Source organism: Sciurus vulgaris (genome assembly GCF_902686455.1).
Source record: "Sciurus vulgaris genome assembly, chromosome: 11".
In the NCBI taxonomy this organism is placed as follows: domain Eukaryota; kingdom Metazoa; phylum Chordata; class Mammalia; order Rodentia; family Sciuridae; genus Sciurus; species Sciurus vulgaris.
This window is the reverse complement of record NC_136472.1, coordinates 109,699,551-109,843,729: the sequence shown is the minus strand read 5'-3', so window position 1 is coordinate 109,843,729 and position 144,179 is coordinate 109,699,551. Positions and strand designations below refer to the sequence as shown.

Sequence of the window (144,179 nt, the reverse complement as noted above, 5' to 3'; positions counted from 1 at the left end):
CTTTTTACCTTCTTCTATTTACACACACACACACACACACACACACACACACACACACACACGCACACACAATAAAGCAGTTACATTTGCGATTTTAAAAGATGTTTTGGAAGTCGTGTTGAAGAACTTAGGGGAGATAAACTGATCCAGGCTGACCAATTAGAGGTTCACAGTAATTCAAGAAAAATAGTATATGAACTAGAATATGTGAAGGAGAAGTAGACAGAGAGCTCACAGAGTTGAATCTAAAATTCTAGGACACACTGTATACAGCAGATGAGTAGAGTTGTCCTGGACTTTAGGTACTCTCAGGAGGGTAGAAAGGCTTCCAAGACCTGGGAATGCAGTTCCTTGGCAAAGGGATTGCCCAGTGTGCACGAGGACCTGGGTTCAATCTCCAGCATAAAAAAAAGAAAGTCTTCCAAAATCCTAATTCATTTACAATACTCAATAAAATTTAATACTAAAATTTGTGTCTAAACTTTAAAACAAAAATATTAGCTTTCAGTTATGGAAAATTTAAAATTATCCTTCATTTACAAGCAAGTGATTCATGTTGCCTATGGTAACAGGTTAATTTATTGTGTTTTTTTTTTGTTTTGTTTTGTTTTATAAGATCCAAAGTGGGAGTTGAAATGATGAAAGACCTTAAACATTCTGATGTCTCCCATTGTAACAGTAATTCTGGCTGTGGTGGGTGCTGGCTGGTATGTGTATTATGCAGGGGAAAATCAATCAGTGTTAACTCTAGTAATTATAGTTTTCTGGAGCAATATCCCTAGCAGGTCTGTGTGATCTCAATCATGCAGGACTTTATAGGGAGAAATCAATTCAAGAAAATTATTTCAAATTCTTTTTATAACATATTTCATCTTGGTTTATCCTAAAGAAGAAAATAAAATACCCTACATTCATTCATCTCCCAGGGTCTGAGGTGCTCTACAAACGTCTCTGACGGATAACCATGTCTTCAGAGTAGGAATATCGTGCTTTTGATTTTCTAAGCTTTGTTAGCATAACCTCCAACCTTTAGTTGATGCATTTAACAATTTTATATGAACTTTCCATCTTTTTAAATGTTTTAATGAAAAATACAAAGCAATGATACATATGAATGAAAAATATTTATACTACCTTAGCTTTAAAATAACTGCATAATACCTGAGTTCACCAATAACACTGGTAATGTTGGTTATTCATAATGTTTTGTTGTCCAAATTTATTCTTCTATTCAGCAAATGTTTATTGAGGGTCTAATAGATAGGGAAAATATAACATGGCATACACTCAAACAGTGTTCCTTACCAGAAGTTCTAACAATATTCTGCCCTGCATTTTTAAATCTGAAAAATCTTCTCATCTGATAACTCTATTCATGAGCCAAATTGTCAAGGACCTTGTTCAACAGGCCAGTAGGGTAAGCATATAATGGAATGTAGCAAATGATGGAACTAGAAAGAGAAATATATTAAAACATGGAGGTTCTCAAGTACTGTGCTGAGGATTTCAGTGTTTATTTAGAAGGCTAAAGAACTCCATAGAGACCAATCATGGAGGGCAGTGGTATGATCCTCCTTGTGTTTTAGAAAGCAAATTTACAATTTTAAAAATGATTATTACCTATAGAAAATAATTTAAAATGTTACTAAGGAATATAAGATAAAATTTATACATAGAAGGAAACCCTTTCTGGATGGGATGACTTCATATTGAAAGGATGTCCATTTCCTCTGCATTAGTTTCTTATTGTTGCTATAACAAAGTGATTTCCAATAAGAACAACACCTGATCTTAATGTTATTCTTCTGAAGCCCAACATCAGTCTCACTGAGCTACAGTCAAGGTAGAACAGACCTGTGTTCCTTTCTGGAAGTTCTAGGAAAGAATCTGCTGTACCTTTTCATCTTCTAAAGGCTGCCCTCCTTCCTTGTAGCCAATCCTCCATTTCCAAGATTTAAGAGGTTTTCCAGGTAGTTTCCAACTGAGTCAACAGCACCATTTGGCCACTAAGTCCAGAGGTTACAAATGCTTATTCTCCCTGGTTTCTTTGGTGGTTTGGGTTCAGGACCCACTTTGGACACTAAAATCTGCAGTCTACAGATGCAAATTCATTATTTTTTATTCTTTTATTTTTGAGTGGACAGAAATTTATTTTCCACAGTTCTGGAAGTTGGGAAGTTAAAGATCAAGGTGCAACAGGTTTCAAGTTCTTTATATAAAATGTCCTGGTATTTGCATATAATCTACCCATATGTTCCATATACTTTATTTTTTAAATTTATTTACTTTTTTTATTTTTACAGACTGCATTTTAACTCATTGTACACAAATGGGGTACAACTTTTCATTTCTATTGCTGTACACTATGTAGATTCACACCATTCATGTAATCATACATGTATATAGGGTAATGATGTCTGTCTCATTCCACCGTCTTTCATGCCCATGCCCCCTCCCCTCTCATTTCCCTCTATGCAATCCAAAGTTCCTCCATTCTTCTCTTACCCCAACCCCCACTCCCATTATGTATTATCATCCACTTATCAGAGAAAACATTGGGTCTTTGGTTTTTTGAGATTGGCTTATTTCACTTAGCATGATATTCTCCAATTCCATCCATTTACTTGCAAATGCCATAATTTTATTCTGCTTTATGGTTGAATAATATTCCATTGTGTATAAATACCACAGTTTCCTTATCCATTCATCTGTTGAAGGGTATCTAGGTTGGTTCCACAATGTAGCTATTGTGAATTGAACTGCTATAAACATTAATGTGGCTGCATTACTGTAGTATGCTGATTTTAAGTCCTTTGGGTATAAACCGAGGAGTGGGATAACTGGGTCAAAAAGTGAGTCCATTCCAAGTTTTCAAAGGAATCTCCATACTGCTTTCCAGAGTGGCTGCACCAATTTCCAACTCCACCAGCAATACATACTTCAAATTATGTCTAGATAATTTACAATACTTCATAAAATGTAAATGATATGGAAATAATTATTGTGTTGTTTAGGGAAGAATGACAAAAAAAAATCTCCACATGTTCAATACAGGAAAAAAATTTTTTCTGAATATTTTCCATTTGTGGTTGATTGAATGTAAAGGTGCAAGACACATAAATAAAGAGGGCCAACAGTGCTGTACCAGCATGTAATGAAGTACTATTCTGTGGTCACAGATGATCAGAGACTTCAAGGTCTGTGAGGGACTAAGCAAGGAAGGTAAGGCAGAGGCTACTGGTAATCCCCTGATATCCATTCCCTTATCCCTCTTTAATAAAAGAAACCATTATTTTAACTAGACCTATGGCAACCTTTTCATGTGGCTACTTAGGGACATGACTCAAAATTTTCAAGGAGTGTGGATAGAAGTGATTTGATAAACTTCTAGAGAATGCCTTTAAAAGCACAACTTTACTACCTCTTCCATTTGTCTCCTTGCTAATAACTGAACTGCAGATAAAATGTGAGAAAGAAAGAGCCCTGTTAGACTGAGGGATTGAAGCCATACATTAACAATGGTAGAACAAGATAAAAGAAAGTGGTGTCCCTCACATCATATAACATCACATTAACCTTGGCCTGGTCACTCTGGAACTGTTTGTGAGAAACAAATACATTTTCAATTTTAAGACATTATTTTGGCCTTTCTTACAGCATTCAAACATTTCCTATCTAATCTAGTAAGTAGTATCAATAGAGAAATGCTGATGTAACAACACTTAAAATATGACACCTGGATGTCCATGGTAGAGTGCTTACATAGTATGCATGAGGCTCTGGATGCCACTGAAAGCACTGTAAAAAAAAAAAGAAAGAAAGAAAGAAAGAAAAGAAAATGAAACCTAAGATATGAGGTGCTTGCTCAGCAGTTGGGTAGCAGCATAGAGAATGGCAAGGAAACATGCTGTCAGACATCTGATGACCTTTGTTATGCCAGGGCAAAGAGCTGGTGCTCTGCCACATGGGACACCTGGGAGAGCAGACCATGGCAAATCCTGTAGTTCCAATGTAACGGACTACAATAGTGGTTTGTGTTGGAAGTTACATATTACTTTTAGTAAAGTATATTGAAAAAAAAAAAACTTAAGTCAAATGAATTGTTTTATACTGCTTGAAGTTTTTATAATGTACACATATCATTATATTTTAAAGCTATTTTTAAACATGGAAAAATTAAGATTATCCATTCATTAATGGAACAAAGGTAATTGGATGGATAACAAAGACACCAACTGGTAGTCCAGTAACATTCCATTAGAAAGCAGGCTTAAATCACTACAGAATTGAGGGATGGCAAAGAAAGAAAAGGACATCCAGACTTAGCTAATGACCAGACACAGAAGAAAATGAACAGGAACTAGCCAGCATGATTCAAAAAATCTCTCAAAAGAATGAGTAGCAGTGCCTAAAACAAAGCTGGTGATCAAAAAATAGCTCTAGTAAGACACAGAAGACAAGAGTAAAAGGAGAGAGAAAGAGATCAGGAAAGGAAGGATCAAGAAACGAGGCTGGGTGTTTAACACATGCCACTAACACCACTCACCACAGGCTCTGTATTGTCAGAGAGAGAAAAGAGCACAGAGAAATGCCAAATTGGAATGAAGACTCCTGTCCCTGGTGGATATACTTTACAAGGAAGGTGGATAACAACATTTTGCAACCAGATTCAGCTGGATACAAATAAGACCAATGGCTGCTTGAAAGGAAAACTCATTTACCTCCTGGGAGACTCCACGCTGAGACACTGGATCTACTACTTACCCAAAGTAGCAAAAAGTATGTAATTACTTTATTGTAGTTACTTTATATTCTTTTGGAAATTCAGGCTGATTTTTAAGTATTTTTAATGAGATCTCTATCTTTTCCTCTCACTTCAGCTGTTTGCTTTTCAACTTTATGAAGTTTTCTGAATTTCTGATTTTTAATCTGGAATATATTTTTTCATATTTTCATAAGAAAGGTTGTTCCTCCTTTTATTTATTTTTTTAAATTTATTTATTTATTTTTATTTTTATTTTATTTTTTTTTTTTTTGCGGTGCTGGGGATTGAACCCAGGGCCTCGGCTTGCAAGGCAAGCACTCTACCAACTGAGATATCTCCCCAGCTCCTGTTCCTCCTTTTAAATTCCAATAAAAACTTTACATTTTGATTGAATTTTCACATATGTGAACTGGTAGTCAAAGAAGGGAAGAAACAAAATTCATTTTGCTTCCACCAAAAATATGCTAGGTGGGTAATGTATATGATAGAATGTTGTTTTTAAAAATATTAATCATTGCCTTCAAGTTGAAGATCTGTTTATTTTTTTATCAGCACTGAAATTTTTTGATCTTCATGGAACTGGACTTTATAAGAAATATTTGCTTCTGGATGCTGAAAGACATACTCAGATTCAATGGGAAAAAAACACAGCTATCCTTTTATCACTTCTCAGCTCCACTCTGTGAGAGATGCAGGTCATATCCCTCAGGAAATTGACCAGATTTCAGGTGACAAAAACACAGCCATCATCATTACCTCTGGCCAACACTTCAGACCTTTCCCTATTGATCTTTTTATTCACAGGGCTATCAGTGTTCGAAAAGCTATCGAGCAACTCTTCCGAAGAAACCCAGACACTAAAGTGATAATTAAGATAGAAAATATCAGGGAGATGCACATAGAAACAGAAAGGTTTGGAGACATTCAGTATCTTATCCTGAATGACATTTTCAAAGACCTTAATGTGGGTGTCATTGATGCCTGGGACATGACCATTGCATATGCCTCCAACAATCTCCACCCACCTGATGATGTGATTGGAGATCAGATTAGCATGTTCTTAAGCTACATTTGCTAAAGCATAAATACACAAATTCATTAGTAACAGCTTCCACAAATATCACATGTGCATTGCCAATCAAGTTTTATTCACTTTAGGGACTAAGAAAATCAAGTTTAAAAAAATCCATTTTGGCAGGAAAGATAGTTAAGGACAATGACAAGAGAGACAGTATACTAAGCCAAGAAAATCAGACATAAAGAATGATTATAAAATACCTTTTCTGCATGTAATAATAAACATTTTTACACTTTAGGCAAGTTTGGTCATGATTTTTGTTACTCCTGGATGAAGTAACAAAGGCTTAAAAAAAAATAAACATATGATTGTCAAATGTTCTAACATAAGTCACCTAACTTTCTCTATATAGACAGTAAGTATTTTGGAATCTGCAGTCTATCCTGCCTCTGTCACAACTGCTCTACTCTCCACTGTAGTGCAAAAGCAGTCATGGACAACATGTAAACAAATGAATGTGTTATGTTTCAATAAAACTTTATTAGTGAACACTGAAAATTTATACATGTCAAAAAATATTATTTTTCTTTTGACTTTTTCCCCCGACTGTTTAAAACTGGAAAAATTATTGTTCGATCACAGGCACTAAAAAAATTTGGTGGTTGTATTTGGCCTCTACATCACATTTTGTTGAATTTAAAATGAAAACTTTGGAAGGATTGAACAAAAATTTCTCAGATATTGAGGGAAAAACTAATAACCAGAAAGAGAATAAAATTCCCATAACTTAAGAAAATTAATCTACCAAAATACTACAAGCAACATCACTTTGAGTGCAAGACAACAAACATTTCTTACTAAGGCAGATAGGAGTACCTCTCACTGGCTCTATCCACCCGTGAATTGCAGTACATGTCAGAAAGGAACAGAGTAACTACTCCTAGTTATCTGATAAGTTCCTTAGGAAAAAACAAAAAGCCTAAGCAGAAGAATTTAAAAAGTGGCTAATACAAGCTCAACCTATAAAATCTAACAGCTTCTCTAACAGTAGAAATCGATACTAGATGATATAATTAAAATTGGTATCTCTGCATAAAGATATTACAGATTTCATTACCTATAATGCTAGAAATTTAGTAGTTTTTGATCTATTGTATATGTATCTTTTATATCTCTGCTATTATAAAACACTTATTCATTTTTTATTGTAAATAAATGGGATACATGTTGTTTCTCTGTTTGTACATGGAGTAAAGGCATACCATTTGTGTAATCATAAATTTACATAGGGTAATGTTGTTCGATTCCTTCTATTATTTTTTCCCTTCCCCCATCCCTCCCCCCACTCTTTTCCCTCTATACAGTCCTTCCTTCCTCCATTCTTACCACCCTCCTTAACCCTAATCCTAAATCTAACCCTAACCCTAATGCTAACCCCTCCCACCCCCCATTATATGTCCTCATCTGCTTATCAGCGAGATCATTTATCCTTTAGTTTTTTGAGATTGGCTTATCTCACTTAGCATGATATTCTTCAATTTCATCCATTCGCCTGCAAATGCCATAATTTTATCATTCTTTATGGCAGAGTAATATTCCATTGTATATATATATGCCACAGTTTCTTTATCCATTCATCAATTGAAGTGCATCCAGGTTGGTTCCACAATCTGGCTATGGTGAATTGAGCAGCAATGAACATTGATGTGGCTGTATCTCTGAAGTATGCTGATTTTAAGCCTTTGGGTATAGGCCAAGGAGTGGGATAGCTGGGTCAAATGGTGCTTCCATTCCAAGCTTTCTGAGGAATCTCCATACTGCTTTCCAGAGTGGCTGTGCTAATTTGCAACCCCACCAGCAATGTATGAGTGTACCTTTTTCCCCACATCCTCGCCAACACCTATTGTTGCTTGTGTTCTTGATAATCGCCATTCTAATTGGGGTGAGATGGAATCTTAGGGTAGTTTGGATTTGCATTTCTCTTATCACTAGAGATGTTGAACATTTTTTCATTTATCTGTTGATTCCTTGTACATCTTCTGTGAAGTGTCTGTTCATTTCCTTAGCCCATTTGTTGATTGGATTATTTGTATTCTTGGTGTAGAGTTTTTTGAGTTCTTTACAGATTCTGGAAATTAGGGCTCTATCTGAAATATGAGTGGCAAAGATATTCTCCCACTCTGTAGGCTCTCGCTTCACATTACTGATAGTTTCCTTTGCTGAGAGAAAGCTTTTTAGTTTGAATCTATCCCAGTTATTGATTCTTGCTTTTGTTTCTTGTGCTATGGGAGTCCTGTTAAGGAAGTCTGATCCTAAGCCAACAAGTTGAAGATTTGTACCTGCTTTTTCTTCTATAAGATGCAGGGTCTCTGGTCTGATTCTGAGGTCCTTGATCCATTGTGAGTTGAGTTTTGTGCAGGGTGAGAGATAGGGGTTTAATTTCATTCTGTTGCATATGGTTAAACACTTATTTATAATAGCAGAGATACAATGAATCAAAATGCAGTCTGCAAAAATAAAAAATAGCTTAAAAAACATTTATTTGTACAAAGTGCACAAAACTTGAAAGAACAGCTCAGTGAACTATCAAAAAGAGATACTTGGGTAACCCAGTGGTTAGGATTAAATGCAACAGAAGAGGTATAAGATCTCTACTCGCTCACCAAACTTAAAGATTAAATAGTTCTACAGATTAACTACAATTCCAAAGCTTTAACAGATTGTATGTATATATAAGATTTTATGTAATTTGATAACATGATTCTAAAATTTAGATTGCTAAAATAATCCACACACTGCCAAAAAAGAAAAAGATTAAAGAACTTACTTTTCCAAACATAAAGAGTTATCTTATAACTATAGGATTATAACAGTGTGGCATTAATGCAAAGAAAAGCCAAAGACCAATGAAACAGAATCAGAACAAAAGAAGGCCCTGTAAATACCAACATTTTCTTTGTGATATACGGAGCAATAAGGAAAACACAACATTTTGAATAAATGTTATGAGAAAATAGGACCACCATGTGTAAAAAATAAATAAAATTGGACCTCTACATTACACTCTCCATGAAAAAATAAAATAAAAGTCCAGGGAGATCACAGACCTAATGTAAAAACCAAAAGAATAAAGTTTATTAAAATGTGCATCTAACACTATCTGTGGTAAAGTCATTTCTTTAAAATACCTAAACTTTCTAGGATCCATGCCTGGTCCTGCTGCACATGATGAGTACACAGCTTGGTCACTTCAATGCTCCACTCGAGATTGAAAGCACCTCACCCACCTGTGAGCCTAATTTACCACTCACTCTTCTGGATGCCATGGTAATGCCACATCCTTATAAACGTTTCTAAACATTGATTCTAAATTTCTATACTTACATCTTCATGGACCAGTTAAAAAAAAAAAAATTACAAACTCACCCAGGTCCTTGGAAGAACCACATTTTAAGTAACACAATAAGAAGCAATTCTTGGGCTCTTGAAGACAATATAGGAAAATATCTTCATGACTTCAAGGTAGAGTATGCTTTCTTAGGCCAAGTTCTAAAGGCATTAATCAAAAGGGAAAGTACTGGTGAGTCATGGTACATCAAAATTAGGAATTGCTTATCAAAACATACCGTTATAAGAGTAAGAAAAAAAAAACCCTCATAACTAGGAAAAGATATTTGTAACACATAGAATACAGGACTCTCTTTTCTCTGTTTCCAGACTGATAATATGAAATCCAGATTAATAAATTGGACTACATATACAAAGAATTTTTATATTATCCCTAGAGAGTATAAACAAAGTCAAAAGATAAGTAACGAAAAGGGGAAATCACTTGAAACTTATATCTTAGACAGTAAATTAATATGCCTATTATATTGAAAGCTCTTAAGAATTAAAAAGAGAAAGACCCAAATACAAAAATTAACAAAAATCTTAGTATATAACTCAGTAAAAGAAATTAAAATGGCCATTAAGCATAGAAAAAGAAATACATATTAAAATAGCACTGAGAAATAATTTCTCATCTGTTATATTGGCAAAAATCCAAGTGATCAAAAACTTACATATCAATGGGGCTGTGGAAAAACACATTCTCAATCAAGGACTGCAGAAGGAATTCAACACACAGCAGTGCCTATGAAAGGAAACTCAGAAAAATGACATGTATTTTTATTTACCTTTATAACCAATACTCGCAAAGACATTAGAAAAATATGAAATGGCCATGAACAAGATTATTGATTGAAGCATGATTTATAATAACAAAAGTCTGGACATAAACCAAATAAGAGCAACAGAAGACTGATTATTATTACAAATTATATTTTTTTCAAAAAAATTACAATGCTGCTATAAAAGAGCAGGAGTGTCTCTATAAACTCTGGTGCTATCGTCTCCATGAAGTACCATTAAAGGAGAAAAAACATGGCACTATATAGAATGCAACCTCTTGTAATTAAAGTGGAAGGATATAGATAAATATCTTTGCTTATAGAAACAATAACAAAAGTGCTGGAAGACAAGTCCAAAATGCATAAAAGTCATTCACAAAAGCATAGAGAATTTGTGGGTAGAAATGAGACTTCTTTTAATATGCTTTGTTACATAGTTTTCACTTTGGCATTACATATGCAGCTTACATATTCAAAAAAATGAGAACAAAAAGCAGTTTTTGAACATTCAAAACAAATGCTTTTGTGGGTTATCAACAGGAATGTGTTCTCAGAAATGTCCCATGAGATGGTTTCATCTGCATGCAAACACCAGAGGGCACTGACAGAAACCAGGAAGGTACAGTCACTCATGTGGCCTCCTAGTGTATTCAAGAGACCTAGCACCTAGCACACATGAGCTGTTTGAGGCTGCTGCTGGCATAATGCAACACGTTGTTTTATAATAAACTTTATATTTTTCTAAGTACAAGAAGAACACTATCAAATAATGATAAACATTCAGTCAATATACAAACCAGTAACATAGTTGTTTATTATCAAATATGTTTAACTGACATAAATATGTTTAACTGACATAATTGTATGTGCCACACTTTTTTATTTTTTTATTTTTTATTTATTTTATTTATTTATTTATTTTATTTTTATTTATTTATTTTTTTTTTTGGTGGTGGTGCCTGGAATTGAACCCAGGGCCTTGTGCATGCAAAGCAAGCATTCTACCAACTGAGCTATTCCCCGGCCCCTGTGCCACACTCCTACATGACCAGCACATAGCAGGTTTGTCTTCACTAACATGAGTAATGTCTTGCACCACAATGTCTCAACACATCATTAGGCAATAGGAATTGTTCAGCTTCATTACCCTTGGATGGGACCACCATGTGTATGCCCTTGGTCATTGACTGAAATGTCACTATGTTGCACATGAGAGCAAATCTAACTACAAATCAAAATAGTGACAAAAGTAATTCTTTTCCTCTCCAGGTTTAACAAATTTAAGAACAACAGTGTATCTATACTTCCCCTATGAAATATAGTCTAAGAATAAACAAAATATGATGCACTTCACATAATACTTTTATTAAAATATTGGTATTAACACTAAAGCATGTTTATGTTTTATTTTATAAAGCAAATGATTATATTAATGACATTTTGGAATTAAATTTTTAATGAGAAAAAAGGAAAGCATATTAAAAAATAATGTTTCAAAAATACATGTTGAATAAACGTGAAAGTGCCTGAACAGATTAGTGTCCTATTTTCAAATATAGATATTTCCTAGCCCTGTTCATTAAGTAAGTCTAGAAGCAATCATTAACACTATGACGAATTACTTCCAGCACCAGATGATGGTTCTAAGACCTCTTGCTCACTAAGCAATCAGGCATCCGTGGAGGACAGGTTGATCCAGGACAGAGACAGGACATACATGTATTTACAGAAAGGATGAACCTCAACACCCTCTTTTATCAGAAAGCAAATTGTCAAAGACACAGAGAATCATATCATAGCACACAGGAGGTAACCTAAAGGACTCTCTTCATTGGCGAAAGATGGGTTAACCTCAGCAACAAAAGGAATAATAACTGCGATTGTTTAAAATACAATATACAAAATTCCTGAGCTCATAATGATACTGGAAAAGAGAAAGACATGGAAAAACAAAAACTAAAGTGCTCATGACTCATTAGTGAACACAGCGAACACCCTACTCTGAAAATTAGCAACTAAAGGGAAACATATGATTTATGTTCTTTCCTGTTAAAAAGGAAACCAGTAGTCATAACTGAAGGAAAGTTCTTTGCAAAAGAATTATAGTAATTTATATGGAAGAAATGAAAGAATTAGGGAACTACCATTTTAAAACTTCTAATTGAATAAATAATTAATGTAGAGATCATCAATGACCAAAAACATTGAGAAAAAAACCTGACCGGGACCTGTACTCTGTATATAGCAGGCTGTCACTTCTGAATCCACCGCTCAAGCTTAGCTTTACTAACAGCAGGGCAACCTGTCACAGCACCTGTTCAGCTTGGCGACTGCAGTTTGTAATAACGTATTGTGTACTCAAAATTTGTGGACAGAGTACATTTTAGGTATGCTCAGCACACAAAAAAAGTGTGCTGTAAAGTGATAGATATTTTCATATCTATGAAAATGATTAATCTATGATTAATTTGCTTGACTAATCACTTAACTATGTATATAAATGCCAAAATATCATTACACCTTTAATTACGTTCGACAAAAAATTAAACTGTAAAATCCCTAAAAACTAATTTTACATAGAATTCAAATAATGTTCAAAACATCACAGTTGTCCCCACCTCTGTGCCTTCACGCATGCTGTTCATCTTACAAGAACACTCTACTGCCTTCTTTCCACCTGCCAAACTCCTTTTCACCCTTCAAAACCCAGTTTGTATTTCAGTTCTTCTATGAAGCCTCCTCTGACACTCACAGAAAGAATATTTTCACAGGATTTTTGTATTTTCTTTATAATAGGAACCAAAATATGTAATTTTAAAATATCTGTCACCTCTGATAGACTGCGGGAATTCTGAGAAAAGATACCAAGATTTGTCTTTCCCCTACTCCCTTCAAGAAGGATTTTACTAAAATACTTCTGGGTCAAAGTTTTTAATCTCTTTAGAAAGATCCAGAATCTCTAATGAAGAATAAGTGTTAAATGGATGAGAATCAAGGACAGGGCAGCATATGATACTGAAACTTACTTTATAATCAATACTTATTCATATCAGGTTAGAAAAAAAAGTTGTTATGTAAAGTATCTTCAGAAAAATATATATAATTCGAAAAATAGTTATCAAAATTTAACCTTAATCACGTTAAAAGAAGTTATCAATATTTAATCTTTATCATAAAATGTGTGTGGTTGTGCTCTCTAGGTCCTTGGGTCAAGACTGTACCTTGTCTATAAACTTGCTCCTGTTATGCCAAGACAACCATGTTTGGCTCCTGAGATTCTCCTGACAGTTATGATCTTACAAGAGGAGGAGGTCTAAAAGTCTTGTCCCTGTGATTCATATGTATCCGCCTGCTAACAGAAGAGGGATTCATCAGCAGACTAAACACACTGAAAGGCCACCACACAGTAGGGAGTCAATGAAAGGAAAGAGTCTTTAAAACACTAATGTGTAAATGTTTCAAGGTGCACAATAACCTCAAGAAATTATTTTTTTGTTCTCTCAATATATATCCAATATACTTGAAAACTGACTTATATTTAACCTACAGCTGCTGAGGAAAGCCAATTTGCAAACATTGAGTTATAAGTTTCCTTTTATTTTTTTCTCTCAAAACTCTCCCTTACTTCACAACCCAAGTCAAGATTATTGCTTAACACAAAGCAAAAGAGACAACAGAGGAAGCTGACTATCTTCCACTTCTCAATTCCCAAACCACACTCTCTCTATACGTTCCAATTCCAACAATTAAGATTTATTTCAGATTCACCCATTAGATCTTCAAAAACCCTTTCATGAAACAACATATCCTTCTACACAGTAAAACAGTCTTCTTTGTCAACACCCATTTTTCCACTGTCTATCCCAGGACAGGAACTGGGCAGTATGTTCTCTAAAGAAAGGGGCTTTATTCATTGCAATATCCAGGTATGTTTTATAGTCTAAAAGGATAAAACTGAGGGAAGAGTCTCACTGTTGTGGGCTGGGCATGCTGAGCTGTCCTAAAGTTTTCTGTACCTCTCAGCAGATCTCCACCAGGTAAGTGGATGTTGCTGAGCACAGTGACTCCTGCTCCTACTTCTGCTCTCAGAGCCTCAGGCATGTTGATTGTAGCACTTGGTAAGGGAAAGGGTGTCTGTCTGAAGATGGAGTGCTGCATTCAACACCAAGGACAGTAAACACAGAGTAGGACACCTGGGTTCCACCATCACCTCTCCATGTAGCCCATTCTGGACTCACAGGGGATCCAAGACATTCAGGTACCTACATACCTTGTAAACTCTGCTCCCAAAATTTAAGGGAGCACTCTGTAGTGCATGGTCCTTGTGTGGCTCCAACCAAGCAGAAGAAGCTTCAGGGGCAAAGGCACTGGGGAAGCAACTGGTCCTCAGTCATGGCAGTTTTTAAAGGCCCCTATATGGCCCTATGAGCCACTGTGATACCAGCATCTTATCCAAGCCTTCTCTCTGAAACTTCCTGCCCACTGAGAACTGGCTTCCTTGTGCTTTCCTAAATCCCTCCTAATAACAAAATTCCTAAATCTAGGTATTTCATTTAAAAAGGTGTTAAAGAACATTCATTAAACATGAAATCAATAATATTAAACATAGCTCACAGCTCTGAATGTTCAAGAGTACAGCAAGGGCATTGCTGGGCTCTGGTGAGAGACTCATGGCAGATGGCATTACAGGGGCAGGAGCAGATGCAGAGGTCACATGCTGAAACAGGAAGCAAGAGCTGGGAGGAGACAGGCTTTCGCATTTATAGCAACCTGCTCTCAGAATCTAATCCACTTCCACCATACCTGACCCACTGAAATGAGACAATAATCCACTCATGAGGGCAGAGCACCCATGACATAATCACCTTCCTAGGCCCCAGTGCAGTGCACAAGCCTATAATCCCAGCAGCTGCAGAGGCTGAGGCAGAAGGATTTAGAGTTCGAAGCCAGCCTCAGCAACTTAGTGAGGTCCTAAGCAACTGAGCAAGATCCTGTCTCTAAATAAAATATAAAGAGCACTGGGGGTGTGGCTCAGTGATTAAGCACCCCTGAGTTCCATCCCTAGTGCCAAAAGAAAAAATAATAAAATGGAATACTAGGGCCGGGGATATAGCTCAATGGGTAGAGTGCTTGCCCCCCATGCACAAGACCCTGGGTAGAATCCCTAGCACCACCAAAAAATAAAAAGAATATTGGCCTGTAATTGTTTTTCTCATATCCGTGTCTGACTTTGATACCAGGGAAATGCCAGCCTCGTGAAATGAGTTTGGAAGTATTCTCCCCATTCAGCAGGGAAACCATCAGATCCTGGACGTTTCTTTAATGTGACTGCTTTTTTTTTTTATTATTACTGATTCGATCCTTACTCATTCTTGGTCCACTCACATGTTCTTTTTCTTCATGATTCTGTCTTGGTAAGTTCCATGACTTTACCCAATTTTTAGATAGAAAAGAACTAATGGGATACATTTGTTTCTCTGTTTGTATATGAAGTAGAGGCATACCATTTGAGTAATCATACATTTACCTAGGGTAATAGTTTTTGATTCATTCTGTTGTGTTTTTTTCTCCCCCCCCACCCCTCCCACACCTCTTATCCTTCTATATAGTCCCTCCTTCCTCCATTCTTGTCCCCCTCCCACCCCCCATTATGTGTCATTATCCACTTATCAGCAAGATCATTTGTCCTTTGGTTTTTTGAGATTGGCTTATCTCACTTAGCATGATATTCTCCAATTTCATCCATGTGCCTGCAAATGCCATAATTTTATCATTCTTTATGGCTGAGTAATATTCCATTATATATATATATATATATATATATATATATATATATATATATATATATACACACACACACCACAGATTCTTTATCCATTCATCAATTGAAGGGCATCTAGGTTGGTTCCATAGTCTGGCTATTGTGAATTGAGCAGCTATGAACATTGATGTGGCTGTATCTCTGTAGTATGCTGATTTTAAGTCCTTTGGGTATAGGCCAAGGAGTGGGATAGCTGGGTCAAATGGTGGGTCCATACCAAGTTTTCTCAGGAATCTCCACATTGCTTTCCATAGTGGCTGTGCTAATTTGCAGCCCCACCAGCAATGTATGAGTGTACCTTTCTCCCCACATCCTCGCCAACACCTTTTGTTGTTCGTATTCTTGATAATCACCATTCTAATTGGGGTGAGATGGAATCTTAGGGTAGTTTGGATTTGCATTTCTCTTATTACTAAAGATGGTGAACATTTTTTCATATATCTGTTGATTACTTGTAGATCTGTGAAGTGTCTGTTCATTTCCTTAGCCCATTTGTTGATTGGATTATTTGTATTCTTGGTGTAGAGTTTTTTGAGTTCTTTATAGATTCTGGAAATTAGTGCTCTATCTGAAGTATGAGTGGCAAAGATTTTCTCCCACTCTGTAGGTTCTCTCTTCCCATGGCTCATAGTTTCCTTTGCTGAGAGAAAGCTTTTTAGTTTGAATCTATCCCAGTTACTGATTCTTGCTTTTATTTCTTGTGCTATGGGAGTCCAGTTAAGGAAGTCTGATCCTAAGTTGACATGATGAAGATTTGAACCTACTTTTTCTTCTGTAAGATGCAGGGTCTGATCAACCTGTCTATTTTGATGGCAATACCATGCTGTTTTTGTTACTATTACTTTGTAGTTTGGTTGAAGTTCTGGTATTGCGATACCCCCTGCTTCACTCATCCTGCTAAGGATTGCTTTAGCTATTCTGGGTTTCTTATTCTTCCAGATGAATTTCACGATTGCTTGCTCTATTTCTGTGAGATACATCATTGGGATTTTAATTGGAATTGCATTGAATCTGTAGAGCACTTTAGGTAGTATGGCCATTTTGACAATATTTATTCTGTCTATCCAAGAACATAGGAGATCTTTCCATCTTCTAAGGTTTTCTTTAATTTCTTCCTTTAGTGTTCTGTAGTTCTCGTTGTAGAGGTCTTTAACCTCTTTTGTTAGATTGATTCCCTAGTATTTAATTTTTTTCGAAGCTATTGTGAAGGGGGTAGTTTTCCTAACTTCTCTTTCTGAAGATTCATCGCTTATGTATAAAAATGCATTAGATTTATGAGCATTGATCTTATATCCTGCTGCTTCACTGAATTCACTTATGAGTTCTAAAAGTTTTCTGGTGGAATTTCCTGATTCCTCTAAATATATAATCATGTCATCAGCGAACAGGGATAGTTTGAGTTCTTCTTTTCCAATTTGTATCCCTTTAATTTCTTTGGTTTGTCTAATTGCTCTGGCTAGAGTCTCAAGAATGATGTTGAATAGAAGTGGTGAAAGACGGCATCCCTGCCTGGTTCCAGTTTTTAGGGGGAATGCTTTCAGTTTTTCACCATTTAGAATGATATTGGCCATGGGCTTAGCGTAGATGGCCTTTACAATGTTAAGGAATGTTCGCACTACCCGATTTTTTCTAGTGTTTTGAGCATGAAGGGGTGCTGTATTTTATCAAATGCTTTTTCTGCATCTATTGAAATAATCATGTGATTCTTAACTTTTAGTCTGTTGATATGGTGAATGACATTTATTGATTTCCGGATGTTGAACCAACCTTGCTCAGCTCTGATTTTAAGTATTTCCTGTCTTCTACTATTTTTGGTGTTGCTCTGTTCTTCTTTTTCTAGGATTTTGAGCTGTAGTGTTAGGTCTTTAATTTGTTGATTTTTTTTTTCTTCTTTTATTGAATGCAGTCCATGAAATAAATTTTCCTCTAAATGCTGCTTTCATAGTGTCCCAGATATTTTGATATGATGTTTCTTTGTTCTCCTTTACCTCTAAGAATTTATTAATTTCCTTCCTGATGTCTTCTGTTACCCATTCATCATACAATAGCATATTATTTAATCTCCAGGTGTTGGAGTAGTTTCTGGTTGTTACTCTCATTTATTTCTAATTTCAATCCATTATGATCTGATAGAATACAAGGTAGTATCTCTATCTTGTTGTACTTGCTAACATTAGCTTTGTGACATAGAAGATGGTCTATTTTAGAAAAGGATGCATGTGATGCTGAGAGGAAAGTGTATTCGCTCTTTGTTGGATGCTATATTGTATAAACGTCCGTTAAGTCTAAATTATTGATTGTGTTATTGAGATCTATGGTTTCTTTGTTCAATTTTTGTTTGGAGGACCTATCCAGTGGTGACAGGGGTGTGTTAAAATCACCTAGTATTATTGTGTTGTGGTCTATTTGATTTCTGGAATTGAGAAAGATTTGTTTGACGTCCATGGATGAGCCACTGTTTGGGGCATAAATATTTATGATTGTTATGTCTTGCTGATTTATGCTTCCCTTAAGCAGTATGAAATGTCCTTCTTTATCTCTTCTGAATAACTTTGGCTTGACATCCACATTATCTGATATGAGGATGGATACTCCGGCTTTTTTGCTGTGTCCATGTGCATGGTATGTTTTTCAATGGAATTGAATACCCATTTCACTTTTAGTCTGTGGGAATCTCTTTCAATGAGATGAGTCTCTTGCAGGCAACAAATGTTGGATCTTTCTTTTTAATTCAATCTTCCAGTCTATGTCTTTTGATTGGTGAGTTCAGGCCATTAACATTCAGGGTTATTATTTTGATATGATTTGTATTCCCAATCATTTGGCTCATTTTTTTTTTTTTTTTGACACAACTTGGTTTCTACTTTATTTGGCTGTTCCTTTAGGGTAGTTCCTCCCTTTGCTGATTTACATCATTGTTTTTCATCTCTTCCTCATGGAATATTTTGCTGAGAATGTGCTGTAATGCCGGCTTTCTTTTTGTAAATTCTTTTAGCTTTTGTTTATCATGGAAGGATTTTATTTCGTCATCAAATCTGAAGGTAAGTTTTGCTGGGTATAAGATTCTTGGTTGGCATCCATTTTCTTTCAGGGCTTGGTAAATGTTGTTCCAAGCCCTTTTAGCTTTTAGGGTCTGGATTGAAAAATCTGCTGATATTCTTTTTGGTTTCCCCTGAATGTAATTTGATTCTTTTCTCTCACAGCCTTTAAAATTCTGTCTTTATTTTGTATGTTAGGTATTTTCTTTACAATGTGACTTGGTGCGGATCTGTTGTAATTTTGTGTATTTGGAGTCCTATAAGCCTCTTGTACTTGATTTTCCATTTCATTCTTCAGATTTGGGAAATTTTCTGATATTATTTCATTGAATAGATATTTCATTCCTTCGGTTTGTTTCTCTAAGTCTTCCTCAATCCCAATAATTCTTAAATTTGGCCTTTTCATGATATCCCATAATTCTTGTAGATTCTGTTCATGATTTCTTACCATCTTCTCTGTTTGGTCAACTTTGTTTTCAAGATTAAATATTTTGTCTTCAATGTCTGAGGTTCTGTCTTCCAGGTATTCTATCCTATTGGTTAGGCTTTCTATGGAGTTTTTAACTTGGTTTATTGTTTCCTTCATTTCAAGGATTTGTTTGGTTTTTTTTTTTTTCAGTATCTCTCTTTATTGAAATGATCTTTTGCTTCCTGTATTTGCTCTTTTAATTGTCGATTGGTGAGATCATTCAATGCCTGCATTTGCTCTTTCAACTCATCATTCAATGCCTGCATTTCGTCTTTCATCTCCTCGTTCGCTTACCTGATCATTTTAATTATGTACATTCTGAACTCCCTTTCTGACATTTCTTCTGCCATGCTGTCATTGGATTTTATTGCTATATCACCTAGGTTTGTTTGGGACATTTTCTTCCCTTGTTTTCTCATATTGCTCTGGTATTTACCCCTCTAGTAGTGAAACTCTGGGATATTGCAGATTTTCTCTATTGACTAATATTGTCTCTGTAGACAATAACTCACAATAACTAACCAATAACTTTCCAATAACTCACCTCTTAGCCTTCAGTAGCCTGAAGTCTTGGAGGAACTTGATAATGTGGTGCTCCACTAGGTAGCTGCCCTTCTAGGGATGGTGGCCTTCAGGTGGGGTATATCCCCTGTCAGTGGGCAAAGGCGCCTCCACTTGTTGACTGATGGTCAGCCAAAGGGGGACTAGACTGCAGACTGGGGCACATCTGATCTGGGCCTGTGTCTCTGGTTCTACTGCCCTGGTGGGAAAGCCTCGCCCAGTGGGGAAGACTCCCTGGTGGGGAAATTTCGCTGGGCAGCTCTCTTCTGAGCACTTCCCTTCCGTCCAGAACTATCACCTGACTGGGAAACCCTCCTCTGTGATGTTCCCAGGGGTCTTGATCTACCGCCTGGACTGGGGAGCCTGTCCCTGTGAGAGACTCCCTCTCTGAGCAGCCCTCCTCTGCTATGTTCCCTAGGGCCCGGAGCTACCGCCTGGGCCTCGAACCCTCACTCTGCATCAAAGCCTCTTGCTGTGTGGCCCTCCTCTGCAATGCTCCTGGTTGACTGGGTTCTTGGCTCCAGCACAGGTGTCTCACTGGGCCACTCTACTCCACAAAGTTCCCTGTGTTTGGGGGCTACTGCCCCATCCAGGGAGCCTGACTAGTGGGAGAGACTCCCCTGGTGGCTCTGAGTTGGTCCTGAGTCTCTCAATACCTCCTCTTCTTGACTACTGGGTCCTGTCAAAGGTCCTCTAGTCTCCTGTAGGTGTCTCAGGAAGGGAGCTGCCCTTCCAATGATGATGGCCACGCCCTCAGGAATAATTCAAAATGCCTGCACTAGCCTATAAAGAAGCTTCTGGCTAGCTCTGTGATGTAGGCATGCTGGCTGTCTGCCAGCTTGCTCCGTGATAATAACAGACCTTGGCGTGGTGGTCAGGCGGGGTCTCTCAGTGATGGCGTCTGTGCTTGGTCTGGTAGTTGGGCGGGTTGGCTGCCCACCACCTAGCTCCGCAAGGCAGGTGGGTTGGGTGCCCACCTGCTACCTCTGCGGTGTAGGTGGCCTGACTCACCCGCCAGCTTGCTCTGCAACTGGGACTGACCAGTCACAAATATGCAATATGCATACAATATATAAGTAGTCAGAAATCAAATTAAGATAGTCTTAGACTACATTTGCCAAACAATACATCTCTGAAATTTATTCATTTAGGTAAAAAAAAAATCTATTGAGGTTCTGCTAGCATGCCAGGTGTTATGGTTTGCCTTTGATCTTCCAGTTAGCTGAGAAGATAATCTACACTGACTGATATAGATCTACTGGTTCAGTCAAGTTATGGCATTTTAACTCTGGGATTCCACCTAAAAACAAAACTAAGAATAGTCATGAAACATTCCTCCCTTTCTTGATCAGTCATGCCACTCTTAACCAATGGTAAGTTAAGACACTTATGGGTAAAAGTTCTTTCTGATGCATGGATATTCAGAGCTATAAAGTCATTATAAAATAAATATTTGGAGAAAGCAGACTCATTTCCTTATTTCTACCATGAAGGTCACCAGATGTGAGATGATTTCCAAATGAGAATAGGAAGTTTATAAGGCAATTCTCCCATGGTCTTAGGGGAATAGCAGAATTCCAAGTGCCCTAGATTCTGGAAACTTCAGACTTTTCTCTCCTTATAGAAACTCCCCCTGCAAGTCTCTAATCCAATTCTATAGTGTTTAGTATCCAGGAATATTAGGTTGTCAGACAGTGTCCTGAAATCCAAGGAGTCTAAAGACTTGGCTCAGGGTGGCTTTCGGACAGGAGTGGGAGAGGTGCCTGGTGAGCAGGAAGCAGATTCCACTCCCACCACTTCGGAATGAGCATCAGCCACTCTTACTATGTGTTTACTGCACTTCTGGGTGAGTTTCTGCCTTGGAGAAATGCTCCGCTACTTAAAACATGTTTGAAAGCCACTCTGTACATAATCAGCATTGGTTCCTATAATCTGCACAGGAAGGTTAACATTTTGTCATTTTCATTTGCATTTTAAAAAGTCTTTATAAAACATGACCAAAAAGGAGTGACTGATATAAGAATGTCAATTGAACAGGGTGATTTAATTATCATAAAATAATTTGGCACTATATCCTCCTTAATATTGTATTCTGCTCCAGACTTGAGATACCATAGGGTCTTCAACTGCTCTTGCTTCACCTGGGAAAAGACAATTATAATAAAACATCTTAAAACTGTTTATCCAGTCTTCTTTTAGAGGAAGAGAATACATTTTCTTCTCATTTGCTAAAGAACCAGTGTTCAGAGTTCGGGGCCCACAGTTCATGCTGATGGTAAAAAATATTTATTGAGTCCCTATCGAGTGCCAGGCAGTGTTCGAGCTTTGGGGACACAGTGGTTAAGAAGACACATGAAATATCTGCCATCATAGACTTTACCTTTTAATAAAGAGAAAAATAAACAGGAAACAAAACAAAGATATAAAATAATTTGATAAAAATTACAATGGAATAATTCCAAAATTCATAGTAAAACAGTATACACAACATTTGAGAGGTTTATGTGATAGAGTACTATATGGTAATGATGGAGGTGACAAGTTCATTAGAGGAGCATCTCGAGAAGCATTTCAAATAGGATCGTAATGATGGAAAGGAGGTAACGGGGAGACAAATGGAGAGAGACCCTAGAGGAAGAATGAGAAGTAGAAAGCTCCTGAGATGAGGTCAAACTTGATTTATGTCAAGAACGAGTATGACCAGAGTACTGCCAATGAAGAAGACAGGCAGGGAGAAGAAGCTAGAGAGGAGAGCAGAGACTAGACCTTCTGATTACTATGAATGGGTAGATGGGGGGAATGCAGGAGGAAAGGAAAAGAAGGGAGAGAGAGGGAGACAGGGAAGGAAGGAGGAAAGAAGATAGGAAGGTTCTAAAATCATACAAGGGGAAGAAGAGAATTTTAAAAACATAATCCTATAGAGAATCCTATAGAAAAGCCACAGGAGAAATTACTTAGAAGAAATGTATATATCAAAATACTACTATCCAAAATATGAAAAGAACTCTTAAAAATTACAGACTCAAGCTCTCTCTGCTTCCTGGACGTCATGAATTGAGCAGTTTCCACGCCTTCCGTGCTGTCATGCCTTTCCAGCACGTTCTGCCTCACCCAGGCTCAGAGCTATGGAGTTGAACAACCATGAACTCAACCTCTAAAACTGTGAGCCAAAATAAACTCTTCCCTTCATATTATTGTTTCCTTTGCTAAGAGAAGATTTTTAGTTTGAATCCATCCGATTTATTCATTCTTAACTTTACTTCTTCTGCTTTAGGAGTCTTGTTAAGGAAGTCAGGTCCTAACCCTATATGATGAAGATCTGGGCCTATTTTTTCTTCTATTAGGCACAGGGTCTCTGTTTTAAGTCTTTGATCCACTTTGAGTTGATTTTTGTGCAGAGTGAGAGATAAAGATTTAAAATAGAGGTTTAATTACATCTTGCTACTTACGGATTTCCAGTTTTCCCAGCACCATTTGTTGAAGAGGTTATCTTTTCTCCAATGTATGTCTTTGGCACCTTTGTCTAATATTAGATAACTGTATTTATGTGGGTTTGTCTCTGTGTCTTCTATTTTGTACAACTGGTCTACATGTCTATTTTGATGCCAATACCATGTCATTTTTGCTATTATTGTTCTGTAGTATAATTTAAGGTTTGATATTTTTTAAAATTTTTACAGACTGCATTTTGATTCACTGTACACAAATGGGGTACAACTTTTCATTTCTATGGTTGCACACGATGTAGATTCACACCATTCATGTACATAGGGTAAAGATGTGTCTCATTCCACCATCTTTCCTAACCCCACCCGCTCCCCGCTTATTTCCCTCTGCATAATCCAAATTCCTCCACTCTTCTCTTACCCCCCATTCCCATTATGTATCATCATCCACTTATCAGAGAAAACATACAGTCTTTGGGTTTTTGGGATTGGCTTATTTCACTTAGCATGATATTCTTCAGTGTCATCCATTTACCTGCAAATGCCATAGTTTTATTCTTCTTTATGGCTGAATAAAGGTCTGGTATTGTGATGCCTCCTGCTTCACTCTTCTTGCTAAGGATTGCTTTGGCTATTCTGGGTCTCTTATTTTTTCAAACGAATTTCGTGATTGCTTTTTCTAGTTCTATGAAGAATGTCATTGGGATATTAATAGGAATTGCATTAAATCTGCATAACAGTTTTGGTAGCATGGCCATTTTTGACAATATTAATTCTCCCTATCCAAGAATATGGGAGGTCTTTCCATCTTCTAAAGTGTTCTTCAATTTCTTTCTTTAATGTTCTGTAGTTTTCATTGCAGAGGTAAAACTCATTTGTTAGATTGATCCCCAAGTATTTTATTTTTTGTGAAGCTACTGTGAATGGGGTAGTTTTCCTAATTTCTCTTGCAGTGTATTCATCACTCATCAAATTTGCATTTGATTTACAGGTGTTGATTTTATAACCTGCTACTTTGCTGAATTCATTTATGAGTTCTAGAAGTTTTTTTGGATCTTCTAAAAATAGAATCAGGCCATCAGCAAATAGTGATAATTTGAGTTCTTCTTTGTCTATTCTTACCCTTCAAGTTCTTTCATCTGTCTAATTGCTCTGGCTAGAGTTTCAAGGATAATGTTGAATAGAAGTGGTGAAAGAGGGAATTCAAAAAACAACAAAAAAACCTAATAACCCAATCAAAAAATGGGCCAAGGAACTGAACATACACTTCACAGAAGCAATATAATCAATAAACATATGAAAAATATTCATCATTTCTAGCAATTAGTCAAATGAAATCAAAACTACTCTGAGATTTCACCTTGCTCCAGTTAGAATAGCAATTATCAAGAATATGAAAAATAATAAATGTTGGCAAGGATGTGGGGAAAAAAGTTATACTCATACATTGCAGGTGGAACTGCAGATTGGTGCAACCACTATGGAAAGGAGTATGGAGATTCCTCAGAAAACTTGGAATGGAACCACCATTTGACCCAGCTCCTTGGTTTATACCCAAAGGACTTAAAATCAGCATACTACAGTGATGCAGCTACATCAATGTTTGTAGCAGCTCAATTCACAACATTTAAAATACGGAACCAACCTAGTTACCCTTCAACAGATTAATGGATAAAGAAACTGATACATATACACGATGGAATATTACTCAGTCATAAAGAAGAATGGAATTATGGCATTTGCAGGTAAATGGATGGAACTAGAGAATGTCATGCTAAGTGAAATAGCCCAATTCCTCCCCCCCCCCAAAAAAAAAAGGTCAAATGTTTCTCTGATAAGCAGATGCTGATCCATAGTTGCTGGGATATGGAAGAATGAAGGAACTTTGGATTATGCAGAGGGAAATAAGGGGAGGGGTGGGGTGATGGGGATGGAAAGGACAGTAGAGTGAGACAGTATTACCCTATATACATGTATGATTACACTACTGTTGTGACTCAGCACCACGTACAGCCAGAGGAATGAGAAGTTATGCTCCATTTGTATACAATGTGTCAAAATGCTTTTTACTGTCATATATATCCAATTAGAACAAATTTTTAAAATTTCTATAAAAATAAAATAAATATTTCCTATTCTAAAAGAAATGAACAATTACAAAGTAAACAACCCAATTTAAAAATGGGCAAATGATACTCATCATCTTATGTCATTAGATAATTACAAATTAAAGTATCAAGGAGTACCCCTACATTCCTAATAAAATGGCAAAAATCTAAAATGCTGACAGTATCAAATGCCAATAAGATGTAGAGCAACAGGAAGTCTCATTAATATTTTGTGGGGATACAATACGGTACAGCCACTTTGAAAGACAGTCTGGCAGTTGCTCATAAAACTAAACACACTCATATCATATGATCCAGGTATCATACTCCTGGTATTTACCAAGGAAGTTTAAAACATACTTACATAAAAACTGCACACAAACATTTATAGCAGCTTTATTCACAATTGCAAAAACTCGGAAGCAATTAAGTTGTCCTTCAGTAGGCAAAAGATAAATAAACTGGTACATCCAGACAATGGAATATTATTGAACACCAAAAGAAATTGACTATCAAGGGTTGGCAAGATATGGAGAGAATTAAATTCTTCATATTAAATTCTTCATTCATATTATTAAATGAAATAAGCCTACCTGAAAAGGCTACATGCTGTATAATTTTAAATATATTACATTCCAGAAAAGGCAAAACTATGGAGACAAGAACAACTGCAGTTGCCAGAAGATAGGATGGCGGAGTGGGGGAGGATGATTAGGCAGAGCACAGAGGATTTTGAGGGCAGAGAAATTATTCTTTGACACTATCACAGTGGAGTCATGTCTTTATACATTTTTTTAAGCCCACAGAATATACAACATCAGAGTGAACCCTAAGGTAAACTGTGAACTTTTGGTGTCAATGACACATCAATGTAGGCATATCAGAATGGCCAGACAAGACCTGCGGTAGCATCTCAAACATCCGCCCCCCCCTAAGACTTTTCTACTGTAATCTCTGGTGTATTTCTACCAGCCTCCTATCTTATATGGCCCTTGATCATAATAGTTCTTATCAAAATGTGATCCACAGACCAGTACCAATCCATGGATTGCTTGTTACTGATCCTCATTAAAGCAAACTCAGAAGCAGCAGTAAGTATTTGAAACTTGCAGGACAATTTCACATTGCCATAATGTTCATGCAGATTTTTATTATATTTTCAAAAGAAGTGGTAGGTGACAATTTGGAAATTGAAAACATAAATAATTTGTCTTTCACCACAGATAGTCTGAGAAACACTGCACCAGAACTGTTTGATGAATGTATGTCACTTGTAAACTTCAAAACCAAATCATAGGAATTAGCACAAGAATTGGGAATCCAGTCTTAGAAAAAGAGATTAAGTGGAAGATACGTTTCAGAGCTGAAGGAAGAGTCAAACAACAAAATAGAAGGTACTAGAGGGAAGAACATGTGGCACAGGAGGTCCTCCTCAGTAGGAAAAGAAGCCACACCCGTTTCCCGATACACAGGGCAAACGATCCTTCCCCTCTTATTAGGAATCCTTTCCAGTTGAGAGCACTCTCTCAGACACCTACCGGCTCTCTGCACATTGTTCACTGGTGGTACATCCCCATATCTGGAGTTTTCTCCAGACTCCAGGTTTTCAGAGAACCTTCTACCCATATAAAAGAGGTACCAAGAGTATTTTTACACTATAATCTCAAAGACCACAGATTTCTTAGAACTGAGATTTTTCCATTCCCAAGGGCTTCTAATAACATACAGGGAGAGAAACAGGAATCTCAAAAATTTTTCTGACAAATATCCAGTTAAAAGAACCTATGATAATTAATATATCCTTAAATATTTGTCATTTCTTTGTGGTGAGAGTATTTAAAATCCTGAGGAATAGCTCAGTGGTAGAGCCTAGCACAAAGCTCTGGGTTCTATCTCCAGTATCACAAGAAAATCCTTTTAGCTATTTTGAAATATATATCATCATTAAATATAGTCACTGGGAAGTGCAACAGAACACCAGAACTTATTCTTCCTTTCCAACTATCCAACTGAAACTTTTACCCATAATTGCATGCTTTTTATTGCTTCTTCAAATTCACACCCTAAGATAATAATAAACCAAGTGACAATGATTACAAACTGATGAAAATAAAAGTGTTCGCAGACAGGGAACAAAATGAGTTTTACACAGCTATAACAGCCAGTTAAGAACTCACCGGTACTCAGGTTGGAAGGTCATTTTAACAGGTAAGTAAGAAAACCTCTGGAGAGTCTGCCATTCTCTATGTTTAATCTTGCCTTCCATCAGTAAGGGGGGGGAGGAATCAAGAGATTAGAAAGACCATGTCTCTACCAGGGTCTTTTGTCAAGTGAGATAAAGAGAAGAAAGGGGAAAAGTACAGAAGAAAAATGTAGGAAACAAACAAAACATGATAGTGACAGTCTCCCTAACAAGGACAGGCTGGTGTAGAGCATAGCATAGCATGAAGACCAAATATTTTCCTAATAACCAACCGGCAAAAGTACCCAGAGCTTCATGGAGAGCAAGCATGCAGATAGTCAGTCACTCAGCGAACATCCAGCTGGAGAGAAGGAAAAGATGACAAAATTACTTTAGAGTCAATGTTTCTTTGCCTTGTTTCATGTATGACACTGTCTGGTTGGGAATGTGTAAGTATGCCATAGGAGTTCAGAACGTGGGAGACATCACTGTGGCATAGAATTGTTCTAAAACGTGTCTGGAGAGATGGGTTCTAAGGGGGGCACTATCAGAGGCAAGCCAGTCAAGGTGAGCAACAGGATATGTCATAAAGTCAGAAAAGCAGAAAGGACTTTTTTGATTTGTGCCTTTCAATACATCTATATTGATATATGCTTTATATGTATATTTTTAATTTAGATAAAGAACATTATGATAAAGATCTGTGCTTATTTTTTTCATAGAGCACTATTTTTAAAATTGTTATTGGAACATTATAATTATACATACAAGTGGGATTCATTGTTACATATTTGTACATGACTACAACATAATTTGATCACTTAGCTGTTTTTAAGAGTATTTGAGGTTGTATGTAACCCTAGTGAGGTGCTTCTACCTACTGGGCAGAGTCTACAGTGTTCACCTATGTTTTTCTTGACCATTTCATATACAAAGTCTATATAATTGCCTACAGCGACACACTGAGATATACAATCGATTGAAGTAAAATTTTGCACATTATTCTCTATGGATCTGACTGACAAATCCTGTGATAAATCCATATGCACTGCTTGTTCTTACTGCCTACAGGGACAAAACACAAACAAAATAAGGCCATACTGCTTTCAAAGGTGATTAAGCTGTACTCATCAACAGTGCAGCAAAGTTATGCTAAAATTGGATCTGTATTACAACTCAGTTGAATTTCAGCCAGCAACAGTAATGTGGTTTGGTTTTAGAAAACATAATGTAATTATCACACTTATGAATAACAGTTTTTAAAAAATCATATAGGTATCGTAATCAGGAAAAGCTTGTGACAGTAATTCAACTTCCATTGATGAGAAAAGCTCTCAGCAAAATGTTTTTTAGAATTTGTATGTAAACACAATTTAAAAGAGAATACACACACACACGTGTACAGTATATATTTAGACATATATATTTCCAAAAATAAAAGACTAGCTTATAATTTCCTTTTATGAACAACTAGAAAAGCTGAATAATTTTATTTTTAATATTTCTGAATCATCAAAGAGTCACCAAGACAGTGAGGGATTGAGACACCTAGATCTCAGAGAAAAAGTAATAGAGCAGCAAAGAATAATTAGAGAAATAAAAGGAAAATGAAAAAACACATTGAGTGCCAATTTCCTCTCCCACCAAAACACAAGCCAACAAAACACTTAACAATATCAAATTATACCCTCAAAAGTGAAATCAAATGAGGAAAAAATGTAATTTTGAGAATCTGTCACTAGCACATTCAGACTTACAGAATATTAAATGTGATTCTCTAAGCAGAAGAAAAATGTCCCAGATGACAGTATTGAGAGACAAAGAAAAATGTAGAAAAAGGGAAACTAGGTGTACAAATCTGAAAGAATAAGGATTATACAGAATAAAAGTGGTTATATATACTACTAATAATAAATGTATTGAGTTAAAATACTTGACAATTTACTAATAATAAAAATGTGAGGGAGTTAAAGGTAAAACAAGTACATAGTTTTGTAATGTCCTTCATTTCCTAGGAATTATGAAAAGCAGGAAATTATATTGACGTATTAATTTAAAGATGCATATTCAAATTTCTAAAATACAGCAGAAATTACTAAAGCAGCTTGCATGACTGTCAGGATAACAGGGGTGGGAATAATTTTTTAAAATTTTATGAGTATAACAGGGGTCAAAGGGGAGAAAATGAAATAGAGAACAGGTAGGACAAATAAAAACCCAATACTAAGATAAAATTACACAGATAAAATGCAAATAGACTAGAAGTTGCAGTAGAAAAAAAATGGCAGAGTTGCTCGTATAGGACTGACAATTCCCACAAAACAGTATTAAACTCTGGAAAAAAATATGTTTAAAAGGATCACCCACAAGCACTTAAGAAAGGCCCAAAACTTCAGACACGGCAGGGCACTGGGACACTTAAAATAAGGGAATCACACTACACTTTAAGGGCCTTTCCCCAGATAAGAAGCCTCAGTTCCACTGTGCTCAGCAACCTGAATTCAAGCAGAAAACTGCAGATCTGAGGCCTGGAGATGCCATGATAGAGTTAAAGGCAGTCAAAGTTACTGGAAATGCAGCCAGGAAACCCAAGAAAGGAGAAAGCTCAAAGAGAAAGAGCCCCCAAATCTGGTTACAAAACCACTCTCAAATCCTTGACTTTGCCCTGGGCTGCATATGTACAAGGGAGACTCCGCAGAGCCTAGCAGAAAGCCACAGCTAGGAAGTCTGAAGTGACTGAGTAGGGCTCTCATCTGTTGCCTGCTACAATGAGACAGTTGATAGTTGGAATTCCAATAAAGTTGAAAAACCCAGTAAAAAAACCCAGGCTTCTCAAGACCCACCTTAAAGTGCATAAAACCATGTCTTTATAAGTTCAAACAGAGAGTTTTAAACTATGTTCACAAATTGAAAGACTCAATATTGTTACTGCAGCAATTCTACCCAAGTATATCCACAGATTAAAAGCAATAAAGTCCAGAAGGATTTCTGTAGATGTACCAAAAGTTAAACATCTACTACCATATGACAGTCATTTCACTCTTGGGTATTACCAAAATGAAAATCTTTACAGATTTGTCTATACAGAGGGCTGTAAATGAATATTCATAGCAGTTCTATTCACAATAGCCAAACTTGAAAAAGCTCAAATGATGAGGAGATAAAATGCTATGGTACAACAATAAAATGGAATACTATTCAATAATGAAAAGAAATAAGAGTACTGATAAGCGCACCAACACAGACGAATCCTCAAAAGCATCACACTGAGTCAAAGGAGCCAGACACAAAAGAGTACATTCTACATAATTCCATTTATTTGGAATCCTAGAAAAACATATCTAATCTATAATGTCAAAAACCATACCTGAGATTGCCAGGGATCCAGAATCAAAGTAGTTAGGAGGAAGACAACTGACTGGGAAATGGCACAAGGGAAATTTTGGAGATAATGGCTACACAGGCATATTTGTCAACAGTCATAGCAGTGCACTTAAAATTCATGTATTTTTATTGCATGTAAACTATACCTTAATAAGGTTGTTTTTGAAGTAACTGGGGCAATTTGTAAACAATAGGTTAGAGACACCTGTACCAGGTAGCAACAGTGAGAAGGAGGTCAACTAATTGAAGACATACTAACTAGGCAGATACAAATAGGCTGAGCCAGTATGGAGAGAAAAAAAAAAAAGACTCCCCAAAATACAATGACTCAAATAATAAAATAAGATAGGTATTTCTTTCCTGTGTAACTATCCAGTTAACTTCAGCCCCTTCTGGCAATTCAGGAAGCTAGGTATCCCAGAAGCTTTGCCATCCTCTGCCTGTGGTTGAGGTACTCCCAAATAGACCCATGGATAGAATTTAGAGATCTGTGATCTCAAATGGGAAAAATTACATCTTTTTAATCACTACCCTCTAAATGAAGTTTAGCAATCTCCTGAATTATGAATACTGAAAACAAATTATAGTAGTTTCAGCAATACACATAGCTGAGTCAACAATCTGAAATAAAAGGCATCTTCAGATGTTACTAAAAAATTATAGTTATTTTATAAATCTTGAAATATTCATACTTACCATTGCTCTGAAATTACTAGAAATATAAGACCTGCTACTAAATTTTGTTTTGTTATTAATAAATAATTGCTATGACTACGTAACAAATTATTTAAAATGTTAGTTACTGCACTTTAAGGTAGTTGGTTTTTGTTATCACGCTTATATTTTACAAATTCTAATACATTATTTGGAAAAGAGGCAAAGATATCAGGTGGCCATTGGAGCCCATGTAACAAAGAAGTTTCAGGAACCACATTTCGAGATATTGTCATCATACCCATTGTAAAAGCAAAGTTACTGCCACATCTAGTTTGCAGCAGGTAAGCAAAGGAAAGAAAGCCTGGAGGATATAAGCCATAAGTTGGCTCCATTAACATTCCATTTCTCGGAAAGCAGTCCCATGGCCATTGCTGAACACCAGAGGTCAGGAAATGTAGTGAAACTGGGTCACCATTTTCCCAAGTTTCTATTACAAGTGATGGAAAGGACAACACTATACATTGACTCAATAGTGTCTAAGGATGAGTGTATATGAGCCTAAGGATACAAATGAGACACAGGGCGCTCAGATTTCTCATTGGTGATGCCTTTCACGAAGACAGGGAGAAGCAGCAGAAGATTTTGAAGAAGAGAAAATATTCTAATGGAAAAAACTGACATTGAGATTTCTTTGAGCAGGAATATAATGATATATTTGTTCTCCCAGAAAAAAAAAAAGAAAAAAAACTGTTTGCAGTCTTTGTGCATTTCCATGATGTCAATATAGTCATGATGGAAGAGACTGGAAGAGATGGCACACAGTAGATTTTCATTAGCTAAAATAAGCTGAGATCACACCTCTGCTGGTGAGAATTTCCAAGCAGAGACATCTCGAAAACATTTAGATATGCAGAGGTCAAGCTAAGGAGTAGAATCTGAATGAGATAAATGAGATAATCTGGCCAAGAAAAACTGAAATCTGCAAATTGGGTATGGTGGCCCATACTTGTAATCCCAGTGACTAGGAAGCTGAGGCAGGAAAATTGCAAATTCAAAGCCAGCCCCAGGAACTTATTATTAAGCAATTCAGTGAGAACATGTCTCTAAATAAAAATACAAAAAAAAATGGAGGCTGAGGATGTGACTCAGTGGTTAAGTGCACCTGGGTTCAATATCTGGGTACCAAAAAAAATATTGTAATCTATTGTTATTTGGGGGTTAGACAAACATGATCTTGAGTAAGGGTTTCCAGTAGAATATAGATGCAAAAATAATAATAGTATACTATTAAGTAGTTTTCTATTGTTGTGATAAAATACCTGAGGGAAATAACTAAAAGGATGAAATAGTTCTGGGGAGGAGGAGGAGGGAGATAGAGAAAAAGAAAGGGTTCAGAGATAAATTACACCCATTGAAGGCATACTCCCCGTGACTCACCTCTTCCAAACAGGTTCTACCTCCTAAAATTTCTAATACATCCCAGTAGTGAAACCAGCTGGGGATCAAGCCTTCAACACATGAGTTTTAGGGGTATATTCTAAATCCAAACTATAAAATTCTACCCCTAGCGCCCAAAGGTTTATGCCCATCTCATAATCTCATAATGCAAAATGCATTCAGTCCATCTCCAAGAGTTCCCATATTCTTCACAGTTCAAGCACTGCCCAAAAAGTTCAATGCAAACTGTCCTCTGAGACTCAGGGCAAACTCTTTGCTGTGAGCCCCTATAAAAATCAAAAAACAAATTACGTACTTCCAATATGCAATTGCACAGGATAAACAGTCTTATTCCAAAAAGGAAGAACAGGGCGTAGAAAGGAGTGAGAGGATCAAAGAAAGACCAAAAACCAGAAAAACAAGGGCAGGTGGTAGCACAGTTCCAAAGGGCCTAGGCAGTCCCACCACTATGGCCTTGCTGGTCGCAGTCCACAGGGCCTCTGTCTTCAGCCAGTCCCGTTCAGTGCCTTCAGATTTCCTCAGCAGATATTCACATTCCCGGCATCTGTAATTGTCTGGGGTCTCCAGTTTCATGCATTGCCCTCTCAGGGGATGCCAACAGGAAATACATCCCTACCATACATCACCTGATCTCACAGGCTTCCTCTGAAATCTTGCTGGAAACCTCCATGACCCTGTAACTCTTCTATTCGGCATTATCTGCAAAAGCAGCATCACATGAATGACACAATGGGGTCCTAACCAGAGTAAGATATATTATTCCAAGCTTGTATAATTATATCAAAATGGATTTTACTGTCATGTATAACTAAAAAGAGCCAATTAAAAAAATAATTTAGCACAAAAAAATTCTGCTGCCAGCAGGAGCAGTAACCTTGTCCATTTGGCACATGATCACAGTGGCCTCTGAGGGCTTAGATGGCTGAACATAGTGAAATAATTTCTGGAGAAGCATCTTCTGAGGCAGACTTATGGGAACAGGACACCCTGGCTCTCTCTCCTCAAAGTGAAATCTTCCAAATGAGTTTACAGTTTTACACCCTTAAGGCTGTGATGGGTGGGGTGAAGCCAATTCTGAGATGCCCTCAAATATAATTCCTTTTTTGTTTTTGTTTTTGTTTTTGTTTTTTTTCCCCCCTGTGGTGCTAGGAATTGAACCCAGGGCCTCACACATTGGCTTCTTTTGAATGGTGTGAATCTCTTCAGCAACCACACCCTTTTGGGTCATAACTAAAAATGTGCTCCTTTTATGGTAAAAATGCAAATTTTTCAAATATTTTGCTCTGCTCTTTGCTCTCAATCCTCACAGTAAACACAGCTAAAAGCAACCAGCAATACCACATCACCACTTTAATTCTGCACTGCCTTGAAATTTCCTCCACCATATTAGTCCTTTAAATTCAATCTCGCACAAAGTCTCAGAACATACACAAAATGTAGACAAGTTCTTTGCCAGAATGTAACATGATTGGTCTCTAGTCCATTTCACAAGCGTCCTCGTTTCCACTGAAACCTCATTCACATGGTCTTTACTGAATGCACTCCTATCAGAATTCTGGTCTAATGAGCTCATACCAGAATTATCTATTAAGCTGTGCTCACAACATTCTAGAGCTTCTTTGTCCTGCATCTCCAAACTTTTCCAAACCTTCCCATAAACCAGTTCCAAAGGCTTCTGAACCACATGGCCAGGTATCGTGAAGCAGTAACCCTAATTTTTATACCAATTTTCTATATTGGACAACTTTTCATTTTTAAAAAAATTGTTAAAGAAGCATAAAGGAATAAAGCTTATTTAGAGAATAACAAGAAACTGGTGTTTCCAGTAGTGTATTCTAATCCAAAAGTTAACCAGCTCTAAATTGACTTTTGCATGGGAAATATATCCATTTTGCATAGGAAGTATTTATTTTTGCTTTGTACCAACAAGATTAAAACAGAACATTTTGGGAACCTCCAAATGAATTCACTCACTTATAGGTTTTGTACACAGTGTAGATTTCACTGAGGACTTATTCATAACAGAGAGGAGGGGTTTTAAATTTTGCAAGCCAAAAAAAAGAGTTTAAAGGAAACAATCTTAATTTTGTTTCCATGATCCCTTTAACGGGCACGTGGTTGGGAAGGGCTTCTCTTTCACTTTTTCTGCTTTCTACCTTTTCTTCTTTACTTCATATCTCCTTCTTTCTCCTTTTCCTAATGTACTACATAACCTCGTTGAATCGTCTTTTTTTGTTGTTGTTGTTAACACAGAATAACTGAGTCCCAAAGGCATTTCCACTTCCAAATTTCATATTGGGCACTCAGCAAAACCAAAGTCACCTGCTCGGCTTATCCACCCAGTTAACAGGACCAACTTTCTTTAAGGGTATTTACAGATGATTATATTTTGTAACATAAACATAGTTTTGTGATCCCATTCAGCTATTCCAAGTCATCCTCTAAAAGACCAACTGATGAATTAAATTTTCTGCTTCTCTTGTAATGGTGCTAAGTGGAACTGTGGTAAGAGTTATAATAAAGAAAGGACCGGTGCACAGTGAGAGAATGTAGGAGGGGCATCTTCTATTTCAGGCTCACAGAAGAAGGCAGCAACAATCCTAAATAAAATGTGGATGTGCAGTAGCCAACAGGTGGGCCCAGGGGTCCGCAGTGTAGGTTTGTAGGTTAGGACATGGAAGCAGAAAGTGGTTCAGCAAGGAAGAACAAAATCTCAGGAGCAAACTTCAGGTGAAAACTAAAACAGTGAGTGCAGAGGGACTCATGTGATTGTGTTTCCTGTGTGGTCTTTCCCAGGACTCTCACCATGTTCTCAACTATGATGCTTCAAAGAGCACTGCTGATGTTGACATCTCTTTTAGCCATGACCTGGACAACTTATATAATTGCTCGAAACTCCACAGAGGTAGGACTGATCTTCTCCTGTCACTTTCACCTGTGATCTCCATCAATTTAGAACTACCAATCACTCCTTCCCCTTCCCTCCCACTCCAACTCTGCTTTCTTCTCCCCTTCTTGACTTCATTTCAGAGGGATTATGGACACTTTTCATTTCCCATTCTACCTCAATCCAATCTAATCAGGATTCTACCTCCTACGTGCCCCCAAAACAGGCCTTGTGAAGATTAACAACTTCCATGTCACTAAACAACTACCCTGTCAGTAAATTCCTTGACCATGTAAATCCCATTTGCCACTGTCTTTTTGTCTATTATGATTTCTTTTTCCTTGAAAAAGTTATTTTTTTAGTGACCTAGTTTCCCCTGTTGTGTCTGGATGCTAAATCATTAGGAAAGTTTTTCCCAGTCCAAGATTACACAGAAATCCACATGTTCTTGTTTTTTTTTTTTTTTCCTTATACTGTTCCATAATCTATATTCAAATATCTGACCCATTTAGAATTTTTTCTGTTAAACGGTATAACATGTTGATCTAATTTTACTTTTCCATATGACTTTCCAGTTATCGTAACTTATTAAAAATTTATCCTACATGCCCACAATTTTTTGAGTGCTATCTCTACTGCATACTAAATTTGTATATATAATAAGGTCTATCTCTGATTTTCAATTTTGTTCCATTCTCTTTTTATTCATTCACCAGTATCATTCTAGAGATTTTAGACACAAAATTTAATATGCAGTAGGGCTAACCCTGTCTACACACCACTCCTTATTTTTTATATCCCCCATGTTTTCTGATTATTCTTTCTTATTTATTTACCCTTTCAAGTGAACTTTCTAATTGACCTATGTGACCCAGAAATATTGAGGATTTTTCTTGTGATTTCATTAAATGTGTAAACTACTTTTAAATATTACCTTCATGATGTTCTCTATCCAAGAATACCGTTTCCCTTCCCTTCCATTTGACCAATTTTCTTCCCTTACCTAATGTCCTCCTTTCAAATTCCAATGTCTTATTTGCTTTCTCTTGTCCAATCACATTAGCTAGTACCTCCACCCCAATGTTAATTTATAAAACAATAGTAGGCAGCTTCCTTGCTTGCTTCTGATTTTTTGGTGGCAAACCTTCTAGTGTTTCTCTTTAAGTAAGATGCCAGTTTTTGAGTTACAGTAAATATTTTGTGGGTTACAAATTTTATTTTATTGAGTGTTTTTAACATAAATCAGTGCTAAGTGATTTGAAGTAAAAACCTGTTACTCCAGTTAATACTGTAAGGAAATCAAGAAGCAAATTCTAATTCTCCTCTCTCTCTCTAGTCACTGATTTTTTTATACATTGAATATTTTATTACCATACTTTATACTGTATTTCATCACCATTTCTTGCTTGGTTCTGCCAAAGGTTTAGCAATCTTCTGAGTTTTCTCAAATATTCAATTTAAGTTCTGTTCATCTTTATTTTTAATTACATCTCATTTCTGTTTCTAGTCTCTTTTGGTTTACTATTCCACTAACCCTCAGAGTTTTACTAATTGATGCTGGGCCACAGAACAGCAGGGCAAGCATTTTTTGTGTTGTTTTAAGTTTTACCTGCATTCTAAAGTGGGAGATGGTTGACAATCACTGATCTATAATCCCAATTCTCAAGCTTATCTAAGAGTAGGATGCCTGTCAATCTTCTGAAAAATACATACCCCAGGACAGCAATTTAGTGACGTGATTCAATGGACCTGAACTACTGCATGAAAATGAGTATTCTGAAATATATCCTTATTGATGGTAGAAGCTTCCAACTATCAACAAGGATCAGAAATCACTGAATTCCAGCACCTATAGAACACTATCTAGCATTAAAAGTATCAGCAATCTCTAAGGTGGTTGTGATTTCTAAATGAAAAATTAACATGTTTAGGCAGTTTGGGGGAGAGGAGGAGGTAGCCGCAATTCAGGAAAAGAAGATAGTATTGGCAAAGAAGTAAAAGAAAGTCAGCTTCTAAAAATAAGTTAGTCCTTTAAAATAGAATGCACAGGAGGAAATGGAAAAAGTGTGGAGTTAAAGAGGACACAGCATAAAACTTCCTTAAGACTGGGCTTCCCAAGAATCATGAGAAGCCATTGAAGGGTCTTAAGGACAGAGAAGGTATGAGTCCGAGTTTTGTTTTAAGACTGACCTAGCTACCAAGAAGAAAATTAAATGGAGAGACAGCAGGATGGTCCTCAGGAAGTCTGAAGAACTTTTTCACACTTAAGAAGACTACTATAATCCTAGAGATAAAAAATAGTGGCTTTGACAATGACATTCTAGGGAGGAAAAGACTGTTCATACTGTTCATAATTATTGGATATAAGGTATATATGAAAAACAGCAAATGCACTGGCATCAACTTGTTACTCACATGTACACTCTGAGTTGTATGTCTTAGATTGAATATATTTATAACTGTTAAGATGTGCTCTAAAATATTGGGATAAAAACAAATTTTACATTTTATTAAATATCAGAGAATTTAAATAATATTGATGATAGCATGTAAATGAATAGTGAAACTCCTCATGCATAAAAATGAATGCAAACAGGTTCATTTCATACCATGTCATATTTCTTATCCTTTTAGCTTTGGTCTATGGTAAACTTATCCATTTCCTTCTATCACTGGAACATCTCCAAAGAATCCTCATGTCCTGAAATATCAACGAGCCTGATAAAATCACCAATAGAAACTGAACTCAGAATAAGGGAGATCCTACAGAAAATAGACCAGCTGATCCCACCCAGACCCTTCACCCACGTGAACACCACCACCAGCGCCACACACAGCACAGTCTCCATCCTCAACCCTAGAGACACATACTGCCGGGGGGACCAGTTGGATATCTTGCTGGAAGCCAGGGACTACCTGGGACGCAGGAAGGAATATGGAGGGGACTTCCTGAGGGCCAGGATGTCCTCCCCAGCCCTGAAGGCAGGTGCCTCAGGAAAGGTGACAGACTTCAACAATGGCACCTATCTTGTCAGCTTCACTCTGCTCTGGGAGGGCCGCGTCTCCCTGTCTCTCCTGCTCATCCACCCCAGTGAAGGGGTGTCGGCTCTCTGGAGGGCAAGGAACCAAGGCTATGATAAAATTATTTTCAAAGGTAAATTTGTTAATGGCACATCTGAAGTCTTCACTGAATGCGGCCTGACCCCGAACTCTAGCACTGAACTATGCACATACCTGTATGGGACAGACCAGGAAGCCTTCTACTGTGAGAAGCCTCCACACATGCCCTGTGAGGCCCTGACCCATGTGAACACCAAAAACCGAGAAATTTCTTATCTTTCTCTCAAGGAAAAAAGTCTTTTCCATAAGTGAGTATACTTTTTAATACAATCAGAAGTGCCCCCAAGCAGAGCTACATTGTCCATCTTAATATTAAGCAGGATCTTCTCAGATGCCTCCTCTACTCAAGGTTGTGGTCAGACGGGTAATATCTGCATGGAGACCAGTGTCTATGACTCCACACCATAGTTTGCATTTTGATTGAAATGGGCCCAAGGAGGGCTACACAAGTTGGAACTATATAATATATATGCCTGTACTTCTCAAGAAAACTGGTATTGTCACATTTGGTGATGTATTTAACTATAAACATAGGTTCTATGAAATATGCTCTTTGGAAAACTCTTCTACTATATATTCAAATACATCACCAAAAAAAGATTCCTTGATAAGCATACCATAAGATCATGCTCCTTCACTTCCCATTTCATTCCACAGATACTGCCATCTAAATGTCTTTTGCATTCATCCATTTCTCTCCACGTCCAAGTTGACACAGAGTTGCTATCCAAGTTGCTATCCAAGTTGAGACCATCATCATCTTACTTGTGACAGCTTCCCACCCGGTCTCCCTACCACCAATCATATCCTCCTTGAACCCACTCTACACTGCATCCTAAGCAATCTTTCTAAAAAGCCAGTTCCTACTGGTCATCTCCAGTTGATCTCATGATCAGAGATGCCTCAGTGTATACTGTTCAGGGTGGAGGAGTTCTTCAACCTCCCGGACATTGTGGCCTATCAGCCTGGAAGCCCTGGTTGAACAGCTCCTCTAACCTCGGTGCCCATGTTTCCCCTATTAATCTTGGCTGCAGCCACACTATGCTTTTATCCCCTTGCTCACAAACAGATGCTCACTCCCTGGTTTCCTTGTTCTCCACTGAAATGGGAAACACTTCACTCCTTAGAATGAATTATCAGGGCTTCTTCATGGGTCACTTTAAGGATTTGAAAAATAAAATGGTCATCACAAATCCCAAAACTGTGAGCTAAGTCCTAGACACCTATTAGTTCTAGTTCTTTTATTCATTTGCTAACTTTCCATAAGCCTCAGTCTACTTCCTTTTCACTTTCCAGTCTGCCAAAATCTATTCAGCCACCCCATGATGACTTATTTTCCCTACATTTGATGACAGTAGAATGTTTTATTCTGAGAAATCCCTTTCTCAGAAAATTTCAAAGTCAAGTTCAGAGTCTTTTTTTTCCCCTTACACTTTCAAAATACACACTTATGAGAAATACGAGTAAAGACCAAACTTGGAAAAATAACATGCATTCCAGAATCTTACCCAGTTATCCAAATTTTGACTCCTGATCCATTCAACTCACCAAATCTCAAACTATTTACAATTATTCTGAAATGAGGCAGAGAAGGAGTGGGAGTGAAGGGAAAGGAGTGATTTGTAGTTCTAAACTGATGACAGTCACAGGTGGAGGTGATAGGAGAAAACTGTTCCTACCTTTGTGGAGTTTTGAGCAATTATAGTCGCCCAGGTAATGGCTAAAAGAGATGTCAACATCAGCAGTGAAGCATCATATTTGAGAAGATGATGAGAGTCCTAGGAAAGACCACACAAGAAACACAATTACAGGAGAGTCCCTCTGCACTCATTGTTTCATTTTTAATCTCCTTCTATGCATTAATCATCCTCATGTTTCAATCACAGTAAAGATGACACCATATTTTATCCTTTCCTTCATGGATTGGACCTAAAGAGACACCCATAGCAGAGAACACGGTACCCCTTACATCGGTTGTACTGGGTACCTGAGCCATCCTCCCCAGAACCTCTTCTGCCTTCCTCTATTTACACACAATGCATATAGGTTTGGGGCAAAAAGTGAATTAAAGAGAGGATAGAGGTAAGAAAGGAAGTCTGAAGTAAGAAGAGTAAGATAGTCTTCATCAAGTGCAGAAAGAAATACAGTGTACTTTTATTCATGCATCAGTTTGAACACTACTTTCTGCTAGCCACATTGATGTATATTAAAGATATAGCAGTGAATACAAACAAACATTACCTTGCTTCACATGATTCTCACATATCAGGAAATATCAGGTTAAAGAGGGAAGTAGAGGCTCTGTGATAGGGGTCTATGTGCCATGATAAGGAGCCAGGGTTCCTTCATTAAGTGATTGGGAGACAATCAAGGTTTTTAAACAAGAATGCGGTTGCATTTGCAATTGGAAGTGGTGCTCTGGGAGTTGTGTCAAAGAAATTAGGTGGGATAAAGCTTAGGTTGACCAATTAGAGGTTCACAGTAATTTAAGAAAAGTATCACATAAACTTGAATAGATAAGGTGAAGGCATATAAAGAATAGGCAGACTTAACAATATTATGAATCTAAAATTCTAGGACACACTATTGCATGTCATGTGACAGATGAGTAGAGCTGTCCTGGACTTTGGGTACTCTCAGCAAGACAGAAAATCTTTCAAAATTCCAATTTATTCACAATACCCAATATATCTAAAATATACAACAGATATAATAGTTTTCAGTTAATGAAAGTTAAAAACATCCTTCACTCACACGCAAGTGATGCCTGTAACAAGCTAATCTACTATTGTCTTATTTTTTGAAGGTCCAAAGTGGGAGTTGAAACTATGAAAGACCTTAAACATATTTATGTCTTCCAATGTAAAAGTCAGTCTACTTTTTCCAACGGTAGGTAACGTCTGGCATGTGTCTTACACAGGGAAAAGTTAGCAGTGTTAATTCTTTTAGTTGTAGTTTTCCGGGAGCATAATCCCTAGCAGGGTTGGTGATCTCAATCATGCTAGACTTTATAGGGAGACACCAACTTAAGAAAATTATTTCAAACTGTTTGTACCAGATCTCATCTTGATTTATCCTTAAAAAAAGAAAGTATCCTACATTCATCTCCCGGAGTCTGAGGTGCTGTGTAAATGTCTTTGATGGATACCCATGGTTTCAGAGCAGGAATACTATGGTTTTAATTTCTTGATATCTGTTGGCATAACCTCCAACTTTTAGTTGGTGCGCTTAATTTTATATGGAGCTTCCATCTTATTAAATATTTTAATGGAAAATACAAAGCAATGTTATATATGAAAGTATAATGTTTATATTTATTTATACCTTAGCTTTAAATAACTTTTTTAAAGACTGAGTTCACCAATAACATTAGTATCCCAGGCAACTCATAATGATATATTGTCAATATTTATTCACTTATTCCTCAAGTGTTTACTGAAGATCTGATAGATATGAAGCTCCATGAGTAAATGCAGAAAAAAGCTGAGCTTGTGATCTAAAAAAAGATTTTGTTTTAAACCTACCAACTCTATGAAGAAAGCAAAATACATAAGGTCTTATTTTAAAGTTAAATATATTTGACTGAGCCCTGGGTAAAGTTGTCAGATTGAAGTAAGTGATAAATACGGGGAATCAACTAAATTTAAGTAATTTCTAATTGCCCATGTATATATACATTGAGATAAAGGGAAAATATTGCGTGATTCATACACTAAAAAAGTGTCCCTTACTAGAATAATTTAATGTTATCCTGTATTTTAATGTGAGAACTTTTTTACTTGATAACTCTAGTCATAAGCAAAATCATGTGAGACCTTGTGGTCATAAGCCAATGGAGTGAGCATATGGTAGAATGTAGCAAAAGATAGGGTGAGAAAGAGAGGAAGAAGCTACGTAAATAAACAGTGCTGAGAATTGCAGTGTTTATTAAGAAAGCTAAAGAAAGCCACAGAGAACATCCGTAAAGGACAGCGGTATGATCCTCGTGTTTTAAAATGCAAATTCAAAAAATAAGCATGACCTACACAAAGACAATTTAAAATGTCACTAAGGGACATAAAACAAAACTTCTATACATAGAAGAAAATAAACTTTTTCTGGTTGGGTGATTTCATACTGAGAAGATGTCAGTTTCCTCTGCATTAGTTTCTTCTTGCTGCTACTACAAGGGCTTTAATTAAAAAGAACATTTTAACTTAGTGTTTTTCTTCCAAAGCAAAACATTGGTCTCACTGAGGTACAATCAAGGTAAAACAGGCCTGTGTTCCTTTCTAGAGGCTCTAGAGAAGGATCTGTTGTACCTTTCAGCTTCTAAAGGCTGCCTTCCTTCCTTTAAGCCCCACCCACCATCTCCAAAGCCACAATGGAAGGTCAAGTCCTCAAGTTACATTTTTCTAGTCCACCTTCTGCTTCCCTCTTCCATTATGGTAGACCAATGAGATTAGACTGGACTCCCTTTCAAAGATAATCTAGGATTATCTCCATCTCAAAACCCATGCCCTTAGTCACATCTGGAAAATCCCTTTTACCATCCTGTTTTTTTCCTTGAAGGCAACATATTCATAGGTTTGGCAAATTAAGACCCGAATATCTTTGGGGGGTATAGTATGCCCTCCACAATCTCTAAACTAATAAAAAGATGAGGATGGAAAATATTTAGTAACTGTGGGTCTCATGTTTCTAGGGTTATAGTATGCAATCATTCATAATACAATGCTATCAAGCATCAGGGGGACAAACCAGGTCACACTCAAATTTCCAACAAAAATCATAGGATTAGGAAAACTCCCTTTGGTGAGCAAAACCACCAGGATTTAAGAAGCAATTTAAGTACATTTTTCTTTTTTTCTTTTTTTATTTGTGGTACTGCACATTGAACCCAGGACCTCACACATGCTAGACAAGCACTTTACCACTGAGCTACACCCCCAGGCCACATTTTCCAATTCTGAACACAGCACCATTTTGCCACTGTCTACCAATTACAGGGTTGTCCCTTGGTATTTCGTGGGGGTTTTGTTTTGATAACCACTGTGTACACCAAAATCTGCAGATGCTCAGGTCCTTACATAAAATGGCATGGTATTTGCATATAACCTAGGTACATCCTCCCATATACTTTAAATCATTTCCAGATTACTTAAAATACCTAACAATGTAAATTCTTTGTGAATAGTTGTCATAACAGTTTAGAAAATAATAAAAAGTTCTGAACACATTTGATAAAGGTAAAAGGTTCTCCTGAATGTATTCCATCCATATTGAGTGGAATCCATAGATACAGAACCCATGGATATGGAGGACTGACTATACAGTATCACCATGTAATAGTATACTATTCTGTGGACACAAGCAACCAGAGACTGCAAGTCCGTAAGGGACTAAGAAAGGAAGATAAAGCAGACTGCTTGTAATTTCCCAATATCCATTCCTTCCTCCTTCTTTAGTAAGACAAACCATTATTTGAGCTGGAATCATGGCCATTTTTCCTTGTGGTTACTTATGGCCACATTAACTTTTTTCTAAGACTATGAATAGAAATCATATGGGGAACTTATAAGTAATGCCTTTAAAGGCAAAATAACTTGCCTTCCTCTTCCATTTGTCTCCTTGCTTCTAGCTAAACTGTAGATAAAATGTAAGAAAGGAAACAGCCGTGTTAGACTGAAAGACTAAAACCATATGTTAAAAATGGCAGAACAGAGCTGGGCACAGTGACACATGCCAGTGAACCCAGTGGATAGGGGATGGGGTAGGGGGATTGCACATTTAAAGACAGTCTCAGCAATTTAGTGAGGTGCTAAGCAATTCAGTGAGACCCTATCTCTAAATAAAATACAAAAAAGAGATGGGGATGTGGCTCAGTGGTTAAGTTCAATTCCTGGTCCCAGGGGGTGGCGGGTGGGGAGACTGGTAGAATAACAAGATAAAAGAAAGAGGAGTCCCTCACAATATCACATTAACCTTGGCCTGGTCACTCTGAAAATGTTATGTGAGTGACAAATAAATTTCCAATTTTAAGACATTATTTTGGCCTTTCTTACAGCATTCAACTTTTTTCCTATTTAATACAGGAAGTGGATGTAATACAGAAATGCTGATAGAACAAAATCTAAAATATGAGTACTGGACATACAGGTCAGTGGCAGAGCGCTTGCCTTGAATGCATGAGGCTCTGGGTCCAAATGCAAGCACCAGAGTAAAGTAAAGACAAAAAACAAAATATGAGACGACTGCTCAGCAGTGGGGCAGCAGCACAGAGAACGGCAAGGAAACATGATATCAGACATCTAATGATCTTTGTTATGCCATGGCAAAGAGCTGGTGCTCTGCCACATGGGACACCTTCAAAGGCAGACAATGACAGAGCCTGCAGTTACAGAGGAACAGGCTGCAATATCTCAGAATCACAGTTTTCTGTTGGATGCTGCATGACACTTTTATTAAGGTCCTAATAGAAAACAGCATTAAGTCAATCTAGGTATTTTACTATATGTACATACTATATTTAAGCCATTTTTTAAACACAGAAAAATTCATACTATTCCTTCATTGATGGAACAAATGCAAATGATTTGATAACAAAGACACCAACTGATAGTTCACTGACATCATTCAGATTACAGAACCAAATTACGTCCCTGCAGAATCAGAGGAATAGCAAAGAAAGGAAAGGACATCAAGACTTGGCTAATGACCACAGGTGGTAGAAAATGAATAGGGACAAGTCAGCATGACTTGAAATCTCTCAAAAGAATGAGTAGCAGTACCTAAAACATAGCTGGTGATCAAAAAATAGCTCTAGTAAGACACAGAAGAGTAAAGGGAGAGAGAAAGAGATCAGGAAAGGAAGGATCAAGAAAGGAGGCTGGGTGTTTAACACATGCCACTAACACCACTCACCACAGGCTCTGTATTGCCAGAGAGAGAAAAGAGCACAGAGAAATGCCAAATTGGAATGAAGACTCCTGTCCCTGGTGGATACACTTTACAAGGAAGGTGGATAACAACATTTTGTGACCAGATTCAGCTGGATACAAATAAGACCAACGGCTGCTTGAAAGGAAAACTCATTTACCTCCTTGGAGACTCCACACTGCGTCAGTGGATCTACTACTTACCCAGAGTTGTAAAAAGTATGTAGTTACTTTATATTCTTTTGGAAATTCAGGCTGATTGTAAAGTACTTTCAATGAGGTCTCCATCTATTCTCACTTGGGCAGATCTTTTGTTGTTTTTGTTTGTTTTTTCTTTTTTTGTTATTTCATTTAGCTTTCTAGAGTTGAGTCTTAATTTAAAATCTATTTTATTTTCTCTTTCATAAGAAATGTTGCTTCTTATACAATCCAATGAAAACTTTACATTTTGATTGACATTTCACACATATGAACTAACCTATAGGGTAGAATGCTTCCAACAAAAAGACTGTAGCTGGTGATTATAAATGATATTCTGTTTAAAAGTATTAATCACTACCTTCTAATTAAAGATTTGCTTATTTTTTTTATCAGCACTGAAATTTTTTGATCTTCATGGAATTGGACTTTTTAAGAAACATTTGCTTCTGGATGCTGAACGACATACTCAGATTCAATGGAAAAAACATAGCTATCCTTTAATCACTTCCCAGCTCCATTCTGTGAGAGATGCAGGTCATATCCCTCAGGAAATTGACCAGGTTTCAGGTGACAAAAACACAGCCATTGTCATAACCTTTGGCCAACACTTCAGACCCTTCCCCATTGACATATTCATTCGCAGGGCCATCAGTGTTCGAAAAGCTATTGAGCGACTCTTCCTAAGAAGCCCAGACACTAAAGTGATCATTAAGACAGAAAATATCAGGGAGATGCACACAGAAACAGAGAGGTTTGGAGACTTCCATGGGTACATTCAGTATCTTACCCTGAATGACATTTTCAAAGACCTCAATGTGGGTGTCATTGACGCCTGGGACATGACCATTGCATACGGCACCAATAATATCCACCCATCTGATAATGTGATTGAAAAACAGATTAACATGTTCTTAAACTACATTTGCTAAACAAAAAATATGCAAAGTCACTAGGAACCAATTTTCACATCCCTTGGGTATTGTCAATGAAATTTTATTCATTTTAAGAACTAAGAGAATCAAACTTAGAAGAACCTGTCCGTGGGATTATTTGTGGGACACTTGAAGACAGTAAGAATGGAGATGGGATACAAAGTCAAAAATATCAACACAAAGAATGAGCATACCATGCCTAGAGTATGAATGAATGATAATAAATGTTTTCATACTTAAGGCAAGATTGGGTCATGATTTTTGTTACTCCTGGCTGAACTAATGGAAAGGTAGAAGAGAATAAACATACAATTATCATGATGCTCTAAAATAGTTACCTTCCTCTGTGAAGGTATAAATACTAAATATTTTAGAATCTGCAGGCTGTCCTGCCTCTGTCACAACTGCTCCACTCTGTATTGAAATGCAAAAGCCACCACAGACAACATGTAAACAAATGAGTCAGTTATGTTTCAATAAAACTTTATTAATGGACAAGGACATTTGTATTTCATACACTGTATACTTGTCAGGAAATATTTTGATTTTGATTTTGCGAACTGTTTATAAATGCAAAGACCATTCTTAGGTCACAGGCCCTAAAAAAAAAAAAAAATGTGGTAGGTGTATTTGGCCTCTAGGCAATATTTTGCTGGTACCTGATTTAAAACGAAAAATTTGGTAAAATTAAAACCAAAAATTCAGTAAAACTGAACCAAAATCCTTCCTATGTTGTGGGGATAACTAATGATAAAGTAGAAATAGAAAAAAATTGCCAAAATTCAGAAAATTTATCTACCCAAAAAGTATAAGCAACATCACTTCCTGAGTGAAGCACAACAAACATTTCTTACTAAGTTAGATACAAACTCAAGAACTTCTCACTAGCTCTATCCACCTGTGTACTGTAGTACATGTCAGAAAAGAACAGAGTAACTGTTCCTATTTCATCATTCCCTTAGGAAAAAACATAAATCCTAGGTAGAAGAAGGTGGCCTAACACAAGCTCAACATACAAAACCTAACAGCTTCTTTAACAGTTGAAATGAGATGACATAATTAAAACCACATGGTATCTCTGTATAGAGATTGTGCACATCTTTCATTACATTTAATCCTAGATATTTATACTTTTTGATCTACTTTTTTTTAAAATATTTACTATTGTCAAATATTTATCATGCTTTACAAATATGCACAAAATTTCAAAGTACAGCTCAATATCAAAAACAGACATCTGGTTAACTTAATTGTTAGGATGAAATGCAACAGAAGATATGTAGGATCTCTATAGAGGTACACATATACACACTCCACAAACTCAAGGATTAAATCATTCTATAGATTCAATGCAATTCCGATCACAGTCTTAACAGATTGTATGTGTGCACAGAGGATGGAATTTGACAATATTATTCCGAACTTCTAAGAAAACAGGAAATGCCAAAAATTACAAAATTACTGCTAGAAAGGAATAAGTTTAAAGAACTTTTCCAAACAGCAAGACTTCCCTTAAAGCCATAGAATTATGACTATGGCACTGGTGAAAAAATAAAATCAAAGACCAATTAAACAGAATTGAGGGGAAAGAAAAGGTCCTGTAAATACAGACATATAGTTCATAAAAAATGGAACAATGAGGACAAGATAGTCTCCACAACAAAAGTTCTCAGAAAATAAGATATATAAGTGTAAATAAACAAAACTGGACCCCTGTACTATTCACAAAAAATATAAAAATAAAGTCCAGAGATATTACACAACTAATCATGAAAAGAAAAGCAACAATCTACCCACATTATCTCTGCAAAAGAGCTAATGTTTCAAAATTTCTAAATTTTCTAGGATTGGTGCCTGGTTCTATGGCACAAGAGTACTACTGGTCCATGATTGGTACACAAGTTTGACACTCCACTTGAGTTTCACCAGGCCACAGCCATTGATGAGAAAAGTTTACCAAATAGAGTAAACTTTTTTTTTTAAGTACAAGGAGAACACTGTAGAATAATTATAAAAGTAAATATATAAGCCACTAACACAATGGTTTTTTTAGATATACATGACAATTGAATCTATTTTGACATTATACATAGAGTATAACTTACTCTAATTAGGATCCCATTCTTGTGGTTGAACATGATGTGGAGTTTCACTAGTCATGCATTCATGAATGAGTTGGAAAGTTATGTCCAATTTAGTCTACCGTCTTCTTATTCCCATCCCCTCCCATTCCTTCAATTTCCCTTTGTCTAGTCCAATGAACTTAATACATTGTTTATTATCATTCTTAAGTACATGTACAGACCAGTAATACTGGTATTATTATTTTGCAAGTATTTTTTGTCTACTGGATAAGGCAAACAATTGTATTAATGACATTAAGTAATTAGATTTTTACCATAAAAACAAGATGCAAATTTTTAAGTTTTTTTTAAACATGTTTGACTTGAAAACAGCTGAAAAATATTCATGATTCTAACTTCATTTATAAGAATTTCCTTGTTCTGTCCACCAAAAAGGCCTAGAAACTATAGTAATATTAGTGGGACTCACTCCCAGGACAAGAAGGCATCCTTAGAGGAAAGGTTGAATCCAGCATAAGGGCAGGACATACATGTATTTATAGAAAGGATGAGCCTTAAAATCTTCTTATGCCAGAAAACAAACTATCAAAGACACAGGGAGTCATATCATGGTACACAGGAGGTAATCCAAAGGGCTCCCTCCGTTGGGTAAAGATGAGACAAAGTCATCAACAAAAGGAAAAACTGCAGTTGATTAAAATATGCACTACACAAAATCCCTGAGTCAAAAATGATATTGAAAAGAAACATGGAAAAACAAAGACTAAAGTGTCATTAGTTCCTGAGTCATTAGCAAAGATAGCAAACTCCTTACTCTGAAATTTGTCAATTAAAGGAAGATATATGAACCCTTATACTCTTTCCTGTTAAAAAGCCAGCCAGTAGACATAAGAACTGAAGCAAAGATGCAGAATAATCAGAGTAATGTATGTGGAAGGAACAACAGAGTTAGGGAACCACCATTTTTTTTTTATTTTTCATTTGTTCTTTTGAGTTATACTTGACAGTAGAATTATTTTGACATATTATACGTATGTGGAGTATGACTTTCCACTCTTGTGGTTGTACGTGATGTGGTTACACTAGTCGTGTATTCATATATGAACACAGGAAAGTTATGTCCGATTCATTCCACTGTCTTTCCTATTTCCATCCCCACCTTCCTTTCCTTCCCTTTTTTCTAATCCAATGAACTTCTGTTCTTCCCTACCCCTCTTCCCTTATTCTGTGTTAGCAACTGCATATCAGAAAGAACATCCAGACTGCTTTTGGGGATTGGCTTATTTCACTTAGCATGAGAGTCTCCAGTTCAATTCATTTAGCCAGCAAATGTCATAATTCTTCATTCTTATTTAAGGTTGAATATATTCTTCTGTGTATATGTACCACATTTTCTCTATCCTCATCTGCTGAAGGACACCTAGGTTAGTTCCATATCTTAGCTATTGTGAATTGAGTTGCTATAAACATTGGTGTGACTGTGTCACTATAGTATGCTGATTTTAAGTCCTTTGGGTATATGTACTGACAAGTGAGATAAATGGGTCAAACGGTGGTTCTATCCCAAGTTTTCTGAGGAATCTCCATACTGGTTTCCAGAGAGACTGAACCAATTTGCATTGCAACCAGCAATGTATGAATATACCTTTTCGCCAACATCCTCAACAACAATGTATTGTTACTTGTATTCTTAATAACTGCCATTCTTACTGGAGAAAAAAATTTCAGTGTAGTTTTAATTTGCATTCCTCTAATTGCTAGAGATGTTGAACATTTTTTCATATATTTGTTGACCATTTGTATTTCTTCTGTGAAATGTTTGTTCACTTCCTTTGCCCATTTATTGATTTATTTGTTTTTGTGGTGTTTAGTTTTTGAGTTCTTTATATATCCTGGAGATTAATGCTTTATCTGAGGTGCAGGTAGCAAAGATTTTCTCCCATTCTGTAGGTTCACTGGGGAACCACCATTATTTTCTTTTTTTTTGCTTTTTTTATTGTAAACAAATGGGATACATGTTTTTCTCTATTTGTACATGGAGTCAAGGCATACCATTTGTGTAATCATAAATTTACATAGGGTAATGTTGTTTGATTCCTTCTGTTATTTTTTCCCTCCCCCCAACTCCTCCCACCCCTCTTTTCCCTCTATACAGTCCTTCCTTCCTCCACTCTTACCACCCTCCTTAACCCTAACCCTAAACCTAAACCTAACGCTAACCCCTTCTACCCCCCATTAAATGTCCTCATCCGCTTATCAGCGAGATCATTCGTCCTTTAGTTTTTTGAGATTGGCTTATCTCACTTAGCATGATATCCTCTGATTTCATCTATTTGCCTGCAAATGCCATATTTTATCATTCTTCATGGTGGAGTAATATTCCATTGTATATATATGCCACAGATTTTATCCATTCATCAACTGAAGTGCATCTAGGTTGATTCCACAATCTGACTATGGTAAATTGAGCAGCAATGAACATTGATGTGGCTGTATCTCTGTAGTATGCTGATTTTAAGTCGTTTGGGTATAGGCCAAGGAGTGGGATAGCTGGGTCAAATGGTGGTTCCATTCCAAGCTTTCTGAGGAATCTCCATATTGCTTTCTGAGTGGCTGAACTAATTTGCAACCCCACCAGCAATGTATGAGTGTACCTTTCTCCCCACATCCTCGCCAACACCTATTGTTGCTTGTGTTCTTGAAAATCGCCATTCTAACTGGAGTGAGATGAAATCTTAGGGTACTTTTGATTTGCATTTCTCTTATTACTAGAGATGTTGAACATTTTTTCATATATCTGTTGATTGCTTGTACATCTTCTGTGAAGTGTCTGTTCATTTCCTTAGCCCATTTGTTGATTGGATTATTTGTATTCTTGGTGTAGAGTTTTTTGAGTTCTTTATAGATTCTGGAAATTAGTGCTCTATCTGAAGTATGAGTGGCAAAGATTTTCTCCCACTCTGTAGGTTCTCTCTTCCCATGGCTCATAGTTTCCTTTGCTGAGAGAAAGCTTTTTAGTTTGAATCTACCCCAGTTACTGATTCTTGCTTTTATTTCTTGTGCTATGGGAGTCCAGTTAAGGAAGTCTGATCCTAAGCTGACATGATGAAGATTTGAACCTACTTTTTCTTCTGTAAGATGCAGGGTCTGATTCCAAGGTCCTTGATCCATTTTGAGTTGAGTTTTGTGCAGGGTGAGAGATAGGGGTTTAATTTCATTCTGTTGCATATGGTTTTCCAGTTTTCCCAGCACCATTTGTTGAAGAGGCTATCTTTTCTCCATTGCATATTTTTGACGTCTTTGTCTAGTATGAGAAAATTGTATTTATTTGGGTTTGTGTCCGTGTCCTCTATTCTGTACCATTGATCTACCTGTCTATTTTGGTACCAATACCATGCCATTTTTGTTACTATTGCTTTGTAGTAGAGTGGAAGATCTGGTATTGCGATACCCCCTGCTTCACTCTTCCTGCTAAGGATTGCTTTAGCTATTCTGGGTTTCTTATTCTTCCAGATGAATTTCATAATTGCTTGCTCTATCTCTGTAAGGTACATCATTGGGATTTTAATTGGAATTGCATTGAATCTGTATAGCACTTTTGGTAGTATGGCCATTTTGACAATATTAATTCTGCCTATCCAAGAAGATGGGAGATCTTTCCATCTTCTAAGGTTTTCTTTAATTTCTTTCTTTAGTGTTCTGTAGTTCTCATTGTAGAGGTCTTTCACCTCTTTTGTGAGATTGATTCCCCAGTATTTTATTTTTTTCAAGGCTATTGTGAATGGGGTAGTTTTCCTAATTTCTCTTTCTGAAGATTCATCACTTATGTATAAAAATGCATTGGATTTATGAGCATTGATCTTGTAACCTGCTACTTTACTGAATTCACATATGAATTCTAAAAGTTTTCTGACGGAATTTCTGGGTTCCTCTAAATATATAATCATGTCATCAGCAAACAGGGATAGTTTGAGTTCTTCTTTTCCAATTCGTATCCCTTTAATTTCTTTGGTTTGTCTAATTGCTCTGGCTAGAGTCTCAAGAACGATGTTGAATAGAAGTGGTGAAAGAGGGCATCCCTGCCTCGTTCCATTTTTTAGGGGGAATGCTTTCAGTTTTTCACCATTTAGAATGATATTGGCCACGGGCTTAGCATAGATGGCCTTTACAATATTAAGGAATGTTCCCACTACCCCAATTTTTCTAGTGTTTTGAGCATGAGGGGATGCTATATTTTATCATATCCTTTTTCTGCATCTTTTGAAATAATCATGTGATTCTTAACTTTAAGTCTGTTGATATGATGAATGACATTTATTGATTTCTGGATATTGAACCAACCTTGTATCCCTGGGATAAAACCCACTTGATCATGGTGCACTATCTTTTTAATATATTTTTGTATGCAATATGCTAAAATTTTGTTGAGATTTTTGCGTCGATGTACATTAAGGATATTGATCTGAAATTTTCTCAACATGTCTCTGTCTAGTTTAGGGATTAGGGTGATATTGGCTTCATAGAATGAGTTTGGGAGGGTTCCCTCCTCTTCTATTTCATGGAATACTTTGAGGAGTATTGGAATGAGCTCTTCTTTAAATGTTTTGTATAACTTGGCTGAGAACCAATCTGGTCCCAGACTTTTCTTTGTTGGTAGGCTTTTGATGACCTCTTCTATTTCATTGCTTGAAACTGATTTATTTAAGATGTGTATGTCCTCCTGGTTCAGTTTAGGTAATTCATATGTCTCTAGAAACTTGTTGATGTCTTCGAGGTTTTCTGTTTTGTTGGAGTATAGATTTTCAAAATAGCTTCTATTTATGTTTTGTATTTTACTCGTGTCTCTGGTGATATTTCCTTGTTCATTCCGAATTTTAGTAATTTGAGTTTTCTCCCTCTTTCTCTTTGTTAGTGTGGCTAAGGGTTTATCAATTTTATTTTTTCAAAGAACCAACTATTTATTTTGTTAATTTTTCTGATTGTTTCTTTTGTTTCAATTTCATTGATTTTGGCTGATTTTAACTCTTTCCTGTCTTCTACTACTTTTGGTGTTGGTCTGCTCTTCTTTTTCTAGGGCTTTGAGCTGTAGTGTTAAGTCATTTATTTGTTGATTTCTACTTTTTTTGTTGAATGCACCCCATGAAATAAATCTTCCTCTAAGTACTGCTTTCATAGTGTCCCAGAGATTTTGATATGTGTCTTTGTTCTCATTTACTTATAAGAATTTTTTTATTTCCCTCCTGATTTCTTCTGTTAGCCATTCATCATATAATAGTGTATTATTTAATCTCCAGGTATTGGATAAGTTTCTGTTTTCTATTCTGTCATTTCTTTCTAATTTCAATCCATTATGATCTGATAGGATACAAGGTAGTATCTCTCTATCTTCTTGTATTTGCTAACAGTAGCCTTGTGGCATATAATATAGTCTATTTTAGAGAAGGATCTATGTGCTGCTGAGAAGAAAGTGTATTCGTTCTTTGTTGGATGGTATATTCTATATATGTCAGTTAAGTCTAAATTGTTGATTTGTTATTGGGATCTATGGTTTCTTTATTCAATTTTTGTTTGGAAGATCTATCCAGTGCTGAGAGAGGTGTGTTAAAATTGCCTAGTATTATTGTGTTGTGGTCTATTTGATTTCTGGAATTGAGAAGGATTTGACGTACATGGATGAGCCAATGTTCGGGGCATAGATATTTATGATTGTTATGTCTTGCTGATTTATGCTTCCCTTAAGCAGTATGTAATGTCCTTCTTTATTCCTTCTGACTAGTTTTGGCTTGAAGTCCACATTATCTGAAATGAGGATGGATCATCCGGCTTTTTTGCTGTGTCCATGTGCATGGTATGTTTTTTCCCATCCTTTCACCTTTAGTCTATGGGTATCTCTTTCTATGAGATGAGTCTCTTGCAGGCAGCATATTGTTGGATTTTTCTTTTTAATCCAATCTGCCAGTCTATGTCTTTTGATTGATGAGTTCAGGCCATTAACATTCAGGGTTATAATTGTGATATAATTTGTATTCCCAGTCATTTGACTCATTTTTGTTTTTTGACAAGATTTGGTTTGTCCTTTATTTGGCTATTCCTTTAGGCTAGTTCCTCCTATTGCTAATTTGCATCATTATTTTTCATCTCTTCCTCATGGAATATTTTGCTGACAATGTTTTGTAATGTTGGCCTTATTTTTGCAAATTCCTTTAGCTTTTGTTTATCATGAAAGGATCTTATTTCATCATCAAATCTGAAAGTAAGTTTTGCTGGGTATAAGATTCTTGGTTGGCATGTTTTCTTTCAGGGCTTGGTAAATGTTGTTCCAGGCCCCTCTAGCTCTTAGGGTCTGGATTGAAAAATCTGCTGATATTCTTATTGGTTTCCCCCTGAATATAATTTGATTCTTTTCTCTCGTGGCCTTTAAAATTCTGTCTTTATTTTGTATGTTAGGTATTTTCATAATAATGTGTCTTGGTGTGGGTCTGTTGTAATTTTCTATATTTGGAGTCGTATAAGCCTCTTGTACTTGGTTTTCCATTTCATTCTTCAGATTTGGGAAATTTTCTGATATTATTTCATTGAATAGATTGTTCATTCCTTTGGTTTGTTTCTCTAAGCCTTCCTCAATCCCAATAATTCTTAAATTTGGCCTTTTCATGATATCCCATAATTCTTATAGATTCTGTTCATGATTTCTTACTATCTTCTCTGTTTGGTCAACTTTGCTTTCAAGATGAAATATTTTGTCTTCATGTCTGAGGTTCTGTCTTCCAGGTGTTCTATCCTACTGGATATGCTTTCTATGGAGTTCTTAATTTGGTTTATTGTTTCCTTCATTTCAAGGATTTCTGTTTGGTTTTTTTTTTTTTTTTTTTTTTTTTTTCAGTATCTCTAACTCTTTATTGAAATGCTCTTTTGCTTCCCGTATTTGCTCCTTTAACTGTAGATTGGTGCGATCATTTAATGCCTGCATTTGCTCTTTCATCTCCTCCTTCAATGCCTGCATTTGTTTTTTCATCTCCTCGTTTGCTTCCCTGATTGTTTTAATTATGTACATTCTGAACTCCCTTTCTGACATTTCTTCTGCTGTGCTGTCATTGGGTTTTATTGATATAGTATCTAGGTGTGTTTGGGACATTTTCTTCCATTGTTTTCTCATATTTGTCAGATGTCAGAGGGACTCTGAGATATTGCAGATTTCCTCTATTGGCTTATAGTGTCCCTGTAGGTTTCCAGTGTATCACCTCCCAGCCTTCAGTAGGCTGAAGTCTTGGAGTAACTTGATAATGCAGTGCTTCCAAAGAAAGCTGGCCCTAGCCTGCTCCTGGTTCCAGGGCTTGGAGCTGGCTCTGTGCGGAAAGGCTCTCACTGGGAGGTCTGCTCCAAGAAGCTGGCCGTGAAAGGAGCCTGCCACCAGGAGGAGCAGGGCTGCTTGGGGAAGTCCCTGGCTGCCCTGTCCTGGTCCCTGAAGCTGCCTGCGGGCCGGAGCTCACCCCTGGCTCTGGGACTTGGAGCTGGTTCTGTGCAGAATGGCTCTCACTTGGGGGCCTGCTCTGAGAAGCTGGCCGTGTGGGAGGAGCCCACCGCGGGAGGGAGCAGGGCTTCCTGGGGAAGACTCAAGCTGCCCTGCCCTGCTCTGATAAGCCGCCCCTATCCAGCCTGCTGCCCAGGCCGAGTTTCACCTGGTGGGGGAGACTCACCCTGTGGCTCTATTTTAGTCCGAGTCTCTCAATGCCTCCCCTTCTTGAATCCTGGGTTCTGGAGCGACAGGAGATGCAGTCACCCTCTAGTCCGCCAATATGGATCGCCCCCGGGGAACCACCATTTTAAAACTTCTACTTGAATAAGTAAGACAAAGATCATCAATGAATGAAAACATTTGAGAAAGAGGTTGCTGGGGAACTTTACTTAGCAGGCTATCACCTTTGAATCCACTGCTCAAACTTAGCTTTACTGTAAGAAGGACAACCTGTCATTCCGTTCATTGAGCTTGAGGACAAAAGTTCATAATATTGTATTGTATATAATACTGTGTGGAGAGAGTACATTTTATGTATGCTTATCTGACCATACATACACATACACACACACACACACACACACACACACACACACACACACAAAGCCTATGAAGTGATGGATATATTTAATTTCCTGGAATATAATAACCAGTTCACTATATATATATATATATATATATATGTGTGTGTGTGTGTGTGTGTGTGTGTGTGTGCATACATATACATATATAATGATATATATATCACAACATATGTGTACATTTAATCTATGCAATAAAAATGTGATAAATAAGTTCCTAACACTAAATTCTTACTTGAAATTAAAATACACATTCAAAAGCATCACAGTCTTCCTCACCTCTGTACCTTCCTCCACACTATTCATATAATAAGAACACCCCACTTCCTGCCTTCCACTTGTCACACTGCTTTTCACCTTCAGAACCCAGTTTGGGGTGGGGGACCTAAGGAAGAAAAGAGGTACTTTGTATTAGGTGGAGGGGAGTAAAGGGAGGGGAAGGAGTATAGAGGTAAGAATGATAGAATAATATCCTATGTGCATATACAACTACACAACTGGTGTGATCCTACATCATGTACAACCAGAAGAAAGAGAAGTTATACTCCATTTATGTATGATGTGTCAAAATGCATTCTACTGTCATGTAAAACTAATTAGAACAAATAAAAAATAAGAAAAATAAAATGTCATCTCTGTATTGGAAAAAAAAAAAACAGTTTGAATTTAAGTTCTTCTATGAAGCCTCCACTGACTCTCCCCCAAAGAATATTTTCACAGGATTTTTGTATTTTCTTTATAACAGGAACCAAAATATATAGTTTTAAAATATCTGTCACCTCTGATAGACTACAAGAATTCTGAGAAAAGATACTAACATTTGTCTTTCCCCCATACCCTCAAGGAAGATTTTACTAAAACATTTCTGGATCAATCTTTATCTCTTTAGGAAGATACAAAATCTCCAACCAGGAATAATTTTTAATAGGATGAGAACCAAGGACAGAGCAGCATATGATACTGAACTGTACTTTATACTCAATACTTATTCATCAGGATCAATGAATAGCTCTTACCAAATTAGGGGAGGGGAAGGTGTTATGTCAAGTATTTTCAGAAAAATACATATAATAAAGTAGTCATCAGTATTTAATCTTTATCATATAAAATTAACTATCAATATTTAAGCTTTACCATAAAATGTTCATGACTGTATCTCTCTAGGCCATTGAGTTAAGCCTGTCACCTTCTCTGTAACCTTGCTCACATTATCCCTGGACATGCTGGTTTGGCTCCTGAGGTTCTTGCTGACAGTTCTGATTTTACAAGAGCAGATCTGGAAAGCTTGTCCTTATGATTCACATATATCCCATTGCCAATAAAAAATAGGGTTCATTAGCAGAATTTTAAATGTCTCCAAAATGCAGGAAGTGAACTATAGGAAAATTCTTTAAAACATGGATGAGTTAATATTTCAAAGTACACAATAATCTCAAGAAATTAATTTCATATTCTTTCTCTATATATCCAACATAAATCTAACCTACATTTAACCTACAAGGGCTGAGGGAAGTAAATTTTTAAACACTGAGTTATAAGCATCCTTTAATTTTTTTCTCTCAAAACTCACACTTAATTCAGAATTCCCCCAAATGAGTCAAGGTTATGGCTCAACACAGAGCAAAATAGACTGTACAGCAAGGTGATGGTCTATCTACTTCTCAATCCCCCCTATATATATATATATATATATATATATATATATATATATATATATATATATATTTCAATTCCAATAATTAATATTCATTGCAAAATACACCCATAAGATCTTCAAAAATCCCTTCCATGAAATAACACATTCTTATACATAGTAAAGTAAAACATCCCTACTTTGTTAAGGTCCATTTTTCCAGTCTCCACCTGACACGAGCGGCTGACAGCACATTCTCTAAAGATAGGGACTTAATTAGTTGTAATAGTCCATGTGGCTCCTTGGCTATCCAGGTATGTTACACAGCATAAATGTATAAAACTGAGGGAAGAGTCTCACTGTTGTGGGCTGGGCATGCTGAGCTGTCCTAAAGTTTTCTGTACCTCTCAGCAGATCTCCACCAGGTAAGTGGATGTTGCTGAGCACAGTGACTCCTGCTCCTACTTCTGCTCTCAGCGCCTCAGGCATGTTGATTGTAGCACTTGGTAAAGGAAAGGGTGTCTGTCTGAAGATGAAGTGCCGCATTCAACACCAAGGACGGTAAATACAGAGTAGGACACCTGGGTTCCACCATCACCTCCCCATGTAGCCCATTCTGGCCTCACAGGGGATCCAAGACATTCAGGTACCTACATACCTTGTAAACTCTGCTCCCAAAATTTAAGGGAGCACTCTGTAGTGCATGGTACTTGTGTGGCTCCAACCAAGAAGAGGACTTGCAGAGGCAAAGCTGCAGGGACAATGCCACTGGAGCAGCTGGAGTGTTTGGCAGGGCAGTTTTTGAAAGCCCCTAAGTGACCCTATGTTGCCATCATCTTGCCCAATCCTTCTTTACTCTGAATCTTCCCGCCCATCAAGTACTGACTTCCATGTTTTCCTACATCCCTCTTCTGAAGTAAAAACACCAGTATCTGAGTACTTTATTTGGAAAAAGAAAGAGAGAGGTTATTTAGCTCACAGTTCTGGAAGTCTCTGGTAAGAGACTCATGGCAGATGACATTATAATGACCAAACAGATGCAAAGGAGGTCACACGCTGAAAAAGGGAGCAAGAGCCGGGAGGAGACAGGCTTTCACATTTATAACAACCTGCTCTCAGAATCTAATCCACTTCCACTGACCCACTGAAATGAGACAATAATCCACTCATGAAGGTGGAGCACCCATGACATAATCACCTTCCATAGGCCCCACCTTGTAAAGATCTACCACTTCTCAAGACTGTTAGATTGGGGACCAAGTTCCCAAAACATGAACATTTACGGGCAAAACCATAGGCAAACCACAGTACCTCCAAAGAGGAGAAGGCATCCCCCATACAGAGACACAACCATGACTCCAATGAGCTCCTTGCTGCCCTTGAATTCGTCCCTAGTTCCTAGCACAGGGCCAGGCACATGGTAGTATCTAATAAACATTGGCCAAACAAATGATGTTATAGCTCCACATACCTAGAACATGATGTTAAGCACAACATAAGCTATAGTGACCCTAAAAAGAGGGATACAGCACATTCAAAAAATTAGTCAACTAAGTAAATCTGTAACCTGAGAGGAGGAAGAGTTCAAATAAATCAGTAGCATCAAGTTTTATGTTTACAATGAGAATTATCACTGGAACTTAATACCTCTTCATTTCTGGGTGAGGGTGAAGGAGCATGGAGCTGACATTATGATAAAGGGAGTAGAGAAATAAACTAAGAATCAGGATGTCTGGGAGCTTCAGTAAATTTACATGCAGTCACTAGTCACCTTAATTATGCTAATGATACATACTGAGAAACTGAAAGATCTCCATGGAGAAGACATTGAAGCAGCAGTAAGCAGGAGCATGGCTCTGTTCTGAGAATCATCCATTCAATGAACATTTATTTACTCAACAACTGTTACATGACAAGCCTTGAGATGGAGACACAGAGCTCAACAAGCAGGTGTGGTCCTGTCCTCATTAGGGCAGTCTAGAAAAAATATCTTAAGTAGTGAACTACGGCAAGTCTGTGTGATACCTCCTTTGGATTGTGCCAGAAGGACCCCACGGAGTCAATGGCCCCATAGTCAGGGGTTTAAAGTGTCCCAGAAGAAATTATATCCATACCAAGACTATAAAAATGAACAGGATTTAGTGAGACAAAAGCAGAAGTATAGAAGGAGCATCCCAGAGGGAAGGAAACAAAAAGTGTAAAAGCAGAAGGAACTGCATATACAAAAGGAATCATCTCTTCATGTGACTCAGTGTGCAGTTATTTTCCTTGTGCTACCTTGATTTCAAATAAAATGACCCACAAAATATTGCTGGTTCTTCTGTTAGGTTTAATTATATGGGTTACTTTTATAATTGTCAGGATTCCATATGAATTAAAACAAAAAAAAAATTGTCTCCATTTTTTTCAATAAAATCTCTCCCAATGAAACATATCCCAGGTCAGTCAGAGAACATTGGCATTCAATTTCCTGGTGAGATATCTGTCTGGTTAAGTTTTTGTTTTTTGTTTTTTGGTGTTTTCTTTTTCCTTTTTTTTTTTTTTTTTTTTTTTTTTTCAATTTGAAAAGATGTAATGTTCTTTCACTTAGCCCATAACTTTGTAACCAAAAAGACTGATTTGAATGACATGAACAGTTAAACTTGCATTGTCGTGTGTCTCATAGTGGATTTTAGATGACTCCATTTGAGTCTTGAATGACTTCCTCTTGAATGTTGTATTATAATTAGTGCAAGCAGATTCTAGAATGTTTGATAACCAATGGATAACATTGTTTAGCATATTGTAAAGAAAACACCATGGTTCCTAAAATGCCTGTGTCCTTTAAAATGCCAGCCACCCCAGCTGTGACCCAACTTAGTCTTGGAAGTGAGGATTACTAATATCACCCAGACTGATACTTCACAATTTCTATTCACATCCTCTTATTTTTATTCTGTATTTTATATATTCTCACTCTCACTATACCTCCCAGAACCTCTGAATTCAGTCACAAATTCAGTAAACAAAAATGGACTGAAAACCTGTTATATCCCAGGCACAGTGTCCTTGTTTCTTTCATTTTCTTTCAACTTACCTTTTACTTCTTGCCCCGATTTCCTTTTCTTCCCAACTTAGGCCTTGTAGTTAATTTTGAATCATCCAAATCCACAAAACATGTTTTTCTCAAGCACTAACCTGCGCCAGCACTCAGATGCTGGAGAAGAATCCTCCTACCAGATAAGACCCTGACCCACGTGACTACCAGCAACTTAGCCAGGGAGAGCAGATCTTTCACATAAGGTAAATGCACCTTCAATATAGTGTACTATTACACAAGTGGGATGTCTTCCTTTATCAATGGCAACAGTGAGCACTGCAATCTTAACTATCTAAAAATATATTCACTATCATCTTTGTTCTCCTGAAGACCACAGTTCCTGGCAAGGTGACCTTCACACAGCCAGTTTCTTTAGTTCTTCAAGTCCAGGGATGATTGGCTCCCTACTTTTGCAGGCACCATGCCATGTTGGTTTCTTTAAACCCTAATCTTTCTTAAACCCACCTGGGCTACCAAATCACCTATCATCTGTTTATTGCTGGGACCCTGACTGACCCAGAGAAAACATCATGTGAAAATGTGCTGAAAGGGGGGGTCACAAAACCAAAAGAAGAGATTGTGACTAGGAGAAGAAAATGATAAAAGATGAGGTAAGAAGATCGATGGCCAAAGCAACCCATATCATGAAGAATTTGTTAAAGGAATGTAGATTTCATTTCAAGTAAAACAGGAAGCTATTAAAGTGTTCCACAGAGAAACACTTATCTTTTTGCATGAATTTGTATTTTATTAAGTGAATGCATATGCATTATCCAAAATATCAAATTGAGTTGGCATCAACTATACCCAAAAAAAGCAGCAATTTCAACCATACTCTCCCCTTCCTCAGATGCAACCACTTTGAATTATTTTAACATTTTTAAATATTATTTACAATCATACTTCTAAAATATTGAGTGTATGTAGCTTTATCAGTCATGTACATGTCAATTTTCTTAACAAATAATACATTTATTTTTCTCAGGCCAAAGAAGCCTAGAGATAATGCAGGGCTGGTATTCCCCTCCCCAATATGTCATGAAGGGCCCATGTGAGATATATCTTGCTGTTCAATCTCTTTAGTAGTGACTTTCCTTCCATGCTTGCCACCTTATTGTCTCAAGATAGATCATTCACCTCTAGCAATTCAACTATATTGAAATGGAAAGAAATGGAAGGACACAGGAAGTAGCAAAAGGCACATTCCAAATGCATCTGCCCACTTCTCACAAAGCTTCCAAGAAGCAGGATCTCAAAGAGGCATCTGAATACCCACATGCACAGCAGCATTGTTCACAACCAAAAGGTAGAACAATTCAAATGTCCATTGAGAGATTAATGGATAAAAAAAAAATTATCCATTTCAAATATAAGTCAGGCCACATTATGCCAGCTCCATTCAAAACATTCCCATGGCTGTTCAAAGCAAAAGAAATAAACCTTATTATGACACCCAAGGACCTACATGCTCTTATCTCTCACTATGTCTCTGACTTCATATCCCATCACTATTCCCCATCAATCATTAACTTCTAGCTTTGTGGATTTATTGTTTTAACTGAAAGAGGAGACAAGATATAGAACCTGAAATACAGAAGTTTGAACCTTCAAAGGGCTACACTCAAAGATAGTATAGACTGGAAAAAATATTCTCACTAATAAATAAAGATGACAAAATGCTTGTCGATTTGATCAAGACTCTGAAAAACAAGGAGAGGAATCCTCCCCTAAGAGTTAGTAAGCCTTGGTAAAGATCAGAAATTATAATTTATACTATCTGTCCAATTTGGGAAAAAACAACCTAATAACTAAATAAGTAAACAATTAAGCAAGGAAGCAGGGGATAATAACTCCCCTCATGAAAAATAAATTCTTTCTCAACAGACTCACTAAAATCAAACAATATAGAATACCCATATGTAGTGCTTCATCAATCATAAGATCACAACTGAGGACTACACAAGAAAAGCATCTACCATAAACAAGAGTAGAAAGAATAGAATTAGACCTAAAAGAAATGCAGATGAGAATTATCACTAATGAATCAATCTATCTTTTAAAATTACAAACAGGTAATCAAATACCTGAGGAGGAAAATACCTAAGGACTGCTAGAGTTAATAAACAAATTCAACAAAGTAGCAGATTACAAAATCAACATGAAAATCAACAACTTTCCTATGTACTGATAATATCCTGAGAAAGAAATCAGAAAAACAATACCATTCATAATAGCCTAAAAAACAAAAGCTATCTAGGATTAAACCTAGTCCAGGAAGTCAAAGACCTCTGGAATGAAAAACTATAGAACATTGAAGAATAAAACTGAAGAAGACACAAGAAGATGGAAAGACCTCCCATATTCTTGAATAGGTAGAATTAATGTTGTTAAAATGGCTATATTACCAAAGGAATCTATAGATTCAATGCAGACACCACCAAAATACCAATTATAACCTTCACAGAACTAGAATAAAGTCCTAAACTTCATTTGGGGGAAAAAAAAAAAAAAAAAGATGCAGAGAAGAGTCACAGCAGGACCAAACCAAGAAATCAATGCTGGATGCATCATAATACCTGATTTCAAACTATACCACAGAGTAACAAAAACTGCATGATACTGGCATAAAAATAGAAATATAGACCAATGGAAGAGAATAGAAGACACAGAGAAAAACTCACAGAGATGCAGTCATCTGATCCTTGACAAAGGGTGCCAAAAACATATACTGCAGAAAAGATAGCCTTTTTAACAAATTGTGCTGGGTAAACTGGTTATCCATATGGAGAGGAATGAGAGTAGATCTTTATCTCTTATCCTGCAAAAACTCAATTCAAAATGGATCAAAGACCAAATAATTAGACTAGAAACTATGAAACTCCTAGAAGAAAATATCGGGTCGACACTCCAACATACAGGTATAGGCACAACCTTCTCAATAGGACCCCTAGAACTCAAAAAATAATACCAAGAATTAATAAATGGGATGGAATCAAATTAAAGTTCCTGCACACTAAACAGTTAAGAATATTAAGAGAAAACCTACAGAATAGGAGAAAATATTTGTTAGCTACTCTTCTGATAGAGGATTAATATCGAGAATTAAAACCCAAAAAACTCAACACCAAAAAAAGAACAAATTAATAAATGGGCAAATGAACTAAATAGACACTTCTCTAAGGAAGAAATACAAATGGTCAACAAACATGAAAAAATGTTCAACATCTTTAGCAATTAGGGAAACACAAATCAAAACTACACTGAGAGTTCATCTCAGTCTAGTTAGAATGGCATCAAGAATACAAATAATAATAAATTCTGTAGAGGATATGGGAAAAAATGTACCCTTTTACAATATTGGTGGAATTGTAAATTAGTACAACCACTATGGAAGTAAGTATAGAGTTTCCTCAAAAGACTAGACATGGAACCACCATATGACCCAGTTATACCACTCCCAGGTATTTACCTAAAGAATTAAAGTCAGCATACAGTAGTGGTACATGCACATCCATGTTTATAGCAGCACAATTCACAATAGCCCATCTATGGAACCAGCCTAGGTGTCCATCAACAGATGAATGGATAAAGAAAATGTGGTGTATATTCACAATGAAGTTTTTTATTCAGCCACAAAACAATGATGCCATTTGCAAATGGAACTTGAGAACATTATGTTAAGCAAAATAAGCCATAATCAGAAAGTCAAGAGTACTATGTTGACCCAGTCCAGTGCCACATATATCTCCAGTGGCGTGACCCAGCCCAGCACCCGTGGTCTCCAGCGCCACCATGCCCTGCATAGTCTAGCACCTGGGCTGTGGTGGACCATCTAGGAAAAGGTGGGGGTCACTTCTCTATCATGGATTATTCCCCGCCTGGAGGACACCATCCCTAGTTGGGCAGCTCACTTCTTGGGACACTGCATTATCAACTACCTCTTAGGTACTAGGCTACTGAAGACTAAGAGGTTTGAATTGTACAGTATGGTTTTATTGCAGAATTTTTTTATTAGTATCAATATTACAATCATTGCTATTATACCTACTATTATTCTTATTTTTCTTTTTTCCTTTATTTTTCTCACTCTATTTTACTGTTTCCTTGGAGACTCTTTCTCCCTTTTCTCATGCTAACAATTAATTCCTTTTTAATTCTGCGCTTTCACTATTCCTATGACATAGTACCTCTATAGACTACCTTCTTATCTCATTAACATTACATCCTACACCCATCCCCATCCTCTTTGTCCTCCATTAGAAACTGCAGACCTTATTGCAAATCTATTTGTTATACTATAGATAATAATTGAACTCATTCTGTTTATTATGACAATATTGTTAACATCTTAATAGGGGCTATTTGGTTTAGGGCTGCATATTGTCTGTACTGGGAACTGCTAATATTGATCTCCCCCCTAAAGAAAAGGTTTTGGAAACCTGTAGGGTAACTATAAGCCTATAGGGGGAAAACTGCAATACTCCAGATCTGTACTGCTAGAGGAAAAGATACATGAACAACATGAAAAAATAAGGGAAGAAAATGATCCAACAAACCTAGATTCTATATTAATAAAATCTAGTGACAGCATGGTAGAAGAAATGTCAGAAAAGGAGTTCAGAAAGTACATAATTAAAATGATTTGTGAAGCAAAGGATGAGATAAAGAGCAAATGCAGACAATTAATGATCACTACAATAAGCAGTTGAAAGAGTAACTGCAGGAAGCAAAAGATCATTTAAACAAAGAGATACAGATTCTCAAAACAAAACAAAACAGAACTCTTTGAAATGAAGGAAACAATAAAGCAAATAAAAAACTCAATAAACAGCATCACCAACAGACTAGATCACTTGGAAGACAGAACCTTAGATTCACACCAAGACACATTATAATGAAAATACCTAACATACAAAATAAAGATAGAATTTTAAAGGCTGCAAGAGAAGAGCAACAGCTTATGTATAGGGGAAAACTAATATGGATATCAGCAGATTTCTCACCCCAGATCCTAAAAGCTAGAAGGGCCTAGAACAACATATTTCAGCTCTGAAACAAAATGGATGTCAATCAAGAATCTCATACCTGGCAAAACTTACCTTCAGATTTGACGATGAAATAAAATTCTTCCAAGATAAACAAAAGCTAAAAGAATTTACAAATAGAAAGCCTGTACTACAGAACAGACTCAGAAAAATATTCCATGAGGAAAAAATGAAAAACAACAATGTAAGTCAGCAAAGGGAGGAACTACCCTAAGGAAAAGCAAATGAAAGGAGAAACCAAGTCAAGTTAAAAACCAAAAATAAGCCAGAATGACTGGGAATACAAGACATATCTCAATAATAACCCTGAATGTTAATGGCCTGAACTCATCAATGAAAAGACACAGACAGACAGACTGAACTAAAAAGAAAGACCCAACAAACAATATGTTGCCTTCAAGAGACTCATCTCATAGAAAAGGTTACCCACAAACTAAAGGTGGAAATATGGGGAAAAATATACCTTGCACACAGACTCAGTAAAAAGAGGGGGTTTCCATCCTCATATCAGATAAAGTGAACTTCAAGTCAAAGTTAGTCAGAAAGGATAAAGAAGAACATTTCATACTGCTTAAGGGAAGCATAAATCAGCAAAATATAACAATTATAAATATTTATGCCCCAAACAATGGTGCATCCATGTATATCAAAGAAATCCTTCTCAATTCCAGGAACCAAATAGACCATAACACAAAAATACTAGGTGACTTTAACACACCTCCCTCACCATTGGACAGATCTTCCAAACAAAAATTGAACAAAGAAACCATAGAACTCAATAACACAGGTTAGAAGATGGCAGACTAGAGGGTGGCTGCATTTCATGTTGCTCCAGAACTCAGGAGTCAAAAGAGGAGAAATTGAGAGACTTGGGACCAACTCAAAGCAGCCAATGAGTCTCTCCCATTGGGGAGGCGTCCCGGATGGGGCAGTAGTCCCGAAATGCAGGGAACTTTGTGAAGTAGAGCTGCTGGGTGAGACACTCCCCTCCCCCTGCTGGAGCAGTGAACTCGGACAACTGGGAGCATCATAGAAGAGGCTGCTCAGCACAGCACTGGAACTCGGAGTAACCACTGGGACTCCGGGCGGCGGCCCAGAGGAGGGGCTGCGAGGAGAGCTGTTTGGACTCAGAGCAACCACTTCTGAACACCGGGGCCTGCCCGGAGGAGGAGGAGGAGGAGCACTGCAGCAAGGCGCTTGGACTTGGAGCAACTGCGCCAGAGCTACAGGCGGTGGCCAGAGGAGGAGCTGCTCGGCGAGCTGTTTGGACTCAGAGCGACCATTCCTGAACACCAGGGCCTGCCCTGAGGAGGAGGAGGAGGAGCGTGGCTGCTTGGATTCGGAGTGACTATACCAGAGCTACAGGCAGTTGCTGGAGGAGGAGCTGCCTAGCGAGCTGTTTGGACTCAAAGCAACCTTTCCTGAACACCAGGGCCTGACCAGAGGAGGAGGAGAAGGAAGAGGAGGAGCGCGGCGGGTCATTTGGACTCGCAGTGACTGCATTAGAGCTCCAGGCGGCTGCTCAGAGGAGGAGGCGATTGGTGAGTTGTTTGGACTTAAAGCAACCGCTCCTGAACACCGGGGGGCTGCCTGGAGGAGAAGCGCGGTGGGTCGCTTGGTCTCGAGTGGCCGCACCAGAGCTCCAGGCGGCTGCCCGGAAGAGGCGAGCAGCGGGTCACGTGGATTCAGAGCCACTCAGAGCGACTGCTCCTGAACACCCGGGGGTCTACCTGGAGGAGGAGGAGGAACGGGGTGGGTCACTTGGACTTGGAGTGACTGCCCAGGGCTACGGGCGGTTGGCGGGAGGAGGAGGCTCACAGTGAGTTGCTTGGACTCCTAGTGACCACACCCGAACACCGGGCGGCTGTCTGACGAAGAGGCCTGCGGCGGGTCTCTGGGACGCAGAGCGATTGTACGGGGCCCCAGGTGGCAGCTCAGAGGAGGGGCCGCATAGCCAGGCGATTAGGTGCAGAGCAGGGTCCAGGACCTAGGAGGTTTCGTGGTGGAAGAGCCGCACAGAGACACGCTTAGGGGCGGAGCGAAGGATCCAGGACTGCAGGCAGATTCTCTGAGGAGGGGCAGCCTAAGGAGATTCATCTGCGAAGGGTGAGGCTCCCAGGCCCAGGAGGTAGGGCCGGGCCCCTGGGAACGTTGCAGAGGAAGGCAGCCCAGCCCAGGCGGTAGTTGTAGATTGAGGGGAACCTCAAGGAGGGGAACCGACCAGCGAGACCTCCCCACCGGGTGAGTCTTACCTGCCAGGTGAGGTCTTCCCACAAGGATGGCAAAACCAGAGACACAGGCCCAAACAGGCCTTGCCTCAGCCCGCAGCCTAGTTACCCTTTGGATGACCATTGGTCAACAAGTGGAGACACCTCTGCCTACTAGCAGGGAATATACCCCACCTGAAGGCCTCCACTCCTAGAGAGGCAGCTTCCTTGTGGAGCACCGCACTATCAACTTCCTCCAAGACTTCAGCCTACTGAAGGCTAAGAGGGGATATACTAGAAATCTTCAGGGACATTATAAGTCAATAGAGGAAATCTGCAATAGCTCAGCGGTCCACTGATAATTGAACAACATGAGAAAACAAGGGAAGAATATGCCCCAAACAAATCTAGATGTTACATCAATAAAACCCAATGACAGCATGGCAGAAGAAATGACAGAAAAGGAGTTCAGAATGTACATAATTAAAATGATCAGGGAAGCAAACAATGAGATGAAAGAGCAAATGCAGGCATTGAATGATCACACCAATCGACAGTTAAAAGAGCAAATATAGGAAGCAAAAGATCATTTCAATAAAGAGTTAGGGATATTGAAAAAAAACCAAACAGAAATCCTTGAAATGAAGGAAACAATAAACCAAATTAAGAACTCCGTAGAAAGCATATCCAATAGAATAGAACACCTGGAAGACAGAACCTCAGACACTGAAGACAAAATGTTTAACCTTGAAAACAAAGTTGAACAAACAGAGAAGATGGTAAGAAATCATGAACAGAATCTACAAGAACTATGGGATATTATGAAAAGGCCAAATTTAAGAATTATTGGGATTGAGGAAGGCTTAGAGAAACAAACCAAAGGAATGAACAATCTATTCAACGAAATAATATCAGAAAATTTCCCAAATCTGAAGAATGAAATGGAAAATCAAGTTCAAGACGCTTATAAGACTCCAAATACACAAAATTACAACAGACCCACACCAAGGCACATTATAATGAAAATACCTAACATACAAAATAAAGACAGAATTTTAAAGGCTGTGAGAGAAGAGAACCAAATTATATTCAGGGGGAAACCAATACGGATATCAGCAGATTTTTCAATCCAGACCCTAAACGCTAGAAGGGCCTGGAACAACATTTTTCAAGCTCTGAAAGAAAATGGATGCCAACCAAGAATCTTATACCCAGCAAAACTTACCTTCAAATTTGACGATGAAATAAAATCCTTCCATGATAAACAAAAGCAAAAAGAATTTACAAAAAGAAAGCCAGCATTAAAAAACATTCTCAGCAAAATATTCCATGAGGAAGAGATGAAAAACAAAGAAGCAAATCAGCAAAGGGAGGAATTATCCTAAAGGAATTGTCAAATAAAGGAGGAACCAAGTCGTGTCAAATAAATAAATAAATAAATAAAATTTAAAAAATGAACCAAACGACTGGGAAATCAAACCATATCTCAATAATAACCCTGAATGTTAATGGCCTGAATTCATCAATCAAAAGACATAGACTGGCAGATTGAATTAAAAAGAAAGATCCAACAATATGTTGCCTGCAAGAGACTCACCTCATAGAAAAAGATACTCATAGACTAAAGGTGAAAGGATGGGGAAAAACATACCATGCACATGGACTCAGCAAAAAAGCTGGAGTATCCATCCTCATTTCAGAGAGTGTGGACTTCAAGCCAAAGTTAGTCAGAAGGGATAAAGAAGGATATTTCATACTGCTTAAGGGAAGCATAAATCAGCAAGATATAACAATCATAAACATCTATGCCCCAAACAGTGGCTCATCCATGTATGTCAAACAAATCCTTCTCAATTTCAGAAACCAAATAGACCTAATACAATAATACTAGGTGATTTTAACACACCTCTCTCACCACTGGACAGATCCTCCAAACAAAAATTGAACAAAGAAACCATAGATCTCAATAACACAATCAATAATTTAGACTTAACGGACATTTATAGAATATACCATCCAACCAAGAGCGAATACACTTTCTTCTCAGCAGCACATGGATCCTTCTCTAAAATAGACCATATATTATGCCACAAAGCTAATGTTAGCAAATACAAGAGGATAGAGACACTACCTTGTATTCTATCAGATCATAATGGATTGAAGTTAGAAATAAATGAAAGAGTAAAAAACAGAAACTATTCCAACACCTGGAGATTAAACAATATGCTATTATATGATGAATGGATAACAGAAGATATTAGGAAGGAAATTAAAAAATTCTTAGAGGTAAATGAGAACAAAGAAACATCATATCAAAATCTCTAGGACACTATGAAAGCAGTACTTAGAGGGAAATTTATTTCATGGAGCTCATTTAATAAAAGAAATAAAACTCAACAAATAAACAACCTAACACTACAGCTCAAAGCCCTGCAAAAAGAAGAACAGACCAGCACCAAAAGTAGTAGAAGACAGGAAATAGTTAAACTCAGAGCTGAAATCAACGAAATTGAAACCAAAGAAACAATACAAAAAATTGACAAAATAAGTAGTTGGTTCTTTGAAAAAATAAACAAAATTGATAAACCTTTACCTACACTAACAAAAAGAAGACGAGAGAAAACCCAAATCACTAAAATTTGGAATGAACAAGGAAATATCACAACAGACATGAGTGAAATACAAAACATAATTAGAAGCTCTTTTGAAAATCTATACTCCAACAAAATAGAAAATTTCGAAGACATCAACAGGTTTCTAGAGACATATGAATTGCCTAAACTGAACGAGGAGGACATACACAATTTAAATAGACCAATTTCAAGTAATAAAGTAGAAGAGGTCATCAAACGCCTACCAACAAAGAAAAGTCCGGGACCAGATGGGTTCTCAGCCGAGTTCTACAAAACCTTTCAAAAAGAGCTCACTCCAATACTTCTCAAAGTATTCCATAAAATAGAAGAGGAGGGAACCCTCCCAAACTCATTCTATGAAGCCAATATCACCCTGATACCTAAACCAGACAGAGACACATTGAGGAAAGAAAATTTCAGACCAATATCCTTAATGAACATCAACACAAAAATTCTCAACAAAATTTTAGCAAATCGCATACAAAAACATATTAAAAAGATAGTGCACCATGATCAAGTGGGTTTCATCCCAGGGATACAAGGTTGGTTCAACATCAGGAAATCAATGAATGTAATTCACCATATCGATAGACTTAAAGTCAAGAATCACATGATTATTTCAATCGATGCAGAAAAAGCATTTGATAAAATACAGCACCCCTTCATGCTCAAAACTCTAGAAAAAATAGGGATAGTGGGAACATTCCTTAACATTGTAAAGGCCATCAACTAAGCCCATGGCTAATATCATTCTAAATGGTGAAAAACTGAAAGCATTCCCCCTAAAAACTGGAACAAGGCAGGATGCCCTCTTTCACCACTTCTATTCAACATTGTCCTTGAAACTTCTAGCCAGAGCAATTAGACAAACCAAAGAAATTAAAGGGATACAAATAGGAAAAGAAGAACTCAAACTATCCCTGTTTGCTGTTGACATGATTATATATTTAGAGGAACCCGGAAATTCCACCAGAAAACTTTTAGAACTCATAAGTGAATTCAGTAAAGTAGCAGGTTACAAGATCAATGCTCATAAATCCAATGCATTTTTATACATAAGTGATGAATCTTCAGAAAGAGAAGTTAGGAAAACTACCCCATTCACAATAGCCTCAAAAAAAATAAAATACTTGGGAATCAATCTCACAAAAGAGGTGAAAGACCTCTACAATGAGAACTACAGAACACTAAAGAAAGAAATTAAAGAAAACCTTAGAAGATGGAAAAATCTCCCATGTTCTTGGATAGGCAGAACTAATATTGTCAAAATGGCCATACTATCTAAAGTGCTATACAGATTCAATGCAATTCCAATTAAAATCCCAATGACATACCTAACAGAAATAGAGCAAGCAAGTATGAAATTCATCTGAAAGAATAAGAAACCCAGAACAGCTAAAGCAATCCTTAGCAGGAAGAGTGAAGCAGGGGGTATCGCAATACCAGATCTTCCACTCTACTACAAAGCTAGAATCTATAAAGGACTCAAAAACCTCTACACCAACAATAAAAATAATCCAATCAACAAATGGGCTAAGGAAATGAATAGACACTTCACAGATGATATACAAGCAATCAACAGATATATAAAAAAAAATGTTCAACTCTAAGAGAAATGCAAATCCAAACTACCCTAAGATTCCATCTCACCCCAATTAGAATGGCGATTATCAAGAACACAAGCAACAATAGGTGTTGGCGAGGATGTGGGGAAAAAGGTACACTCATACATTGCTGGTGGGGTTGCAAATTAGTGCAGCCATTCTGGAAAGCAGTATGGAGATTCCTCAGAAAACCTGGAATGGAAGCACCATTTGACCCAGCTATCCCACTCCTTGGCCTATACCCAAAGGACTTAAAATCAGCAAACTACAGAGATACAGCCACATCAATGTTCATAGCTGCTCAATTCACAATAGCCAGATTGTGGAACCAACATAGATGTCCTTCAATTGATGAATGGATAAAGAAACTGTGGTATATATATACAATGGAATATTACTCAGCCATAAAGAATGATAAAATTATGGCATTTGCAGGCAAATGGATGAAATTGGAGAATATCATGCTAAGTGAGATAAACCAATCTCAAAAAACCAAAGGACGAATGGTCTCGCTGATAATCGGATGATGACACATAATGGGGGGTGGGAGGGGTTAGTGTTAGTGTTAGGGTTAGGTTTAGGGTTAGTGTTAGGGAGGGGGACAAGAATGGAGGAAGGAAGGACTGTATAGAGGGAAAAGAGGGGTGGGGTAGGGAAAAAATAACAGAATGAATCAAACAACATTACCCTATGTAAATTTATGATTACACAAATGGTATGCCTTTACGCCATGTACAAAGAGAGAAACAACATGTATCCCATTTGTTTACAATAAAACAAAAAAAAATTCTTCCAAAAAAGAACAGTCCAGAACAAAATGAATTCTAGCAGAGTTCTACCAGACCATTAAAGAAAAACTAACACCAGTGTTTCTCAAATTATTCCATGAAATTGAAAGGGAGTGAACATTCCCAAATACATCGTATAAAGCCAGTATGACCCTGATCACAACCAGACAAAAAAACACCTCAAGAAAGGAAACTACAGATCAATATCCCTGAAGAACATAGATGCAAAAATCCTTAATAAAATATTATCAAACCACATTCCAAAACACCTCAAGAAGATAATACACCATGATGAAGTGGGTTTCATTCTGGGAATGTAAGCTTGGTTCAAAATATGCAAATCAATAAATGTAATTCACCCCTTAAACAGAATCAAGGACAAGAATCACATGATCATCTCAAAAGATGCAGAAAAGGTCTTTGATAAAATCCAGTACTCATTCATGTTCAAAGTGCTGGAGAAGCTAGGGATGGAAGGAAATTACCTGAACACCATGAGGCTATTTATGACAAACACAAAACATCATGTTGCATGGAGAAAAACTAAAAGTATTTCCTCTAAAATTAGAACCAAGACAAGGATGTCTACTCTCACACTCAAATTCAATATAGTCTTCAAAACAGTAGCTACAGCAATCAGGCAAAGAAAATCACTCTGTTAACTGATGGCATGATCTTGTATTGAGAACCAAAAAAAAAACTCCACCAGAAGACTTCTAGAACTTAAGAGTTCAGCAAAGTACCAGGATACAAGATCAACACCCACAAATCAACAGCTTTCCTAAACTCCAGAGACTGAGGAAGAAATCAGGAAAATCATCCTATTCACAAAAACCTCAAAAAAATAAAAAAATACTTGATAATTAATTTAACCAAGGACAAAAGAGCTCTACAGTGGGCATTATAGAACACTGGAGAAAGAAATTAAAGACCTTAGAAGATGGAAAGATATCCTATGCTCTTGGATAGGCAGAACCAATATGTCAAAATGGTCATACTACCAAAATCAATATACAGATTCAATGTGATCCCCATCAAAAAACCAATAATATTCTTCACAGAATTAGACAAAAAACAATTCTTAGATTCATTCCGAAGAATAAGAGATAAAGAATAGCCAAACCAGTACTGAGCAAGAAAAGCAATCCAGGAGGCATCACAATACCTCATCTGAAATTATACTACAGAGCTGTAGCAACAAAAATAGCATGGTATTGGCCTCAAAACAGACATGAAGACCAATGGAACAGAGCAGAAGACACAGAGAAAAACTCACATACTTAAAGCCATCTGACACTTGACAACATTGCCAAGAATATATCATGAGGAAAAGACAGTCTTTTTAACAAATGACACTGGGAAAGCAGGATAGCTACACATAGAAAAATGGAACTGGATCCCTGTCTCTCACCCTGCACAAAAGTCAAATTAAAATGGATCAAAGACTACGAAAAGACCAGAAATTTTGCAACTATTAGAGAAGAAAACTTAGGATCAACACTCCATCATACAGGTGCTAGCACCAACTTCCACAACAAGATATCTAAAACTCAAGAAATAAAATCAAGAATCAATAAATGAAATGCCATTTAAGTAAAAAACTTCTGCACAGCCTAGGAAATAATTAGGAGCATGAAGAAAGAGCCTACAATATGGGAGAAAGTCTTCACCAGCTACTCTACTAATAGGGGATTAATATCCAGAATATATAAAGAACTCAAAAAAAAAAAAAAAACAACAACAACAACCACCAAAAACCCCACAAATAACCCAATTAGCAAATGGGCAAAAGAACAGAAACTTCTCAAAAGAAGAAACACAAACGACCAACAAATACATGAAAAAATGTTGAACATCTTTAGCAATCAGGGAAATGTAAATCAAAACTACACTCAAATTTCATCTTACAATAGTCAAAATGGCAATGATTAAGAACACAAACAACAATAAATGCTGGAGAGGATGTGGGAGGAAAAGTATATTTGTACATTGTTGATGGGACTGCAGATAGTACAACCACTGTGGAAAGAAGTTTGGAGATTCCTCAAAAAAACTATGGAAGGAATAACCATATGACCCAACTATCCCACTTCTGAGTATTTTCCCAAAAGAACTCAAATCAGCATGCTACAGCAATACAGTCACTTCAGTGTTTATAAATTAACATAGCTAAATAATGGTAATCAACCTAGATGCCAATCAGTAGATGAATGGATTAAGATATTGTGGTATATATGCAAAATGGAGTTCTACACAACCATAAAGAGGAATGAAATCATGGCATTTGCTGGTAAATGGATGGAAATGTAGAACACCATGCTATGTGAAAATAAGCCAGACTCATAAACTCAAAAGGTCAAATGCTTTTTCTTATAGGTGGAAGCCAGAGTTAAATAAAGGAAATAAGGAGAGAAGGATAGGATATCATAAAGATATAGTGTAGATCAGTATTACATAAGAGGGAGATTAAAAGGCAGAGTGGAGGGATAGGAAAGGGGAGGTAATGCAGAACGAATTCTTAAAAAATCATGATATGTACACAAATCCATAAGGAATTTCACCTTTATGTATAAGTAAAGAGAATCAATCAACTATAAATAAATAGATAAGCTAAAGGAATTCCAGCAAAGTAGAAAAAGGAGAACAGGTGAGGAGAGGAAGGACAAGAGGAAAAAGGGGGGTGATCATGAACTGAAATCAAATCTGTACAGTCATGATTTTGTTGTGATGAACCCAACTACTATGTATAACTATAAAGCTTTAATAAAAATATTTATTCCCAAAAATCAAAATTAAAAAAATAAAAAGATGGTACACCATGATCAAGCTGATTTCATCCCAGGGAATGCAAGTATGATTCAACATAGGCAAACCAGTAAGTATTATACATCATACAAATAGAGAAAGGATAAAATTCACATCCGCATTTCAACAGATACAGAAAAAGCCTCTGATAAAATTCAAGGTTCACTATGAAGTCCTGAATAAATTAGGGTAGAAAGATCAAACTACAACATAATAAAGGCTATATATAACAAATTCATACTCAACTCTTACTGAATGAACAAAAACTGAAAACACTTCTCCTAAGATCAGGAGACAAGACCAGTGTCCATTCTCACCACTCTTGCTCAATGTTGTACTAGAAATTCTAGTCAGATCAATTAGGCAAGAGAAAAAAATTAAAGGCATAAATATCAGAAAGCAAAAAGTCAAATTATCTTCATTTGCTGATAATATGATTCTATAAAAGAAAATCTTGAAGACTTCACTGGAAGACTTTATAACTGATATATAAATTCGACAAAACAGCAGGACACAAAAATCAATATACAAAACTCAGCAACTTTTTTATATACCAATTATGAACTCACTAAGAAAGAAGCCAAGAAGCAATTCCACTCAGAACAGCCTCAAAAAAAAAAGAAAAAAGAAACAAACAAACTAAAATACCACAGAAATGAGGTAAAAGACCTCGACGTTGAAAATTATACAAAACTGAATAAAGCAAATGAAGATAACAGATAACACTAGAAGATGGAAAGAATTCCCATGTCAACAGATTGGAAAATTAATATTGATAAAATAGCCACAGCACTAAAGGCAATATACATATTCAATGCACCCTCCATCAAAATACCAATAACATTCTTCACACAAAACTAGGAAAAATATACCAAAATTTAAATGGAAGCACAAAAAACCCAGATAGCCAAACCAATCCAGAGCACAAAGAACAATACTTGAGCATCCCAAAACCTGATTTTAAAACACACTCAGAGTCACAATAAAACAAGCCGCATTGTATTGTCATAAAAATGGACAAATAGAATACTGAAACAGAATAAAGGCCCCAGAAATAAATCCTTGCATCTTCTACCAACTGATTCTCAGTGAAGGTGCCAAATGCATACACTAGAGAAAAGACAGTCTCTTACACACAAATGGTGCTGGGAAAACTGGATATCTACACATAAAATATCGAAACTAGATCCCTATTTCTCATCCTATACAAAAAAAAATCAACTAAAAATATATCAAACCTTAATGTGGGATCTGAAACTACTAGAATACAGGGGAAACACTTCAAGATACTGGCACATAACCAGGTGTGGTGGTGCATGTCTGAAATCCCAGCAACTTGGGAAGCTGAGGTAGGAGGACCACAAGTTCAGGCCAGCCTCAGCAACTTAGCAAGGTCCCCAAAATCTCAGCAAGACCCTGTCTCAAAAGTAAAAAAATTAATAAAGAAAGGGGGGCTGGGAATGTGACTCAGTGGTAAAGCAGCCCTGGGTTAAAACCCCAGTACCAAAATAATAATAATAAATTAAATTGTATAAAAAAAAAAAAAAACAATGATTTCTCACATAGGACTTAAATAGTTCAGGAAATAAAAGAATTGACAAATGGGATTGCATAAAATTAAAAATCTTCTGCACACCAAAGGCAGTAATAAACAGAGTAAAGAAATAATCTACAGAATAGGAGAGAAATCTCTGTCACTATTCATCTGACAGAGGATTAGTAAAGAGAATATATAAAGAACTCAAAAAACTTAAGAATAAAAACAGATAATTCAATCAATAAATGGGAAATGATCTGAGTATTTCTGAAAAGAAACACAGCCAGCCAATAAATAAATGAAAACAAATGCTCTACATCCTCAGCCATCAGGAAAATGCAAATAAAAAGTACATTGAGATTCTATTTCAACCCCATTAGAACAGTTATTATTAAAAAATCAAAGAATAATAAATTGCAGTAAGGTTGAGGAGAAAAAGGAACATTCATACGGTACTGGTAGGAACATAAATAGTATAGCCCCAAAACTAAAAATAGAACTACCCTATAAAATCCAGTAATACCGAGTAATATACATCCAAAGGAAATGAAGTCAGTATAAAAAGAGATACTTGCATATCCATATTTATCATGGCACTATTCACAACAGCCAAGATATGGAATTAGCCTAGGTGTCCATCAACAAATGAATAAAGAAAGAAAATATAAATATTCCACACAATGGAATATTAGTCAGTGATAAAGAAAAATGAAATCCTGTCATTTGCAGGAAAAGGGATGAAACTAGAATACATCATGTTGAACAAAATAAACCAAACACAAAAAGGCAAGTATTGCACTTCTTTTCCTCACGTGGAAACTGTTAAAAAAAAAAAAAAGACAAACAAACAACAACAAAAAAAAAAACTTTAAAATAGAAAAAAAACTCTTATTAGGGGCTGGGAAGGGAATCAGGGGAAAGGGGGAAGAGGTGGGTAAGAGAGGGTGGGCAGAAGGGAAGATGGATAATAATGACTGGGTAAAGAAAATGGGTACACATACACAATGGAGTTTTAGTCATCCACAAGGAAAAATGACATTGTATCATTTATAGGGAAATGAATGAATCTGGAATGTATCATATAAGTCAGACTCAGAAAGACAAATATCAAATATTTTCTCTCATGTGTAAAAGCTAGAAGGAAAAACAGAAAAAGAAAAGTGACATCATGAAAGCATTAGGAAGACCATTAGGGTAGAGGAAGTTAATCAGGGGGAGAGAAAAGAGGAGTGTGTTGTGGGGACAGGGATAGTGGGGAGTGAATCAATCAAACTATAATAAAAAAATCCACTAGTCTGTACAATTATTATATACCAATAAAAATATTTCAGACCCACAAAAAGTCAAAAACTTTTTTTAAAAACTTCCCAAAAAAATTGGGTAAATTCAGAAATGAAAAATATGCAGCAAATTGTACTCTAAGTTATAATCTATGAGAAAAGTCACCAGCTATCTCAAAATAGACTTCTGCAATGCAATGGGTAAGTTTTTCTCCTCTAATCAAACCACAGGTTCATTTAGAAGTAATTAGTATTCCTGCAATCTTACAATACCTATAAAGTTACCACAATTTCTTCCATATAATTGATTCTGGATGCCACTTCTGCATTGCAAAGTGTTGATAATAATCCAACTAATTCCCTTCTCCTTCACTGTTGAAATAGGGCCTAGACTGACTTGCAAACAGATTGTCAAAGAATGATATTAAAAAGTGATGCAACAACAGAAGTTGACAAATATTTCAAAAGAACAGGCTGAACAGATTTCAGCACTACAGACTTAAGTTGAAGGATTAAGGATGAAAACATTTTCTACTCATGTTCAAATGTAAAGTGCTAGCAGGAAATAAAAGGTGAAAGCAATAATGTCACTTGGGTAAAATTATTTCTTTTCCTTTCATATTTAAGGATAGTCACTCTTAGTGGCACGTTTTCATCAGAAAATTGTTTAATTTCATCCTTAACCACTATGTGAATTTTTGTCCTGCATGATTTAATGTGTAACATAATCAAAGCATGATATATGCATGTTTGGAAATGCCACAGTGAGTCCCCTTAATTTGTACAATTAATATTTATGATGATTATAACAATAAAATCTAAAATTTTCATCTCTAGCCTACAGAAATAGAAAAGATTTGAAAGCTAAGTTGGTTGAAAGACAGATCAAAATAGTCAAGTCTGGCTAACTTGATATGTATCAGTAGTAAGAAAAACGGAATAGTCACACTACTCAGAAAGGGAGAGTAGGAAGTCTCTCATGCACTGGTGAAAGGAGAACAGGGAGGGATAGATCAATCAGGGAAACTCCTCGATCCTACATCCACACCCCAACCTTAAGGAAAAACACCTAATGGGCCAAGGTGATGCCAGGAACAGACTTGAATTTCACTTTCCATCTGGAACTTTGATAAAAAGAATGGCTTTCAAGGGACACTGTTCCCTTACTAAGTGGAAACTGACGGCACAAATGACCCATATAAAGGAATGGGGGAGGGAAGAGGAATGCTGCTGGGTCCATCAGGTCATCTTCAACAGTGAGAGCCGAGAGAAAGCTCTGTCATTAGACAGACTTGATGGAGAACATTCCCAAGGGCAGCATCTTACACGTCCCCTGACTGAACAAGCAATAAGGTACACAGCACAGAAGCATCAACAGCAGATGCAGAGGGAATAGCAGTAGACATTCAAAGATGAGGCGACATGAGCTATACATCAGCGAGAGCGTAGTGGAACCATCAGAGAAAGATAGCTACTGGGAGAGGAATTCTTCAAGGAACCCACCAAGACTATTCATTTACCAGTGAAAGAAATGGGGAAATCACCTAAAAGAGACCCTTTAAACAGGAAAAGGCACTAACCTGTGATAGGAAATTTTACTTTGTCCCCATCAACAGCAGGAACAATAGTAAACCACTAACAGAAAAGTCATATCTTTTTACATATCTGAGTTTTACATATCTGAGTTTTACATATCTGAGTTTTAGTTTAGCAATTTTAACCCTGTCGTGTTTAACAGTCAAGGGGTGCTAGGCTCTGTGCTAAATGACTTACCTTCATATCCCATTCCATGCAACAGTCTCATGAGGCAGGTACCATCATTATTTTTGACAACTAAAGAACAAACTATGATTCAAAAAGTGAATTTGACCAAGATTAGACAGCAAATAAGTGACAAGAGCTAAGTCCCAACTCCAGGGTCAGACCCTTCTCACTCTAACCACTATATAATACTACCTAGGTACTACTATTATCATCACCACTTTCAGATGTTTAAAGTGTTTAAATAACTAATCCAACCAGCCAGTTGCAGAGCTGAGGTGTGAACCAAGGCAGTCTGGCTCAAGATATGCCAATGACGATTTGCTGAATAATTTAGGAAGTTTTTTTGGTTTTGTTTTGTTTTTGTTTGTTTTTCAGTGCTAGAGATTGAACTCTGGGTCTCACACTTGCTAGGGAAGCTCTCTACCACTGAGATATGCCTGCAATCTTAATTTAAAGATTTTACCAAATCTATTTTATCAAAATTTTAGAATATTACTGTTGCTTTTATAACTGGACACTGTAAAGACTACACAAAGTAGATTAGAATAATGATAAATTAAAGAATTAAAGACCAACAGAATGAATTTAAGGAAACTTTGGCAAAGTTTTAATGAGTATGAACTGTGAAAGAAAAGCTGAGGAAAGAGTAGAATTAGTAGTAGTAACAGATGGACATAGGACTTGGTGAGAGGAACCTAATTGTGACAATCCAGTGATGAGTAATTTCAACCAATTATTAGCCTACTGAATTGGAAGAGAGTCCAAGCTAGCATCCTGGAAAAAACTTTTCTGGATTGTGTATGTCTATCTATCAAGACAACCACATCTCCTACTGGAAATTAAGGAAGTCACAATTGGTTATACACTTTTTTTTTGTCATCATGAGTGTAGAGGGGCAGGGAATATGCTTTAGGCCCATAAAGAATATTTAATAATAATCTTCCACAATAATGAAGGAAATACTTTGAAGAAATGATGAGCAAAAAAAAAAAAATCATAGTACACTCAGATTCAAAATACAGTGGTAAAAGGCATGAGAATGACAGATTGGACAAGGTGACAGTAGTGGTGTGCATTATGAGGATAAGGTGGGTGTGCAAGACCTTAGCAGTTGTAGCTACACGTATTAACTAAGACGCCTGGCAACTATTTTCAAATCAGGGATGGATAACTAAAGGAACATAATTTCCTGTTATGCAGGGAGGGAGGATGGAGGTTTGTAAGTTGTTCAATATGTAACCAAAACTAATGACACATGTGCTCTAAATCCCAAATAAATAGGCATGTTGACGACTGCTTCATTTATAGAGAATTTCCTAGGAAATGTTTTCTGAAAGCCTCTGCTTGAGTATGTGAGAACATCTAAACAGGTCAGGAATTGCATCGTGGATGTAAAAGGGGCAGTCCTCAGTTCTGCCTCAGTGATGGGAGACTACATGTACACTAGGTGTTTGAGTTTAAGATTTATGCTAGGTTGTAGGCTACTTAAGAACAGGAGGGTTTTTTTTTTTTTTTCCCTCTGTGTATCCCCTCAATCTTCATGAAAGATTTCTATGCTGCACAGATTTATTATTCCTGAAATATTTTTAAATGTTCTTTGACCTTAATTTTTAAATTCAAGTTCAGTTTTATGGTTTTCCCTATATGTGGTTTACTGTGTTTTGCTTTTATTAATCCTGTAGATCAATTTTTTTAAATTCACTTCTTCTGTCACCAAAAAAAATATTTAAAATATTCCTCCTTTTAACAAGATCTCATGGAAGTTCTATCCTTGCAGTTTTAATTCCTGGTCTAGTGTTCTGTCCTTTTTAGGCAACAATGTTCTAAATGTAATTATCATGTTTTAAATTCTTACCAAAATCTGGGATGCATTTATTCTCTTTGCCAGACTTACTTTGAAATCTGTTAAGCAGTAAGGTAGACATTTCAGGACACCAAGAAAGAGAGACCAACCAAAGGTCTCTGTTCTCTCCCTTAAGGGCAACACTCAGCATCCTCAAATATGACATCAGTTTTCAGCCTTCTGTTCCAAATGTGGTGCCTTTACCCCACCCCCCTACCAAGCTCACTTGGTACTGATGGTTAGACACCCAAGCTCTGTACACATGACAGCACAAGAATTCTGATATTCATTCCCTAGGATAGAAATAAATTGGTCTTGGTAAATCCAATCATAGCTCTAGTAACTAATTTTATTTGAGGCAGGTCCCTATCTTCTAATTGAAACATTAAAACAGCAAGCAAGCATCATTTCTAAAGAGATTTCCCAAAGGAATCTAGCAAATCTTGTACACTCTCTTCCCTTGCTGCAATAATTTATTTTCCTGAAAAGGGGCATACTGTTCTTAATTGACTTAAAAAGTCACAACTGATCATCTTTTTCTTTTCTTAGTAAGCACAGAAGGGCAGGGAATATGCTGTGAGCCTATAAAGGATACTTATTAAAGTCTTCCACAACAATAAAGTGAATACTTCAACTACTTCAGGTGCTAATGACAAAAGCTTATATGGGGGTCAGTTAGCTTAAGAAAGAAGGGGTGTTATCCATAACCCTGACTTCAATCAAAAATGACATCAGAACTCACTCTCACACTGTGTCATCAGAACTCATCTCTCCATTTTTCAACTTTTCTCCTGGTTGTGGGTCAGATTTTTTTCTTTAGAAAAGCCCTCACCATGCAATAGAAAATGGGCTGCCCACAAACCCAAAAGTACATCCTTCCTGCTTAGCAACCAGAACAGGAAAAGAAGATTTTTCTCTCCTAACATTCACTTATCTCAAGAAGGAATTTGTATAGGGCCTGTGCCCTCCCTGAACCAGTCACTTGGCCATAGAGACAGAGAACCATGTATCCACAACACCAGTTGTGAGGCAGATGACCAGTCTTGACAGGGTGACAGCCTGACCAAGTAGGATAAGGAAAAACTGGTTCTCAGAGACTTGGCAGCCATATGGCCAGTACAGTCCCACTATTTAAAGTAACAGATGCTTTTATTTAAATTCTTTTAAAATGTTATTTTTCATCAATTTTTTTTTTTTGTAATTTTCATGGAACTGGATTACTTTAAAACCATAAAATGCAAAAAAAAAAAAACACATCCAGTAGAAAGAATGTGGATTCCTATTTATCACACTGAGGCAATTTACAGTAAAAGATGGCCATACATCCCAGGAAAATGACCTGGTGAAAGAAACAAACCAGTCATTGTCATCACCCTTTCCTATCGATGTTTTCATCCACAGAGTCGAAAGAACAGAAAAGGATACTCACTGTGTGTCTGCTCCTGAAAACTCCAGACACCAAGATAAGATGACAAACAGTAGAGATGTATATTTGAAAGGAAAAAGACTTAGTGACTTTTCTTGCTATACTAACTTCATCTAAAGGATCTTCTTCAAGATCTCAATGTATCAGGGGGAGGTAGGAGGGGAGAAAAAGGGGAAGTAGTAGGGATTGAAATGGAGCAAACTATGCTGTATGGATTTATGAATATGTCCAAATGAACTCCACTGTTATGTATAACTATAATGCACCAATAAAAAAATTGAAAAACAACTCAATATAAGTGTGATTGATACCTGGGATATAATCATTATGTCATATGTGTCACTAAGAATATCCACCCTCTAGAACATGATTGAAAATGAGACAAATGTTTTTGCTAAATTATAAGTAGAGAAAATCACTAGGGGCTACTCTCCAAAGATATTCACACAGATACCACACTCTCCCCGTTTTCTTCTCTTCTTCTACCTAACAAAATATGTTGACATTGCTCCAGTTTAGTTCTAGTTCTTCTTACTTTACCCAAAGTGTTCTTTGAGTGATTTCGTCTATTTGCATTTAATTATCATTTCTCAGCTGCCCACTTATTTCTCAAGTCCAAACCTCTCTCCTGAGCTTCAAAATGCTATATCTCACTCTTATCAAACATTTCCACATGACGTCTCTAGATCAAAATATTAATACCTTCTTTCTACCCCTCAACCCTAATCACTCTTCCTTCTTCCAGAGTTCTTTATCTCAGCAAATGAGCCCACCACCCCACTCATTACTCAAGTCTGAAACCTGGACTCATTCTTGACACCTCCCTCTCCCTCAGCACCTCTTTTCACATTTAAACAATCACAAGAGCCTATTCCACCTCCTAAATGTCTGTCAAACATGTAGTGACATAGCTGTCACTTCTGTATATGTCCACTAGTCCAGCAGTTCCCCAACTGTCCTATAGCCATTCACCAATCCATTCAAATCCAATTATATCAACCTATGGCTATAAAACATTCAAAGGCTTTTAAGCCCAGTGTGCCTCAAAGGTATGTGTTGGGATTAACTGCATCAGTTACATAGACGAAATTGTTAAAATGTTGGCTCTTGAGCTGCACCAAACCCAAAGAGTCAAAAGCTCAGGAAGCTGGTCCAAGAAACTGAATTTATAATTCCTTAATCAAGTTTACAGGCCTCCATAAGTGACCTCATATAGTCCCAGGTTAGGACTTCATTATGTTGTCCCACAGAGGGCACTTTGTGCTTCTCAATGAGTTATGCTTATAACACCAGTTACCACTAATAATACCCCTGGTTAACTACTCATTCCCTGCCCAAGTGTGTTAGTTAGCTTTCTGTTACTGTGGCAGTATACCTGAGATAAATGGACTTGTAAGGAGGCAAGATTTATTTGGGCTCAGTTTCAGATTTCAGCCCTTAGTAGCTTGGCCCTGTTTCCTTGGGAAGGGAGAATATAATCACAGGGAAACATGGAAAAGCATAGGCTGCTCACCTCGTGGCAGTTGAGAAGCAATGAGAGAGAGGAGAAAGGGACCCAGGTCCCAATATATTCTTCAAGGGCAACTTACTTCTTCCAACTGGGCCCCACCTTCTAAAGTTCCTATGACCTCAATAGTGTCATCAGCTGAGGCCAAGCCTTTAACACATGAGCTGCGGGGGGACATTTAACATCCAAACCATAACACTAAACATAAGTTCCAGAAGGAACAGCAGCAGGCCTGTCATGTCTACATTTACCCCTAATGCCCTGGATGGTGCACATAACATCTGGTGTTTAATATTCATTGCCACTCAGAATAAAATAAAATTCAATTTTAAGGGCATTCTCCAAAGCAGGGTTGGTTAAATATAGCTTAAAATGCTTTCATTTGTTGACAGAGTATACAGACCAAGAAAGTGCTCAGATAATGAGGAGTTATTTAATTAATTAGTGGCCTGAAGGACAAAGCTTAACTTCAAAAATCAAAGTAATTATATTTGTAGACTTGTCTCTAGTCTCCAGTGAGAACAAATGAATAAAAAGATGCTTTGAATTACATTGCAGGAAGTTTCTGATCATAAGTACTGTTAAGTAAAAATCCAAACCTTAAAAAAAGAAAAAAAAAAAAAAAAAAAAAAAAAACCCAGAGTGCAAAAAAGGAGATTCCAATCCTTTCTATTAGTCATTTCTTTGAGAAAACCTGTCACGTAAGTTCTTTTTTTGTCCCTTTGAAATGTATATAAAATCTTTTCAGAAGTTATATAAACCTCTTGCCAGTTTTATAATGGAGGACTGTCTCTCTCAAGGATCTGGAAACCACATCTTTGAAATGTAAATGTCAAGGAAGATAGTGCCCTCTCTCCCAGTCTCCAAGAGAATTTAACTTAGGTATTTTAAGCTACTAATTGTTAATTACCTACCTGTCAGATGAGTTTTATTATTCCCTTAATGTCCAGCCTAATTACCAGGTAAATCTAGGATAAACTAAAGGTTCCAAATGGTGCCGCCATTTGTCCTCTCACCTGGGGCAGGGGTCAGCAAACGACTGGCCAGCAGAGGTGGCAGGAATTTGGTTCCAGAGATACTTACATGCTTTAGGCGTTTCCTTGAAGCACTTCAGACGGTATAAACTGTTTTACCATATCTCCTTCTTTGTTAAGAACAACAAAGATAATACATATATCCTATTGTGAAAAAGGAAATAAGAAAATGAGAAGCTAAAAAAGCTCAAGAAGGAAGAAAGAAAACAGAATTTTCTCTGTTTAATGTGATTCCTATCCCAAGACTGATCTGGGGAAAGTAGAATGCGGGGAGGCCCTCAGTATAAATGTGACACCCTTCAGCATCTAATATTTCTTTTCTCAGGAAAAAAAAAGAAAATTAGCAGATTATGATTGGTGCCCATTACTCTTCAGTCAGCACAATGTCTAAAAGTGAGGAAAACAGTGCTCCAAAATCGTTTGCCAAAAAAAACAAAACAAAAAACCTCCTTGGGGGAAACCAGAGATAGGGAGAAGTTGGCTAATGGACATAAAGTTGCAGTTAGGAGGAATTAGTTTTAGAGTTCTATAACACAGAAGGGTGACTATAGTTAATAATAATTTACTATATGTTTTTAAATAGCTAGCTAAACGAGAGGATTTGGAATGTCCCCAGCAAAGAAATGATCAATATTTGAAGTGACAGCTATACTAATTTGATTATCACAAATTTGATTGCCCTGATTTGATTATCACACATTGTATACATGCTTCAAAATATCACTGTACCGCATAAATATATATAATTATTACACATCAATTAAAATAAATTACTTTTTAAAAAAGCTTCTTTGAAGACTATACTGGTGTCCTTATTTGAAAATGGACATTTTTTTTTTTAAAGAAAAAAGCTTCCTGTTCAGGGCTGGGGTTGTATTTCAGTGGTATAATGCTTGCCTAACACGTGTGAGGCACTAGGTTCAAATCTCAGCACCGTTAGTAAATAAAATAAAGATCTATTGACAACTAAAGTAATATTTAAACAAACAAACAAGAACTTCCCTCTCATTTCCCAAACAAGAAAAGCTAGTTATGGTAGGATGACATCAAGGACATACACGAGAAGACAGGAAGTCTTTACTTGAATTTCAGACAGTTGTTTGCCATAAGGTAGAGCTCTCGTGACTGGGAATAATGCCTTTACAAAAGCAACCAGAGTTTATTCACTCTTCCACCAAATGAAGACATAGCAAGGAGGAATTACCTATGAACCAGAAAGTCAACAATCATGAGACACTTAATCGGCCAGGGCATTGATCTTAGACTTTCCAGCCTCCAGAACTGAGCAATAAATTTCTGTTGTCTACAAGCCACTTGGTCTATAGCATTTTGTTACAGCAGCTTAATGAACTAAAACATACCCATCCCCACCCCTCATTCTTTAGAAGCTCCAGGACAACTAAGAGTGAAGAGCACCATCTCTAGGAAAGGGTTAGGTAAGACCACCACACTAACACAGCATTTTATACAATGCCAGTGACATCCTGTTTGAAGGAAAATAGGCTGAAATCCAGTTTTTGTTGTCTTCCACACAGGTGGACAGGTGTGGAAGCTGGCTAGCATAATGTTGCATCAGCCCAGGGTGGAAGTGTCTTTTTGGAACCTGCACAGAATCTGCATGTGCTAGAAACAGCAATAGGTCAGACGCAGAATGTTGCCAAACATTAACTATTATTGGGACTCAAAAGTTATTAAGCCCTTTGATTAATCACTCTTTCTTGGTGTCCCAAAATGTTGTTCTATTCAGTCTCTAGGAAACTATATGTAGGAAAGTAGTGCACTTTGTTCAAGGTCATATACCCCAGTGACTCAAACAAGATTTTCTACAGACTACCATGGAAAGAATTGACCAAGGTCAGCATTAGAACCAACAAGCCGTTTAGAGGATGGAAACCAAGGTTCAAGACCATGCAGCATGGATTTAACAGCAGCAGCAGGTGGTCCACTGCCCTTGATCAAAGATCTCTTTCAATCATAGTAGAACAAGATGAGGATATGAGGCCTTTCTATGCTTGCTGTAGTTGCTGTTTACAGTTATTATTGATTTTCATTTTTATTGTGTGATGACACAAGTCATGAGTTTATAAATGGCTAAGGAGATCAACTTTTGCAGGCTGGGGTTGGAGCTCAGTGGTAGAGCATTTCCTAGTATGTGTGAAGCACTGGGTTTGATTCTCAGCACCACGTATAACTAAGTAAAATAAAGGTCCACTGACAACTAAAAAAATTTTTTTAAAGAAGATCAACTTTTGCAAATGCTCCATCAAAGAGACCCCAAAGCGAGGTCACATCAGTACTTTATAAATTAAGGCACACTATTAATTCTATTTATATCTTTATGTGTTTTGAACACTTGGTCTGTAAAAAAATTACTATTGTTTCTCAACAAATGATGTTGAAACAAGTAAATATCCATACACAAATTCATACCTTACACCATAATAAAAATTAACTCAAAATGGATCATAAACCTACAAGTACAACCTAAAACTATAAAACTTCTAGAGGAAAACAAAAGATAAATTATGTGTTTGGCTAAGTAAAGACTTCCTGGATATAACACTAAATATAGGATTCACAGAAGAAAATCCTGATAAATTGGAATTCATCAAAATTAAGAAATTCTCTTAGAAAAATACTATTAACAGAATGAAAATACAAGTCTGACTGGGAGAAAATATTTATCAATTACAAATCCAGAATATAAAAAGAACTCTCAAAACTCAATAACAAATAGCTTATAATAGTTGAGTTTACATATCAACTTGGCTAGACCACAGTCTTCAGGTTTTTTCAAACACCAATCAAGATATTGCTGTGAAAATGGTATTTAAATGTGATTAACATTTAAGTCAGTAGATTTCGAGTAAAGCAGATTACTGTATGTAATATAGAATAGATGGGCCTCATCCATTCAGTTGAAAGCCTTAAAAGAGTAAGGCTTCCCCATGGAAGATATTAGTCTTTGGATTTGAGATTGTACCAACTCTTTCCAGGTTCTCCAGCCTACCTGCTTGCCCTACAGATTTTGAATTTGCCAGCCCCCATGATCATATAAGCCAATTCCTTAAAATAAGTATACACACCACTCTCTCTCTCTCTCTCTCTCTCTCTCTTCCCCCCCACCATTGTTTGTTTTTTGTTTTGTTTTGTTTTGTTTTTTCTGGAGAACTCTAATCTTTATAACCCATTTTCTTAAATAGGCAAAACACCTGAACAGATACCTTACCACAGAAGATATATGGGTGTAAATGAAATAATATTCAACATTATGTATCATTTGCATTAGTGAATTGAAAATTAAAACCACTGTGAGTTGCCACTGCACACCTATTAAAATGTCTATAATTCTAAAGACTAACCATACTAAATGACTGGTGAAGTTATAAATAGAACTCTCTTATATAGGTGGTGGAAATGTAAAATGGAACAGTAACTTTAGAAAACAGTATAGCAGTTTCTTGAAATGTTAAACATACACTTACCATATGACCCAGCCATTCAATTCATAGGTATTTTACCAAAAGAAACAAAAGTATATGCCCATACAGAGATTTGTTCATGAATGTATGCAGCATCTTTATTCATAAATAGTTCAAAACTGGAAACAACCCAAATATCCACCAAAAGGGGAATGGATAAACAAATTGTGGTATATCTATACAATGGAACACTACTTGGCAATAAAAAGGAATGAACTGTTAAGACTTGCAACATGGATGACTTACAAAATAAGGGAACAAAGGAAGTCAGGCGAAATAGAGTACATACCATATAATTTCATCATATAAAACTTCAGAAAATGCACTCATCTATAGTGACATAAAGCAGATCAGTGTGGCTGACCAGGAAGGACAGGAGGCTTGGTAGAAGGAGGAATTATAAATAGATATGAGGACTCTTCTGGAGGTATGGACATATTGATTATCTTGACTGTGGCAATGATTTCATAGGCACAGACATATCAAAATGTATCATTTCTACACTTGAAGTTAGTGCAATTTATTTATGTTGGTTATACTTCCTTAAAAAACTTTTTTAAAAACTACTACCACATTTTAATTGTTCTTTACATATTTGTTTTTGCTTTATATATATTATTGTTCAAAGTTTCATAACTAAAATATTCCATTATGAATTATACATTTAAAAAGAATCAATCTCTCTAAATCATTTTATCTTCAATTTTACTTAGGTTAGTTTTAATGTAATAACTCCTATCTTTAATGCCTGCATTTATATGATAGCATACTGTTGCCCTTTGACCTGTCAGCTTTCTTAGATACATGACTTTGGGCATCACATTCCTCACTTGAAACATGAACTTTCACAGAGCAGCTATGAGGGTTAAAGGAGTTAATATTTGTTAAATATTTAAAACAAGGTTTCACAATCTTGGCACTACTTACATTTTGGGCCTGATCATTTTCTGTTGTGGGGCTATCCTGTGAATTTTAGAATGTTTGACGGAATCCTTGGTTTCTAACCCAATTAGATGCTAGTAGCAATCCCCTTACCAGTTGTGTAAAATAAAAATGTCTACAGACATATCCAAATATCCCTTGGGGGATAAAACCAATATAAAACAATAACTAGAAAACAGTAAGCCTACATAAGCATCTATTAAATAATTGTTCAGTGGCTATGATTATATAGCTCCTTTTCCTTTCTACAGTCACTGCCCCTACACCAGGCAAAAGCCCAGCACAATCAGCAAGAAGTCCCATTGCCTCTCAAGACAACTACTTGACATGGCCATACTTACCCTTAGGCCTCCCAGGTCAACTGCTCAAGTGCTCTTGATTGAGAACACAGAATGCTCATTTTCTGTCCCATAGCCCACCCTCACCTCCAGCTCTCATCTCTGTAAATGAAGAGAGTATCAGTGTTCTCCCATAATTTCCTCTATATAGTTTCTGGGATTCTGATAATTTAAAAAATGATGTTGCAGGTCAATTCTAATGTCTTGGAAAGGCTCTTCATATATCATAGTTAGTAGACAGTCTTTGTTATTGTGGCACTACTCTATTTCCAGGTCCTATCTAGTATTTGTCCTACTTTGGGATCATCTTAAGCAGTTTTGAGACCCTAGAGAAATCTGTGCAGGCTGACATATTTCGCAGACCTCTATCTACATACTTTTAGGATTAGAATAGATCTTAAAAATAGAGCTTTCCCAGTGTGGAGATTCCTTAGAAAACTTGGAATGGAACCTCCATTTGACCCAGCTATCCTACTCCTTGGCCTATACCCAAAGGACTTAAAATCAGCATACTACAGAGATACAGTCACATCAATGTTCATAGCTGCTCAATTCACAATAGCCAGATGGTGGAACCAACCTAGATGCCCTTCAATTGATGAATGGATAAAGAAACTGTGGTATATATACACAATGGAATATTACTCAGCCATAAAGAATGATAACATTATGGCATTTGCAGGCAAATGGATGAAATTGGAGAATATCATGCTAAGTGAGATAAGCCAATCTCAAAAAACCAAAGGTCGAATGATCTCGCTGATAAGTGGATGATGACACATAATGGGGGGTGGGAGGGGTTAGTGTTAGGGTTAGGTTTAGGGTTGGGGGGGGCAATAATGGAGGAAGGAAGGACTGTATAGAGCGAAAAGAGGAGTGGGAGGGGTGGGGGAAGGGAAAAAATAATGAATCAAACAACATTACCTTATGTAAATTTATGATTACACAAATGGTACGCCTTTACTCCATGTACAAACAGAGAAACAACATGTATCCCATTTGTTTACAATAAAAAAAAATAGAGCTTTCCTCTCTTAAAGAAATGATTTAGGTTTACTCAGTTAAAAATGTGAAACAAAACTGGGTACAGCGACACACTCCTGTAATCCCAGCAGCTCCAGAGGCTGAGGCAGGAGGATCCAAAGTTCAAAGCCAGTTCAAAGCCTGCCTCAGCAACTTAATGAGTAACTTAGCAAGACCCCTATCCCTAAATAAAATTTAAAAAAAAAAAAAATTAAAACAGGCTGAGGATGTGACTCAGTAGCTAAGCACCCCTGGGTTCAATACCTGGTACTCCCCCTTCAAACAAAGTGAAACAGATTAGATTTAGAAGAAAAACTATGTGCTTAGAAACTCAGAGTACAAATGGAAACATGAAAAACAAAACTCCCACAATTGTACCACAATAACATTAAAATAATAGCAATTTATAGATTATTAAAGTTCTAAATCTCCAATCTTTGACAAATGCCAATGTTATGCTTTTATTACTGAGATTTTTTTTCAATAAAGTATGTGCAATATTTTGAAGTCACTTGAGATAAAATTTTCACAAGGAACCAGAAGGTTATATTTTCTTGATATGCTTAAATTTGGGGTCACTATTGCATCGTACATAAGATTATATTTCATTTATCTATTACTCCAAAGTAGCTTGAATAGATGTAACATTCATTGACTTACGAAAACGGTGAGGATCAGAGCTCATATACTTAAAACTCCAGCTCAATTATGCAATCTGGCTACATGATCACTGCCAAATGATCATCTTCTCCCTGTGATAAAAGACGACTAAACTGCTCTAGATGAAATAAGAAGGTGGCAAGGGGTATTTGCTCCTGAGGAAGAACAAGAAAAGAAGGAAAGTAAGAAAAAGTTAAAATTAAAAATGAAACACTAAATTTGGGGTTTGCAATAAGCAATGACACTGGCCTAAATATATAAGTAGGTTTTACAAATTAAAACACTCCTTCTACAATGGAAAATCAGTAAAAGACATAAAAATTTACATAGAGTGACAAGTGGACATTTAATTTACATATAAAAAAGTGAAACCTGTTAAGTAGAGGAATAAACACAGTTGAATATGTGTACGTGCATTCTTTCAAATTGTCAAAAATTGTCTTTGAATATTTTCCAATACTGCTCATCAAAGGGCAAGAGAATGGGCACTCCTGTATATTCCAAGTGGTGGCCAAAATCAGTCTACTCAGTGATATCATTATAGTTATAGTACTAAGAAACATGCTATTAAAAATAGAGACACTAACATCAAGGTTATAATAAGAAAAGGGAGAATAGCAGGAATTTTAATAAAGCTAACTTTTTATTGCTCTAAATATTTTGTTATTTCAAGCTGCAAATAACAAATTTATTCAATAACTGTCATAAAAGTTACCTTCCTAGAGACCTGTTTTGGAAGTCAAATTTTTCCTTTAAAAAAGGAAAAAAAGAAAAAAAAATAGATTGGATGATCCTATATGCCTACAACCTACTAATTATACTTCTTTTAATGAGAAATGCATAAGGGGAATTTTTAATTGACTTCAAGCTAAATAAAGCCCTACTTGAAATATTTGTGGGATGCAGTTACAACTGTAGATGAAAACATTTTGATATTATTGCAACAATAATGAATAAACTGAGTATTTTCTCTACTTCAAGCATTTAAGGTCTTCATACAGTGTCATTTTAACATCCTACTGTACTTTTATTATAAAATAAACTATATACTTATGGAAATAGAACATAGTTGTAAATAATAAAACACCCAAGTGAACACACTTAGTGTAAGGAAAATATGGCCAAAGTCTTGGGAAATTCCTGTGCAGGCTCTTCCTACCACATCTTCTCCCTGCCCCTCAGGGACAACCCACTCTCCTCAGTTCAATTCCTTTAGTCTTTCCACTTATGTAAATATTCCTAAAAATACACTGCTTAGTTTTGTCTCTTCTCTTAGCTTTAAGTTTAATCATGGTGTGCAAGTTCTTGTTTAACCTATTTTGCTCAATACTGTCTATAGAATTTATCCATGTTATTACAGATGGCTCCTTACTACAATGTCATAGAAACTACCACAGTTCTATCATTTTCTCCATTAGTGTATTGTGGGGCTTGGTTTAATGCATACCTATGTATTTCATGTTATTCTATGCTATTGTAAATGATATGTTTTTAAGTTTTCATTTTCTAAGCAATTTCTGGCACATTAAAATGCAAATTATTTTTATATAATGAATTTTATATCTCAACAACTTGCTAAATTACTAATTCTAAAAAATATTTTGTATATTCTTTGGGGTTTTCTATATAGAAAACCAAATCATCTATGTATTATGACAGTGTTAATACTTCCCTCCCAATCCTAACATTTTTTTCTTCTCTTTGTTGACTACTGCGACTGCTTCCAGAATGCCAACGACATTGGTAGTGGGCACCCTTCATAAATCCCCAGTCTTATTAATGATCCTTTGAACTCTCATCATTACAACAAATGATGTCTATTCCATGCATATCCGAGTTTCTCAGGATGAACCCAACTACTATATACAACCATAAAGATGTAAGCTTTAAAAAATGATGTCTAATGGTTTTAACAGTGTACACCTGTGATTCTCATCCTATCCCCCACTTCCTTCACCCAAAATATGCTGTCTTGTAATGATTCCTGATGCATCTCTCTACAGATACACACACACATACACCCACCCTTGAGGAGTACATTGCTTAGTTTAAGTTGCTCTTAGAGAATTAAGTACATTTAACCTCTTGGAACTTATTTCACTCAACATTATGTAGCTGAATTTTGGTATACATAGTTCAATCATTTTGATAGCTATACAATATTCATGTGAGAATATATAGCATCCATTTTTACCCGTAAGCATCAGGATTACTTCCAAGTTTTCAGCCTAACAAATAATGCTGCTTGAATTTTTGTACATGTCTCCTAGTATATACTTGCCAGTTTCTCCTAAACCTTGAAATGGAAGTGCTTGGCAGACAACTATATAAATGTTTTACTATTAATGCCAAAATGATTCATAAAATGTCTACACAAATGTACATCCCTGTCAGCCAATCCTAAGTGAAGCTACTGATCCACATCCTCTCTGATACTTGGCAATGTCAGACCTCTGATTTCTTTTGCCATTTAATAGATATAAAATGGTTATCATAGTGTATGTAGCCTGATGTTTTATGTTGTTCACAGTATTTTCTTATCTTGTTCATTTGCAGCCTCTTGAAACTTTTCATTCCTAATATAGTTTTTGTGTCTTCTTTTTTCTTCCACCTTCTTGCCAAAAGCTGGTCAGTTTTATTATTCCTTTTACCTTACTATTTCATTAGATTTTGCCATAATTTTATAGCTGTAGTTGTCACCTTAAGTACTATTTAGTTATACCCTAGAAGTTCTCTGTGGTGTTTCCATGATCTTCAGTTTCATATATTTTCTATCTATATTTTTCTGTGACTTGAGTTATTTGGAACTACATGATATGGTTCCAGTTTCTCCTTAAATTCTGATTTATAGACTGATTGCATTATTCTCAGATAACATTCTCTGAAGGATTCCAAACTCGTGATGTTTAACTCTTTATTATGTGATGGAAAAGGTTAATCCTGAAGTTTTTGGGAACAGTGTTCTATACCCATGCTCATTCTGTAGTTCCTAATACATTTACCAGAAAATAAGAGAAGTTGAAAAGCAAGCACAATTAAGGCATGTTTAAGAGTACAGTAGTCCCTTTGTTCCCACAGGGGATACATTCTAACACCCTTCAATGAATGCCTGAAAGCACGGATAGTACTGAACCCTATATATACTTTTTCCTTATGTACACACTTTTAATAAAATTTAATTTATAAATTAGACACAGTAAGAGATTAATAATAACATAATAGAGCAATTATAACAATATGATGTCGAAAATAGTTATGTGGATGTTATGTGGTCTCTCCTCTTCTTTCTCAGTGTAACTTCTTATACTGTACTCACCTTCCTTCTTGTTGACTGAAACAGAAACCACGGAAAGCAAAACCACAGATGGGGGTAGGGTGATTAGTTAGCTTTTGCATCACTGTGACCAAAATACCCAACAAGAACAACTTAGAGGGGGAAAAGTTTATTTGGAACTCATGGTTTCAGAGGTCTCAGTCCACAGAGAGCAAACTCTATTTCTCTGTGCCCAAGGTGGTAGCTCATCATGGTCAGTCCAGCAAAGGACAGCAGCTCAGCTCATGGCAGGGTTGGGAAGCAGAGAAGAGAGAGGGGATGGGGGCCATAAGGAAGATGCACCCTTGCACAACTTGACTCCAGTGACCTATCTCCTCCAGCCATACCCCACCTGCCCACAGTTCCCAACCAGTCAGTTCATTCAAACTAGGATGGTCTGATTAGGTAACAGCTCTCATAATCCAGTCATTTTACCTCTGAATATTCCTGCTTTACCAGGACCATTTGGGAGACACCTCATATCCAATCCATGACATTCCACCCCGTCCCCCAAAAGCTCACGTAAAACTCAAAGTGCAAATGTGTTCACTTCATCTCTAAGATCCCCGTCTTAACAGTTTAATTCAGCATTACCAAAAAGTTCAGTCCAAGTCCAAAGTCTCCTCTGAGACTCAAGGCAAAATGCTTGGCTGTGGTCCCTGTAAAAATTAAAAACAAGTTACATATATCCAATACACAGTGGCATAGAATTAACATTCTCATTCCAAAAGGATGGAACAGAGGCATAGGAAGAAAGGATGGGGCCAAAACCCAGCCAGGCAAACAGATCCAGTAACTCCATGTGTAACATGTAGGACACATGGCTGAGAAGTTACTTCCAAAGGGCGTAGGCAGCCCACCCTTTGATCTTGCTGGTTGCAGTGACCATGGGCTACCATTAGCCTGGCTCTCCTCAAAGCCAGCAGCTTTTCTCATCAGGAGTCCATATTACCAGCATCTCTTAACTTCTGGGGTCTCCATTCCAGCCTTGGCTTCACCTTCACAGTTTCATGCATCACTCTCTCAGGGGCTGTCTGAAGAAACTCTTGACTCTGCTACACTTTGCCTGGTTTCCCAGGCCTTCCTCTGAAATCTCAGTGGAAGCCTCCATAACCCCCTCTTAAAGCAAGCATTCTACATTCCTGCAGAATCAGCACCATATGGATGATGTTAAGAGCTGGTGCCAGCTTGCACATTACCTGAGATTCCCAGAACCACGACTGTAGAGACCTCTTGGTACCTACACTGCTCACCATAGTAAAAGAATGTCCTAGGCATCACTGTGTGAGCAGGGGTCCCTCATGATCTCTTCAAAGGAACTTTCTATAACCTGCAGCCTCTAGTGGGTGTGGTCTTATAAATTCCAGAGGCATCTTTCCTACTGTCTCTGTATACAGTACAGAGGATCTCTAAAGGGGTTGTAATCTCTTCAACAAGCACACCTTCCTTGCTCCCAGCATTACGTGCACTTTTATGGCCAAACTCCCAAGTTTTTGACATCCTTTAGTTCTGCTTTCTGCTCCCAATTCTCAAAGTTAACCTAACTAAATGTTTCCAGAAATATCTATGCCTCTGAATGAATGCTATGCTGCCCTGAAATTTCCTCTACCAGATTACTCAGTCCATCACTTTTAAATTCAGCTTCAAAGTCTGAGAACATGGATAATGTGTAGCCAAGCCCTTGCTATAATACAACACTAGTGGCCTCTAGTCCAGTTTCCATTAGAGTCCTCATTTCCCTCTGAAACTTTTATTAACACAGATCATATTCATCAAGCTCCCACCAGAATCATCCATTCGGCCCCATTTCCTAAAGCATCAATATCCTAAAGACTTTCAGCACGTATCTCTAAACTTTTCAGAATTCTTTCTGCAAACCAGCTCCAAAGGTTTCTGAACCACATGGTCAGGCTAGACATGGCAATGACTGCACTTCTCTGAACCAATTTGTCTCAGCTTTTTCATTGCTGTGATCATAATACCTGCCAAGAACAACTTAGAGGAGGAAAAGTTCATTTGGAGCTCACAATTTCAGAGGTCTCAAGTTCAGAGACAGCCAACTCCACTGTTGTAGTCCCAAGGCGAGGCAGCACATCATGGGGCCAGAACAGAACAGAGGGTAGTTTCTCAGATCATGGTGGCCAAGCAGAGAAAACAGAGGAGGGAGGAAAGAGGAGTCCCAGGAAGAATAACCCTGCCAGGGCACAACCCCATTGACTCACTCCTCCAGCCAAACCCCACCTGCCTACAGTTAGCTCCCAGGCAGTCCATTCAAACTAGAATGAACTGGTTAGGTTATAGCTCTCATAATCCAATCATTTCACCTCTGAATATTCCTGCATTAATAGGAGCTTTTGGGGGACATCCATAGCCAAATTATTAATAGGTCATAACTACTATACCCCTAAAAAAAAAAAAAGAAAAAGAAAAAGAAAATAATAAAGGGTATGAGACAATAAAAAGCAAAAAAAAAAAAAAAGGCATAGAAAAAAATTAATATAACCAAAGCTCCTTTAAATATGACTTTTACAGCTGGGCACAGTGACACATACTTGTAATACCAGTGGCTCAGGAGGCTAAGGTAGGAGGATTATAAGTTCAAAGCCAGCCTCAGCAAAAGCAAGGTGCTAAGTAACTCAGTGAAACTGTCTCTAAATAAAATACAAACTAGGGCTGGGGATGTCTCAGTGGTCAAGTGCCCCTGAGTTCAACCCCCAGTACCCCCAAAAAAAAAAAAAAATTTAAAAAATTTAAAAAGACTTTTACAGATAATCTCAAGAAATAGTCCAACAAAATAATAAATAATGAATAAGCAAAATATATGTAAATAAGGAGAGCAATTATAGTTGTAATGATTCTAAAAATTTTACTATTTAAAAAAAACCTATGTCCAAATATTTTTGAAAACATACAATAAACAGATTGGGAAAAATACATCAACCACAAAATTATCATATTATAAAACAGAAAACTTAAATAGGCTGATAAGCATTAAATAAATTGAAATGAAAATTATTTTCTTTTAATTTGCTCCAATGATTTTAAAGGAAATCCCTATCAAACTGGATCAGATCATTTCTACATAATATAAATTGACTCAAAATTAGAAAAAATGTGAAAACTGCCCAACCATTTTCAGGTTTGTCATATCTTAAAACAATCAGATGAAGACATTATAGAAAATTATATAAACTGATTTCATCACAAACTTGGACAGTTAACTCCCTAAATAATCAGCTAACCAAATCCAATCAAGTGTGTGAAAAAATAATCCTATAATATTTATTTTAGAAAAGCAAACATAACAATACCAGAAAATTAATGTATTCTACCACAAGAATGAATTGAAGAAAGCACATGATTATCTCAATAGACATATGAAAGGCACTTAAGTGCAACGTTAAATTATGGTTCAAAAAAACAAACCTAGGTGTAGAACAAAACTTCATTAACTTGTTGAAGTCTGTATTTAGTAATGCTCTATAGCAAACAAACATCATAATTAATGATGAAACTTTTGATGTATTTAAATCCAACAAGAAGATTAAAATATCCTCACCATGGGTCTTGTTCAACATAGTAAATGACGTTCTGGCTAATGAAAAAAGAAAATGAAATCATAGGCAAAAACTATTAGAAAGCAAAAGATAAAGTGTCATTTTTTGAAAGGAACCTGAAAATCAACATAGGAAACCAGGATAATCATGATCCAACTAAAAGAAGTTATAAAAAAATTAAGACATGGTATAAAACAACAGTAAGAAAAATTGTAGCATAAGATCAAAGACCAATAGAACAGAATAAAAAGCCCAGAAAAGACCTGTGTATATATGAAAACCTGAAGCATGACAGAGTCAGTACAACAAATCTGTGAGCTAAGGATGGATTATTTAGCAAATGATGATGGAAAAATGGGAGCATTCTAGAGAAAAAAATTAAATCTGATCCTTACCTCTAATCTGCAAACATGGACCTCAGAAGTATTAAAAATCAAAACATGAAAAGATTAAAATATAAAATCAATAAAAAATAAGAAAATATCATCATGCTCTTGAAGAAAAGAACTATTTCTTTTGCAGTATTTTAAAGGAACAAACCTTAAAGAGGAAAATAACAGACTGTACCAGAGCAACATTAAAGGTCCATGTTGAAAGGTCACCAAACTCAAAGTCAAGATAGACAAAAGATGTGGAGTAAATAACTTAGATGAAAATCATTAAGAAAAAAAAAATTCAGAAAGTCTAAAGAAAAATGGACAAAGGAATGAATAAACAATTTACAAAAAAAGAAAAAGAAATCCAAATTGCAATACATATGAAGACACACTCAAGCTCATTAGTATTGAGAGAAAAGCAAATTAAAAGAAACACACATAAAATGGCAAAAAATATATATTCATATTAATTCCAAGTACTGCCAAAGATCTAGGAAATGATATTATTTCTGGTTACAATTAAACAGTTACAGCCACTGAGGAGAAAATGTTGTCAGTATTTGTAGACATTAAGTGTAGGACTGTTCAATGACCTAGAAATACTATTCCCAGCTACACACTGCAGAGAAACTCTTACACATGACAAAGTACAAAGGGTCCAAGTACAAAGATGTTCATAGCAGCATTGAATGTGGTACCAATCACTAAAAGAAAGAATATAAATATTCTAAATAATAAAATTTAGTAAATGTCTAGAAATAATATATAGCTTCATAAACACAGTATAAAAAATTAGAAATAAAATATTTATATCAATACCACTTGTACCAAGTTAAAAAGTACACATGCAGAATATGTGACCGGACCAGAGCACATGTATGAAGATTTTTTGGTAATCATTAACTCTACTCTGAAATGATGGACTACAAGCTATAATGTGTGATATCGACATTTCAACCAGTAATACTAGAAAATCTTCAAATGTTAGAAAGATTAGTTTTTTTTTTTCCCTTGTACATTCTTTATTCATGATATTATAAGACTAATAACTAAGTGTTCCATTTTAAACAAAACATTTGCAAAGCAGAGGATATTATTTGTTTTTAAAGCTTTTGTAAATAAAGTCTTCAGAAATGCTTTCCTACAATAAAAGGTACATAATATCACATTAAGAATCGGGTCAAATGAAGAACAGATTAAATATGACAGGGATTTGGGGGTTGGAAATGGAAGTGTAAAGGGGAAGTATAATAATATAAACAAATAAAGCAAAAGAGGTTTTGCCTTGACCAATGATGATGCACCATGAATGAAATATGGAATATAATTAATTCAATTCAATAAATACAGGAATGAAAAAGGAAAGAAAAAACATTTGCTAAAACTTAAGAGAAAGCAAACCTTATAAGCCTTTAAATTATATACTTATGAACTTCTTACTATTGGCCTTGACCTAGCAATTTTGCTTATAGTAGTTCACTACCACAAGTAACAAAAGAGCAACAATTAAAGGTAGCCAGTCATTCAAATAGTTATGTGTTTACTCCCTACAGCTACTTTTCCACTGAACTCCAGGTTATATTCCAAATATACTCACTTTAGAAAATCCTGTGACCATTTTATTCTAGATTTCCTAATTGATTCATCATGCTACATTCCATTGCGTTAAGAAAACCATTTGTACCATGAATAATCCCAGAACTCCACACTTCTGGAGTCACTTTCACTTTAATACCAAATTAAAAGAAATCAAGCCTCTCCTGTCCTGCAGGAAATTTGAGTCCATCCTGAGTGATTCCTGTGAGGGGTTTATGTCTTGCTTGTCATAGTGATGACTGCTATTCTATGGTTGCTGAGAACCACTGATCAGTTTATTACTACAACTTTCCACATTCCTCTTCTCTCAATTATGCTTTGCTAACTACTGCTAATGCCAGACAACAGGCATTTAATAAATTTTATTAAAGTCAAGAATGATAAGGCATAAAAAGAAAACCTAAAAAACTAATTAGTCATCACATCTCTTACAGGTCATTAGCCAAAGGGGGCTCCCTTTGGCCATCTTTTTTCTTACATTTTCAGATTTGAAATTTCTTCCATTATTCTTTCTTCCATTATTCACTCTTTACCAGCTCCAAGGAGACTAACAGGGAAAAAAAGATATCTAACATCAAAATAACTCTCTGGAAACCCCAATGTAAACTGCTTGACATTCAAAATCACACATCAGTCCCTGTGTTTGGTTGGAATAAGTTCCTCCCCAAGGATCAGTCTTCTGTTGATGCATTAATAAAACCAAATTTCTGGACCTGTAACTTAGCACCTAAGTGAGATGTTGCTCTATAGTGACTGAGCATCATCCCCAGTAATATCCATTCCTTATTCACCATACCTTCTTTTTTTGGGTCTGCCATAAAGACATGCCAGAATTAAACCTGTAAAAATCTAATACTCATTCATTTATTCATTAAGCAAATATTTACTAGGGCTCAATTAAATAAAGCCTTAATTCATTATGCTTCATCCAAGTGAAATTTCTGACAGTTCCCAGAATAGACCAAGTTCTTTGCTACCTGCAGATCACTGTTTTCTGCATCTCCTGCAGCCTCCTTCCCATCTTTCTAGATCAAATTATGTCACCTCATCAAAGCAACATGCACTAACTATCCTGTTTAAAGCAGCCTTTCCTCCTCCAGTCCAGACACTATTAATCTTCACTACTGCACCTCTTATTAAATAGCACAATTCTTACTTAAGTATTGTCCAACCTGCTAAAACATATTTCATGTAGACACACTGTAGACACGGATGTGTTTAAATCCTTAATCACAGAAACGATTTAGCTATAGTCTTTAAATTTACACTAGATTTAGGATTTAATCAAATGAAATTATTTTAAAATTCTTCAGGTGACAACTGAAACTCTTAAAATAATTTTAAAACTCCAATCCATCCTCTCTCCACCCATCAACAGAAAGCCCATGTTTAAACATGACTAAAGATCACAATTTCAGAATATTAAAACTAGAAAACAAAGGTTAAATAACAAAGAACTTGCAACATTCCTAGAATCACTTGGAAAGATGTAAAAGATCAACAGTAGTGTAAAAGATAACCATTTCATTTGACACACTGATTATTAACACCTAATTTTATCTAACGTAGAATAATATGAAGGTATTTTTCACATACTTTAATTAACAATAATCAAAAAATATTGTTTTGGTAATATAGACATAGTTTCTTTCTCTTTTCTGTTGCTTCTGAAGAAGGTTTAGGGTAGAAGTTCCAGTCATAAATACACCAGTTATTCCCAAACTCCAACTCAAGGACTGATAAATGCCCAGGATGACACAATTAGATTTTTTAAAAGCTAAATATATCTGATTTAAAGCACGTGTCCTTTATTAGGTTTCAAATGTCTTTATGAAATGGTAGTGATGGCAGACAATGTTTTCAACATCCTTCTTTGGCAAAATAATAGTTGGAAATATTTAAAGCAAATGCAAATGATGCAGAAATTTTACTACTGATAAAACCAATGCTGTGTAAATCAAACACTGAAGGCCTGAAGAGGGAACAAAGTTTTCTAGGAAGAGTTAGCCCCAGGGCATATAATGCCAACCCCCATATTTCTAGAAGCTTGTATTTCAAAACCACTAGTAGGACAGTAGCAACCTCGGCTCCTAATCACTTTAAGGAGGGCTAGGATTTTTCTTCAGCATCCTTAGCTACGCTACTTTTCAATTCTGAAATTATTTCTGCTATTTATTAATTATGAACATAAAATGATTAGGTTATCATGTCAACTATTCCACACAAGTTTCAAAAGAGAATAAGGTAGAATGATGAAAACAGGATACCTGAGAACCCCTAGGGTAATAAAGAGAATGTGCAGGAAAAATGAATTACTGAACAAAAAGCACGGCCGAGAACGAACATATAAACTGGTATATAGTCTCTAATAATTAACACTATTGTTCAATATAAATTGTAAGATAGTTAAGTAGAATTCAAAGCAGGAAAAGTTTTTCACAAGAACAAAATAGGGCTGGGTTATATGGGCCTATCAACCTAGGCTACCCAGGTAGTATAACCAACTAAGAATTCAGAAACATCCTTTCTCCATCTCAGGTAGTTCAATCTGGAGGTGAGGAGGTTGGATGCTCCTAAAGGACAGTATTTTGTTAAATTTCTTTTTTCTGTAAACAAAATCAGCAATTCCTTATGTTACTTTGATGCTGACATAACAGAAAGCATCTCCTTCAATTGCCCATTTACTGCTATCCCAAATTGGGGAAAAAAAAGTAAGTTAACGCTTCCTAATGACACAAGCAAGAGTAACAGAATTCAGTTCCTCTAAGTTGTTTCCAACACATTGATCCTAAAACAGGATCATTCTGAAAAATGGGTTGTAGCAAATTGTGCACATTTTATGTGAGTGAATATGTGTGGTAAAATATATATTATATGAAATGTACTTGTATTACCCAAATCATGCATCCTATTCTGGATTCCCCAAGAACTCTGCAGGCTCTTGATGGTATATGTTCTCATTTGCACAAGAACATTAATTTTTACACAACACTGTTCAACCTCCCCATTTTCTAAGGTTTAATCCTTTTAAGATAACTTTATTTTCTGTATCTAAGATTACCAGTGGTATTACAACCCAAGTGCAAAACTAAACTGATTAAATTATCCTGAATACAAGTTAAATCTCAGGACCTGTACATTCACCTTGACATGTCAACTGTGAAAACAATTGATGCATCTGACTGCTTTCTAGTGGAATTAATACACATATCCCCTCTTTTCACAAGGATTCTGAAGCTTCAATATTCCTTTACTCAATAGAAAATGTTCAATTAGTGGAATTCTCCTCGTTTACATTACTACCATAGCTATCTATGGCTTTATAGTGACCCACAAAAAAAGTAAAAGACTTTGTTCAAATAACTGAAACTCAATTTTCACAACAGATACATAGTATATATCAATTGATACACAGCAAAATTGCTTTTGCCCTCATCAACAGGTAATTGAATAGAATAGCTCCTGCCCTCATCAATAGATACTGGAATAGAACAGCTTTTGCCCTCATCAGTCTGCTACATGTGGTTTATCTGAGCAACAACCAATTTTCCACTGTCTCTACTGCTTGCTAATTTTTCAGAATGTTAGGGCACTTGAGTGAACCTGGAACATTCAAATACTACCATAAGGCAATCACTGTAACAAAACTGCACTTGAACATTATGACTAGCTATTACTTTTTCTTTAAGGTTTGCACAAAGCCAGTTCTGCCAAACAATTTCCCTATGAATTTTTAACTGTTGTTTTTAACAAAAGAGATGTATTGTTTTGTGAATGAGAAAACACAGGCATCTCAGGTTTCATTCTCCTCTGCTATGGCTAAACTTGGAAAGGGGGTGTCTTTCCTGCCCATATTCAGAACAATGACTAGGGCACTGAAGGACAATGACTGGAGATCAGCTTCATCACAGGACTGGCTTGTTTGAGTTTAATATGGGGAAATACACCTGGATGATCCTAACAATACAGTATAGGATAATTAATTACTACACAGACAGAACCACCACCAAATGAGAAGCCCCAAAAGCACTGAAATGGCAAGTTCGTCCAAGCAAACACACTGATCAGTTTTCAAACTGTAGATATAGTTAAATCAATGTGTACTGCAGTTCATTTCACAGGTTTCTGAAATCCCCTGTGAAACCCTAAATACCAGCACTACAAATTTAAGTTTATTTTTAAGCAGACTACCAAATGATGAACTATTCACTGAACCATCTTGTCTTTATACAGACCTGCATCAGATCAGATTTGCTCATCTCAGGCTGCCAATCATTTTACTAAAATCTAACACCAGCTTCTTTCCAGGCCAAGTTTTCTGCTACATAATGAAGATACAGAACAGAGGATTAAATCAGAAAGGTGGTCAAGCATACAACAGAGATATAAAATTAATGACAGTAGTTAAAATTTTTCTAATTTAATGGCATGGCTCAAATAGTTAAACAGACGAAATCAATCAGAAAGTTATGTGCAGAGAAATCCTGTGACATTAACAACAGCTTCTGGTTCCTAGGAACCTATTTCCTCAGCCCAATGTTTTCATATCTATTCTTGCATTGGAATTTATAACATTCCTGAGGACTAAAGTAAGGGCTAAGACCATCCTGCCAAATTTTAGTTGGAAACACTAAGCCAAGTCAAGGTCACACTCTTAGTGAAGTTTATAAGAGTCCCCCAGTAAGATGTAGTTATTCACAGGCAATGTCAACTTGGGTTTAAGACCAGACATCACAACTAATCAATCACAGTACCCTTTTCAGAGATTCTGCACTGAGCAAAATCCTCAATTAACATTAGTTAGCTATCATTCAAAGTGTTCACTACATATCGAGCACAGATATTCAGCACTCTAAGAGCAGATTCAATTTAATTCTAACAATTCTTTGAGTTAGGTACTATTATCAACTTCAGAGAAGTGAACTTGCCAAAGTTTCTGAGTACATCAGGTGTCTGGATTTGAATCCAGAGTTTGACTCAAAAATCCCTGTTCTTAAACTACTACCCATCTGGCCTACCAAACCACTGATGATAATACATGTTATTTCAGAAAGCAAAAGTAACAGCAGTCAGAAAAAAGTCAGCAGACTTAATTAAGTTTTCACCTACTTATACTTATTAGGCTTATGGATCTAAACCTTAATTTGCTCATTTGGAAAAAATTACACTGAAATTTCTCCACTCATACAGTTGTTATATAGGTAACACAACTTAGTACATGTTAAAGTGTTACTCAAATGAAAATATAAGACTGTTCTCATCCACAGTCTAGTGATCTCTGTAATTATCACACATTTGGATCACACTATGTTCCTATAAGTACTACAGTCAAATAGGAATATGACTCGAGCTCATCACAGAAGTTTCTTTTCCAGTGGTTCTCAAAGACAGACAGGTCACCTGTGGGTCATTCCCCAATTCTGATTACTTGCCTTAAAGAGGCATTTGTCAGAATAAAGTGCACAAAGAAATGAGACCTGTTCTACAGATGATTCTATTGCACATACTAGCAGAGGAGTCACCTTAGTACTGCAATCTAGACTATATAAACTTAGGAGTTAATATATTCAAACTGAAACCCTTTCTCACATACTTATTTACCATTAGACATAGGGAAGCAAATTCTGTATGTTTTATAAACCTAGCACAGTGACTACCTTGTACATATTATCTAGTCAATAAACCTTCAACTACTTACAGAATCCCAGTCTGATGGCTTACTTGAATTTCTTGAAAGCAGTGAAGAGTAGCCTATTCCAGAGCTGTTAGTTCGATAACAATGAGCACAAATCTGCTTCTCTGAACCTATGTTGTTACTCTATTCTTGACGTGTAAAGCAAAAGAGAGTAAGTTCACTTCCTGTTTGACATAAGAATCTTAATACAAGTGCATTAGGAGAATATAAATATCAGCCAGACCATTTAAAAACAACATCTCTTTCCAATGATTAAACTATTAAAGAATAGATGGTACAAAAAGGTTTGCATTTCAATAGAACTAGCTTTATTTATTTATTTATTTATTTATTTATTTATTTATTTATTTATTTTAAACAAAAGAAATGTCTAAAAGCAAATGAAAATCTGTACCGAGGAATGGGCATGACCTGGTACTTACAAAGCTGCTGCTGTGCCATAATGGAAACAGCATATAGTGCTGTCTGCTTGAGTAATCTGGAGGTGCAAGTTAACTAAGAGAAGGTGCTCTGCCAAGCAATCAGCATGGAATTGGAAAAGAAAAACACAAAATAAAAACCACTACAAGTTGCTTCCAGAGAACTATGTTGTGGCAGCATGAGAACTGGCATCAACTCACAGTCTTCTCATTTTCCCCATTTTCTATAATTTTCCTCTTCTTTTCATCTGTTTTTTTCTTGAAGATGTTATTTCGGTAAAACTGAAGTTCTTTGATGCTTTCACTAATGTCATCAAGTGCCCTACAAGCAAACATACCACACTGAATAAAATGTCCAAAAACAGAGGAGATGGAAATCATTTTGTAAGTATGACTTTTTATAAATAAGAACAAGTTACTGTAAATGCCACTCTCTCACATTACCAAGAAGTAGAACATTTCAGTAAAGCAGTATGAAGTGCTTATGTTCTTTAAAAAACTTGGATTAAAAAAAATTTTGCAAAATACACATGAAAATTTCCCACATTGTTTCATAGATGATGATATGCTCCAACAGGCAGGGGAGGGGGAAAACAGGATCAAGAAAGTTTAAGAGAAACTAAATATTTTTTCCTGAAGTTTCTGCATTTAATAAACTAAGGTATATTATGATTCCTAAGAGGAAGCTATGTTACACACACAGCATTTCTAAAACTTAATCAACCACATTTGTGGAATACTTATTAATAAATCATGAAACATAGTTTGCGCAACACTTAATGATGCCCCTGAACAAAATATACTGACATACTCGAACATAACTTATGATTCAGTCATCGTAATAAACATCAATTATCAGATCAGACAGTACCTAACCATAAAAGAGGATCTACCTCCTCTCTGGTGGTGATTTGTGCTATAATCAGTGGCAGCCTGCCTCCATCTAACAGCCTTTCTTCTCCTCCAACATGCTGTTTCTCATCTGTTGTAGTCTGAGAAATCAGGCAACCAAGATTATTAGAACAGTGTGCAAGTAAATCAATAAGCTCTGAATGATGGGCCAATGGCCTGTTCTAGAGAATCAACTGCACAAAATTTAATGCAAGTTTCATGAGTTATTTTTGTGGCTAAGGCAAAAATGTGCTTCCTTCCCGGATGCCAGAAAAATGGTATTAAGCTGTGAAAAACACAGCCTCCAGTCAAGTAAATGTATACAACTTCTAATCACAATACTGAAATCTAAAACAGACTGGAAAACCCAAAGTACTTTTATAACCTGCTATGTGGCGAAGCCTGACCAATCATGATATGAGGCTATTCATATTACTAGTTATGCCATTTACTGTATCCTATGTTGTATTATAGTCAGCTACCTCGAACTTCTTGGGGACATTACATGATATACAATACAGATACTGTGAGCTTTCTAAAGTCTGGAAAATTCTGAAATCCAAATCATACCAAACCCCAATTATTTCAGGTAAGGTTTTTTAGATCAAAATTACTGTGCTATAGTCTAGGTATGCCCAATAAAAATACATGAGAACAACAGGTGGAACTGGTCTTTCTATGCTTTCCTCCAACTGCAATGCAGATAGTTCAGGTTCAGTAAATACATGAACCAAATGGTACCCTTAGAAGACTATGCTTAAACACCAATTGCTAAATCTCCTGTCAAGTTTTATGTTCCTACATGACTCTAAAATAAAAAAAGAATGGTAAAAGAAAAAGTACAGAACACTTGATGCACAAAATCTTTAAATTCCTTGTATACCTGTGCCTAATGCTGCAAACACAAAACAATATGAAAAAATGGAAGTGTTGAAGTAGGACAACTATATTTTACATCTGTATATGAACTGTTCTAATTTCAAATGGTTATGAATTCATATTCTCTGTGAGAAGAAAAAGCTGCTCATTTCTAGGAAGATTGGACTGTTTCACCATACCTATACACTAACTGTTTAAACATTCTAAAACTGTAATGAAGACTCTCTGACCAAAAAAGGAGATGATACCACCCACCTCAGGATGGAATACTAGAATTCTGACCTGACTTTCTGACAGTAAAGTTATTTTTCCACTAGTTAACCTTCATGTTTTCCCTAAAGAGTACAAAATGGAAGTTATCTGAATTTGAGGCATATGTGTGTTACAGACTGGCAAGCACTGGGTAGAACCCAATCTTACCTGTGAGAAGCAGCCTTCTTTGGTGCAAATTCATATTCTTCTGGATACCAGCGTCTATACACAGTAGAAATGGAACTCTCAAAGGAAACTGTCTCAAATATACTGAATGAATTACCTCCTTCCAGTAATTATTAACAATGCAAAAGGCATTTGGGTCATAACTATCAAGTTGCCTCTTTGCTTGTGATTCTATCTCATACCCTTTCCTCTCTTCCTTCTACACATTCTCTTTGAGCAAACTCATTAATGTATAGAATTTCTCATCTGTAACTCCCAGCCAGCCCTCTCCAGTCCTGCCTGCTGGACATCTCCACCTAGAGATTCACATGCGTACTTCAATGTATGTAAAACTCACTCCACTCACCCCTCTCAACTGCCCTCCTCTCCCATTCACCAAATCTACTCTTCTTCTTACTTCCCCTCTCATTGGACAGTCCTATCCACCTGCAATGTCCCAACTAGAAGCACCAGAATCCCTTTGTACCTCCCTCTTGTCCGCACTCCCTCATCTAAGCAGTCAGTGTCATGCCAACTGACTCTCTCAGATTTTATTTCCATTCCCCTCACAACACCCAACTGCCATTTTGGTTCTCCAAAAAGATGCAAGTCTCATCACTCATTCTTTTACTTAACTTTCTCAAAGGAACCCCTTCCCTCAGCAGATAAAATCTAACCTCCTTGGCATGGCACACAAGCCCTCCATTATTTGGCCCCACCTTCTACCTTTGCCAAACTCATGCTTTGCACCGCAGCATTAATGCACAGTCGGTAATTCCCTGCACACTTTTTTGCCTTACCATCACTTCCTCATAGCTCTGTCCACTCTCAGGAATGCATTCTCTTTAATTAAATGCCTAGAAAGCTCCACTTCTTCTTTAAGTCTCAATTTAACAGTTATTTCTCACGTAAAGCTTTCTGAATTCCCATTCCTCTCGCTCCAGCATGGTGAGGTGCTCCTTCCCTAGTGCCCTCATACTCTACAATGCACACTCATTCCAGAAGTCACCATACAGTATATTTTGGGGCTGGTTTTTTTTCCTATGTCTGGCAACCCACTAGATTCTGTGCTATTTAAGACCTTCTCATCTACATATTCCAGAAGGCCAATCCCTGGCACAGAATGAGTGCTCAATAAATTTTCTACATAAATGTAATTTACATGGAAAATATTTGACATTTCCCTTAATTCTCACCAGTCAGGATAAATTAAGGTCCTGTACAAGTGAGAATGGGATGACACAGATACACACCCACTTAGTACCCTCAGTTCTACAACTCTATTATTTTCCACAAATTCTCAATTAAAACATGCTAAATGAGGCAATTTAATGGATCCTAAATATAGCCCTTACCTGCACAGTTCTTTAACAGTGCTCACATCAATTATTCTATAATGAAGATGTTTCATGAACTGGGGCATGTATTTGTCAAGAAACTTCTTATCTGCATGAACTGAATTTCCTAGAAAGACATGAAGCATACTGGATCTATGTATTTCTAGTAGTACACAACAGGATATAAAAATTCATAAATTGTATTTGAAATGGAAATAAACTTTCAAAATTTAAACAATTCCTATAAACATCTCTAAATTCCCAAATCAAGTATGAGTGCTTCTAATAGCTTACAAGTGCAGATTTCCAAGTATTTTGTCAGTCTGGCTCATAATAAATTTGTAATGGCCTCACAGACAAAAGGACAAATCCGGCATTCAACACATGTAACAAATGAATCTGTTACTTTTCAAGTTCATACAAGACATGCAAACTTTCTCCCAGTTGTCACAAAATCCACACCACTAACACTAAAAACTTAAGTGAATCATATAAGTAAATAAAGCTTTATTAACATTCCAATTTTTATAACAAATCACATCCATATTCATGTTTCCACACAGTAATTTATATTTAAAACACTAAATTTTAAATGAGAACTTTAAAATAGGTATCAACTACATCGACTGAAGAACTTTTATACAATGTATGCTCTTAGACTTAATGCCGTAACTTTTCCCTGTGAATATCTGAGAAAAGTGTTAGTTACCACATCAAAGTACATACACAAATGCAAATACACCTCCACAGAACATGACCACCCCTCTTACAATGTTATCCCTTTAAAATTCCTGGTAGAACTGATCTGGTCTCTTTAAAAAGTCAGTATCACAAGGGAAAAAAACAGAGATAGGTGGACAGTTCTGGGTTAACAGACTAAAGATACATAATAACCAAAGGAAATGCATGAGCCTTGACTGAATCCTGGTTCAAAAACAATTGACATTTTGGGAAACTCTGAATGTGGACTAGACATCACTTGATACTATTAAATGATTTTAATTCTTTTCAGTGCAATAGTGATATTGGGTTACATAAGAAAGTAATCCTTATTCTTAGGATATGCTCCATGAGGTTTTTAGAAATGAACTGTCATAATGCCTACACTTTATTTTCAAATGTCCAAAAAAATTAGGTACAACAAACAGGCACAAGTTTAACAATTACCCAGTCCAACTTTTCTGTATATTAGAAATTCTTCCATCATAAAAATATGGAGAAATTTTTACTGAGTTAGTTTCTGACATCTCTTATTTCATCTGTCTTATTTCAGGGCAATTTCCTAATATTCATTTTGTGAACTATACAAGGAAACTTGAACACAAAAGTAAGATATATAATCCAAATCAGGGAAAATGAAAGCTATAGACAGGCTTGGCTGGTATTTCTGGAACTGCAGTCTCTTGAATCACTACAATGGAAGACTATCTACAAGATATACATAGGATTGGATTTTACCTGCAAGTGGACAGAGCCCCGGAGGAGTCTGCTGTCGTACAAAGGACAGAAATTCATACTCTGCCTGCTGCAATGTAATTGTACTCTCCTTCACTGCCTTGGTAAGACCAGACTGCAAGAGAGAATCCCCAGCCCCCACCAGAAACACATGAAGTCAGTTTTCAAAGGTATCCAGAAATGAAACTTTACTTCTAAAACGGGCAAATATCACCACAGATGGGCCATTTTTAGAGCTCAAGTTCAAATTGAAACTGCCATCTTTTCACCAAATTTTTCTTAATCCAAGCCAATAAATTATGTTCCTGATTGTTAATAGCATTTCCACACAGTCAAAAAAGATGGTGCTCAAAGTCCAAGGATATAACCTCTGGGAAGAAACAACTATTAAGAGGAGAGCAGCATTCCCCCTTCTCTGAGAGTTGATGTCTAACCTTATCCAAAAGACTGACTTGAGAAATACTTGACAATCCACAATGCGTTCGCGACAGACTGAATGTAGGAGAGAAAAAAGAGGACATTCAGGAGAAGATGATCTCGAGAGGTCCCAAAGATGAAAAGTAAAAAGCAAGCAGTTTCCCAGGCTTGCCAAGCAATCTTCCTCTAACCCTCTTTTTAAATACCATCCAACAATGGTATAGGATTCAGATGTGAGTGCAATAAGCTTGTTACTGTTCCCCAAAGCAGCAATCTTGTTATTTGGTAATGTTACCTTCCCATGATGCTCCTTACACCAATCTGACATGCTGTCCAGCAACTCATCTGGCTGTTTTATAATCAGGTTAGGACCCTGTGGATGGGAAAAGCCATTAGTCACTATAATCAACAGAAATAACCCTGTTTTCAGAGGTAAAGTTCAAGCTGCATTAAGGACTAAATATATATATCAGAAAAAGAAGAGATAAGGACACTTACTGAACTCTAAAACTGGTCTTCAATCATTCCAGCACTATTTATGATGGTAAACACACACACACACACACACACACACACACACAACTGAAAACCAAAATGTCTGTTAACAGAGGACACAGATATCTACCAAGATTCAGCAAACTATAGTCCAAGAGTTTGGTTACAGTTTTTTATAGCCAAAAAGTTAAGAATGAGTTTTACATTATTAACAGAGATTTAAAAAGAAAGAGAACATGTGACAGAGTAGTATATGCACTTAAAGACTAAAATATTTTAATATCTGGTCCTTTCCAGAAAAAGTCTGCCAAGCCCTGTTTATGAGTTCATTTTGAAAAGTACCTGAATTACCAAGTGAAAAAGTAAATTGCACAACCAATGTATACATGAATATGATTTTATTTACATGTTTTCAAAAATGCCACATTTATATACACATGCAAAATGTCAAGAAAATACATACTCTTTGGGAAGTAGGAAAGGACTGGAGAACAAGACAAAAAAACTTCAACAGATTACTATACATATATTTTGGACAAGCTTATACTGTTTAATTTCAACAGTGATTTTATATTAAAAAGCAAATTTAAAAATAAATAAAAAGCAAAATTTTTAAAAAGAGGTAACTAGAGATATCTAAAAAACAAAATTAAAACAAGTGGTCCTCAAATTCTCATTTAATAAAATGTTCAACTGTGATTCTCTGGGACAGGGGCCCAACAGTAACAGTAGCCTGGTCAACAGCATAAAAGCAAGTCACCTTAGTTTCTCCTTCTGGAAAATGGTGATACCAATAAATTGGCCCCTTCCCTCATCAGGATGTTAATAGGATCAAAATAAATTATAGATACCAAAGTTCTTTGAATTTTCTGAAAGAAAAGTAATCTACAAACCCAAGTTTTCATTACTAAGATGGTAAAAAATAGTTTGCAATCACTGAAAGAAATGTCTAGAAATGGACTAAAGTATGTCTGACATCCCACAACAAAAAAATGTTCTAGCTAAACAAAAAACCTGTGTTGGCAATCTCAATGGAGAAACAAAAAATTAGTTCTGATATTAAAAACAAAACAATTTGAACAATGATGGAAAAGAGCAAAAATACATATCATAAATTTACTAACCTAGTCTAGATTCCAGTTTAACAAATCAAGGCACCCAATGATAAAGTTTCAGAGTAGGCTGCTTGTGTTTCTATTAGCTAAAATATTTTCCTCAGACTCATATATGAGAATAAAACATTTTAAACACAACTGTCAGCACCTACACATTTTTAATTTTTAGAAAATCCTTATCCTAATCTAAACAGCGTATTTGCAGCTGTGTGAACACATAACCAAGTTTTCTCCAGGGTACATATCAACCTACCAGTCCACTCAACTGTCAAGTGCTTCTCATTACATCAACTAACTAAAGCAAAAATACTTCCTTGGCTAAGGGTAAGGAGAGCTGATAAAATAAAGACACTTCACTAATATCTACAGTAAATTCCAAGTCACAGGAGGGTAAAAAAAAAAAAAAAAACACCTAAAACTGAGGACTTTATCTACACAGTTGAGGAAAAAAAAAAGTTATCATGAGAAATACAGTCTCATGACTCTCCTCCAGCTGATGTGTCAGAAAGATAAGTTGTATCAGGAATGCAACAATTCATCCATAAATGCCTCTCACCTCTTTCACCTATCTGAGAAATAAAGGGAAGTTTTACCTGTAGATTTACAAAATTTATCCAATACCAGTAAACCATCAACCCTACTTTCTGGGTCACTGTCTTATTTAGCATGACTCCCTTTTCTACAAACACCCCTACTTTGTTGCTATAGTTTTTTCAAATGATCCAAATATTGCCAATAGTATAAAAACAGGGAATTTCAACCACTACCAATCAGATGGTATCACATATTATTAAATGTTTCATAAGAGGCTAAAACACAACAGGTATATTTTATTTGTTTTGCTCAATGTTTCAGTATTAAACTAGAAAATATAAAAAACTATCATATGCCACAAGAGAGCACTTTTTTGGATATGCATTAACTGAAATTCTAAAATTTAATACAGATCTAAAAGAAACACATATCCCAGTTGAAAAGGCAGATGACCCTCTGTAAAAACAGGCTCTATATCCACAGATTCAACCAACTCCACATTGAAAATATTTGGGAAAAAAAAAGTGCATCTGTATTAAACATGCACAGACCTCTTTTTTCTTTATTCCCTAAATACAAGTATAGCAACTATTTGTATAGTATTTACATTATTTTAAGTATTATACATAAACTAGAGATGATCTGAAGTATATGAGAGGATGTGCAAAGGTTATAAGCAAATACTATGTCATTTTAAATAAGACTTGAACATATTCAGATTTTGTTCTCTAAGGGGGAGTCCTGTAACCGATACCCTAGGGATACCAAGGGATGACTACATGTGGTATCAAGTTAAGAGCAAGGACAGGACATAAAGATGTAAACTTTGGCCAGAGTCACCAAACCTGATGGGACAATAATTGGCTGTCCTACTGGTTAGGAACATTTTTCTAAAACTGCCTGGGTTAAACTACAGTTTCCACAATAACTACTCAGGTGGCCTTGGGTGAAATACCCAACATCTCTATGTCTAAATGTCCTCATCTATAAAATGAGCATTATTAATCGTACCTACCTTAAGAGTTTTTGTGAGGACTAAGTATGAAAATGTGTAAAGGACTTAGAATTGGCCCTGGCACACTCTTAAGTTCTCAGTATGTCAAGAGTTTGTTTCTGTACATCTCTGGCATTTTTACAAATGAAAAATTAACTAGGCTGGGAGGTGGATTACTTTAGTTTTAGCATCAATTCCACTATGACCGAGTATACTACTTTGGACCTTAATCTATATGGAGCTCAATTTCTTTACATTTTAAATAATGATGAGAAAGTGATCTTTAGATTTTCATGCCCTCTACAAAGTATGACTGTATTATATGGCATCACCTACTTCAGCCAAAATGTTAAGATCAGAGTCTGTTATCAGACAGGCCATCTCAATAATCTGGTCCTTCTCAATGTCCAATCCTGTCATCTGCAATAAAAAATAAATATGTAACACACAGAAAAACATCTTTCTGATCTCTTTTACCCAAGTTTATTAAACAGAAATTCCCTCAAGCATATTCAGTTAATATTCCACAGCCAAAATAGAAGATAGAATAACGTACCTTGGGCAACTAAAGTACTGAACACATATCCTAATTTATTCAACTTTTACCATTGCTGTGTCAGGCACTTGTGATTCTACTCTGGGACAGACGCAAAGTAAGTAAAATTGAGAGCACCGTCAATTATGGAAGAGTTAGATAACCAATATCACTAGGTCTCTGAAGTTTATGAAAATCTTCTATTAATTACACCAGTTGATCTTTATTACAGTCTAAGTATGAAGTCACGATTATCCTCATCACACAGAGGAGAAAACTGAGGCTCCATGGAGTGGAGAGGCCTTGGTATAAGTATGTTAAAACTGAAGGAATCAGAATTGGGTTCTAGTCCCAAACTCAGGCTCTCACTAATGGCGCGACGATGAATATGTTGAATCCTCTCTTTGGGCCTCAATTTTCTCCTTTATGGAATGAGGGGTAAGGCTGAGTCATCTCCGGAGTCCCATCCAGCTTGAACAGCATAGAGTGCTTTAAGGCTTTGTGGGGGAAGTGGGACCAGAGCTGCTGTCCCCACCCCCACCGGTGACACTAGGCAGGAGGCACCGGAGAGTTAGGGAAGTCCAGGCTGGCGGAGGTGATAAGGGGGAGACAGAAACATATGGAAGCCTCCTCCCTTCTGAAAAGAAACCGCACGGTCCAGCACAGTCCCCAACTCCGGCAGGAGCCCTGGTCAGCGCTGCCCACAGCCGGGACCTGCTCACCTGCCACACCTGAGACCCACACGACGCCGCTCTCCCGGGGCAGGCTCGGCCACTGGGTCCCACGCGCGAAACCTCACTCGCCGCCCCTCACCCCGCGCCGACCTCGCTCACCTCCAGGTCCACCCAGACCATTCGCTGAGCCATGCTCTCCCCTGCCGCCATGGCTGCGCCACCTTCGCGGACACCTGGCGACCCGAACTGCCGGCGACTCCCACCCACACCCCGCAACAGCCTGGAGCCCAGGGAGCCGCCTAGCATCACCCGGCACGAGCCGCCACGGCCCCAGCTTAGCCGCCGGCGCGCGCGCAGGCGCGATAGTCGCTAAACGTCGCAAACCCGCGGGGAGGTGCCGGGCGAGGACCACAGGTCCCGGCAGCCCCGTGCGCCCGCCCGCCCTCCGCTGCCGGGCTCGGCCGGCGAAGGGGCCGCCGGGACTGCGAGTCCCGGAGCGGAGCCGCGAGTCCCCACCCCCGCCACGTGTTTTTCGGATGTACTGGACGCGCATGTTTTTCACGGCTAAGTTTGCTCCCCAGAGTTATTTCCTGAGTTTTGATTAGTTCTAAACCGCGGAATGGAAAAAGAATTCTTTTTATTTGGACTGGTTGAACAGGACCTGATTATTTCTGATTTTTAAAAAACTGTCTTTCCTTTTTTGCTCCCCCATCCTTCTTTTGTACTTATTTGACCTTCCCTTCCACCTACCAGTATTTTTCTCTTTTGCTTGGAACCGAAGTGCGTGCCACTTTAGGCCACAAGGACAATTCCACTGTCATCATTTAGAAATCCTTAAATGAGCTATTGTCAGAGAGATCACTTCGCATGTATCAGGTGTTCTATCAGTTTCCTTCATTGGCTAAGGATTGCTTATGGAAGGATTTGGGCCTTTTTCAGTTCAGTTGCTAAGTGACAGTGGTAACGACTGTCTACTCCACCCCTAAAAATTCTCAAAAAAAAAAAAAAATGCAAAAAGGGGCGGAGGTCTGGGAATGTGACTCAGTGATTAAACGCTCCTGGGTTCAATCTCTGCTAAAAAAAAAAAAAAAAAAAAAAAAAAAAAAAAAAAAAAAAAAAAAAAAGTTAAATGGTGTGCAGTCGACTAAATTAAAATGAATTGAAACAGTTCTGCCTGCTATGTCAACTCTTTGGTTTTGATCAAAGTATCTTTAATCTCCCATGACAGCTGTCATTTGCATCTGTTCCAGTAGAGGTGGCCACCACACGATCATTCCACTGGAGTGTCAAATTCTGTGAGCCTCTTATATTTTGGCTATTCAGCAGCAAATTTGTGTGCAAAGGACACTTTGGCACAAATGTTGGTCTCAGTCTTGAATTATATCCTCTGTATATTTTTCTGAAGGCCTTAATGCCAGTAATTACAGAGCTTGTGGTCCATCACTCAGTAATTCCTACCTGAAGAGCTGGTTTTGTGAGAGAGAAACTTTGTTGCCTCATCAGAGCTTTGAATATACTGGGTTTCACCTTCTGTTCCTTTGGTGTACTCAGCCCACCACCTACCAGGACCCAGAGAAACTCTCTTTGAAGGATCATCAAACTGTGTGCACAGATTATAATGTATAAAGACTTTTATTGTAGACAACATGTATGTACATTGTAACTACACTGCTCAATGAATCATATTGTTCCGCTGTAGCTTTATATTCTCTTGTAGCCTACTTGGTAAGAAATAGTCTCCACTTCTTTAGGTTCCCCTCTTCTCCATTTAGTTTTAAACTTGATTCATAGAAAGTAGGAGCAATTGAAGTACAGAAACTTTTATCAACTGGGCTTGTTATGATCCTAAAGTATTATTTCTTTAAATTTCCAAAGAACACCTTTGTTTCCCATGTTACTATTTTAATATTGACTAGTTTAAATTACATCTTCAATTGTGGTACTTACATTTAAGACGTTATATCCTAAAAATTTGTGTTCATAATTTTTAAATAATGAGTAGCTAAAATGAAGTATAGACTGGAAATTTCCATTTTTATTCAGAGATAGTAATGTACTCACATTATAACCAATAAACACAAATTTATAGCATTAAAATGCTATAAATTAAAATGCTATAAATAGCATTAAAATGTAAGATTACTAGTTTATTGTTTGATGTGTAATATCATTAGATTGGTAAGAGAGATTAATGTCCCAAAGTAGAATGTGCATGTATCTAATTCACTGATCTAAAATATGTGTGTAAGAGAGAAGCCAACCACAAGAATCCGGGCCCTAGCGTCCGAAGGCGGTCTGATCCTACCTTGAAATCAGTAATTTCTTTCCCTTTCCTGACAGAATTTATCCCAAAGCCACATTACTCTATTTAGAAACTACTTTTTCAAATATGCTGTAAAATTAACAAAATCTTCTTTTGTTAATTAACATCAAGGACATGGTACCAAGAAGGCTAATTTTCTAAAATTAGAGTATGGAAAACTTTGAAGTCATTTCAGTAAAAACAGAGCATCTCCTCTTGCTTAAAGAATGTAAGCCTTGTGGATCACTGTGTCAGGGAAGCAGCCTCTGTTTCCAACCCAGGTGCAGAAATTCAGATAAAGGATTTCACATTCCACATTTATCTTAATTCATGGTTTCCAAGGAAACAGGCCGGAGTTGTCTTCTCAGCACTGCTATCTCAGTGCTGAGAATCAGACTAATTTTCCTAACAGAATCTAAGATGAGGACATAGCCCACACCACACGAACTCTCCCATTTTTGTGAGATCCCTATTGGTTTATTATTTTAATCTTAATTGTGATAGAATTCACCACTTTAACTATTTCCAACATAACAGCATGTTGGTGTGAAATATCTTCATATTGTGCTACTATCACTGCCATTCATTTACAGAACTCTCATCTTCCCAAACTGCAACTTGGTTCCCATCCCTCAACTACCTATCTCTAGCCATCCAGCATGCCAGCCCCTGGCAACCACCCTTCTACTTTCTGTCCCTGAATTTAATGGCTCTAGAGACCTCATAAGTAGATCCATATAGTATTTGTCTTTTTGTGGTTTATTTCACTTTGCGTACTGTCCTCAAGTTTCATTTAGTCATAGATGTGTCAGAATTTCCTACCTTTTTATGGCAGACTAATATTCCACTATAGATATGTACTATATTTTGTTTATTGATTCACCCATCTATGGACACTCTGGTTGCTTCCGCCATTTTGGCTTTTGTGAATATTTACATGACTTTTAATTTTATTTTTTGTTGTTGATGCAACTTTCTTACCAGTGTCACTTTATTCCCACCTTCTGACTAATAATAAATCCAGGATTGATCACCACAATCATAGTTCATCTTTAGTGGAGATAGTTACACTTAAAACATTATATTCTGAAATTTTTAGAATCATTCCAAACCCTTTAATAATTCCTCCTTACTTCCTCCTAGGAGAGAATCCTGGTTTCTCATGTTTCTAAAGCAACCTAAGTGCATAAACATTGTGATAAACATAAGTGCATAAAATATTGTTACAATTTTGTGCCCTGGGAACTTTATCTGATATGCTTTATCACCATTCTGTTAAGCTAGATTTTAATCTACAAAATACTTTTTTAATACTTTTATAGGTCTAGCACAGAGTCATACAGTAATGGTGGTGATACTAGTTAATTGTCACCAAAGTAATGAGACTATTTCACACCTATATAATGTCCTACATAGTGTCCTGCAGTTAATAAAGCCATTTTCTTTTAAAATAAGCAACAAGTTCCCAATGAATACTTACTGGTTAATACTATCTCTTCCTATTTTGGGAACATACTTCTGAGAAACGTTAACATTCTGTTGTTTACTTCTTTCCAGTGGTCCAGAGATAAGTAAAGGATAATAAAATGATTTGTTTATCCATACACTGTAAATTTGTAGCCCTGAGAACCTCCTTGTGCAAAATGGACACTCTAAAGATTTTTATAAAATTTGAATTGCATTTTGTCTCAAATCAGCTCAACAAATACTAAGCACTCAGTGTATATCAAATACTGCAAGAACATAGCTATAGTTTGGATTTGTAATGTCTCCCAAAGGTCCATGTGTTAAAGTCCTGATTCCCAGTTTGGCACTGTTGAGAGGTGGTGTAAACTTTCCGAGATTGGTCCTAGTGGCAAGTCCTCCAGTCATTGGAAGTATTCCCTTGAAGGGGATGAGACCTCAACCCCTTCCTCCACACTTGCATCTTAACCATGAGGAAGGAATTTTGCTCCACTGCCTGCTTGCTGCCTTACCACAGGCCCCAAAGCAGTAGGTCCACCTGACAGTGGACTGAAACCTCCCACACTATAAGTCAAAATAAACCTTTCCTCCTTATAAGTTAGTTATATCAGATATTTTATCAGTGTAATAAAAATCTAACACAAATGCCAAAGTAAAAACAGACTTATGAAGCTGCTATTCATTATTCCAGATAGCACAAGTATTCAAGATATTAACATAGTCTTAATATCTAAAAATAATACTATTAATCTGGGGTTTGGAGTTGTTATTTTTACAGATCAGGAAACAGCTTTAATTTTCCCATCCGTAAAATCTGTTATACAATAGATAACTAACAAATGGGATGAATTTATTTGCACCTTGACTACCAGAAACTGGGCCACGCTCTCATTTTTCAGGCTGAAAAATATTAATGAAATGTGAGAACATTCCACTTCTCATTATTTTTAAAAAAATAAAAGTATAATGTACACTGATACCAAAATAAAGCAAGGAAATAAGACATATAAAAATGTAATCATTCTACAGATTTACCAAATGATAGTATTCTTTACCAGAGCCATAAAAATTGCTTTGGAATAATCACAACTCAAGACCTCTGGGTTATATTGTTTCAAGTGAAAAAAACAAATATCAAGTGACAGAAAAGACAGGAAATACAAATGCATTTTCAAAAAGAAACATTGGAGGTATACTTAAACTAAGAAAGTACTACCTTTCTTAGTGGGTACAAGTCTTCTCAACATATACCTATTAATATAATTTTGGTTTTGGAACCTTGTGAATGTATTCTCTATTTTAAGGAATAAAAATTTTTAAGAGAAATACAAATAAACATTTTTAAGTGGTATATAAAAATACCTCCTTGCATTTCAAACATCTGTGTTAACATAACCATAATAATGATTCTATCCAATTTCTCTTTTCATTTATTGAAAATAAAAACTATAACTGTAATTGTTGCATAAGTAGTTACAGTCATGTTATCTCTTCTATTATCATTTACAGAGAAAAAATACTGAAATTACAAGAACAATTATTTTAAGCACAAACTATAATAAACATTAAGTCATAAAAGCAATTTTGTCTACCTTTTACACTGTCACACATAATTAAAATAAGCATAAAAGTTGAGCTTGATCTCTGGAATTATTAGACTAACTGGATATGAATTGAGCTCCATTCATTGCGTCATCTTGGGGAAATTACCAACTTTGTGTTTTGTAAAACAGTTACAAATGGATTAAAACACAGTAGGAAAATCTAGTTAATGGCTAGTAAATACTAGTTATTAGGAAAGTTATTTTCATCTACATTTCAGCATATCAAGACCTAAACCAAATACAATATATATGATTTTAAATTTGTCAATGATTTTACTTAATGTGTAGGACTATAAAATTTTAAAATTTATTTAATGTTACAGAAAGTAGCATAATAAAATTTATTTTTTGTTGTTGTTTTGGTGCCAAAACCTAGACACAAACCAAGTTTATTTATTGTACTATATTTTATAATGATAGAAATAGGAAAGAATGGTCAACTAAGAAAGGAGCAAAAGTTAATTTTTAAATGTGAAGAATCACATAAGTGTACTAGCAATGGTCAAGAAATAATTTTAGAAAAAGAAGAAATTTTTATTTTTTAATTTTTATTTGGCAAACAATAATCATATATTTATGGGGTACAATGTGATATTTTGTTACTTGCCTGTGTTGTGGAATGATGTAATCAGGCTAGTTAACATCTCCATTGGCTCAAACATTCTTTGTGGCTGTAACAGTTAAAATCCTCTCCTTTTGCAATTTTGAAAGACACAACGCATTAATTACAGTCAGCATACTGTGTAGCAGATCACCAGAACTTATTCCTCCTCTTCAATTGAAACTTTGTACTTTGACCAGTATCTTCCTCTTCCTACTACCCACATGTCCCCACTCCCAGTTCTACTCTCTACTCCTATGGGTTCAGCTCTTTTAGGTAAAGGATGATATTTTAAAATACAAATGGCAATCTGAAACCGACTCTAAGAGATTGTGATAAAGCATCGGAGGTGGTCTGATACAAGTGGTGGGAGAGAAGCAGAAAAAATTTTAAAGTTAACTTAAAGGTACTTTCTTGCTGGGGTACAAAGGAGACAGATAAAGTGCTGTTATGATTGTTTTATACTTTGTCAACTTGGGTAAGTTCCCAGAATTCCCTATCCTATTTAGAGCTGGTGTTGTATAATAAAGAATTTGACAGAGCTATATTGCTCATTCCTGAGGGAAAGCCTAAATTCCTGGAATTTCTCAAGTGATAGGACTGTCTTTATTATTCCCAGTGAGCCCTGATAGTTTGTGCTACCGAGGTGACTCTTGGAATTTCAGAATGAGATCTGGCCATGCTAGAAAGGACAGCCATGTGATTAGAGAGCTGGGGCCTCAAGATGTATGATAGCAGTCTGAACTCCTGGGATGGGAGGGGGACTGGAGAATGAGTTTAATGATGTGCCCAGGATTTGATAAATGACACCTATTTAAATAACTCCAATAAAAACTCTGGACTTTGCAGCTCAGACAAGGTTCTTGATTGGTAATAATGCACTGATGTGCCGTGTTGGTAATGCATCCTGATTCCATTGGCTGAAGAAATGGAAGCTTCATTTTTGAGACTTTCCTGGTTCTCTCCCCATGCATCACCTCCTTTGGTTGGTGTTGATTTGTACCTTTTTCCAATAGAAAAACTATAATCTCAAGTATCGCTCTTTCCTGAATTCTGTAAATCTTTTTAGTAAATTTTGAATCTGAGGAGGTAATGGGAGCCTCTGAATTTGAAGCCAGTTCATCGGAAGTGTGGATGACGTGGGAATTCCTGAGTTTGTGGCTGTTGTCTGCATTGAAGAGAGTCTCATAGAGAACTGAACCACTAACCTGTGAAATTTGGCCTAACTCTTAGTGTCAGAAGTGCAATGCGGTTGACCACAAAAGAAATTTTCTTGGGCTTTGGAAGTCATAAGGGAAGTAGCAGCCATAATCTTTATTCCCTGAATGATAGTACAGTGTTAGGAATTGTGATGCCTCATGCACAATGTTCCCTGATTTCCTGGCATATGTTGGTGCCTGTGGCCTCTCCAGCTCCTGCCACATCTCTTTCAACCTGAGTCCTGTCCTGAAGATAGGTACAGCTCTACGAGTGCCAGCTAATGCTGCTTGTCTCAGGCCATCCAAGTCATGAAAGGTGGAACAATGAGAGACAGATGCAAGCTGCATTTTTTTTTCCCTAGGAGTTTCTAGTTTGTTCCTATTCTTGTTCTTGTTTAGCTTTTCTTCTCAGCTGTTAGTCTGGCTGACTTATGATGACTTCAAGTCAATAGATTGCTCCATTAGCAATCAGAATATCATAAAGCTGTACCCCTATACTAAGTTCCTTACCCTATGTCACTTAGTTCTACTTTCTGATTTCATCTTGATTGATGAAACAACTGTTTCAGTTGATTCCTTGATATAACACTATAAATATGTGATTCTTGGGAATTTAAAACACTAGAGGACTAAAAATAATATGACACTAGAGTTTTCAATCCTGACTTCATATTAGAACCTTTTAAAAACTACCAATACAACCCTCCTCCCTTCCTGAAATTCTAGGGTAAAGATTAGGCACTTTTTTTGTGAGGTTCCTAGGAGGTTATAGTATGTATCCAGGGTTATGAAATTCTGCAGTAGATAGAAGAAAAAGAACAAAGGATAGGGGCTCAATATTATAAGCATATATATTTAAGAGAATATAGCAGAAATGTATGAAAATGTAAAAGGAACTTGTAAAATCAAATGACAAATATTAAAAATTAACCAGTGCTCAAAGACATAACTAGTACTAATGCAATATTAGTGAAAATAAGGATGTTGACAATAATAATAGAAAACAAAATAGAATGAAATGTTAAAAATGAAAATGCATCAAGGATATTTTATATTCATAAAAGTTATAGAGCATGATGAAGACATAACTTTAGCATCTAGCATACCTTTGGGATATATAAAGCAAAAACTGAGAGATATACTCACAGAAAATGACAAAGTTAACTAATATCTCTCAAAATTAAAAAATGAGATAGGAACCTGTTCAGTCTCTTTACAAGATTTTATCACACAGGTCATATTCCACAGGGCTATAAAATTAGAAATCACACATATTTAAAATTAAAACAGAAGACTGGAGAAGAAAATCATTTAAAAATATGGTAGTCAGTTTTCCATTACTAGCAAAATACATGAGAAAATGAACTTAAAAAGAAGAAAGGCTTAGTTTTGACTCATGGCTTTGGGAGTTTCACTCTATGCTTAGTTGACCCTATTGCTTCTGGGTACATAGCAACACTGTACCTCATTGAGGGAAGCACAGGGCACAGAAGGCCAGTTCACTTTGTGAGTGGGAAGCAGAGAAAAAGAGGAAGAGATGGTGTTCCACAATCCCCTTTGAGGGCATGCTCCAAATGACCTAAATCCTCCCCTAGGCTCCACCCCTTCCCAAGAGTGCCAAGCACAGAATCGTCTCTAACACGTGGGTCTTTAAGTAGACACCCAGATTCAAACTACAGCAATATATAAAAAGACTCCCTTAAATAACTCACAGGAAAAATCAGACCTAAAAATGCATTTTGTGATAACTAGTGAGTGCTCTTATATCAAAATCTAAGCGTGAACTTCCATTTCTGACCAAGATGAAGTAAAAGGGATTGGATTTATCCTCTTTCCTGAAACAACTAATACAAAGGCAAAATATATAAAACAATACCACAGACATCAGGAACCGAAGACAATGAACCCTGAGAATGAAAACCAAATGAAGTGAGTCCTATAATTGCCTCAACTTGTTACCTTGAGGGGATTTTCAGATTGTAATGTGGAAAGATTGGGCACAGAACAGACAGAGTCTGGGAACCTTCCTGAATTGAGGAGAAATAGCTGGGGCTCCAGGAAAACCAAGGCAGCCAGAATGCCCTAAACTCAGAACTGAAGTGGGGTATAAGCATGGGAAGCTGAGAAACCCCAGAGGGTTTTCTCCAGTATTCTCCAGAGTGCTGATTAGCATATAGGTTTGAAAAATCTATACAAGACTAGGGAAGGAATTTCCCCAAAGAATTAGAAGGAATGCACTCATCTAAAAATAGAAGCAGTGTCTGTTCGCACAAACCAGAGTAGAAAAATTTCATAACTCATAGGGCACCTATTAGAATATTCAGGAGAGTTTTGCCTCAGTAATTAACCTTGTACTAAATACTTTTTGAATCCTGCTTAGCAATATTAAAAGTAAATCTTGAAGGGATATAACTGTTTCCATTTCTCTTTATGTCCTAGAACAAAGTTCAAGAAAACTTACAGAAATACAAAAATATTAATCGTCTAATAAAGTAAATTAAAAATGCCCAGCACATAATCAAAATTACAAGGAATACAAAGGAGCAGGAAAATATATCCAATAGGAGACTGCAAACAAATAAAAACCAACCCAGAACAAGAATATATAATTAGCATAGGCATTAAAAAATACTATAAACTGTATTCCCTACATTCAAAAACTTAAGTAGAGACAGCAAAAATAAAGATCTAATTTCAACTTATGAAGGAAAAAAATCTACAAAGTCTAAGATGAAGAATGTATAAGATGATGAATATATGAATTATGGCTAATTAGACACCACAGAAAAAAAGAATTAGTGAAGTTGAAGACATAGCAAGGCAAACTATTCAAAATGAAACATGAGCAGGAAAATTAATTTTATAAAATAACAATGAACCATGGAACACATGAAGCAATCTCAGATAAGTGCAATTGGAGTTCCCAAGGAAAGTGCACCAAAAATAATTCAAATCATGACCAAAATTTGATGAAACTATAAACCTACAGTCTATGCAGCTCAATAATGAACCCTAAGCACAAATGACACAAACAAAAGTATATCAAATCACATTATGATCTATTGCTCAAAACCAGTCACAGAAAAATGACACATTATATACTCAGCAGCAGAGTTCTTCTATGAAACAAGTAAAAGCACAATGGAGCAACATTTAAGAAAAAAATTTAAATCCATTAACTTAGAATTCTATATCCGGCAAAAACATATTTCAAAAATGAAAGTGAATGAGACTTCAAACCTACCATATAAGAAATATTAAAGGAAGTCCTTTCAGGTAGGAGATTGATACCAGAAGGATAAATTGATATAAAGAAGTGAAAAGCTCTAGAAATAGGAATTATAGAGATAATAGGATTTTTTTGCCCTTATTTGAGTCTCCCTGAAGTCTATTTTAACAAAAGTAACACCACCATGGAGAGCTTTTAACATACATACATGTAGAATGTATGTCAGTAGTACAGCCTCTAGCAAGTGTGATCAGAGGGTGGGTGGGAATATAAAAGATAATCAGGAACAAACAGGAGATTATAACTAGAAATATGGGGAGTTTTATAAAACTAATAAACACTATATTCAACTCAATAACAAATTTGGATAGAAGGACTGGTTTTCTAGAAATGTATATTATCCAAATTGACTCCTGAGAAAGTAGAAAATCTGTATAGATCAATGACCATCAAATAAATTGAGATAAGAATCAAAGAGCTACTTCTAAGGCAGACCCACATGATTGTACAAATGAGTTCAATAAATCTTGAATAGACTTCAATTTCCCCTAGACATAGAAAAAGTTAAGATTACCAATTCATTTTACAAGGGTAACAGAACTCTAATTCCAAAACCAAATTAATAAACAATTTTTAAAAATATTTATCATTCATTCAAATTTAAAACTTATTGAAACCTGGGAAAATTAATAGGTCTAAGAGTGCATTTGAAGCATAATATATCCTTTTAGGGCAGGATGCAACAATGGTTTGGATTTAGGCAATCTATTAAAGAAAATTTGTTGAATTCTCATTTCCCTTATTCAATTAACTAACAAATGTTTTCTTTGCATCAGAAATTTATTAATATTATATATATGCCAAGCCTTGGATTCTGGAAATTCAATGGTGAATAAAATACAAGATATGGTCGCTGTCTCCATGGAGGTGTTTGAAGATAAAATTATAATACAGTGAAGTCTTTAAGAGAAATACAAGGCACTATGGGAATACATAAATTGACAATCTAGATTTTGGAGCTCTGGAAGGGCTCTCTAAAGGAAGTCATACTTCAACTGAGCAGTGAATAATTCCTCTGAAGGCTAGTGAGGTGGAGTAATGAGAGGGGATTGAAGTAGGCAGATATCAAAATTAGGGGTCATATTAGGTTAAGAATTTCATACTTAATAGAGGCCTGGAGGTGTAACAGGTGAATGATGTCAGATTTACATCCCCAAGTTTTGCAGCATGTGAAATGAATTTGAGGCAGGCTGGAAGGAAAAAAACAGGGTGCTGTTAGAATAATTGTGTTCAGTTGATTACCCATTCTACTATGGTGGCAATGGATATGGAAAAAGTGGGCATGCATAAATAAGAAGTGGTATAAAAATTTGATTGGATGAGGAATGGTGAAGTCGATGATTTTCAAGCTACCCCAGTAGCTCTACTTTCAAATTCTTTGAGGCTGCCTCATTCTGTTACTTTACATAGTATAGGTGTTTGGTTTGGTTATTCTCAACTCAGTGAAACAAGTGAAAAAGATTCACTGAAACTTCTCAAAAAAGCCACCATAAAATGATTATTCAAGACAAGAACATCTGTGAAAAGATCTGAAACACAGAGTGCAGTAAAGCAGTATTAATGTGTTGTCTACAAATCTACTGAAGAAGTTTTCATATTGGCAAGAAACCTGAAAATAACAGGCTCTATTAAACTGCTTAAGCCAAGTGGTCACAAGGCTTTATTTACCTCCACACAGAAACGAACACACTGAGAAACAAGAGAAAATGTGTTATACAACATCCTCAAGACCAGGGAGAGTAGTTTATTGTACTCTAAACTATACACCAAAGGTCACTGAAAACCTAATAATAAATTATCAAGTTCAGTATCTACAAGAAATAAACTTCGGGATGGTCTCAGTTGAAGACTGACACCACCAACTAAACCAAAGCATGTTGCCAACTGTCTCTGAAGTTAGTGATGCCAAAAAAAAAAAAGAAAAAAAGAGAGACACACATTCCTCTTTTTTGTTTTTAATATATTAAAAAGCAACATAGTACAAAAGGTGTGGTATTAAAAAGGATTCAAATTTTTCAGGAATGAATTTTTATAAACAATTTTGCAATCAAAGGGAAACAGCATCTTGATACATAAAAATTTGATTAAACAAATAATTTTAAATTTTTAAAACCTGAAAAGTTAACTTACAATCTTTCCAATATTCAAACAAAAAAAGAGCAACCTGTACAATCTCCTTGATAATAAAATGTGTCCTTGTATTCACATTCTGGGCATACTGAAATGTTAAAATTTCTATAGCCCAAGTGATAGATGCAACACTTAAAGGCTTTATGAATTTTTTTTCCCAAAAGAGATTATTTTCAGTTAAAACCGTTTGCCATTTATCAGACTATGTACTGATATTTTTTGTTCTTCCTGAAAAAGATTCACACTAACACTTTACATTTTTAATGTAAAAATATACATGTAGAGATATTTCATTTCCTGAGACCAGTCAAACATGATTTAACAAACAAATTCTATAACTTTAGACTGAAATAGTATATGTACATTAATAGGCTCAATTAGGGTAAAACGCAAAAGAGCATGTCATAGAATTTACACTTAAATTCTCTAAGTTAAACAAAATGATTTATCCCCGAACTTAACCAATAAGCTTTCTGAAATAAAATGTATCACTGAAAAGTTATATTTTCTAATTTATTAACAAAATACAGATAGCCCTCTCAGACTATCAACTTGGATGTTGCTATATACACAAAATCTGATTCACTAAACAATTTTCTTGCAATACAAAAAGATAACAATTAAAATATTTGCTTTATAATACAACCACTCTATACAATTCACCCTTCCTAAATTGCCTAAAATGATTAGGAATTGTGGCACTTTCTTTTGCATAAAACCCTTTCCTCTTCATAAAGCCCTGAGGTGAAAGGTTATTAATGTAATAAAACTGAAACCACAATTCTTCTCATTTCTAATTAAACTGTAGATCTAGGTTTTAAAAAACTTATAAAGAAATGTGGCAACTTATAAAGCTGCTCTGTACAGTTTTTCAAAATATTTCCATACCAACTTAGCAAACAGGCCTAAAATGACCCCACGAAACAATGTCCTTTAATAACGGTTAGTGTCGAGATGAGCGCCATTTTCCATCTCTACTGCTGTCTCTTCTGTTATCATAGTCATGGCTCCAGCCATCATGATTCCTGTCTTCATAGAAGAAATCATCTCTGTTTCCTCTGTAATGATGGTCAGACCCATGATCAGTGTAACGCTGCTCACGGCTATAATGTCTATCTGACAGGTAGGGATGAGAATTCTGTCTGACTTTACGCTGTAATGATGGTGTATCTTGGCGCCACTGGGAGCTTGAAGACTGGTTGAAAGTATGATTATGTGACTGAACTGATGGTGAAAATCCTGCCTGATCCACATGTGAAGACCCAAATTTCCCACCATATGGCATCTGTCTCAAAACACTGTTCATCTGAGGAAAGAAGAAAAAGAAATATAAACCCAAATACTTCTAGATATCAAAGCTAATACATATTTGGTCACAGTTAACCAACATGATAATGAAGGAAAAGCAAAATCATTCTTGCCTAGATAGAATCTATATTAAACCTAACCACACAATAGCTTCATTCATCCCACTGTATATCTATAAGATACTTATGTATAAATACTTCATCTTGCCCCCAAGAAAACAATTTAGAGGGGAAAAGGGCATATAAAATGACCATGTAAGTCACTGTGTAATGAACATACAAAGAAGCAAGACCTCAGTATCATCAGGAAAGGCTTCATGAAAGTGGCATATGAGTATTAAAGAACAGATGTACTAATTTAAGAAAAATATTTCAAGGGGAAGGTATGGAAAGAAAAAAAAATGTAAAAATAAGAGGGAAACACAGAATAGATTCAAAGAACAAGTAATCCTGGCTGAGAGAGGTTACAGATCTTAGAAGCAATTGATGGTTCTAAAAGTAAGGCTAGAAGGGTTTACTGGAATCAATGGATATGACTAGTAAATAAGTTAGAGAACATTTTATCTTGAAAACAATGTAAAATAAATGTGTGGTGGGAATAAGAGAAAGGGTTAAAATAGTAATTTGGAAATGATATGCAAGCTGGATTAATGAGGGGAAATAGAGGCATGGTAAGTGACTAGGCCAATTAGTTCCCAAATTCTGCCTTTGGATACTTATTTTGCAGACCATTAATATATAAAAACCATTAATATATAAAAACAAAAAGGAAGAAATAAACTTAAGAAGTATGACAAATAAACTAAATGAAGGACATGGTGAAATAAGTGGAAATAAAAATGAAACACTAAAGGAGAGCAGAAATTTTAAGCCTACTCTTACTGTGATTTTACTACAAAATGACTAGAAAGTTCAAGGAGGAGCTAGTCTGGAAGAATCAAGTATATTAAAATATGTAAGGAAGTTTATAAGAAGTCATTTGGGATAGATAGCAAGAGCTTCAGAGATGGAATCTTCTAGAGGTATATGTACACAGACAAAAACACACACCAATGATGGCTGAAAAAAGAAATACAAAAGAAAATGTAGTTCTACTTCTATCTTCAGGTTTAAAGTATGTGTGTCAGCCCAATGAAAATTAAAATGAAAATAATCAACAAAGATCATGCTAGTCTAAAAAAATTTTTGAGAAAAATTCTTAATATTAAGAATTTCAAAAAATAATTTTACCTAAAAGACTTAATAAAACCTCCGAGAAACTAAGTTAATTAAAAACAATTATCTGATATAACATGAACATTTAATTTTTTTTTTTTAAAGGCAACTAAAATTGAAAAATTACAGCTTACCACAGCTTGTCTCTGATAATTTTCAGGAGAAGAAAATGATCTCTGTATTACTTGTGTTGATGCAGTCATGTTATCCACAGTCCTTTCATACCTGCTAAAAATACGAAAACCAAACATATAACCATTCATTCAACAAATATTTACTCAATACCAATCATAAGCAAGACACGGTTCTCAAAGATGAAAATGAACAAAACGGACAAACACAGATAGAAGGGTATTTTCACATGATTATAAGTGATATAACATGATTAAAGATCCAGGAGTTGAGAAAGGGAGTTTTATTTTAGGTAGGGACCACCTTTCTAGAAAGACACCTTTGAAGTGAGAGCCGCAAGATTACCTGGGGGGAAAACATTCACAGCTGAGGGAAAGAATAGTGCAATGGACCAAATTCAGTTTTATAAAACAGATTTTACTGGAACATACGCATGTTCTTTTGTTTTTTGTCTTACCTGTGGCTATCTTCACATTATAATGGTAGACACAAAGACTATATAGCCTGTAAAGATTAAAATATTAACAATCTGACCCTTCATAGAAAAAAAACTTGTCAATCTCTGAGCTAATGCAAAGGCCCAGACTGATAATTAAAATGGGGAAATTTGATTGATTATGTGAAGGATAAGAGAAACAGAAGAAAGAAAGAATTAAATATGAATTTTTGGCTTGACAAATTGGGTAAACATTTAATGAGACATGAAAGATAAATAGCTTTTGGGTGGTAAGGAATTAGGAGTTCTGTAACATAAATAAGACATTAATTTAGCACTCACATCTCATTCATAAAGAGGTAACTTGGCTTATGGAAAAACTCCCTTTAAAAATATTTTAAATTATTTAAAAATATGTCTTTGAAATCAAATAACCAATTTGGCAAATTATAAGAAATCAATTGGTATCTTAAATCACATTATATATCAGTATACTAGAGGATAAAAGTACAATTTATAATATAGGGTGTATGAAATGATAAACATTCTAGCCTTAGCTGAAAACTATTTATTTATATGTTATCCAAGAATTTCTAGAGGGAAAAACTTTTTTTTTTTTTTCCTCTTCCACTGGTAGATCTTTAAAAAGTTCATAAAAGTGGATGAAGATGCTTTGAATTCCAACTGAACTAGAAGTGTTTAAAACATGATTAACTAATTTCAGTTGCTAAAAAGAATTGAGGCTTTACTATTTGTGTGTGTGGTTTGTTTACAATTTCACCTTCTGCTATCCCCTCATAGCCATTCAATTCTCTCCAGCTCCTGGCATCACCTTAATCAAAAACACCAACCTCACCCCGGTGATTTCCTTGCTACATTGCTACTTATAAAAATACCTTGCTATCAGTAACTTCCTAAATGGTCTATTTCCACTCTGTCCTTTCTAATACATTCTCCCATTATGACCAAACAACTCTTCAAACTTGTTCCTATCACTACCTATTTTCAATGACTTCCTACTGTTTTTAGGATAAAATTCCCCAATCTTAATTAATTACAGCCTATAAGAAAGACTCCCCCCCACTCTCTCTAATTCACCAAAATCACTACAGCTTTCCATTTTCACTATGCTCTAAGTACACTGACTTCTTTCAGTTCCTCATTCATCTATAATACCTCTTGCAGTTAAAACTTTCTGAAAGTACTTTCTATTTCTTCTCTAGGAAACTAATTATAGTAATTAGCCACAAAAATATATTTGTGTCTTCATCTTGAATTTAAGATCCCCTTGACGTATTGTTGTGGCAGGGCTCAATCACACAGACTAGATTTGAATCCAGCACACCAATTATGAGAAGTTCAAACTTGGCCAAGAAAACCTTCATTTCTCTCCCTTTCTTTTTTACATATAAGGCATGATAAATAATCCCTACCTCATAAGACTATTGTGAGGAATACATGAGATCATATATATGTGCAAAGGACTTGGTGAAGAACAAGATACACAGCATGGTATTTTCTTGAATGAAGCCCATTATGACTGATTAACATCTTTATGGAATAAAAAATTACCTGCAGTAAGTTAGTCTCCCCAAAGCAAAATAAATTATTTAAGTAAATATGGTCTTTCTAACCTTCAGTAACTACCAAGATTTTAGAGATCATAAATTTAACTGCTTTTCCTTAAAAAGGCCAGGCCAGGCATGGTGGTACAAGCCTATCATCCCAGCAGCTCAGGAGGCTGAGGCAGGAGGATCACAAGTTCAAAGTCTCAGTGAGACCCTGTCTCTAAATAAAATAACAAAATAGGGCTGGGGATGTGGTTCAGTGGTCGAGTGCCCTGAGTTCAATCCCAGTACCAAAAAAAAAAAAAAAAAAAGGACCAGACAAATGAGACTAGGTGAAGATTACACAATTGGTAGTAGCAGACCTGAACTCCAATTTTACTCTTAGTTCAGTAGTCTGATCACTAATCAATATGGGCAGAGGCAGACCTAGACTCCCAATTCTATGAACTTAGTCCAGTATGCAGTCCACTAATCAGTATTTTAAAACTGTAACCAATTAGTGGTCATAAAATTAATTTGAAATTTTAAAAGATGAAATAACATGGAGAACAGAGTGCATGGCAAAAGTAAAATAAGTAACATTTTGAGAAATTTCGTTTCAATTGTACACACATATGTGGGTATGTCTTCACCAAAATATGTTATTTTTAAAATATTATATACAATGTGTCTGCCTATAGTCCACTTAAAATTGACAAACATAATGACATAATCCAACATGGCAAGTAATACAGGAGAAGAGTAAACAGGTAGGAGCACAATGAAGGAGCTATTCACTCATTACCTGAGATCTTATTTTAACAATAAATGAGAAATATTACCTGCTAGGAGATGTAGAGGTAGGACTTGAATTTCCAGCATGATGCTGAGAATATGACAAACTGACATCCTGTGAGGCATGACTACTTCCTAAAATGAAATAATTTGAAAAATTCTAATTGGTAGAAAACTTAATGTGAAATTTTGTCTCCATGCCAAATCACTCCAAAGAGGTAAACACAGTTTAAAAAAGACAATCTCAATTGCAGACTGCTTTACAGTTTCATCAGAATAAAAATTATACATGTATATTACCAGAGAAGCAAAACAAAGCATTCCAAACAAGGTACTGTTTAATGTATAAGTATCCAATCTGGTCACAAAATTCTAAACTTCCCCCAACCTCTGTATGAAATTTAATACATGGAACATTTCATCCACAAAGATTAAGATCAAAATTTGTAAATGTAAATTTCAAAGCAGCTAGGTTCAGAGGATAATCCTTGCTCATCTTAAGAGAATGGATCCAAACTCAACTCTAACAATAAACCTTATGTTTTCTCCCCTAAACCAAATGGAATTTTAAACTCATTTTAAAATTTTGACTTTCAAAATCCATGTGTCAATGCTACCCATTGTCAGGAATAAAGTTTGCTATTCACAAAGCTTACAAAAACATTTTCATCCAAAACAGAGGTTCTTTAAAATTTAAAACAGACACACACACACACACACACACACACACACACAGCAGCAGCAAACAACCCTTCTTCCCCTATCATCATTGAACAGTTTACCTGATCTAAATTGAATTTTGATGGGCCTTCCAAAAAGTTTGATTCCATTAAGTAGATTCATAGCATAAGGAACAGATACTTCGTGTTTGAAATTCACAAATGCAAACTGTTTTGGTTTACCATCCTTATCTTTTGGAATTTTCACCTTGATTACCGGCCCAGCCTATAAACAAAAAGTGTTTAGAATTTTTAAAAGTCACTTCAGGAAAATACTCAAATATGACAAATAAAAAGAGTTTACAGAGTTAAAAACAACTGAAGTGTAATCAGGAACTAAGAAAAGGGATACATGTGGATTTCCATTTTGGTTTAGAGTAAAAATTCTACTTATAACTGAAACTTAGATTCACTTATTTGGACAAGGGGAGTCCATAAGAAATTGAAAACACAATCACTGATTTTACATTTCAAAGCACTGTATGACTTTAACAAAGTGTCCATCAGTCATCATTTTTCTGTTCCATGAACAAAAGAAAGTTATTTTCTCAAACTAAAAATTCACTTTTGTATCCATTTATCAAACATTACAAATTACTGGGTGATAGAACTGGGAAAAACAGGATACTTAGAATTTTTCGCACATTTTAATACAGAAACAGTACAAGGCTGTTGTTTTTCTATGGTGTTTGGCTTTGTTCCAGGGATTGAAACCAGTGGCGCTTAACAACGTAAACACATCCCAGTGTTTAATTTTAAGATAGGGCCTCGCTAAATTGCACAGGCTGGTCTCAAACTTGCGATGCTCCTGCCTCAGCCTCAGTCGATGGGATTACAAATCCATGGGATTACAAGTGCGCGCCACCATGTCTGGCTTCCACGGAGATTTTGTGGGTTTTTAAAATGTTTTAATAATCTTGCAATTTATAAGCAACTTAAGCAGAAACAGACACTGACAAAGAAATTGAAATATAACGCCCGAGTCAGACGAACCAAACAGAAACCACCTTAAAAGGGAAGAAAAGACGAAAAGGGGAAAGCCATGTTCAACCAAGAGCCCACACGTTCTGTCCCTTAGGTACCCTGAATCCTTACCACGGAACGGGTGAGTGCGGATTCCTCCACTACCTGTCGCCGCCACTCTGGACCCAACTAACTACCTAGGGTTCTTCTAATAAAGCGCCACTCTCGCTTCCCGACTGCGCCCTCGTCTCGCACACAGCCCACCTGGGAGCCCTGACTGACGGCCGAGCTCGCGCGAGTAAAGTGGGGTGTCCGTTGGGCCAGGCTCTAGGCGAGCCGGAAAACCAAAGTCAAACAGGGTGACCCCAGCCGCTTACCTGGTGGAAAAGCTCGAAAAGGAGCTCCTCTGTCACTTTGGTTTCAAGGTTGCCCACAAAGAGAGTGCGGTCCGCCTCCGCTGCCGCCGCCCCCATCTCAACGACGCCCCCTCCCCACCCAGGCCGAAGGGTCGGGTCCGACGTACCCACTGCGCACTCTCGGAAACCTCACGTCCTTGCTGCCGAGCGTCACGACGTAAACGTCCATCACGCTCGCTCGCGATCGGCGTCGGCGTGCGCGGGCGGACGGCGCATGCTCGCGAGGAGAGGCCTCCTTAAATTGGCTGCTGGGGCGCGGCATCGTTGGTTATGGCTTCTGGAAAAGTTAGTATCCGCGTCCGAGACGGGCCGGACTGATCTGCGGCTCTGCCAGAGGACTGCCTTGACCGACCCACGTACCGTAAACACTGCGGGCAGTGTTTGAAAATGGCCCGGAACTATGTGTCCCTGGCCGCCGGCGATCAAGGGAGCAGGGCGGCTTACCCCTCCTCCCACAACGATCTCAGCGCCTTGGCGATGTTCTCTGGAGACTGTTCCGTCGCTGCCAGGCCGGGAGCGATTCGCCCCGGGCCTCGCCAGGCGGCGCGACCTAGCGTTCGAACCGAGAGCCGTCGAGTGCCTCGCTGCGGCCTGAGCCCGACCCGCCTTATAAAGGGAAGGGAACCGGAGGGCCGCGGCCGAAGCCGCCAAGCCAGATTCTCACCATACCCAATCCCTGGGGTCAAAATCGATCTCCTAAGAAGTGTGCTGCAACAGCGTCTGGCATTTGGAAGTGTTAGAGCTTGAACTTCGATTTAAAACGAATGCCTCCCCTCAGTTAGCTTGCGAACAAGTCCTCTTTTAAAATCCTTTCTTGGTGTACCGCACTTTTATTTTTAGAGATTGTTTTTATTTAGTATAAAATTAGGGGTTGTTAATGTTATCACAAGTGTTACTATGATTAGCTCAGGAAGGAGACAGTTGGGGTTTTCTTAGGTAACCACAAAGCTGAGCAACAACCATTCACTTTTTGTACACACAGTTCCTATATGGGATCAAAATTCTCCCGATTTCCACAGCTGGTTCCCCTACTTTGAGACTTGAAATTCGAGCCTCCTTAACGGGCATATTCCCAGACTCTCTAACTTGGATTGGTGAAAAAGAATCATCTTTATTACACTGGTTTATTCTTTCGTCTCTTCCCTAGCACCCTAGCACTTACCATCTTCAATATTCTTTTTTTTTCTTTTTTTCTTTTTTTTTTTTTTTTTTTTTTTTTTGGTACCGGGTATTGAACCCAGGAACGCTAAACCACTGAGCCACATCCCCTTCCCTTTTTATATTTTATTTTGAGAGGGTGTCGCTAAGTTGCTGAGGCTGGCTTTGAACTCCAGATCCTGCTGCCTCAGCTTCCTGAGCCTCAGGGATTATAGAGGAGCGCCTCTGCGTACTAAAAAACAAAACACCTAAACCTTAACTGTGTTTTCAAGTTATTAAGATGATCTGCATTCCCTTTGCTGAAGATTCCAAATTAATTTTTCTGTTTTTCATTTTGTTTGTTTTCAATCCAAGCTCCTTAATCTGAATCTGCTGTTCCAAAACAGACTGGTGGAACATCAGTCCTATGGATTCCTATCATTTGTTATCTATTCATAGTTCCTTGAAATTTCTTTATTCCTTCAATCATACAAAAATATTTGGGACTCTTCTCTGTGATAAACACTGTGTATGAACTTTACGCAGTCCTGACATGGAGGAGATCAAGGAGTATATTCTTAATAGGCTAATAAATCAATAATCACTACACTAGACTGTTCATTAGGTTCACTAATAAAAATAAGTATTGGTTGCAATGAATTCTCATGCTACTGCACTATTCCTGGTCTGATTGATCATTCCTTTGCTGATATTTTGTTCTCAACCATATATTCCCCAGAATTTAAAGAATGTTATTGGGAGAATATGAGTTGCTTGCTTTTTGATTTTCATGTTTTGTTTTGTTTGGGTACAGAAGGCTGAACCTATGGGAGCTTTACCACTGAGCTATATCCCCAACCCTTTTTATTTTTTATTTTGAGATGGTGTTGCTAAATTGCTGAGGCTGGCTTTGAATTTGCCATCCTTCTGAGTCACTAGGATTACAGGTGTGCACCACCATGCCTGGTGAGAAAGTGGGGGTTTAAATGCCATTTTTTTAATGCAAACAGGTAGAATTAACTTTTTCTCAGTGTACTTCTTTTGTGTACACTTCCTTAAAATAATAATGTTCAAGTAAAGCAAAGTCGTCACACACTACACAGTAATTTGTTAGAAACACATCTTAAGAAAAATATAAAATGGAACTTTCATAAGGGTAAATATAATTAATATAGGAACAGATCTAGAAAGCAGGTCATAGGAAGGGTGGTTGAAAGAATAATACTAGCTACCTTTTATTGAGTGTTCCATGCAGGGCAATTTGCCAGAGGCTATTAGTTGTTTTTTGTTGTTGTTCTTGTTTCTTCTTTAGATTTTGAGGATTTATTCTGTGCTTGCTGCTGTCTGCATTAGGCACTTAGAATCAAGTAGAGAACAAGCTAGATAAGGTCTCTGCTCTTTTGTATGTAATTTGATTCTCAGGGCAATCTATAAAAAGGATTTTATACTTTAATTTTTGATACTAAGAAACAGCCCAAAAGAAATGAATTTTCCAGGATCATTCAGCTAATAAATGATAGTCTTTCAGCATTTCAACTGAAGTTCCTTTTCTGAAACATGCAACAAAATAATTCAAGTGACTATTTTTTCAGTTTTTCCAAAGATAACACATAGCACTATTCCAGATAATCTAAAAAAAAGTTAGTTCACAGTGCACAGTGGGTGCCTTAGGCTGTGTATTATAAAAGTTATGTTTGAGAAAAGAATTCCAATTATATATGATGAGTTTTATGCTGGGAAGATATTGAAGTTGAAAGTAAGGAAGACTTTCCTAAAACTTAGAAATGCCTAGTAGTAGAAAATACCATCTCAAAAGGTAATACATTAACTGCCAGAAAGTTCAAATGGAGGCTAAATCCTGTTAGGATTTTATTAGAGGATTTCTCATAGTGAAAACTAGGACTAAATGACTTCTTTGATTCCCATTTAATCTATAATTCTATGCTCAAAAGAAAACTGTTAAAATTGGAAATGGGGAATTGAGAGAAGAGAAAAATTAGATATGATACATAAATTGGTTACATCAGCAAATCAGGACACTAGTGAAAGAGGGTGCTGTTAATTAGGTAAAGACAACAGGTAGATCAGTTGTCTCATATAATCATCAGGAGATTATTTAGCATTAAATTGTCTTTGGAATATATTCCTTAAAGAAGAAGCTAAGACTGTAAATAAGGGAACAAAAATCTAGCATAAGAGAACCCAAAAGAGAAAAGGAGGACTAACAGGGAGTGACTTCACTTGTTTGTTCTGTCATGTGGTCATCAGGAGTAGGGCTTTGGTTGAGGAATATTGGATGTGCCAGAAAAAAAGAAAACGATGTGGTTTATTGTATTTTGTTTTGCTTGGCAAGAGGAGAACCTTGTTCACATAAATACTCCATTATTTTAAGTCTCAATCAATGGCTGTCTAAATTCTTGTTCTTTAACATCTGTAGTAGCATCCAAGTTGCAGTATGTTCTTCTACTCACAAAGGCTGTATTGTAGAGAAACAGGAACCACTATATGCTTCTTTCAATGAAATTGCCTAAAGCAAAGACAAAATTTTCTAAGAGTAGACCATATTATTAAAAAATATATTCACGTTAGTGAACAAAATGAATTTTCATTTAATATCAGTGATATATGTTACAGCATATTGTCATTCTAAAATGAGTTAAAAATTAAAAAGCCATTTTTAACTGTTTTTTGTTTGTTTCTTTCCCCCTACTTACTGCATCATTCTAAGCAACTGCCTAGCATTTGTTGAAGTAGATTCATATTAGAATATTTACTTCCTATACTCATCAGCACTAAAACTCTAAAAGAATGTCTGTTTTGAATATAGAAAAAAAGGGACACTAATAAGATTTTCCCTCAGTAGCCAGATTTAGTCATAAGTATAACTCTTAAGAGGGATAAGCTAGGGACTGGGGTTGTGGCTCAGTCGTAGAGCACTTGCCTAGTATGCATGAGGCCCTGGGTTCGATCCTCAGCACCATGTTAAAAAAAAATAAAGGTATTGTGTCCACCTACAACTAAAACAAAGTACTTAAAAACTGTGGATGAGTTAGAAGAAAGAAAGGAGGGACAAAAATCCTATAATGAAGGAAGAGTAAGTGATAATCAGAAGGCTCAATTGTTTCCAGCAAATTTGTCTTTCATTTCTTCAGCGAATTTATTCAGGTCCCATAAAGGTACGACTCTTCATATTCCCAATTTCTATGAAAAGTTTTCCCATTTTTTAACCCTACAAAAAGTATAAATTCCAATACCAATGAATTCTTACTGCCTATATCCTGTCCTTATTGCCTATGTCAATTTGTTGCAAAGTCCTGCTCAGTTCATCTTCACAATGTATTTATTTCTAATAATTACTTTCATCACCTGTACTATATTTACCTGGACGCATAGCTTGTTTTTGTGTGCTGTTTCTCCCCTCTATCCTGAATGTAAATTGCTCCTGCACTAACTAAATTATATCTCTGATCAAATTGTTACTACTCCAACGTCTCCAAAAGTTTGTTATACAAAACATCCACTAGAAACACAAGGTACTCCTTTGAAAAGACACAAGGACAATCAATTTGACAAGTGACTTATGTTTTATTATATTCTTAGGAAGTCATAATGTATAAAAGCATGTTAGAGATTCTGATAACACTTTCAGAAAAAGGCAGTACTTTATTTTAACCAGTATTTCACCAATTAATTTATCCATAAAGGTAAAATTTTTATATACTTTCTTTCTTCCTGAAGAGGGTCTTTTCTACAGAAGCACATTTGGAGATGCTACCTTGCTTTTAAGTGAGATCCAGTTTTTCAGATATTAGAAATGTATTTTTATATAGTGTGGCAGATTTTGTTAAGCTTCCAGAACACTTAGTCAAATTGGCCAGTTGCTTCACCCATGATGTGACAAGGTTCAGACCACCATTTTTTTGCACAGTATGCCCTGACATGTACACATCAATGTCTTTGGTGAATGGCAAGAGGGAGGCAAGCAAGCTGCTGCAGATCTCTAGGCACTGAAGATCAACACCGACATTGTTACTAATGAAAGCCCATTAGAAACTTCCCCTGGTATATGCAATTATTTCTCAACTAAGCTAATAATTTCTTTTAAAAAGTAATAGTTTACTAGACCCCTTATTTCACTGGAATATCTGAAGGCAACCCTACTTCAAAAGGCACTTCTAAATCAGAGGAGAAAAATATTGCCTTTAGCTTCCCAGACACCTGAGAGTCACTGAAGCAGTGTAACAATAATAAACTGCACATTCCATAAACAGACATT

At 36.5% G+C, this 144,179-nt stretch overlaps 5 protein-coding genes and 1 long non-coding RNA gene across 9 annotated transcripts in view; 3 read left to right on the top strand and 3 right to left on the bottom strand.

The window, feature by feature from the left end:
• LOC306638307 (NXPE family member 1-like) overlaps positions 1-6,239 on the top strand; it is an 8,352-nt gene extending 2,113 nt beyond the window's left edge. Inside the window, 4 exon segments of the mRNA XM_079101571.1 lie at positions 617-678; positions 4,567-4,779; positions 5,318-5,403; positions 5,406-6,239. Coding sequence (XP_078957697.1) covers positions 617-678; positions 4,567-4,779; positions 5,318-5,403; positions 5,406-5,843 — 799 coding nt within the window. The 3' untranslated portion in view covers positions 5,844-6,239.
• Positions 6,240-38,365: 32,126 nt separating this feature from the next.
• Positions 38,366-49,463, top strand: LOC306640032 (NXPE family member 1-like). The gene is made up of 4 exons (XM_079103873.1): positions 38,366-39,334; positions 41,893-41,954; positions 46,010-46,222; positions 46,598-49,463. Exons 1-4 carry the CDS (start codon positions 38,610-38,612, stop codon positions 47,131-47,133), a joined length of 1,536 nt encoding a protein of 511 aa, XP_078959999.1. The 5' UTR covers positions 38,366-38,609; the 3' UTR covers positions 47,134-49,463.
• Positions 38,991-94,675, bottom strand: LOC306640034. 2 transcript variants are annotated; one of them, XR_013757722.1, is made up of 4 exons: positions 93,948-94,675; positions 92,268-92,366; positions 40,766-40,864; positions 38,991-39,076 (listed from the first exon to the last, which is right to left on the bottom strand). It is a non-coding gene; the product is annotated as an uncharacterized lncRNA (long non-coding RNA). The 2 variants fall into 2 exon arrangements; XR_013757723.1 differs by lacking the exon at positions 92,268-92,366.
• A 7,274-nt stretch (positions 94,676-101,949) lies between these two features.
• REXO2 (RNA exonuclease 2) lies at positions 101,950-119,016 on the bottom strand. The gene is made up of 7 exons (XM_079103871.1): positions 118,807-119,016; positions 117,775-117,858; positions 114,596-114,673; positions 113,887-113,998; positions 112,447-112,555; positions 111,095-111,148; positions 101,950-109,226 (listed from the first exon to the last, which is right to left on the bottom strand). Exons 1-7 carry the CDS (start codon positions 118,951-118,953, stop codon positions 109,097-109,099), a joined length of 714 nt encoding a protein of 237 aa, XP_078959997.1. The 5' UTR covers positions 118,954-119,016; the 3' UTR covers positions 101,950-109,096.
• Positions 119,017-131,938: 12,922 nt separating this feature from the next.
• Positions 131,939-138,917, bottom strand: RBM7 (RNA binding motif protein 7). 3 transcript variants are annotated; one of them, XM_079103111.1, is made up of 5 exons: positions 138,728-138,897; positions 137,451-137,613; positions 136,716-136,803; positions 133,893-133,983; positions 131,939-132,542 (listed from the first exon to the last, which is right to left on the bottom strand). In XM_079103111.1, the coding sequence occupies exons 1-5, from the start codon at positions 138,821-138,823 to the stop codon at positions 132,180-132,182; spliced, it is 801 nt and encodes a 266-aa protein (XP_078959237.1). In that variant the 5' UTR covers positions 138,824-138,897; the 3' UTR covers positions 131,939-132,179. The 3 variants fall into 3 exon arrangements, with proteins under 3 accessions (XP_078959237.1, XP_078959236.1, XP_078959238.1); XM_079103110.1 differs by having other exon boundaries at positions 133,893-133,986; positions 138,728-138,893; XM_079103112.1 differs by having other exon boundaries at positions 132,298-132,542; positions 133,886-133,983; positions 138,728-138,917.
• A 70-nt stretch (positions 138,918-138,987) lies between these two features.
• LOC306639493 (uncharacterized protein C11orf71) lies at positions 138,988-142,636 on the top strand. Its single transcript, XM_079103113.1, has one exon. The coding sequence runs from the start codon at positions 139,154-139,156 to the stop codon at positions 139,511-139,513; it is 360 nt and encodes a 119-aa protein (XP_078959239.1). The 5' UTR covers positions 138,988-139,153; the 3' UTR covers positions 139,514-142,636.
• Positions 142,637-144,179: the final 1,543 nt, after the last annotated feature.

Bases quoted from the DNA above. Each gene is read 5' to 3' on its own strand.
- LOC306640032 (XM_079103873.1), top strand. From the start codon at position 38,610: ATGGTAAACTTATCCATTTCCTTCTATCACTGGAACATCTCCAAAGAA. The intron at 41,955-46,009 runs GTCAGTCTACTT...CTGTATTGCCAG, and splicing joins TTATGTCTTCCAATGTAAAA to AGAGAGAAAAGAGCACAGAG. The intron at 46,223-46,597 runs GTATGTAGTTAC...TTTTTTTATCAG, and splicing joins CTTACCCAGAGTTGTAAAAA to CACTGAAATTTTTTGATCTT.
- REXO2 (XM_079103871.1), bottom strand. From the start codon at position 118,953: ATGCTAGGCGGCTCCCTGGGCTCCAGGCTGTTGCGGGGTGTGGGTGGG. The intron at 112,556-113,886 runs GTAAAATCCAAT...ATGTCTTTCTAG, and splicing joins GGGGCTCTGTCCACTTGCAG to GAAATTCAGTTCATGCAGAT. The intron at 109,227-111,094 runs GTAAGATTGGGT...GTTTGCTTGTAG, and splicing joins AAGAAGGCTGCTTCTCACAG to GGCACTTGATGACATTAGTG.
- RBM7 (XM_079103110.1), bottom strand. From the start codon at position 138,823: ATGGGGGCGGCGGCAGCGGAGGCGGACCGCACTCTCTTTGTGGGCAAC. The intron at 136,804-137,450 runs GTAAACTGTTCA...ATTTCATTTTAG, and splicing joins CAAAATTCAATTTAGATCAG to GAAGTAGTCATGCCTCACAG. The intron at 133,987-136,715 runs GTAATATTTCTC...TCGTATTTTTAG, and splicing joins ACCTCTACATCTCCTAGCAG to CAGGTATGAAAGGACTGTGG.
- LOC306639493 (XM_079103113.1), top strand. From the start codon at position 139,154: ATGGCCCGGAACTATGTGTCCCTGGCCGCCGGCGATCAAGGGAGCAGG.